Source organism: Symphalangus syndactylus, chromosome 14, assembly GCF_028878055.3.
Source record: "Symphalangus syndactylus isolate Jambi chromosome 14, NHGRI_mSymSyn1-v2.1_pri, whole genome shotgun sequence".
Taxonomy (NCBI): domain Eukaryota; kingdom Metazoa; phylum Chordata; class Mammalia; order Primates; family Hylobatidae; genus Symphalangus; species Symphalangus syndactylus.
This window is the reverse complement of record NC_072436.2, coordinates 65,376,346-65,520,524: the sequence shown is the minus strand read 5'-3', so window position 1 is coordinate 65,520,524 and position 144,179 is coordinate 65,376,346. Positions and strand designations below refer to the sequence as shown.

General features: G+C 47.8%; 2 protein-coding genes across 3 annotated transcripts; one reads left to right on the top strand and one right to left on the bottom strand.

Annotated features, from left to right (window-relative positions):
* Positions 1–40,230: 40,230 nt before the first annotated feature.
* NT5M (5',3'-nucleotidase, mitochondrial) lies at positions 40,231–84,535 on the bottom strand. 2 transcript variants are annotated; one of them, XM_055241098.2, is made up of 5 exons: positions 84,021–84,535; positions 81,196–81,296; positions 64,753–64,813; positions 43,192–43,306; positions 40,231–41,089 (listed from the first exon to the last, which is right to left on the bottom strand). In XM_055241098.2, exons 1-5 carry the CDS (start codon positions 84,285–84,287, stop codon positions 40,947–40,949), a joined length of 687 nt encoding a protein of 228 aa, XP_055097073.1. In that variant the 5' UTR covers positions 84,288–84,535; the 3' UTR covers positions 40,231–40,946. The 2 variants fall into 2 exon arrangements, with proteins under 2 accessions (XP_055097073.1, XP_055097072.1); XM_055241097.2 differs by having other exon boundaries at positions 43,174–43,306; positions 84,021–84,534.
* Positions 84,536–99,827: 15,292 nt separating this feature from the next.
* Positions 99,828–107,617, top strand: LOC129461666 (golgin subfamily A member 6-like protein 9). Its single transcript, XM_063617795.1, is given in 9 exon segments — positions 99,828–100,045; positions 101,713–101,820; positions 102,442–102,498; positions 102,682–102,768; positions 103,427–103,505; positions 103,887–104,323; positions 104,597–104,639; positions 105,675–105,769; positions 105,970–107,617. Coding segments are annotated over 9 exon segments (1,272 nt in total). The 5' UTR covers positions 99,828–99,883; the 3' UTR covers positions 106,174–107,617.
* Positions 107,618–144,179: the final 36,562 nt, after the last annotated feature.

Sequence of the window (144,179 nt, the reverse complement as noted above, 5' to 3'; positions counted from 1 at the left end):
GGAGCTGCTCTCTGCTCACACAGCAGCTAAGGCCAAGCAGGAGCTCGAGGGGCCTGGTCCGTCTCCCACCAGAATCCCCCAGAGAGCAGGGCAGTCCGGCTTTCCAGTGGGGTTGGGCAACATCTCCCTCCCTTCCAGCTGGCTGCTGGAGTCTTTACTGTAGAAAGCCCCTTCAATAAAGAAATGCCAAGCACAGCTCTGTCATGTAAGAATTAATCGCCAGGACTCACAGAAGAAGAGACTTCACCCAAATGCAGCATTTCCCACACTTGGAAGACTGGAAGGGGTGGCAGCCCAGGGAACTCACATTCTCACACGGCAGTCCCTGCTGGTGCTCAGAGCCAGCCGGTCCAAGCATGCACAGTCCAGCTCTCCCTCAGCTGGCCCTTTGACCTTGAGACCCATGAACTCTGTTCACCCTGCTGCACTGCCTTCCAGAGGGAGAATTCTTGGATTCCAGCTTAACCACACACTGTTCAACCCAGCCCCTGATGTCACAGACGAAGAACTGGAAACTCAGAGAGGTTAGGGGGTTTCCCAAACCCACACAGTGGACCGGGGTCCAGGCTGGGCTTCCCGCCAACCAAGGACCACTTGGTTTATAGCAAAATGCTGGTGACACGTAAGTGCTGGATGGAATTCTGACTCTCTGACAGGGGGCTTCCTAGCAGTGCCACTCTCCTCTCCATCTTGACACCCGACTAGTCATGCTGAGCTCAGGACTTGGGGATGACTCATACCCACTGTCTTGCAACACCTTTACCTGAAACATCCCCACTCCCACCTTGCCTTAGCTCCAGCCCAGCCATAAAACACAAGAGGCCCCTTTCATGAGAGGGTCACCTGCCTACTGTCCCTTGCAGATGGGGGAGCTCCCTGATCAGTGTTTGCTGTATCCCCAGTGGCATCCTCTCATTCAGTATGCAGTAGGAGCATAATAGCATTGAGTGAATGAATGAAATAGGATCTAAAGTAACTTTTGGTGGGAGTGGTCAGAGAAGGCGCTGGGGAGGGTGTGGCCTTGGAGCCAGGTGTGAATCATAGATAGGATTTTAATAGCCGAGAGGAGAGAGGAGGGCATGTCAGGTGATGCACAGGTGAGCAAAGCCCCGGAGCAGGAGAGCACAGGTGTTGCCAGGGAAATGGCACCCAGGGGAGGGCTTACTCGATTAGATGATGTCTATCAGGCTTCTCCAGTGCAAAGGTACTATTTTGCCCTTTGTCATGAATAAGCATTTTTGAGATTATGCCATTATTCCATTGCTCACCATATTTTCAATGTATTCATTCATTTGCTTGTACCTGCAAGGACTTATGCTTTCCTATTCCTTCATTGGGTTATAGTCTGTTATTACGATTGTTTATGTTGATGCTCACAGCATCCCAATTTGGCCAATTCAGGGTGGCTCCTGGATATCTGTGACACGTCCCAACCCTTCTTTGAGGCCACCTGATTTCATGGTGCAACACGGGATTCTAGGCACTTCCTCCAAGGAGCCTGGTGGAGGACAGCATGAGAGGCCAAGATCTGGGCGGGTGCTGTGCTCATGGCTGCTGGGGGGACGCTGCTCGTGGCCCTCTCAGTGGGCAGAGCCACCTACCCACGCATGTATTTCTGTATCCACCTATGTGCGTGAGTTCAACCCAGGCCTCCCATGCCAAGTGAACACCTGAGGATTCATCTGGTTTATCCTTTTCTGACTTAGTGAAGCCACCCACAATGAGCGCTCTCATTCCTGGCACCCTCACTAATAATACTTTACCTGTTATTGGGCCCTGAATGGCACCATCTTGGGCTCAGCTGCTGCCCCTCCCTGCACAGACCCCCAGGCCTGGCTGTCCTGCCGCATCCCTGGGCCTGTCCACCTGAGGCACTTGGCTGGGTCCCTGGAGGAGCAAGCTGTGTTCCTTTTCTGCAGCTGCCATGGAATGCTGGGAACAAAAAGTCCCCAGGGGAGTTCCGCTTTGGGTGGTGAGTTCGGTCTTCCAGGCAGATCAACAGAGGACAGCAACGCTCCCATCGTCTGACCAAACAAGGGTATTAATTGCGGAGAAGACTCTCTTATTAACTCCTACCGTCCGTGGGATATGCAAGCTGTGCAGATGAATCTCTCTTCTCTCTTCTCTCTTCTCTCTCTCTCTCAAAAAGCAAACACCCCTCAGGAGTGGTAATTCTTTAAATGAGGAGAGGAAATGAAGGAGGTGCCAGGCTCCTCCCTTGGCTGTGGGTGGAGTCAGCTTTACCCTGGGCCTTCTCCAGGGGTTGCTGAGGTGGAGACTGGGGGCTGGCTGCTGGAGTGGGCTGGAGCCCCCCAGACTCTTCGCCTACTTGCCCAGCTCTGCTACCGCCTCCTGGAGAGGCCTTAGGCATTGCCACCATTTGGCCTCTCCGCATCTGAACATGAGGGTGTTGGGCCCCTCAGAGGTCCCCTGTGACTGCCCATATTATTTTGGACACAAAGATGAGTCCGGCTCTTTCCCTGACATGGCCGGCTCGACTCTGCCATGCCAGAGTCTTTGAGGTCCTTGAGGTCAGAGGGCTTGGGGGCTGCCACCTGCTGTGTGAATGGCTTCTCTGAGAGCAGTTGTTCCCTCTGTGAGATGTGCCAGCTGTTGGGCTGTTGCGCGGATGAGCTGAGATAATGCGGATAGAAGCGCCCAGCATATGCTGACACAGGGATTATCAGCATTCAACGAATAGAAGCCAGGATCATTTGAAACCCAGCCAGATGCTATAGGAGTCCATTTGGATGCAATGTCCAGAAAAGACAAATCCGTGGGGACAAAAAGCAGATTGATGGTTGCCAGGGGCTGCAGAGAGGGGATGGTTAAAACGATACATTTCATGTGGCATGTATTTTACCTCAATGCAAAAAAGAAAACTCCAGCCAGAGACAGAACGGCATGGTCCCCAGGAATCTATCTTTGTGGGCTGAGAGGATGCTGAGGTCAGAGTGTGAATTCTCAAAATGGTTTTCAGCTGTGTGTGAGGCAAATTGTTGTCCTCCTGGCCCAGTGGGGACACACATCATCCTCTCTTCCTTACCTTGCTGGCAGGGCCCGGCCTTGCAGTGTCTTCCCAACATGCGTCCACACCTGAGTTCATCCAGACCTCCACTCCTGCATAGCCTGCACCCTCTCCAAAGCAGGGAGAGTGAGGAGGGGGTGCAGTGCAACGCTCAGGCTCCGATGCAGGTTGCGGGTGCTGGTCGCTGCCCTGCCTGAGCCCCCGGCAGGCTGAGAGCCCCTCTCTTGGCCCTGGTGTTTCCAGTGCTAAAGTGGGAAATGGACGGACGTTTTCCAAAGTCACTTCTTGTGCCTGAGTTCACCCAGGGCCTATGGGTGGCTCAGGCCTAATGACCCACTCCCCATGTACAGGGCTTTAGTGCTGTTCTAGAATGTCTGCTCCATGAGGGCAGAGACACACAGCTTCGTGGGCTGGGACCTGTGCAGGTAGAAGGGCCCCTGCTATCCCTACCATCAAAATCTTTTACATTTTTGAACAAGGGGCCCTACAGTGTCATTCTGCACCAGGCCCTGGAAATTATGTAGCTGGGCCTTGTGGACCTTCTCAGTGAGGACAAGTACTGTGTCCCCAGCCTGTGAACAGTACCTTGCCCACAGCAAGGGTTGGGTGTGTGTGAACTGGATAATAAACTTTCAGGTTCACTGCGAGGGGTGCCTCCCCACTGGTGCTCCCAGGCCTGGCCTTCCTGGTGACCCTGTGGACCATGGGAGGGGGGTGAGGTGGGGTACGGATGCTGCCCGGGCTCCTGATGCCCTTAGCATGGGAGGCAAGGCAGGGTCCCGAGAACTGGGCATCGAGGTGTTCCCCTGCCACTTGCAAAGCCCTCTAGCCTGGCTGCATGTGGGATTCGGCCAGGAGGAGTGCTGGCACCCAGTCCCCAGAAGGGACCATGCAGGATCAACCTCAGAGGACTGCCCTGCTGGAGGAAGGTGCCCCAGGAGGTCAGGGATGAAGGAGAAGGAAGCTCAGTAAAGAGCCCAGATAGCCCCAAGAAGATGACCAGGTGTGGGAGGGAGGCTTGGCTTGGCAGGGGAGCGACTGTGAAAGTTTGGTGATGCTGGTTTTATCGTGTTCTAGTTTCTCTAAGACACCCACGGGTGTTGCAAAACCATCTTCCACTCAATCATCCATGTCTTCAGCTATAACCCTAAGAGTGCTTGAAAACAACCCACAGTGTGGCAGTTCCTCAAGAGGTTACATACAGCTTTCCATCTGGCCCGACAACCCTACTTCTGGGTACATGCCCAGAAGAATTAAAGACAGGTATTCAAACCAAAACTTGCACACAGATGTCTATAGCAGCATTAATCACAATCACCAAAAGGTGGAAATAACCCAATGTCCATCAAAGGATGAAGGGATAAACACAATGGTGTGTATCTAGGCAACGGAACATTAATTAATCAAAAAAAGGAAGTTCTGGTACATGCTACAACATGAGCACCATATGGATGGATCTGGGAAACACAATGCATGGTGAAAAAAGTCGGTAGGATTCCATTGATATAAAATGTCCAGAAAAAGGGGCCAGGCACGGTGGCTCACGCCTGTAATCCCAGCACTTTCAGAAGCTGAGGCGGGTGGATCACTTGAGGTCAGGAGTTTGAGATCAGCCTGGCCAACATGGTGAAACCCTGTCTCTACTAAAAATACAAAAATTAGCCAGGCATGATGGTGTGTGCCTGTAATCCCAGCTACTTGGAAGGCTGAGGCATGAGAATCGCTTGAACCTTGGAGGCGGATGCTGCAGTGAGCCAAGATCGAGCTGCTGCACTCCAGCCTGGGCAACAGAGCAAGACTCTTGTCTCAAAAAAAAGAAAAAAAAAAAAAGTCAGGAAAGGCAAATCCACAGAGATCGGCCATACCAAGCCTCATCACTTAACTTGCTGTGTGACTTTAGGCAAATCATTGAATCTCTCTGTGCCTACAAAATAGATGATAATCAAGCTATTTTGGAGGCTTTTTGAAAGAATTAAATGAGCTAATACTTGCAGAGCACTCAGAGACATGCCAGTTCATGGAAAGTCTCCTTTGAGTGTTGGCACTTTTCATTTTTAACTAGATTTTCAGGAAAAGCTTCACTGAGACAATGTCAGACCTTGGACCTTGCAAGACAAATAGGTAGGGAGAGGAGCTCATGTTAGCCGTGACCCACTGCAGACCAAGTTCTGGCCAGGCCTTCTACAGCCTTTCTCTTGGGGAATTCCCCCTAACAACTGTAAACTGGCTGCTCTCGTTGTTCTCAGTTTACAGAGGAAGAACTAAAGCTCAGAGAGGTTAAGAAACTTCCCTAGGGTCACACAGTTTACAAGTGGCAAAGCCAAGATTTGCACTAAGTCTGTCTCAATGCCAAGCCTTCCTCCATAGCCTGTCGAGGACTCCTGGGGTGGCAGTTTCTTTGGAGGGACGATGGTTATTGTTCAAAGTTTCTGCAATCTGGTCACCTACCCTTTTTGCTTTTCCTTTACTTTCTTCTTCTCTCTTTTCTTTCCCTCTCTCTCTCTTTCATTCTTTTTCTTTTTTAATCCCATAAAAGGAGGAAGACCAGTAATTCTACTTCTAGGCATTTATGCAAGAGAAATGCAAACATGTCCACACAAAGACTCACACACAAGTGTTCACAACAGTTTTATTCATAATAGCCTCGAACTGGGAACAACTCAAAGGGTCAACAGATCCACAGGTAAACGAGCAGGCTCTATTCATGCAGTGGCTTACTACTTTGCAATAAAAAGGAATGGACTACCAATGCACAAGAAAACATGGATGAATCTCAAAATAAACATGCTTAGCAAAACAAGCCATGCCAGCCCCCACACCCCCCCAAAAAAAAACCATACTGTGTGGCTCTATTTACATGAATGTCTAGAACAGGCAAAGCTGAGCAATGTTGGAAAAAGAGAGACAGCAGCTGTTTCTAGGGACTGGAAGGAGCAAGGGTGAACTTTCCAGGCTACGGTGACACCCTCTGTCTCAAAGAGCTTGAGCCTCGCATGTGTGTGCATTTGTCAAGATGCATTGATTGCTACCCTTAAAATTTGTCCAGTTCATTATGTATCAATTTCACTCTAAAAAAAAAGGTTAACAAATACTGAACTCCAGTTAGTGACGTGCATGCTAGCGTGTCTCGGGGTGTGGTGTCCATCTGCAACTTATTTTGCAATACATCAAAAATTTGATGGACAGGTGAAGGCGCAGAGGGGCAGGGGGCAGACAGTACAGTTGTAGGTAGGTGGTGGCTGCAAAGGTGTTCTCTGTATTATCCTTTCTGCTTTTCGCATGTTTGCAAATGTTCATAATATAGCACTGGGAATAGGGAAGGGAGGGGAAGAAAGGTGGGAAGGACAGGTTGTCCCATGCCTTGTCTCCTCCCTAGGGACCCAAAGCCTTTTCTCACATGCATAGGGGACCCCTGTGTGTGCTCCAGAGACTCAGACCCTTAGAGCTCCCCAAGGGACTAATGGCACCTTCTTTGGGCTTGGCAAAAGCCCCGAGGAAGGGACCCCACAGGCTTTCCCCATGGGAGAGAAACACTCCTGGCAGCCTCAGGAGGCCGGTGGAGGCAGAGCAGCCCACTGTGGGGAAGGCTTCCTTCAACCTCTCTCCCCACTGCCTCCCCGTGCCCTGCCTGATACCCAGGGTTTCCACCACACAACCCTCAGGACAGAGGCAGAGACCGTGAAGGCTAGAAGCGCGCTCAGGGGTCTCCTCTTCTTACCCAACCTCCACATTTTGCAGATGGGGAAATGGAGGCGCAGGCTGGGGCCTCATCTCTCTTCACCTCCTGACGAATGGGGTCCCAGAGCATCTCCTTCAGTATCGCTGGGAGGATGACCAGGGCCCACAGCTCCGAGGGCGGCTGATGGAGCACGTGCTGTTCTTGCTGCCCATTTTGCAGTTGAGGCTCAGAGCCTTGCCTGAGGGTGCACACCAGGCAGCAGAAGCAGGGTCTGAACCCTGAGCAGAAGTGAACAGGAGGGGGCTGATGGTGGAGGGTGAGCTGTGGGGACTGCAGTACCCTACACTCGGGTCCTAGCCCAGAGGAGGGGGAAGGGCTGGGCCTGAGGACAGTAGGGGACTTGTGTCCCCATCCTGGGGCTCTTGATGAGCCATCAGCGCTGACATTTATAACTGTGCCTAATGTGCCGGCTGAACCTGAGGGAGCCTTTCCCTCTCTAATCTGCTGGCATTACCCAGCCTTGAAATGATAGCAATTACCCCCAGAGCTGGGTAAATAGCTGTGGGAGGAGGGGAAAGCTTCAGCCCTCTACTCACGGAGGTCGGGAGTCAGGTGGGGCAGGCACTCGGGTTCGCTCTCCCTCTCTCTTTCCCCACCTTCCTCCTCCTGATCACCTCTCTCAGGCCCCTATGGCTTTCTTCATTCCCATTCTGCCCTCAATACACAGCCCTTAATAGACTCATCATTTGTCTACTGGGGAAACTGAGGCTGAGGCTTACATGTGCTGCCCAAGGTCCCCCAGGAAGGAATGGAGCCAAGATGCACATCCAGGAGCCCTGAATGTAAGTCCCAGAAAGAACCCCATGGAAAAAAGTGCAGCCCCCTCCACCTCACCTGCTGCGGCCCTGGGCCTCTGAGGTGGGCGGTGGGAGGCAGAGGCCAGTGGCACATGGGACTGTGAGGCAGACAGCCGGCTGCAGCGTGCCCTGGTTAGGGACCTAGCCCAGGTGGCTGCCTCCACCTCCGCGTCCTCATCTGTAAACAAATGTTCACAGCAGCACTGTTCTCAATATCCAAAAAATGGAAACAACCCAAGTAGCCATCAGCAGATGAATGAATAAACAAAGCGTGATCTCTCCAGACAATGGATTATTATTCAGCCATCAAAAGGAATGCGGTTCTCACGCGTGCCACAAGGGCGGACCTTGAGAACGTGTTGCTGAGTAAAAGAAGCCAGACACAAAAGCCCACATGGTGTGTGATTCCATTTGTATGAAATGTCCAGAACAAGCAAATACAGAGACAGAAAGTGGATGGTGGTTTCCTGGAGCTGGGGTGATGGGGAGTGGAGAGAGGGCTGGCTGAGGGGAGAGGTTTCTGTTTGGGATGATGAAAATGCTAAAATCGACCATGGCGATGGTTGCACAAGTCTGTGGATATACCAGAACCCATGGAACTGTATGCTTTATTTACTTATTTACTTTTTTTTTTGAGACGGAGTCTCTCTCTGTCACCCAGGCTGGAGTGCGGTAGGATCTCAGCTCACTGCAACCTCTGCCTTCCAGGTTCCAGCAATTCTCCAGCCTCAGCCTCCTGAATAGCTGGGATAATAGGTGTCTGCCACCATGCCGAGCTAATTTTTGTATTTTTCATAGAGATGGGGTTTTGCCATGTTGGCCAGGCTGGTCTTGAACTCCTGACCTCCTCACCTAAGGGTGATCCCCCCACCTCGGCCTCCCAAAGTGCTGGGATCACAGACATGAGCTACTGCAAAGCTGAAGCGAGATGAAGTCAGATGATTTAAATCGGGAAGATGAAAGGAGAGGACCCAAGTTTGGGCTTAGCCCAGTGTCCGGCCTGCAGAAGGCACTTGATGACTCCACCTACGACCTCGCTGCTCGGAGTGTGGGCCTGGGACCTGCAGCAGCACTTGGGACCTTGCTAGAAATGCAGAATTTTGGCCCCAGCTCAGACTGCAGCAGAATCTTTTTTTTTTTTTTTTTTTTTTTGAGATGGAGTCTCGCTCTGTTGCCCAGGCTGGAGTGCAGTGGCGTGATCTCGGCTCGTTACAACTTCCGCCTCCTAGGTTCAAGTGATGCTCTTGCCTCAGCCTCCCGAGTAGCTGGGACTACAGGCGTGCCACCAGCACGCCCAGCTTTTTGTATTTTTAGTAGAGACAAGGTTTCACCGTGTTAGCCAGGATGGTCTCGATCTCCTGACCTCATGATCTGCCCGCCTTGGCTTCCCAAAGTGCTGGGATTACAGGCGTGAGCCACCGTGCCCGGCACCAGAATCTACATTTTAATACAATGCCCAGATGAGTTCTGTCCCTGTTAAAGTTTGAAAAGCACTGAACTGTGGTGATAATTCTATCACTATTCTAGCACAGTGATTCTCAAATTTGAAGGCTTGTTAACACTTAGATGGCTGGACCCCACCTGCGGGATTCTAGTTCATAGGTCTGGGGCTGAGCCTGAGACTCTGCATTTCACCAATACTGATGGTCTGGGAACCCGCTTGAGGGCTCCTGCTCGAGGGTCTAAGAGGTTACCCAGGTGTCTCATTCAAGCATGGGGTCTAATAAGGTGCACCTGCCTAATTCCTTGCAGGGCCTGGCTAACCAGCAGAGAGGGCATGAACAGGACAGGCCTTGCAGTGGGGCTCAGCCCTCGGTGCACATGAGCCAGTGGGGGAGCTTTTACAGTCCCCACGCTGGGACCCCACTCCAGACCAACTGATGGGAATCTCAGGATCTTGCCTGGGCATCAGCCTTTGGAAAGCTCACCTAGTGGCTCCCGCAGGCAGCCAGGAGTGAGACACTAAGGTGCTGCCCAGAGGGGAGGTGATGTCAGCCGTACTTTCGCCTCACCAGGGAGGGAGAGAGTAAAGGGAAGGGAACTCAAGGCACAGGGCCAAGGCCAGTGTCACAAACACATGCAGGCCTGGAGCCTGAACACCTGCTTCCAGTCCCCAGAACATACCAGATCTGACCACCCTGGGCAGAGGTGGAGACGCAGGTTACACCACAGCGGTGGTACCCTTCTGGGCTCCAAATATGGAAGAGATTTGGGTGTAGGCGGAAGCCCTGGAACAGAGCTAACCAGAACAGGTTGACTGAAACGCAACCGCCTCTGCCTCCACCTGCCCCTGCAGAGCACCTCAATAGCACTCAGCCGCCTGCAGCCTACTTATAAGCTCCCGCTAAGAACTGCTGTCTTTACCTGCGTCACCAGGCTGTTTTTCCCCCGTTAAGGACCTATTTACTTTATGGAGACTCTCAACAGAGCTCTTAAAGACAGGATTTGGTTAAAGCCGTCCTGTGTCTAATGGGCTCTGGACTGGGTGGGGGCACTCTGGTGCTAATTGCCTATTAGTCCATTTTGAGTCCACTTTGCAGCCAGGGACATTATTTTTGCGGCCGGACACAACTGGTTTCTCTGGACCTCACTGCTCACCCGCCTTTGTCTGCCCCTATTTATCTGGAAGATCAGTGGCTCCGATGTTCAGGCTGCTGGGGAACTTCTCAGAGATCCTGTCCCTGCTGGTTTCTGCAGGCCTCTGTCAAGCCAAGGCACTTCCGTGGAAAGCTGCTGGCTTACTGGAAGGCAGACAGCAACTCATAAAAAAGAGGTGCCCAGTGCCCCAGGCAGTAGAGCACAGGCAGGAGGACAGAGTCTCCTGTATAAATGAATAGAAACTGGGTTTAGGTTGGCCGGGCATGGTGGCTCACGCCTGTAATCCCAGCACTTTGGGAGGCCGAGGCAGGCGGATCACGAGGTCAGGAGATCGAGACCATCCTGGCTAACACGGTGAAACCCCGTCTCTACTAAAAATACAAAAAATTAGCCGGGCGAGGTGGCAGGCGCCTGTAGTCCCAGCTACGCGGGAGGCTGAGGCAGGAGAATGGCGTGAACCCCGGGGGGCGGAGCCTGCAGTGAGCCGAGATCGCGCCACTGCACTCCAGCCTGGGTGAAAGAGCGAGACTCCGTCTCAAAAAAAAAAAAAAAGAAACTGGGTTTAGGCATCACAAACTTTCTGTCAGGGAGTGGAGACCCAAGGAACCACTAGTTCATGCAGCCCCTTTGAACAAATTAGGAGACTCCTCTTTCTTGGGAGCACAGCTTGATGGGAAGAACCCAGGCTAATCTCAGCTACCCTTGCTCCTCAAGGCAGGCAACTTTTGCAGTGCACAACCTAGACAACTGCACAGGGGGTGTTGTGGCCATTCCTGCCTCTTGTACTCCGGAGACCACAACGGCACTGCAAACAGGCAGATAGGACCATTAGCATTGCTTGTCGACCAAGCATTCTCTTGTCGACCAAGCACTCCTCAGTAAGTACTAGTAATATAGCAGAGAAAGGTCTCTGCATTGCGGATCTGGTCTGTTGGCAGAAACAGATGAGAAAATTATCAGTTGTGAAGCAGACTGATGGGTGCAGTGCTGCAGGAAAAGCACTAACAGCTAAAACGTGCTGCACCAGGCTCTGTGCTAGGGCGCCAGCAAAAGTGCTCTTACTGAACCCTCTTGACAGCCCTGGAATGTAACACAGAACTTCCCCAGATGGCTCAGAGAAGACACATTTACAAAGTGACTACAGTCACACTTCAGAGATATTGCAAGTTTGGTTCTAGACTGACGCAATAAAGCAAATGCACAATAAAGCAAGTCACACCAATTGTTGGTTTCCCAGTGCATAAAAGTTATATTTACACTACACTGTAGTCTACTAAGTGTGCAATAGCATTGTGTCTAAAAAACAAAGTACATACCTTAATTTAAAAATACCTATTGCTAAAAATGCTACTGATCTTCTGAGCCTTCAGCGAGTCATCTTTTTGCTGGTGGAGGGTCTTGCCTTGATGTTGAAGGCTGCCAACCGATCAGGGTGGTGGTTGCTGAAGGTCGGGGTGACTGTGGCAACTTCTTACAATAAGATGACAGTGACGTTTGCTACATAGATCCACTCTTCCTTTCACGAAAGATTTCTCTGTAGCATGTGACGCTGTTTGATAGCATTTGACCCAAAGAACTTCTTTCACAATTGGAGTCAATCCTCTCAAATCCTGCTGCTGCTAATGTCATGTAATATTCTAAATCCCTTGTTTTCACTTCAACAATGCTCATAGCATCTTTACAAGGAGTAGATTCCATCTCAAGGAATCACTTTCTTGGCTCATCCATAAGAAGCAACTTGGCTGGGCGCAGTAGCGGGCACCTGTAATCCCAGCACTTTGGGAGGCCAAGGCGGGCGGATTGCTTGAGCTCAGGAGTTCAAGACCAGCCTGGGCAATGGGTAAAACCCTGTCTCTACAAAAAAACACAAAAATTAGCCAGGCATGGTGGCAAGCGCCTGTTAGTCCCAGCTACTCAGGAGGCTGAGGTGGGAGGATTGCTTGAGCCTAGGAGGTAGAGATTGTAGTGAGCCAAGATTGCACCACGGCACTCCAGCCTGTGCAGAGAGATACCCTGCTTGAAAAAAAGGAAGCAACTCCTCACCTGTTCAAGTTAAACAGATGAAGCAACTGATCATGAGATTGCAGCAATGCAGTCACATCTTCGGGCTCCACTTATAATTCTCTTGCAATTTCCACGACATCTACAGTGACTTTCTTCACTGAAATCTTGAGCCCCTCAAAGTCATCCATAAGAGTTGAAATCAGCTTCTTCCAAACTCCTGTTAATGTTGGTATTTTTTACCTCCTCCCATGAATTACAAATGTCCTTAATGGCATCTAGAATGGCGAATCCTTTCCAAAGGTTTTCAGTTTACTTTGCCCAGACCAACCAAAAGAATTGCTGTATATGGCAGCTATACCTGTGATGAAATATATGTGTTACATAGTAAGACTTGAAAGTCAAAATTACTTCTTGATCCGTGGGCTGCAGAATGGATGTCGTGTTAGCAGGCATGAAAACAACATTCATCTCTTTGTATGTCTCCATCAGTGCCTTGTCAATGAGCAGGAATCTTTTATTTCTGAGCAGGAGGTCTCAACAGTGGGCTTATAATAGTCAGCAAGCCACACTGGAAACAGAGGTGCTGTCATCCAGCCTTTGGTTTTCCATTTCTAGAGCACAGGCAGAGTAGATCTAGCATCATTCTTAAGGGCCCTAGGATTTGGGGATGGTAAATGACAGTTGCATTAGCCCCTAACAAGAGTTATACTATCCTTTTGAAGCTTTGAAGCCAGGCATTGACTTTCTGTACTCTAGCTATGAAAGTCCTAGATGGCACCTTCTTCCAATAGAGGGCTCTTTCATCCTCACTGAGAATCTGCTGTTTAGTGCAGCCACCTTCATCGGTGATCTTAGCTAGATCTTCTGAACAACTTGCTGTAGTTTTCTCCATCAGCAGTTGCTGCTTCGCCTTGCACTTTGATGTTATGGAGTGGATTTCATCCCTTAATATGGAGTGGTTTCATTCCTCATGAACCAACCCGTGCTAGCTTCCAACTTTCTTCTGCAGCTTCCTCACCTCTCTCAGCCTTTACAGAATTAAAGAGAGTTAGGGCCTTGCGTTGGATTAGGCTTTGGCTTAAGAGATATTGTGGCTGGTTTGATCTCTCCAGACGCTCAAACTTTCTCCATGCCAGGAATAAGACTGTTTCACTCTCTTATCATTTGTGTGTTCACTAGAGTAGCATTTTTAATTTCCTTCAAGACCTTTTCCTTCGCCTTCAGAACTTGGCTAAGTATATGGCACAAGAGGCCCAGCTTTCAGCCTATCTTGGCTTTCAACGAGCCTTCCTCACTAAGCTTAATCATTTCTAGCTTTTGATTTAAAGTGACACACATCAGGCATGGTAGCTCATGTCTGTAATCCCCACACTTTGGGAGGGTGAGGCAGGAGAATCGCTTGAGCCCAGGAGTTCGAGGCTGCAGTGAGCTATGATTGCGCCACTGCACTCCAGTCTGGGCAACAGACCGAGATCCTGTCTCAAAAATAAATACATAAAGTGAGAGACCCAAGACTCTTCCTTTCACTTGAACCCTTAGAGACCATTGTAGACTTATTAGTTGGCCTAATTTCGATATTGTTGTGTCTCAGAGAATAGGGAGGCCCGAGGAGAGAAAGACAGAGAACAGCCAGTTGGTAGAATAGTTGGAACATATGCAACACGTTAGTTTGCTTTCTTATTGGTTTATGGGGCCCCCAAACAATTACAATAGTAAGATCCAAGAGGACCGGTCACAGATCACCATAACAGATACAATAATAATGACAAAGTTTGAAATATTGTGAGAATTACCAAAATGTGACACAGAGACACAAAGTGAGCCCACGCTGCTGGAAAAATGGTACCGATAGACTTGCTGGATGCTGGGCCACCACCAAACTCCAATCTGTTCTTGATTTTTTGGTTTTTTTTTTTTTTTTTTTTTTGAGACAGAGTCTCGCTCTGTCACCCATGCTAGAGTGCAGTGGCAGAATCTCAGCACTCTGCAATCTCTGCCTCCCGGGTTCAAGCGATTCTCCTGCCTCAGCCTCCCAAGTAGCTGGGATTACAGGTGCCCACCACCACGCCCAGCTAATTTTTGTATTTTTAGTAGAGATGGGTTTTCATCATGTGGGCTAGGCTGGTCTCAATGTCCCGGCCTCAGGTGATCCACCTGCCTCAGCCTCCCAAAGTGGTGGGATTACAGGCGTGAGCCACCATGCCCAGCTAAACCTCCAATCTTGTAAAAACAATGCAGTATCTGCAAACAGCAATGAAGCGAAGTGTAATAAGCAGGGCTGCCTGCATTTGCACTGCCCTAGGCAGAGGTAAGGGAACAGCCAAGAGGCATGGAGGCCCCCAAAGGGCAGCAGCAGTGGGCAGCTACCACCCCCAGGGCTGCCCCATTATGAGTCTGTGAGAGGCTGGTCCCAAGCAGATACATCCCCCTCCCTCCCATCCCCAGTCTGTGCTGGGAAGCCAGAGACAGGGAAATGCAGGCTGAAGGGGCAGCATCCAGAACAGGCTGGAGAAGGGTGGAGGCTGCATATGTGGTGAACCTGTGAACCAAAAATTATCTGAGACAGGTCTCAGTCAATTTGGGAGTTTATCTTGCTAAGGTTAAGGAGCTAGGATGGTGCTATGATCATGCATACATGACACAGCCTCAGGAGGTCCTGATGACAAGGTGGTCAGGGCACGGCTTGGTTTCATACATTTCAGGGAGACAGAAGACGTCAATCAGTATGTGTAAGATGTACATTGGTTCAGTCCTGAAAGCAGGGACAACTCGAGGCCGGGGAGGGGCTTCCAGATCATAGGTAGATAAGAGACAAACAGTTGCATTCTTTGGGGTCTCTGATTAGCCTTTCACTGAATACACAATTTACCTGTGAGAGGAGGGTGGAGGAATAGTCACTGATACCTTAGTCTGGCTCCGTGAAACAACAGGGCAAAGAAGGCGATCAGAGGTGCATTCGTCTCCAGTGGGCAGAGGGATAGCTTTGAGCTCTGTCCGTCCCTCATCCAAGGAATTTCCTTGTGGGCAAGTTGTGAGGGAGGTATGTAGCTTTTTTTTCTTCAACTTTTATTTTAAGTTCTGGGGTACATGTGCAGGATGTGTAGGTTTATTACATAGGTAAATGTGTGCCATGGTGGTTTGCTACAGAGATCAACCCATCACTCAGGTATTAAGACCAGTATCTATTAGCTATTCATTTAGGATAAAGAAAGTGGGCTGGGCCCAGTGGCTCATGCCTGTAATCCCAGCACTTTGGGAGGCCAAGGTGGGTGGATCACAAGGTCAGGAGATCAAGACCATCCTGGCCAACACAGTGAAACCCCGTCTCTACTAAAAATACAAAAATTAGCTGGGTGTGGTGGTGGGCACCTGTAGTCCCAGCTACTCGGGAGGCTGAGGCAGGAGAATCACTTGAACTAGAGGCGGAGATTGCAGTGAGCCGAGATCGGGCCTCTACACTCCAGCCTGGGGGACAGAGCGAGACTCCGTCTCAAAAAAAGAAAGAAAGAAAATGTGGCATGTAGGCTTTTTTTTTTCAATCTTTGTAGCTATCTTATTCAGGAATAGAATGGAGGCAGGTTTGCCTGACACAGTTTCCAGCTTGACTTTTCCCTTTGGCTTAGTGATTTGGGGGTCCTGAGATTTATTCTCCTTTCACAAACCTTATTTTATAAATGAAGACATAAAGATGGCCCAGAGAGATTCAGTAACTTGCCCAGGGCCGCAGAGCTCGTAAGTGTTAAAGAAAGTGTCAAAGGCTGAGCAGGCAGCCACCATGCCAAACAGCCCCCAGAAACACAGAGGGCTGTGGAGAGATGACTACTCTGAGGGGAGGGTTGGAAATGACTTTTCCCAGAAGTTGAGAGCCAAGGCCAAGTAGGGGTGGAAGGAGGGAGAGAGTGGAGTAAAACTCCAGGTAGAAGCATCAGCTTGTGCAGGAGCCTGAAGGCAGACAGAATGATTGCCACGTGGGGAGCCAGGCGAGTGTGCAAGGCTCTGAAGGATTGAACGACCAGAGGTCACTCTTGTTGCCATTTTGGTTTTGGTGGGTTTTGGCCGGCTCCTTTACTGCAACCTGTTTCATCAGCAAGGTATTTATGACCTATATTACATGCTGACCTCCTGTCTCATCATGTGATGATGAGCTGGTGACTGTCCTCCCCACCAGCTCCTGTGTGCACGTCTAGGTGCAAGTGGCCCTGGGAAGCACGTTTCTGGCCCAGTATGAGGAAGATTCTCCAGACACACAAACGGTGACTTAGAATGCCTTAACTGTCTGGGAATGTAGTGCAGTAGGTTTCGGCCTCATTTTACCCAGCTCCTATTCAAGATGGAGTTGCTTTGGTTCAAACGTCTCTGACACTTCCAGAGCTGTAGAGGTAGGAAGCAGAGTTGCCGGTAAGACTGGGGGACTGGAACTGGGGAGGGAGACAGGAGACAGGGTGACTGTTGGGCTTCACACTTGGGCAAGGGGAGGGGTGTTTCTGATGGAAACAGAGGAGGAGTAAGCTTGGGGAGGAGGCATGTATCAGTCAAGATTCCTCCTTGCAACCCATGCCAGGCAGTTTAGGCATGTGAAGGATTAATGAAGGATAGAGCCAGCTCACAGGGTCTTCAAATGGCCCGGAGGGCAGGCCTGCAGCCAGAGGTCCATGCAAATCCCAGCCCAGAAGAGCATACCACCAGCACTGGGGCCAGATGCTGTGGTTGCCCCCGGAACCTTGGCATCTCAGCAGCCACCTGGCCAGGGCGGCTCGCATGGCGTCTACAGATCCTCATGCAGGGCCGATGACCATCCTGCCTACCAGCTCCTGTGTGCACGTCTAGGTGCAAGAGGCCCTGGGAAGCACATTTCTGGCCCAGCATGAGGGATATTCCCCAGACATACAAAGGGATTCAAAAATGCCAGCCAGCCAAAAATCATGACTGGTGTTGACTAGACAAAAGAAGAGGCAAGATCCACGTTGGCCCCGTAGAGATGGAGGGGCCTGCAAGACCTCCAGGTGGAGCAATTCAGTATTTCTAGGTGCATATACAGGAGAAGTCTGAGCCATGCCATCTAAGCCACTTTTCCTGGGAGATTTTAGGCAAAGCTTAAAATTATGTATGTTCTAACCCTCACTCAGGCCCTGGTTAAAAAGTATTGTGAGGCTCGGGTTTTGTGGATTTAGGAAAGTGTGTATTCAGTTGTGGTCTGATTGATCTATTTTCTTTAAATAAATAAATAAATAAAAAGTGGCCAGGCATGGTGGCTCATGCCTGTAATCCCAGCACTTTGGGAGGCCGAGGTGGGTGGATCACTTGAGGTCAGGTATTCAAGACCAGCCTGGCCAACATGGTGAAACCCTATCTCTACTAAAAATACAAAATTTAGCTGGGTGTGGTGGCATACACGCCTGTCATTCCAGCTACTTGGGTGGCTGAGACACGAAAATTGCTTGAACCCGGGATGTGGAGGTTGCAGTGAGCCAGCCACTGCACTCCAGCCTGGGCAACAGAGTGACACTCTGTCTCAAAAAAAAAAAAAAAAAAAAAAAAAAAATTAATCATGATTCACTGGCGTTTGGGTTTCAGTTGAGCTTGAGAAGTTGAAATATTGATTCTTGGAGTCACAGAATTTCTCATGTGGGAAGAATCTTAGAGGGCCCCATTCATAACACAGACTCCACCACACCAAGGCCAGGGACCAGGGTGGAAGGGGGCTGGCACGGCGTGGCCCTCAGAGAGCCTGAGTGTGCAGACTTGGCTCTGCCTCTGAGTTTGTCTCCTTGTGTGTAAAATGTGGGTGAGAGTCCTCCCTCTGTGAGCTGGTCAGGATCTAATAAAGCAATTTAAAAAAAAGAGAGAGAGAGACAGGGTATTGCTCTGTTGTCCAGGCTGGAATGCAGTGGTACAATCATAGCTCACTGCAGCCTCTAACCCTTGGGCTCAGGTAATCCTCCCACCTCAAGCTCCCAAAAAGCTGGGACTACAGGCACCTACCACCATATCCAGATGTTTTTTTTCTAAACTTTTTGTAGAGATGAGGTCTCACTATGTTGACCAGGCTGATCTCAAATTCCTGGGCTCAAGCAATCCTCCTGCCTCAGCCTCCCAAAGTGCTAGGATTACAGGTGTGAGTAGTTCTTTAAATCTCTGGCAGAATTCATCAGTGAAACCATCGATCCAGGACTTCTCTTTGTTGGGAGGTTTCTGATTACTGAGCCAATTTCCTTCCTAGTGAGGGGTCTATTTGGAGTTTCTATTTCTTTGTGATTTAGTTTTGATAGTTTGTGTATTTCTAAGAATTTCTCCATTTCATCTAGGTTATCCAATTTGTTGGCGTACAAGTGTTCATAATGTTTTCTTATAATCCTTTTTATTCCTGTAAAATCAGTAGTAATGTCCCTGCTTTCATTTCTGATTTTGGTAATTTAAGTTTTTTCTCTTTTCTTGGTCATTCTAGTTAGTTTTGTCAATTTTTGTTGGTCTTTTAAAAGAATCAGCTTTTGTTTCATTGATTTTCTCTACTGTTTTTCTATTTTCTATATTATCTCTGCTCTAATCTTAATTATTTCCTCTCTTCTGCTATTTGGGCTTCGTCTGTTTTGTTTTTGTTTTTTGTTTCCTAGTTCCTTAAGTTGTAAAGTTAGGTTGTTGATTTGAGATCTTTCTTGTTTTTTACCATAAGCATTTTTTTTTTGAGACGGAGTCTCGCTCCGTCGCCCAGGCTGGAGTTTAGTGGCGCTATCTCGGCTCACTGCAAGCTCTGCCTCCCAGGTTCGCACCATTCTCCTGCCTCAGCCTCCGAGTAGCTGGGACTATAGGCACCCGCCACCACGTCCAGCTAATTTTTTTGTATTTTTTTAGTAGAGACGGGGTTTCGCCAGGACGATCTCGATCTCCTGACCTCGTGATCTGCCCACCTCGGCCTCCCAAAGTGCTGGGATTACAGGCATGAGCCACTGGGCCCGGCCTTACCATAAGCATTTAACAGGTCGAAAATTCCCTTTTAGCGCTGTTTTGCTGCATCCCCCAAGCTTCAGTGTGTTGTTTTTGTTTTTATTCATACCTCTTTATTTTTTAAAAGTCATTTTATTTTATTTTATTTTGAGACGGGGTCTCACTCTGTCACCCAGGCTGGAGTGCAATGGCACAATCTTGGCTCACTACAGCCTCCACCTCCCAGTTCAAGCAATTCTCCCACCTCAGCCTCCCAAGAAGCTGGGATTACAGGGGCGCACCACCACACCTGGCTAATTTTTAGTAGAGACGGAGTTTCATCATGTTGGCCAGGCTGGCCTTGAACTCCTGACCTCAGGTGATCCACCCGCCTCAGCCTCCCAGAGTGCTGGGATGACAGGCGTGAGCCACAGCGCCCGGCCTAAAGTCATTTTAAAACCCGTTTGAGCAGTCACTCACCCAGTCAGTGGTGTGGGATCTCCTGCCCTCTCAGACCCACATAATGAACGAGAGCTTGGCCGTCCAGCACCACATGGGTGAGTCCTGACCCTCCAGAGAGGAAGCCCAGCTGACATCACCCCGATCAGCACGCTAGTGTCTCCTGGCATTCAGCAGCATCAATCCCACAGTCTCCAAGGCCCCCAGAGCCTTGCCTGGCTCAGTCTTGTCGACAGCAGACCCCTACTCCTGCCCTCGCCATCATCTCGGCCAGAGGCCTCTCTGGGATGTCTCCAAGTACCTTGTCTTTTCCATCCCTAAAATCCAAAAACCTGATCGGGAGGGTATAGACTCTCATCCCAGGGCAGGCAAAGTCCCTCCCTTGGGGGCTTCAAGCACAGGAGCAACTTCTCGGCAGGACTCTGTGCTCCATCAATCAAAACACATTTCTGAGCCCTGAGTTATGTGTTTCTATGCTTTTCACCCTAATTCAATTATACGTCTCTTTGAAGCCTCACTTGACTCCTCCCCCCACAGGGCCTTAGAAGGTACTAAATAAATGTGTCCAAATGGTGGGTGATTAATGCATGGATGCCAGGGGGTCAATAGCAAACAGGGACTGGGGAGAGGAAACACCTCCAGGGACGGAGGACAGACGAGAGTGTGCCCCAGACTCCGGCCCCTCCAGCCTCCCTTCCCTCGCTGAGCCTTGGCAGCTTTGCCTGTCAGCCATGCTGACTACCCTACAGATTAGAACGCTGCGCTGATTCCGGCTCTGTGCTCAGTGTCTCCAGTACCTTGCATTCTACCCAGCATGTCGTCTGCTCTGTGCACAAATTCTGGGCAAAGCAGGGTCACATATTACAGCCAGGGCCCAGAGAGGTCCCAGACTCACACAGCAAGGAAGAGAGCCCCACGTCAAACCCTTGGGCTGCTGTCCAGCTGGCAGCCCACGAGGGTCCCCGAGAGCCCGCCTGGGTCTTGGGTTGCTCCCTTGCGGGACATTTCCACAGATGCAGAGTTGCTGGTCACAGCGAAAGAGACGCAGTCTCTTCCCACCAGGAGCTGAGACTCAGGACAGGAGGTCCCGTCCTGGTGTTCTGTGCTTTTCCCACCAAGAGCCTCAGCGATCCAGAACACAAGCCCGGAAGTCAGAAGGGCCAGGGGTCATGCTAAGGCTGTGGCACAGATGACTCCCAAGAGCTCCCTTCCTCATCTGTGAAGTAGGATGCCTCCCCCGCACTCCCAGAGCAGGCAAAGTCTGTTCCCACCAACAGCTCCTCCCTGCAAAGCCAGGGCCTCTGCCTGAAGACTTCCCCTGGCCAAAGAACACACTTCTGTGTGCCCAGGGCAAGCCCGAGGGCTGCCTGGTAGCTGACACCCCAGGAGCAGCCCTCAACTAACAATTGATGGAAGCACATGGGTAAATCCCCGGCTCCCGTACCTCTGGGCTGGGATCACCTGAAGCATGCTGTGCAGTCTCCCAGAGATCCCCAGAAGGACCAAATCCCAGTTACCCACAGCAGTAAGCTTCTCATCCCTGCACCCTGTAATCAAATTCCTTCTCCTTCACCATCTCACTTCTCCACCTCACCATCAGTGCTTCCAGGAATCAGCTTCCAAACAAACTTCTTGCATTCAACTCCACATCTCAGGGTCTCCATTTAGACACAGGAATTGGAATTATAATAAGAGCTAATGCTTAACTGAATGTTCTCGATATTCCAGTCTCTCAACAATAAAATGGGAAACATTTCACTCTTATTATTTGTTTGTATCATGTATCAGTCAGGAGAGGTCACTTTAAGCTACAGTAACAAACAACCCCCACATCTCAAGGGCTTAATACCACTAAGGTTTGGCTTGATGGGAGTGGTCTCTCTCTTTGCAGATCTTCAGGGACCTACTCAAACTAACATGTTTCACCATCTTAAGACATCTCCATCTCAAAGAGAGGCTGCAAAGTTTGCCAAAGCAGGGAAGAGAGTAGCACCCAGGCTTTTCCACCAGGAGTGGCATCGGTCACTTCTGTGCTCATTTCATTGGCTAAGCTACTCCACTCCAAAGTCTCAACCCCAACTCTGGACCACAGCCAAGACTTCTGAGAGAAGACCCATCCTTGGGTCCGCACCAACCATCTCTGAGTCAGTTACTACTTCTGTGTAACAAAGCATGCAAAACTTAGCAGCAGAGACAACACTATTGTTTCTCATAATTTTTGTGCCTAAGGAATTCCAGGAGGGCTCAGCCAAACATTCTGTCATGCGTTTGTGGTTCTGAGCCCCTGGCCAGGCATCTCTTCCTCCTGATATTTATCTGTATGGGCTTGTTGGGCTTCCTCACAGCATGGCAGCCCGGGCAGCTGGTCTGCTTACGTGGCATTTCAGCAAAGCAAGCAGAAGCTGCATTGTTTCTCACATTCTATTGCTCCTCAGTGAATTACACATCCTCCCAGAATCAAGGGGAGAGACAGAGCCATGTGCAGAGGATGTATGGGCTGGACAGATTACTGCGGCCACCACACCCTGACAAGGAGGAACCCTGTGGGGGTGAACCCTGTGCCACATCCTCGAGGTGCCCCCTCTGCCCCGTGATGGAGAACTGAGAGGCACCAGCGGCATGCATGACAAACTGCTGTCCCTTGCTGGGACTAGCTCAGAAGTCATGTCTCCTAGGTAGTTGGCCCCACCCTACATATCAATAACGGGGTTTTTTTGGTACTGGTACGTGTTCAGTTAGTATCTGGATTAGAGTACTTGAAAATTGGTGGCACTGAAGGAACTCCAAGTGTCGTCAACCACATACATTTACCATGACATTGGATTCCTGCTACAGCTGTGTGAGGTGAGCCGGGAGGGCATTGCCACTCCCCCTTTTAAAAGATGTTAAGGCTGGGCGCAGTGGCTCACGCCTGTAATCCCAGAACTTTGGGAGGCCGAGACAGGTAGATCACCTGAGGTCAGGAGTTCGAGACCAGCCTCAACATGGAGAAACCCCGTCTCTACTAAAAATACAAAATTAGCCAGGCATGGTGGTGCATGACTGTAATCCCAGCTACTCAGGAGGCTGAGGCAGGAGAATTGCTTGAACCTGGGAGGTGGAGGTCACAGTGCACCAAGATCGCACCATTGCACTCCAGCCTGGGCAACAAGAGCGAAACTCCGTCTCAAAAAACAATAAATAAAATAAAATAAAATATGTTAAAACTGAGACCCAAAAGCTTACATGCCTGGCACAGGTAACCCTGAATGTGAGCTGCAGATTAAAGATGAAGGCTGCCAACTTCTGTTCCCAAGACCTCCCCAACCCCTTGTGAAGGGCTTGCAGGAGACCCTTCCTCCTAGTTAGAAAGTGGAGCTTTCCAGGGGAATTAGGCAGATGAAATGAGGAGCAGGTGGGAAACAGACGAGGGAGCCTGCCCCCACCACACCCATTCCCTGCAGAAAAACGGCTCTTGAATCACCCAAAGTCTAATGAGGGGAATCCAACTCATCCCAACTTCTCTTTTCACATAGTGGAAACGGAGGCACAGCAGGAGAAGGAGGCTGGCCAAGTTCACACAGAGGTAAGTGGCAGAGCTGGGGCCTGACTTGGGTTTCCTGGGACCCTGGCCTTGCTGCAAAACGCTGCACCCTCCTAGGGATGGGGGCAAAACACATGTCATCCTGCTTTCCCAACAAAACAGTGGCACCAGGCTTTTACATGTTAAACATTTGGTTTCTTTTTAAACATTTTCGTCAGCTGTCCTCTGGGCTTTAAAAATAGAGCCAGTCAGACGCAGGCAGGAGCTAAGTCAGGGAGCCAGCCTGAATATTCAGCTCCAGGGTACAAGAGCACCACGAAAGGGCAAAGCCTGATGAATTAACCCATGTCCCCAAGCAGACACAGAGCCGGCGCCTTGTTCCACTTCCTGTGGCTTACTCCAGGCACGGGAATCTGGGGAAGGCAGGCCCTGCCCGAAGGGAAGCAGGGTACAGTGTCCAGGGCCAGCAGGACCTAGGCTGAGTCTCTGGGATCTGGAAGAAATGGGTCAGAAGCTCCCCAGTGAGGTGAGACAGACCAGCTTCCTTGGGTTTGCCTCTTCCAGGAAGCCCTCCAAGTTTTCAAAGTGCTTCACTTCCCAGGAGAGCCATAGAGAACTACTTTCTCTTTCTTCCTGCTTGGCTCCTTCAAATACACCCTTTGCCCCACCCAAGTGGCTGCCCTACCCCTCCCTGGAGTTCAAGGCTACAAAAGGGCTGCAGGGTCCTTGACCTTGCCTAACCCTGGGTTTCCCCTCACTGTGAGATTGGCTGGTTGGTTCTCACAGATGTTTATTTACCCATCCTGCAGGTGCTCGCTCTGTAGGGTGCAGACGAGGCTGAGAAGGGCGGGCTGTCACCTCGAGGGTGTTTATAATCACCCAGGAACAAGGGAACAGGGTGTGTGCATCACTGTGGCAGGAGGCTGATGACCCAAGATGCCATAACAAGATGAAGCCACAGGGGAGGGCCAGGCGGAGACAGGGGAGGCCAACAGAGCCCCTGCCACCTCGCCTGCTCTCTCACCTGCCCCGCCCCTGGCTGCGTGCACAGCCTCATGGACCTGTTCACTCCCTCCAAGGCCACCTCCCTCCTGCCCTGGGTTGTCACGCCCAAACCCCCTCTTCCCCATCACCACCACCTCCCCAGGCTAGCTGATTCCTACTGCTCCTTCATGTCCCATTTAAATCTTCCTCCCTTCCTTAGGAGGTGGCAACGAATGAGTCAACAAGGAAGGGCTCAGGAGAGGACGGTCCAAGTTTAAGCAGAAGATGCTCTTTGAGAGACCTGAGATGTAGAGACGCCATGAGAGGGCTGAGCTTGCACAGAGGGTCAGGAGGAAGAGTGTCTGGGAGAGGAAAGAACAGGCACAGGAGCTTGGGTGGGGGAGAGCACGGAGGCCCAAGAGGCGGTGCCAATGGACAAACGATGAGGACCACGGTGAGGACTTGGGCTTCTGCCCTAGTAAAGTGTGAGCCATGAGAGGGTTTTGAGCAGAGGAGGGAGGACAGTTGCCTTAGGCTGGAGGAGAACAGATCCTAGGGGGCAAGGGTGGGAGGAGCCAGCTAGGAGCTGACCCAGGGTCACAGTGATGGCAGGTAGATCACTTGAGGTCAGGCATTGAAGACCAGCCTGGCCGGTGAAACCCCGTCTCTACTAAAAATACAAAAAATTAGCTGGGCGTCGTGGCAGGTGCCTATAATCCCAGCTACTTGAGAGGCTGAGGCAGGAGAAGTGCTTGAACCCAGTAGGCGGAGGTTGCAGTGAGCCGAGATTGCGCCACTGCACTTCAGCCTGGGCGACAGAGTGAGACTCCGTGTCACAAAAAAAAAAAAAAGAAAAGCAAAGAAATCTTATTCAGCCACAAAAAGGAAAGGCCAAGCACATACTACCAGGTGAATGAACCTCGACACCATGATCCTAAGTGGCAGAAGCCAGCCGCGCAAGCCCACAGAGCACCTGATTCCATTTATACGCAACGTCCAGAATAGGCAAACCTATGAATTAAGCAGGGTGGTGCAGGGCCTGGGGGAGGGGACAGGGAGTGACCACTGGTGGGTCTGAGTGCTGAAGAAGTTCTGGAACAAGACAGTGGTGCTGCTCACACCACATTATGAATGACCATAATGATACTGAATTGCACACTTTAAAATGGTTCAAATAGTAAATATGTATTTTGCCACAATTAAAAAAAAAATCAGCCCAAGGAACACCACCTGGCCATAGGCTGCATGAAGCCGTCCAGCCACGCTGGTGCTTTGCAGGCTTCTAGGTGGAAGGGTGCTGACTCTTCCTTACTGGGAGTCATGCTGTGGGGAGGAGAAAGGGGGTTTTCTCAGCCATGAGGGGCTGGGGGAGGGCCAGCTGGGCTGCCACAGCCAGGCAGCATGGGGTAGGACCATGGCAGGGGTGTCCGGCCTCTCTCTGGCCCAGCCCCTCAGCCACTCCCAGCTGCAGGACCCTGGGTGAGTGGCCCCCTCTCTGGGCTCCAGATGCCTGTCTCAAAAACAGCGTGGGGCCAGAGAGGGCAGCTCCAGGGGTCTCTCTCTTCTTGTCTGAGAGCCTGGAACCAGATGTCCTCTGCTGACTCGTAGGAATGTTGGAACTGCCAGCACAGGCTATCCCAGGACCGTCCCCCGGGCCACAGCAGCCAGTATCCTCCCCACGCCAGGCCCTCAGACCCCATGTTCCCAATGCTGGGATGTATCCCAATGTGTGAGGCAGTGCTTCTTAATATTTCCTGGATCACACGCTTCTTTGAGAATTAGAAAAACCAACCACACTCTTCCCAGAAGAGCGCCCTGAGCAGAGTGAAGAGCCCGTTTATGACGTGGAGATTAAGAGCAGCTGTGCAGCATCAGAGGGCCCAAAGCCCAAATCCCAGCTGTGCTGGGACTCACCATGCCTGCGCATCTCACGTTCTTCCATCTGTGAAGTGGGTGTGTTAATAGCACCCACCTCAGGGATTAGATGAGATCATTCATGCACATCACTTAGGAGATGCTTGGCACTCAATGAATGTTGGCAAGCCCACACTCTGCAATCTTCCCAAAGACCGCACCCTCCCAGCCTTCACCTCCCTCTCCCTGCCTCTCCTCCCCCTCCCTGCCTCTCTTCTCCCCCTCCCTGCCTCTGTCCTCCCCCTCCCTGCCTGTCCTCCCCCTCCCTGCCTGTCCTCCCCCTCCCTGCCTGTCCTCCCCCTCCCTGCCTCTGTCCTCCCCCTCCCTGCCTGTCCTCCCCCTCCCTGCCTCTGTCCTCCCACTCCCTGCCTCTGTCCTCCCCCTCCCTGCCTCTGTCCTCCCCCTCCCTGCCTCTGTCCTCCCACTCCCTGCCTCTGTCCTCCCCCTCCCTGCCTCTGTCCTCCCCCTCCCTGCCTCTGTCCTCCTTCTCCCTGCCCTGTTGCCCTGCCTTCCAAATGCCATCTCTCATATCCATCTTCATCCCCATTTCCACTCCCAGGGAAGCAATGGTGTTTGCACCTTGGTCTTCTAATCCAACAAGCTTGCCAAGCTTGCCAAACTCTTCATTTGTTCTTTTTTTTTCTTTTCTAATGAGATAATTATACTGTCTACAAAACAACTAACTTTATCTCCTCTTTTTCAATATTTCAATATTGTAACCAGTCCATGTATATCTGAAAATAACAATCTCTTTTTTGAACTGTTCAAGTCTATCTATCTATCTATCTATCTATCTATCTATCTATCTATCCATCTATCTAATCTATCTGTCTGTCTGTCTATCTATCTATCTATCTATCTCTATCTATCTATCTTGTTAGAGGGTGGATATAGATTCTGATTAATTCTAGATGTTGGTAGAATAAGGTTAAGTAGGTGTGTGAAAATATTGAGGGAGGCTGGGCACAGTGGCTCACGCCTGTAATTCCAGTACTTTGGGAGGCTGAGGCGGGCAAATCTCTTCAGGTCAGGAGTTCAAGACCAGCCTGGCCAACATGGTGAAACTCCGTCTCTACTAAAAATACAAAAAATTACCTAGGCATTGTGGTGCGCGCCTGTAGTTCCAGCTACTCGGGAGGCTGAGGCAGGAGAATCACTCGAACCCGGGAGGCAGAGGTTGCAGTGAGCCGAGACTGCGCCACTGTACCCCAGCCTGGGAGACAAGAGCAAAACTCTGTCTCAAAAAAAAAAAAAAAGAAAAGAATAGAAAGAAGAAAGAAAATGTTAAGGGAAATCTCCAGAGAAATGGAAATAGAAAGTATAACTTGTAAACTATTAGAGGGAAAACTGAAATATGGGAAAAATGAAACCAACCCAACAAATATCAGGAAAGGGAAGAAAAACAAAACATGGGAAGTAGAAAACAAAGACTTATATAAAAGGAATAAGTTCAAACATTTCAATAATCACATGTAATCAATGTGAATGGGTTAAATTCACCTATTCAGGAGTCTCCCTAGACAAAAAACCTATAGGACCTATATAGATTTGAACAGTTTGAAAAAGAAATTGTATTACATCCGTCAATTTCTGAGAAAAATATATTAAGGTCTCTCACTTTAATTGTAAAATTGTCCATTTCTCTTCATAGTTCTATCAGTTTTTGTGTTAAATATTTTGAAACTATGTTAAGAGCACAAGATTTCATCATTTTTATGTTGCTGGTAGATTGTCTCTTAGCAATATGAATTCAAATTTCCTTTTTTAATAATGTTTTTGCCTTGAACTCTGTTTTGTGTGATACTGATGTATGCTCACCAATAGCTTTTTGTTAGGATTTTATAAATTATATCTTTTTCTACTCCCCTATTTAGAACCCTCCTGAGTCATTAGGATTTATATGTATTTTTTGAAAGCAGGATTTCTTTTGTTTTCTTTTTTTTTTGTCTAGGGAGACTCCTGAATAGGTGAATTTAACCCATTCACATTTATTGTATGTGATTATTGAAATGTTTGAACTTATTCCTTTTATATAAGTTTTTATTTTCTATCTCCCATGGTTTGTTTTTCATCTCTTTCCTGATATTTCTTGGACTGACTTCATTTTTCCCATTTCAGTTTTTCCCTCTAATAGTTTATAAGTTACACATACTGCTTCTATTTTTCTGGAGATTTCCCTTAACATTTTTACATATATGCTTAACCTTATTCTACGAATATCTACAGTTAATTAGAATCTATATCCACTCTCCATCAAGACAAGAGCTATTGCACACATTTACTCTCTACTGCTCCACAAACTCCTCAACACTTAAATTGATAATATCTAATATTTTAGTTGCAGATTGTTATTAATTTTCAAGCAATCAACACTTACTTAGATTTAATAAGTTTTGTTGGTTTCTTTGCTCATCATTGTTTCTTGTATTCCACTTCTTTTTTAAAACAGGGTCTTCCTCTGTCACCCAGGCTGGAGTGCAGTGGAGCAATCACAGCTCACTGCAACCTCAAACTCCTAGGCTCAAGTGATCCTCCCGCCTAAACCTCCCAAGTTGCTGGGACTACATGCAAGCACCACCATGCCCAGCCAATTTTGCTACTTTTTGTAGACATGGGGTTTCACTATGTTTCCCAGGCTAGTTTCAAACTCCTGGCCTCAAGCAGTCCTCCTGCCTTGGCCTCCCAATGTGCTGGGATTACAGGTGTGAGCTACTGCACTGAGCCTCTGTTTCTTGGATTACTTTTTCTTCTTGCTAGAGCATATCATTTAACAATTCTTTCAAAAAGGAATTTTATCAATGCTAAACGTCTTAGACATTATTTTCCTTCAGGTTTTAAAGATAATTACTTCTTTTTTTTCTGGCTTCCTGTATTCCATTATTTTGCAAGTCGTCTGTTTTCAGTCTGATATATTTAGAGTCTTTTTTATCCCCAGTGTTTTGAAATTTCAACATGTCTCCCAGGCTGGGGTACAGAGGCTCCCTCTTCGTTTATCCTGATAGGCACTGGCAGAGTTCTGGGACATTGCCAATCTCAGCTCTGGAAAATTTCTTCCCCTGCATTCTTTTGGTTGTGTCTTCTGGGACAAGAAAATGAAACTTTGACTCTGTCCTCCATGTATCCTAACTTTTATTCTGTGCTTTCCATCTCTTTGTCCTTTCATGCTGCCTTCTAGAAGTCCTCAACTCAATCCTCTCACTCATTTCTTTGCTTGTCAGCTGTGTCCATTCTGCTATTCATCCCATTTATGGAGTTTTTTCAATGACCAGATTTTAACTTTCTAGATTCTCTAGTTGATTTTTTTTGGGATCCAATAGTCTATCCCATCTCTCCAGGGATATTGATTACACCTTTCTAAGTCCTCATCCTGGTGCCTTAACTCCCTTTCCTTGGGTGTCAATTCTCTCATTGAGGAGTTTGCTGCCTATCATTCACAGGCTCATCTCTATGTCTGCGGCTCGTGGTTAGCCAATCTGCAAGCATCACAGCTCTCTCCCACAGCCTGCCCGACTTGTGGGGTAGCAGAATGCACCACTAGCCGCTACCTAATGTTCTGTGCGTGGGGGCCTCCATTCTCCCTAAACACACCAGCCTTCCAGGACAGTGCCTGCCCCTTCAAGCCTTGCGCTCACATTACTTCTGATGACCACTCCCTCAAAACACAGATACCTGTGTTCTCTGCTTGGTCTGGGTGTGTGTGTGTGTGTGGTGTGTGTGTGTGTGTGTGGTGTGTGCGTGTGTGTGGTGATGGTGGTGGTGGTCAGGAAGAGGGTTGAATTCACCTGTGGCTCCTACTGAGTACCTTGAACAATCATCCCATCAGGGCCCAGGGGCCTAGAGTGGCCCCAGCTTTTTGCAGCAGCCAGCCCTCTCCCACCATTGGCCCCAGCCTCTTCTGCCTTTAAGGCCTTCAGCATAGTGTCTGGTCAACCAAGTGCACCAGTCTTGTTTTCAATGTGGTTGTGAATTTTAAAAACATATTTTTTTCCCCTTAGAGGATTTGGGATGATGAGGGAGGCTTCAGTGTGAGTCACCTGCTACTCCATCCCTTTCTATTTCTTGCATGCCTCTGGGCGTCTTAATCTCTGCAGCCTGAGGTGCTAGGCATCAGCCCTGGAGTCAAACTGAGCCTGGGCTGCACCTTCTCGGCATGACTTTTCACAGAATTGAAAGAGTCTAGGCCGGGCGCAGTGGCTCACGCCTGTAATCCCAGCACTTTGGAAGGCCGAGGCGGGTGGATCACCTGAGGTCAGGAGTTCGAGACAAGCCTGGCTAACACAGTGAAACCCCGTCTCTACTGAAAATACAAAAAATTAGCCGGGCGTGGTGGCGGGCACCTGTAGTCCCAGCTACTCCGGAGGCTGAGGCAGGAGAATGGTGTGAACCCGGGAGGCGGAGCTTGCAGTGAGCCAAGATCGTGCCACTGCACTCCAGCCTGGGCGACAGAGCGAGACTCTGTCTCAAAAAAAAAAAAAAAAAGAAAGAGTCTATCTGGGCCGGGAGCTGTGGCTCATGCCTGTAATCCCAGCACTTTGGGAGGCCGAGTCAGGTGGATCACCTGAGGTCAGCAGTTCAAGAACAGCCTGGCCAACATGGTGAAACCCCGTCTCTATTAAAAATACAAAAATTAGTCAGGCGTGGTGGCTCACACCTATAGTCCCAGCTACTCGGGAGGCTAGGGCAGGAGAATCGCTTGAACTTGGGAGGGGCTGAGGTTGTGGTGAGCAGAGATAGCACCATTGCACTCCAGCCTGGGCAACAGAGTGAGACTCCGTCTCAAAAACAAAGAAAACGTCTATGTGGACCTTACTTCATCCTCACCAGGAGGATTCATGACGTGATGAAGTGTCCAGCATCTGCTCAATGCATGTAGGATCCTCTCCCCATTTCTCTCTTTCCACCACTGTAGAAAGTCAACTCCTTCCCTGGTGTCTGTTTGCAGTTAGTGGTCTAGGCAGTGAGTGCTGTGGGGGACAGAAGAGATAGACTACCAGGGAGATGGAGTTGTCGGGGACCTTTTGGGGGAAGGAAGAGGCGGGCAGGGCCTTCAAGGAAGAGCAGGCTTGAAATAAGTGGTGAGGGAAGGAAGAGATTCAGGCTGGAGGTGGGGGCAGGCGGGAAGGACAGACCAAGGTGAGGTGTGGGAATGTCAGGGAAAACCATCATCTGCTTTGTTTAGGCAGAGGTCAGGGTCTCAAATGCCATAAGGGGCCAGGAGGTGACAAACCTGTGACCAGGGCTGGGTCTGAGAGGGGCAGGGGCTGAATCCTGGGGCAGGATGTTTAGTCAGGTTACTGCCCAACCAGCCCAGCTGTCTGTGCCCACCTCCTGAGGACTTGCGGTGGAGGATATAAAAGTACTCTGAAAAAACACGGTGAGCCGCCAAAGCACTTCTGAGGGCTGCCAGCTTGCAACCTCTGGCGTGTGTGGGCGCTCAGTGCTGGCACCATGGGAGGGCCCCGCAGCAAACGGAACCTACCATGAGAACAGGGACCCATAGATGTCTTTGGGCACCTGCCTTCCTCCTAGCCAGGCCCGTGCAAGACCCCAGCCACCCCCTAGTCTGTCTCTGGGGCCTCAAATGCCCACAGCACTTTGCTCTTTTAGGTGAAGTCACAGCTCAGGTGATTCATCTTGCCCCCCGGCCAACCAAGTGGTTGAGGTCCCCAGGGCCTGCCCACAGGAGCTTCCAGAATGTGCCTGGGGTCAGAAAAATATGCCGATTGTTAGGAACATCCTTATGGGGCCAGAACATGGGGCAGGTCTGGTCTGGGTAATGACTGTAGGCCCCAAGGGAGGCCCCTCCAGGGAGGCAGTGAGGACTTAAGCATCCAGAGCCCGTCCTCTGGCATCATCCAGTGGCCATTTGTGTGAACTGCAGCCCCACACCACTGCCTGATCATTCTCCAAGGAGCCAAAACTGCCAGGAGTCAGCAGAAAACCAGGGTGAGAATACAAGATTTCTGCCCACAGCCTGTTTGCATCTCCTCAGCCCTGCTTCTCTCTAAATTTTAAGGAGACTGATTATTGCTGGGTTCCTTTAGGCCCCGACCTGTGGGTACAAGCCAGCCTTGCCAAATCTAATCAAGGCTTTTTTTTTTTTTTTTTTTTGTAACTTTACCCAAATTGCCAACCAGGCAGAGATGATTCCTGGACAGGCAATTTGGCTACTATTTGTACATATTTCTACCCTTAAGAGTCATCTTGTTACAGCATAAACCAGCTTAGGGCCTGTAAGAGCCCAGAGGAAAAGAGTCTTTTTTGGACTGTAGCTCGTGGAGACCCAGCCTCTCCCTCTCCAAAGCTGCAGGGCACCCTCAGCCTAGCCCCCCAGGCCTGGGCAGCTCTGGATAAAGGTAACACCGCAAAAGCTGCTGCTGACACAGCCCACACTGCCTCCCCGCTGCAGGGAAGTCAGAGCCAGGGCTTGTGCAGAAGGCGCCGGTAAAGACAGGTGAGCGCCAGGTGCAAAGCCACGGGTGAGAGGCATGCGAGGAGCCCCAGGAGCCCAGAGCGCCGGGGAGATGGGGAGGGCCAGGTTCTGAAGGGTCTTCTTCCAGTGCTAAGCTAAGGAGACCCCACTTCATCCCCAACATGACAGGGAGCTGTGGGTGGGCTAGAGGTGCAGCCCGGGGCCTGGCTGAAACCTGCACAAAGCCCTGGCTTGGAAGCAGAGCGACTTTCCTCTTCAGGCCTCCTTAAGGTCTTGCTGGTAGTGGGTGCTTGAGGTTTGTGGCTGGAGACAAGGTTTCTGCTGGCCAAGGGTGAGCCCCCTACCCTGGTAGACTGCTCACGGGTCCTCAGTCTGGCTGGCGCCCTGGGCCCATCAGACATTTGTCCACAGCAGCCCGGGGCGTTAAGGAGAAGAAGAGCTGGCCCAGGAGGCAAGAAAAGCAAGTAGGGAATGGGGCCCTTCCCCCTTCTTTCCCCACAGCTGCCTGTACCCATGCACGCCCCATCATAAGCACGCACGAGCAGTCATTTGAAGGGGGCTGTGCTTCCACCTGGTGGCCACACCAGGACAATGCCCCTGGAAAGACTCCAAGTTCCCGTGGAAGGCCCCTCGATTCCCCATTTAGGACTCCCTCCCCTGAGCCCACCGCCTTGCTTTACAGAGGAAGTCAGTTCCCTCAATCGAGCAGCAACATTCTGGAATACATGTCCCTATTTCCTTCAACCCTTTCTCATGGATGCTGACCCACTCTCATTTGTCAGCAGAGGAAGTCGGCTCAGAGAACAGTCACACAGCAAGTCGATGGCAGCGCTAGGCCCTGTCCTGCAGACTTCTTGTCCCTCTCGCCTCTGAAGCAAACTCTGGGGGCTGAGCTCCCACCCCAGCCTTGTTTGCTGTGTGGCTTGGGGCTTGCCGATGAGCCTCTCTGAGCCCTGGTTTCCTGGGGTTGACACCATGATGCAGGGTGTAGGAAGGGTTAAATGAGGCGCAGGTGTAACAGAATCAGGTGCACATGCAAAAACTCAGATGTGCAAATAACTGTTCCCTATTAACTACAACTAATCACTTTTTTTAATTGCCAGTTAAAATGAACTCAGTCTTTCCATTAAAGTGGTCTTTGGTTTAATTCAGGCTCTTTGGGGGAAGCGCTGAGTCTGTTCAAAGTTTCCATGCCCTGGAGGGGCTGATGATCCCTCTGCGCTTGAGAGGGTCTCCCTCATTTCCTTCCCTGCCACGGGGACATCTGGATCCAGGAGCTGGCTTCTGCTTCAGGGCCCGGCTGTGCTGCCTTGTTTAGGGGGGTGGGCCTCCGCCCTGCCTGCTCCACTATCAAGTTCCTAAAGCTCAGCAAGGGGCCTGCTCCCGAGGCCCAGCCAGTGAAGTCCTGGGGTGCTCTGAGCCCCTCAGGTCTGGCTGCAGCTCCCATCTGACCCCAGACTGCATGGTCCCCTGCAGCCCTCAGCCCCAGCTCACTTCTCCAAGCAGGCAGTTGCCCACCAAAGTTATTGACCGTGGTTCCTCCACAAGCACACAGGATCCCCTGGATTTTCCCTTTCCAGGCTGAGGGAGAGCAGGGGGCCTTGGAGCCCTACCTGGGGCTCACCTGCTCAACCTCTCTCATGCCACGCAGAACCGGCCCCTCACCAGCCAGAGTTTCTGTGGGATTCCTGTTCTCTTGCTTATACCCCCCAACACATACAACTACTATTGAACCAAGACAAATGGGGGTCACTTCGCAGGGCCCTGGCTCATCCTCCAACAGCGTGGCCCCTCCAAGGCTCTCCTCCCACCTAGGACCAAAGGCAGATTTCAGTCTAGTGGGAACTCTCCCCAGGTCATCTCCTTTCTCCCTACCCCATGGACTTCCTGTCCTGGATGACACCTGCCCTACCTTCCCATGAGGTGTTGAGGGTCATCACTTGGCCTGATTGGTAGGAGTGCAGGGAAGAAAACTGGGGCAACAGGAGTTGTCTACAAAGTGCTGTCTCCATTGCATATGTAAGCGCCAGGCCAGTCACATGGTGGAAGATCAATTCGCTCACATCCCCTTCTCCTCACCCTCCCCGGCCCCAAGATGACAACTGAGGCCACCTCAGTGGCTGGGCCTGCCCCTCTGGCCTCTAAGAATTGGCCTGCTCTGGCCTGACCCTTTCTGCCTGTCCTGTGGTTTTGCTGCAAGCTGAGCGCCTGGCACCCCCCTCAGATGGAAGCCCAGCTCCTGACCTCAGGCCCTGCTTTACCCAGGAACACCTGGGGCCCAAGAGAATACCAGGCCAGAGGACAGTGCCAGGAGGCCACAAGCGCAGCCCCAATATGGCCACCGCCTAGGGCAGCCCCGGCAGGCCTGGTCACACAGAGATGGTTCGTGCCATCCCTAACCAGGAACAGCTCCAGAGGGTGGTTCTGTGGCCGTGAAATGTGCTGATCACAGTGGCGGGACACAGTAAGCACTAAGGAAACAGCTATTGTTGGATTGATGCTTGATGGGGTCCCAACAAATGGGAAATCCTGATCCAGAAAACTAAAGAAACCCCACAGTCTTTCGGCCTTGAAGCCCGAGGCCAGCCTGGAGGGCTCCAGTCCGCACCACTTCGGGTGTGTGTGTGTGTGTATGGTGCACACACGTGTGCCCCCTTCATCTCTGCCTTGTCATCCTCATCCCGGCTGCCATCCTTTGAGCCGCATCTATATGCCGGGCACTCAGAGAGAGATGCCCTTAAAATGTCCATTTTGCAATTTAAAAAAACACCCCCACTGAGGCTCAGGTGTAGACGCAGAGCACAGAGGTCTGCGGGGGGGTTGGGATGGGAGTTGGGGAGGCAGCCACCCTTCCTCTGCCCTGGGCTGTGGCTCCTGCTGCTGAACTTCCCTGCCTGGCTGGGCTGCCCCAGGCCTCCCTCCCTCCCCAGCATTTGGGCCCCTCGTGAATGAGGACACATTTTACAGAGTCATGTGACCCCCCTGTGACCACCCAGTGGCCCATGTAAGAAGACCACGCAATGGAACCCAAGGACTGGAAAGTGCCGTTAGTGCCACCCCAGGGTGTACGGGAAGCAGAGCAGGCCCTGCCACAGTTCTCGCCACACAGCAGCCTCTGTCCCCCGCGGCAAACAGGCCACATCCCCAGCCATCTGTGCATTGGAGGGTTTAGACCCAAATGCTGGAAGTAAACTTAATCTGGTGAGACTGCTCCCACGCCTGTCCTCCAGGGCACTGGCCAGAGCCCCTCCAACATGAGTCATCGCCAGCCTGGGCCCGGCTGTTATTGACCTGAATGTCCTGGTGCAAAGCCTGTTCTGCTTATGGTGACTTCAGGCCAGGCCACCCGCCCCCTGAGCCTCGCTGCGAGGCGTCACTGCACTCGTCACAGGCTCTGCTGCCAGGTTTGCTGCCACCACCACCCCTTGCTATTTCTGAGCCCTTTCTACATCATCTGCAACCACCGTGGGCCAGAGCTCAGCTGCTCGCTCGGAGCATGGGCATGGTGCGCCAGCTGCTCTGCCCTCCAGGGAGCGTCCATAGGCCGGGAAGCAGAAGTGGACAGTGCAGTGAGAGAGCAGGAAGGAAGAGAAAGCCTGGTCAGACTGTGTGACCCCCTGGGGGTGAGCGTGCCCTGGGCCTCCCAGGCCGACAAGCTTTGCGCATGTGCACATGGGTGGGTTTGAGCTGCATGTCTGACACACGCAAGTGGAAGTCTGGAACCCGGAAGGGGGCCGAGGAGAGGTGGCGGGGGGTGGGGCGGGCAGCGAGGACCCCGCCCAAGCTGGGTAGGGGCTGCAGTGAGGAAGCAGCCGGGGACTTCGGCCAATTGCCCACTAAGGCTAAAGCTGAAGGGACCCAGCACAAGAACGTCTCACGCTGGGACACGATGGCCCATATGCCACCTGCTAAGGCTCATTAAGGGGTTGCCCTCCGCTGGGGCGGGCTGCCCGAGCACAGCAGAGACCAGCTCCCCACAGCACAGGTGCAAATGGACTGATGAGGGATCCCCAGCGACACATGTGCCCTGGGAAGTGTGTGGTCTGAAGTCCTCACATCCCTCGGAGCCTGGAAGGGGGTGAGTGACAGGACAGAGGCTCAGCAAAGCTGGCCAAGGAATCTGTCCTTCCGAGGCATGGGACACCCTGCTCGGTGTGGGAGTCCCCATCAGCAGCTTGCGCAGCCCCTGGGCCCTCTGGGGTGGAGACGGGTAGAGGGCCCAGACAGAAGGGCTCTGCCACACCGTCCTTCACAAAAACATCTGAGGAAAAGGCCACGTGGACAAAAAGGAGGGCCTCCTGAGAAACACTGAGCAAGGCTGACCCAGGTCAAACGCCACGCGGACTTGGGAACGTCACTGCACCTCCCGAGCCTGCCTCCTCCCCCCACAGGTGGGAATGGCGCTGCCGTGGACTAGAGAAGGATCAGAAGCTTTCCTCACATGCATGGCCTCATCTGGCCTCACGGGGTGAGGACTCATAGCCTAGATGTGTCAAGAAGAGCTGGTGTAGGCTGGGGGACCTGGGCCACTGAGCCCTGGACAGGCCCAGGCTGCCCTCCCCCTGGGCTCAGGCACTCGAGGAGTCCATGCGGGAGATGCCAGGGGTCCCTCAGAAGGTGACCTGTGCTCAGCCCACCCCGGTCAGAACCCCAGGCTCAGGGAACCACGAACCCCGGAGAGGTCTGAGGGCCCAGGAGCAGTGTCCCCATCCTCAGCAGGGTCCCCAGGGTGGGGGCGAGGCCGGGCAGCAGTGGCCCCTCACCGAGGACAGAAGGACACCCTGCACGGACAGGGATGAAAGGCCAAGGGGGAGCCGCATGGGGACAACAAGGCCCCCCCGGCTGGAGGCCCTGCTGCTGAAGAGCAGGTGGGGGAGTCAGATGCCTCCGCCCTCTGGCAGGACAGAGAAACGGGCACATTCCCCACACACCTAAGGGTGCGGCTGCGATTCCTACATGCTCCACAAACCTGCTTTCCCAGCGCCCTCTCCACCTGGGGGATGTCACCCCTTCCAGGGGCTCTGGTCCTAGAGCTCTGAATCTTTCCAATATTTTCAAATGAATCACAACTTTCACCAAGAGCGAAGCCACTGAGAGGCCAGCCTGGTGGATAAGGGAGGGATAGAGCTGACGTGCCATGGGGCAGAACCAGGCCTAGCTCTCCTAGCGTGGGTGGATCTTCTTTTCTGGGGTTCAAAAACTGGTTCTGATGCAAAACACAAGCTTCCCAAGCTTCCAAGAAAGTGACCTTCATTTCAATCAGAATTTTTTTGTTGTTGAGATGGAATTTTCTCTGCCGCCCAGGCTGGAGGGCGGTGGCACGATCTTGGCTCACTGCAACCTCTGCCTCCCGGGTTCAAGTGATTCTCCTGCCTCAGCCTCTCGAGTAGCTGGGATTACAGGTGCCCGCCACCACGCCCAGATAACTTTTGTATTTTTAGTAGAGACAGGGTTTCACCATGTTGGCCAGGCTGGTCTCGAACTCCTGGCCTCAACTGATTCATCCGCCTCAGCCTCCTAAAGTTCTGGGATTACAGGCGTGAGCCACTGCGCCTGGCCTCAATCAGGAGACTGTTGACACGATCACGAATTTGGGGTCTCAGCCGAGGTCAGTGCAGTGGGGACGGTAGTGGGCAGCTGAACATCCAGGTGCAGACGGCACCTCGCTCGTCAACACCTGCTTCCCGTTTCCACCTCAGCAAGCTCCCCCCAGCCCTGGGCCTCTGCAGGGCGCCTCAGCCAGGGGCTGGCCCCTTCTTCCACATGGGAGACCATGCTGGGACCTGAGGCCCTACGGGCCTCCTCCTGCTGCTCCACAGTGCCTCGGCAGCCTCTCAGTCACCCCTTGAAGCGCTTGTCACCGTCACAGCAAGTTGCTTTGAGACCATTTGTCGGGTGGGGCCATGTTCTGAAACATTTTTGCCCCTGCAATTATTTTTTCTTCTTTAAATAAATTATGCGGCTGAAGCAGCTGCCCACCTCGGGGTGAGTGATATTAACAGCAGATAACAAATGCGGCATTTGGAGCATGGAGTTCCTAAACTGACCTTTAAAACTGATGGTAATTATCAGTCTAAAAGGTTTCGGAACTGTCCGTCTTCTGAAGGATTCAGAGCATGTTATTCTTGCGGACGCTTGGTTAGGAGCTGACGGAGACTGCCCAGCCCTGCCCTGCCCTGCCCTAGACTCAACAAAGATCCCCTGGCTGGGGCAAGAGGCAGGAGGGAATGTCCCCCAGTGGTACCCCGCCAAGCCCTGCTCCCCTCTTTGTGGACAGAAGGCCTCAGGGCCCCTCCACAGCTCCCTCGGGGTCCGTGAACACCGCTCTCAGCAACCCGACCCACACCCCTACACCAAGTCGGCCCCCAGGCCCAGGGCTCTCCCTGGGTAGGAGGAAGGAGAAACCAGGATGCAGCTGAGAAAATCCAGACAGGATTTTCTGTCATCAGAAGGATCCCCAGGATGGAAACAAGCCAAGTTGCTTTCTGCACCCCAAGTAATAGTCACCATGTTTTCAGGGTGTGGCTGGCCCCAGGAGTCCCTGTGACTCGAGTCTTCTGATGGGGCAGTCCCTCTCAGGACAGAGGGCGTGGAGCAGGTGGACAGGCCCTGCTGGGGAGGAGTTGCACATTACACATTCTCCTGGCCCTTCATGAGGGGGGACTTTCAGGGCCCCACAGGTAAGACCTCAGACAGCAGGAAGAGGCAGAGGGACTCAGGAGCAGCTGGGTAGCCAGCACCCCAGGGTCAGACTTCCCTCCAGAGCCATGTGGCAAGACAGCGAGGACTCCTCCAACCACCACCCTGCCTGGACCAGATGGTTTCAGATCATGTGATGCAACCCCAACTATATTCCTGGTCCAGCCTCTCCCCTTCACCCCAAAGAAAAATGTCAGTTCAGCGGGTGGGGGGGTGGGGGTGCCGTGGAGATCTGCCTTTGGCCAAGCCTAGAGTTCTTCCTCCCTAAGCTGGGGTGATGGAGCCTGGAGGGGTCCTCCCTACGGTGGGTGATGGAGCCCAAGCTCCTGAGACTATAAGAACAAGAAAACCAAAAAACTCTGCCAACCTTGGGCCATGGGTGCCTTCCCCTTGTCTTCTCTCCTATCTGACCCTGCCTCCAGGGCAGCCCAAAGTATCTCTGTCATATAAGGCAGAGAGGCCTGCCAGGAGGGCCCCAGAGGTGGGGTGAATTAGGGGCGTGGGCAACCCATGTTCCCTTCAAGGGCCATGATGGGAGAGTGGCCAGAGCAGTAAGGGGAAGGGCATAAGGACAAGAAAGTGGTCCCAAAACCTCTCCAAAGGGTAGTGGGGAGGTGGCTGGTTCAAGCTGTCACTTCCCAGTGGGTCAAAAGGAACAGAAGCTGAGGCTCTAACACCAGCCTTCCCCACAGGGCTCCTGCGATCCCACAGAAACTTGGCCTTGGGAGAATGGAGGACGGGGGACCCTGCTCTGGGGCACTGGGGCAGGTGCGGGAAGGAGGCACTTGAGAGAGCAACCAAGTGTCTGGAGCCCATCTCCTAAACCTCACCAACCAGAGGGGGTGGGTGGCCTGAGGAGACCACCGCTAAGACCCATCTCCTAAGCCTCACTAACCGGATCGAGTGGGTGGCCCAAGGAGGCCACCGCTAAGACCCACCTAAGTCTCACCAACGAGAGTGGGTGGGTGGCCCGAGGAGACCACTGCTAGGGCCCACCCTGCGACGCATGGGCTGAAGTCATGCCTTCCTCTGCCTGTCTTCAATGCAGTGGAACTGCCCAGACACGTATAAGACCTGAAGCTGGGTCCCCAGGGGGGCAGACGCTAGAGGATCTTGGGGCAGGCCACAGCCTTGAGCTACACACATGAACAGCATTTATTTTTCATGCACTCAACACATGTTCAAGCCTACGGACTCTATGCTGGGCCCTGAGCAGGGCCCTGGGAACAGAGGTGTGAGAAACCTCTGAGCTGGTCGAGGCCAGGGCCAGTATCGTTCCCCAGCACAGAGCCTGGTGGCCGCTGTCACCTAGTGAGTGTTTGCTGAATACACAGAAGGTCATGTGGGGTGAGCAGGTTGGGCAGGGCAGCCGGAATAAGGGGTGCTGTGGCTGAGACCATGAGGGGCTCATCCCCACCTGGAAGCACCTCAGTCGCTGGGTTCCTGGTCCTCCTTGCTGATGGCTACAGACTCTGGGAACAGGGAACCCCCCTCTGCCTCAGAGAACTTGCCTAGGGAGTGGAGACGGCCGCCAGCCCCCTGAACAGTGGCCTCGACTCCTCCCTGTCCTGAGCCCCTGGGCTTCTGGCAGCTTGGAGCCTGCTGCCTGAGGTCAAGCTGAATGGCCTGGGACCACGTGTCTATGTCCAAGCGCCCAGAGGGCCCAGCCCTGCCCCATGATCAGGTTAAGGCCTGGCAGGGCTGGGGAAGGGAAGGGACATGCAGCAGGAGGTCATGGGGCCCAGGAGTCTAGGAGGGACTCCCAGACAAGTGTACTGGCCCCACAGGCCCCGAGCTGGGAGCCCTGAGGTCAGAGCCCCACAGAGGAGCCTGAAGCACAGTCCAGCTCAGCAGGGCCGCTTGCTGTCCAGAATGGCCTTCCAGTCGTCCGCCCACGAGTGCAGCCTGCGGCGGGGGGGCTGTAGCTGCAGGTGCTGGTTGTGGCAAGCAGTGAAGAGGACATGCTCCCAGCGGGGGGTTGGCTCGGCCCCTGTGGGTGGGAAAGTGGCACTCAGCTCAGCAGTGGAGACCTGGGGCGCAGCTGCCTAGGGTGGAAACCTGGGTATCCAGGCAGGCATCTGGCCTCGCCGAAACTTGTTTCCTCTGTAAAGTGGTGACTGCACGCACACCTGCCTCGCAACAGGTGTGAGGATGGCACGAGATGCGGCAAGGAGGCCCTCAGCACGTGCAGCCAGTGCTCGGTCAACAGGACTGTGTGGGCCGCCGTCACCACCAGCACTGCCAAGGGACATGCGCCCCGCCATCCCGATGGCTTATACCACACGGTGTTCCCTGACTTCCCTCTCCGTGCCCCGCCATCCTGATGGCTTACACCACACGGTGTCCCCTGACTTCCCTCTCCGTGCCCCGCCATCCTGATGGCTTACACCACACGGTGTCCCCTGACTTCCCTCTCCGTGCCCCGCCATCCTGATGGCTTACACCACACGGTGTCCCCTGACTTCCCTCTCCGTGCCCCGCCATCCTGATGGCTTACACCACATGGTGTCCCCTGACTTCCCTCTCCGTGCCCCGCCATCCTGATGGCTTACACCACATGGTGTCCCCTGACTTCCCTCTCCATGCCCGCCATCCTGCTGGCCCAGTGTGGGAAGGCCGGGTGGCACCAGCTCTGCAGCTCACCAGCCACTGACCACAGGCCCCTACAGCCTCTCCAGGCCTCAATCCCTCGTGTCCACACTGGTGCTGCTGGTGAGACGCCACCCCTTTGGGTTATACACCCGCCCCCAGCAACCTGTGGCTGGAGATGGAGGCCAAGCCAGCCTTTGGGCCCTCAAGGTCATGGCCCCCCACAGGCCACTGTCTGCCCTGACTCTGGCAGGAACCCACGAGGCTGGGGAGGGTGGGGTGGGGTGGGTACACTCGTGGAGTCCACCCTCTGGATGCAGTGATGGAGGTGGGCATGTTTCCCAAGCCAGTTCTAAAACAATCAGGGAAAAAACAGAATGTATATTCCCACTGGGGTGTCCAAAAGACTCGACCTGAAACTACTGACGGCTACCAGGAGGAGGATGTCGAAAACCAGGCCAGGGCAGAGCCAGGAGGCAAAGAAACAACACTCACGGGCAGTTTCAACGCCTAGATTTGGCCGGCCGAAGCCCTCCTCACCCCTCTTTCCAGTTAGGTAAACCAAAAAACTTCCCCTCTCCTGTGCTGTGTTGTGTTTTGTTTTGTTTTCTCGAGACAGGGTCTTACTCTGTCACCAGGACTGGAATGCAGTGGTGCAATCACAACTCGCTGCAGCCTCTACCTCCCCAGCTCAGGTGATTTTCCCACCTCAGCCTCCAGAGTAGCAGGGACCACAGGCATGCACCACCATGACCAGCTAATTTTTTTTTTTTTTTTTTTTTGTAGAGACAGGGAGTCTCACCACATTGCCCAGGCTGGTCTCCAACTCCCAGGCTCAAACAATCCTTCCACTTCAGCCCCTGAAGTAGCTGGGACTACAGGCATGCACCACCATGCCCAGATAATTTTTGTATTTTTTGCAGAGAGTCTCGCTATGTTGGCTAGGCTGGTTTCACACTCCTGGGCTCAAGCCATCCACCCGCATCAGCCTCCCAAATTACAGGTGTGAGTCGCCACGCCCGTCTCCCTCTCGTTTCTATGGCAGTTCAAGGTTGACTGGCTTGTTTGGTTTTTGGGAGGGGGGTCTTCTGTCCCAACCCATCTTCCCCGCAGGAGCTCTGCTCTGCCCTCCTGTCATTCATTGCATCAGTCCACATTGCTTTTGGGGGAAAAAATGGGTTTTGTTGCTAAAAACAAACATTTGGAAACCAGAGTTGAGTCCCCATGTTACATGAGGAAGACAAGGCTTTGAAGCTGAAGGGACTTCCCCAAGGCCACCCCTCAAGCTAACCTTAGAGCTGGCACCCACTCCTCCCAGCTCCCAGGAGCACCAGGCCACAGCCCATACAGAGGGGGCCTTGTCTTCCCGAAGGGGAGGGGCTCAGTGCCTGGCAAACAGCTGGTGACTAAGTGGGGCAGGAAGCAACTGAGTGCTCACTGCCCAGGAGAAGGGGGCCAAGGCTGGGGCCCTCCCCACGTGCTCACCTGTCGCAGGCCACTTGCCTGTGATGTCTGGCCGGTCATCTATGAGAAGGTCAGCAGAGACCACGGTCTTGTCTCTGGTCAGCACAATCTGCTCCAGAAAGTCAGGGCCGAAGTACTTCTCCACCCAGGCATACTGGACGCAAACAGGCGGGGGTGGGTGGTGAGAAGAAAGTGACATCAGACCTGGGAGCCGACCAAGAGCTGAGGGCAGGGGTCAGCCTAGATCTCAGCTAACAGGCAGGGAGGGACGGAGGCCTGACACCAAGGCCCAGCGCCAGGCAGTCAGTGCTGGGAGGGAGTCCAGCCCAGGATGCCAGCACTCAGGGAGCATGCATGGCGGGTCCACACCCCAGTAGCTAGAAAGCAGCAGAGTCACGACAAACCCAGCCCTGTCCCCCCTTCACACCCAGCGAACACTGCACAGCATAACCCAAACACAGGGAGCAGAGGGCGGCCGTGTGTGCCACCCCTGCCACCTGCTGGGCCACTGCCACCTCCTGCCCCACATGCATGTGGGCAGTGTGTTCTGTTAGGCACTGAAGAAAGAAAACCAAGACAAAAAGCAGTTCCTACCCTCAGGGAGCTTACAGCTGAGGAGACAGTGGTCAAGGCCCTCTTAAACAATGGTTACATAACACCTCGGACAGGCCTACAAAGAAGCCACAGGCTGCCCAAGGAAGGCTTTCTTCAGGACAGGCAAGCTGACCACAGGGGCACCCCTAGCACACAGCACGTTCTAGGCGCTAATGGACATGGGGCAGGGTGTGTCTGGGCCGATGGATAGCAAACTGGGGTGCTGGTGCTCCCCAGGGGGCGGGGAGCAGACCGGGGCCTGGCAAGCCACCAGCATCCTCTCGCCACTGGTAGCCTCTCGGCATCCTTTCCCTTTTCCTCGATTCCGGGGAAATTGACTTTTTCCTATAGGGTAGCTGGTCCTGGCTGCTCTCACCACCCCAGTGCAGCCAGGGGTGGGCATGGCCTAAGCATGGCACCTGCTCTGGCCCATGGGCCCCAGGCACCCTGACTGAGCCCTGCCCAGCTCCAGGCTGTCTCTACAGCCACCCAGATTCCAACACCTTTGTTGATTTCTGACATTGGCAACCAACGCCTTAACTCACAGACCCTGTTACAACTACAGAGGTTAACCAGCAGCAGATTTTAAGCAGAGGAGGGGCAGGACTGGATGCACTTTTCCCCAAAGCTCCTCTGGTTCCTGCATAAACAAACAGAAATACTGAGTGACCCAGGCTGCGCAGGGAGCTCAGGGCATCAGCTGCCACCCTGGGGCAGAGCCGGGCAGGTCCTTGCCCTCTCAGGGACTCCGTTTTTCCCTGTGTATGACAAGGGGATGGGACACGGGTGCCTTAGGGTGGCTTTCTTCCAGTTGGAGGTCGCTTCAGGAGTTCCACTTCACAAAGGCAGACACTGCATGACCCTCTGCAACCGGCCAGCACACAGGACATGAGAAAAGGGCCGGATCTGCAGAGCAGACCAGCCCTACCACTGTCTCAGCGCCACCTTTCCCTGTGGCCACCTCGCTTGCCACGCCCACCCACAACAACCTCCTCTCACTGCTTGACTGTATTATGCTTTTTCCTGCTCAGAGCCTCAAATGTGCCATTTCCTCTGACTGGAACATTCCTTCATGGACACGTGCACACATGCACACACGAGACATGTGCACACACACATGCACACACACACACGCGTATGCACAGGGCCCTTCTCCTAGCCCAGTGAGCACCTATCCTTCTAAAGCTGTCACCTCCTCAGCCTTCCCTGAGCCTTCCCAGTCTAATTGTCCTTCCTAGCAATGTCACAGTCGGAGCTATACATCTCTATAACTTACTTCACATCTGCCCCACAGGACTGTAAATTGCTGGTGCAGGCTGGATGGGGAGCAAGAACCTGGGGCTAACATTTTTAGCAGACCTACTCCATAGGCATGCAGTGTCCGCCATCGTATCTAAGCCTCACAGCAACCTTCCAAGTAGCCAAACTTTCCTTACTTGTGTAGTAATTTAGCCAATATTGCATGAGGTACAGTTCCAGGAACCAGAGAGACAACGGTCAACAGGAGACCCATGGAGTGCACATAGCAGGAGGAGGCACACAGGCCACAGACAACGCCAGCCAGGGGGCAAGGGCTCTGCAGTCAGCACAGAGCTCCAGCCTCACACAGAGGCCTCACTGCAAAGGCGCCATCTGCTCTGGACCCGACTGACAAGGCGGCCAGCTCTCCGCAGGTCGGCAAGGACATTCCAGGCAGAGGGAACAACAAACACTGATGTTCCAAGGCAGGCCGGTGCTCAGGTGTTTGAGGAATGGGGAAAACCCTAGAGTGTGGCTGGAACATGGAAAATCTGGGAGTGTGGGAAGAGAAGGGTCAGGTTTTGTTTTTTTAATTTCCACTGCATTGTGACCAATGCTTTTGTAAGATATGAAATCAAATCATGTGCCTGAACACTGCATCACTAACAAATTGCCATGAACGTTTCCAATCACACACACCCAGTTTGCGTGTTTCATCTTGGACCGGCGCCACTCTGCAGACAAAATACGGAGCTGCTCTGCAGAAAGGGTTTGCGTGGGAAAATGATGTGCCACGACAGTGGTGACGAGATCCCGTACAGATGAAGAAACGGAGGCTCAGAGAGGGTCTGTGACTTAGCAGGGGTCACATAAATGGCAAAACAAAGTGGGCTGTTTGTATTGAGTTGTGAGAATAGTTAATGTATTCTAGAAACCAGTCCTTTATCAGACAATGCATTTTGCAAATATTTTTTCATGATCTGTGATTTGTCTTTTCATTTTCTGAACGTGCCTTTTGAAGAGCAGAAGTTTTACACTTTTAGCTTTTATATGTATATATGTATTTAACCCATTTGGGGTTTTTTTTTTTTTTAGAGACAGTCTTGCTCTGTCACCCAGGCTGGAGTGCAATGGCGCGATCTCGGCTCACTGCAACCTCTACCTCCCGGGTTCAAGTGATTCTCCTGCCTCAGCCTCCCAAGTAGCTAGGATCACAGGCGCCCGCCACCATTCCCGGCTAAGTTTTTTGTATTTTTAGTAGAGACAGGGTTTCACCATGTTGGCCAGGCTGGTCTTGAACTCCTGAACTTGTGATCCACCCACCTCAGCCTCCCAAAGTGCTGGGATTACAGGCATGACCCACTGTACCCAGCCAGGGTTAAATTATATATAGTAAGAGGTAAAAATAGAAGAGGGCATGGGGTTCCCCATGAGCCTCCTGGAGCCCAGCCATGAGCACTTTTGTGGCCACTGCGCACAGATACCACCAGCTTCTCACATGAGTATCTCTATCCCTCAGCAGGTTGTCTGGTCCCTGTGTGGTGACACAGGGATGAAAACAGCATCTACCTCGTGGGGGCCTTTGGGGATTTAGTGGAAAATTATGCATCAAAGTCTCAGTACTGCACCTGGCACACAGAAAGTCTTCAGAAAAAGGATTCTAGCTTTTTGACTTACCCTCAAAATTAGGCCCTAAGTCTGGTTCTGATACATATGAGCTGGGGACCTTGGGCAAGCCAGTGACTTCCACTGTGAGGTCAGTTTCCTCACAGTGTTGCCGGTATGATCAAATAAAAAACTGTGAGGACACCTGGAGTAATGCCTGATACAGACGTACTAAATAAATGTAATTATTATAACTAGACTTTCATAGCCCCAAATCATCTACATAAAGCAACTAGAACTATTAATTTGGCAAAGTAACAGGATACAAGGTCAATATAAAAAAATCACATGTATTTTTGGAATAAAACTAGAAGTCAATAACGAGGAATTTTGGAAACTATGCAAACACATAGACATTAAACAACATGCTCCTGAATGAAGTGGGTCAATGAAGAAATGAAGGAAATTGAAAAATTTATTGAAACACATGATAATGGAAGCACAACATACCAAAACCTATGGGATGCAGCAAAAGCAGTACTAAGAGGGAAGTTTATAGCTATAAGTGCCACATCAAAAAAGAAGAAAATGCTTTTGTGGGGGCCTGAATTTTAAAAAAATAAAAAAAGAAGAAGAAAAACTTCAAGTAAACAACCTAATGATGCATCCTAAAGAAACAGAAAAACAAGAACAGGCCAGGCATGGTGGCTCACGCTTATAATCCCAGCACTTTGAGAGGCCGAGGCAGACAGATCACAAAGTCAGGAGATCGAGACCAGCCTAGCCAACAAGGTGAAACCCTGTCTCTACTAAAAAAACAAAAATAAGCTGGGCATGGTGGCACTTGCCTGTAGTCCCAGCTACTTGAGAGGCTAAGGCATGAGAATCGCCTGAACCCAGGAGGCAGAGGTTGCAGTGAGCCGAGACTGTGCCACTGCATTCCAGCCTGGGTGACACAGCAAGGCTCCGTCTCAAAATTTGAAAAAAAGAAAAGAAAGAAAAGAAATAACAAAGATCAGAGCAGAAATAAATGAATATGAAATAAAAAAATACAAAAGATTGGTTTTGTGAAAAGAAACAAAAAGTTGGTTTTTTGGAAAGGTAAACAAAATGACAAACCTTTAGCCAGACTAAGAAAAAAAGAGAGAAGACCCAAATAAATAAAATCAGAGATGACAAAGGAAACATTACAACTGATATTACAGAAATTAAAGGATCATTGGTGGCTACTATGAGCAACTACATGCCAATACATTAGAAAATCTAGAGGAAATGGACAAATTCCTAGATACATGCAATCTACCAAGATTGAACCATGAAGAAATCCAAAACAAACAGACCAATAACAAGTAACAATAACTGAAGCCATAATAAAAAGTCTCCCAGCAAAGAAAAGGCCGGGACCCAATAGCTTCACTGCTGAATTCTACCAAACACTTAAATAACTAATACCAATCCTACTTAAACTATTCAGAAATATACAGAAGGAAGGAATACTTCCAAACTTATTCTGTGAAGCCAGTATTACCGTGATACCAAAACCAGACAAAAACACATCAAAAAAAAAAAAAAGAAAGAAAACTATAGGCCAATATCACTGATAAAAACTGATGCAAAAATCCTCAACAAAATATTAGCAAATGGAATTCAACAACACATTAAAAAGATCATCTGGCATGACCAAGTGGGACTTATCCCAGGGATTCAAGGATAGTTCAGCAAATGCAAATCAATTAATGTGATATATCATATCAACAGAATGAAAGACAAAAAACATATGATTATTTCAATTGGTGCTGAAAAGGTATTTGATAAAATTCAGTATCCTTTCATGATAAAAACCCTCAAAAAACTGGGTATGTAAGGAACATACCACAACATAATAAAAGCCATATATGACAGACCTATATATGGCTAGTATCATACTGAATGGGGAAAAACTGAAAGCCTTTCCTCTAGGACCAGGAACATGACAAGAATGCCTACTTTCACCACTGTGATTCAACATAGTACTGGAAGTCCTCGTTAGAGCAATCAGACAAGAGAAAGAAATAAAAAGCATCCAAATTAGAAAGGAAGAAGTCAAATTATCCTTGTTTGCAGATGACATGATCTTGTATTCGGAAAAACCTAAAGACTACACCAAAAAACTACTAGAACTGATAAAGTCAGCAAAGTTGCAGGATACAATATCTCCTGAAAAAAACAGCAACAATCCTGAAAAAAACAGGAACAATCTGAAAAAAAATTAAGAATCCCATTGAAAATAGCTACAAATAAAATACCTAAGAATTAACCCAAATGAAAGAGCTCTACACTGTAAACTATAAAACACTGATAGAAGAAATTGAAGACACAAAAAGTGGAAAGATATTCATTCCATGTCCATGGATTAGAAGAATAAATATAGTTAAAATGTTCATACTACCCAAAGCAATTTACAGATTTAATGCAATCCCTATAAAATACCAATGACAGGCCGGGCGCGGTGGCTCACGCCTGTAATCCCAGCACTTTGGGAGGCCGAGGTGGGCAGATCATGAGGTCAGGAGATCGAGATCATCCTGGCTAACACGGTGAAACCCCATCTCTACTAAAAAATACAAAAAATTAGCTGGGTGTGGTGGTGGGCACCTGTAGTCCCAGCTACTTGGGAGGCTGAGGCAGGAGAATGGTGTGAACCTGGGAGGTGGAGCTTGCAGTGAGCCGAGATCACGCCACTGCACTCCAGCCTGGGTGACAGAGTAAGACTCCATCTCAAAAAAAAAAAAAAAAAAAATACCAATGACATTCTTCACAGAAATAGAAAAAACAACCCTAACATTTACACAGAACCACAAAAATTCCAGAATAGCCAGAGCTATCCTAAGCGAAAGGAACAAAACTGGAAAAATCACATTACCTGACTTTAAATTATACTACAAAGCTACAGTATCCCAAATGGCATGTTACTGGCATAAAAACAGACACATAGATCAGTGGATAAGAATACAGAACCAGGCCAGGTGCAGTGGCTCATGCCTGAAATCCCAGCACTTTGGGAGGCCGAGGCGGGCGGATAGCCTGAGGTCAGGAGTTCAAGACCAGTCTGGCTAACATGGTGAAACCCCATCTCTACTAAAAATACAAAAATTAGCTGGGCGTGGTGGCATATGCCTGTAGTCCCAGCTACTCCAGAGGCTGAGGCAGGAGAATCACTTGAACCCGGGAGGCGGAGATTGCAGTGAGCCGAGATGGTGCCACTGCACTCCCGCCTGGGCGACAGAGTAAGACTCCATCTCAAAAAAAAAAGAATACAGAACCCACAGATAAATCCATATATCTAACTTGAACTCATTTTTGACAAAGGTGCCAAGAATATACACTGGGGAAAGAACAGTCTCTTCAATAAATGGCACTGGAAAACTGGATATCCATATGCAAAAGAATGAAACTAGACCCCTATCTCTTGCCATATACAAGAACTACTAAAAGAAAACATTGGGGAAACTCTCCAGGACATTGGTCTGGACGAAGATTTCTTGAATAGTACCCCAAAAGCACAGGCAACCAAAGCAAACACGGACAAATGGGATCACATCCAGTTAAAAAGCTTCTGCACAGCAAAGGATACAGTCAACAAAGTGAAAAGACAACCCACGGAATGGCAGAAAGTATTTGCAAACTATCCATCTGACAAGGGATTAATAACCAGAATATATAAGGAGCTCAATCAACTCTATAGAAAAAAATCTAATAACCTGATTTTAAAATGGGCAAAAGATCTGAATAGACATTTCTCAAAAGAAGACATATGGTGGCTGCATGTGATGGCTCACACCTATAATCCCAGCACTTTGGGCGGCTGAGGTGGGCAGGAGTTCAAGACCAGCCTGGGCTACATAGTGAGACCCCACCTCTACAAGAAATACAAAAATTAGCCAGGCATGGTAGCACACGCTTGTAGTCTCAGCTACTTGGGAGGCTAAGGTGGGAGGACTGATTGAGCCTGGGAAGTCAAGGCTGCAGTGAGTCATGATTATACCACTTGTACACCAGTCTGGGAAACAGGGCAAAACCCAGTCTCAAGAAAAAAAAAAAATTAGTCAGGCTTGGTGGCACACACCCATATTCCCAGCTACTCAGGAGGCTGAGGTGGAAAGATAGCTTCAGTCCAGGAGGTTGAGGCTACAGTGAGCTATGTTCACACCACTGCACTCCAGCCTGAGCTACAGAGAGAGATCCTGTCTCAACAACACAAAAGACATACAAATGACAAACAGGTATATAAAAAGGTGCTCAATATCGCTGATCATCAGAGAAATACAAATCAAACTACAAGGAAATATCATCTCACCCCAGTCAAAATGGCTTTTATCCAAAAGTCAGGCAATAACAAACACTGGAGAGGACAAGAAGAAAATAAAACCCTTGTACACTATTCGTAGGAATATAATGGCGGTTCCTCTGAAAATCCAGCAGTCCCACTCCTAGGTATATACCCCCCCAAAAAAGGAAATCAGTATATGAAAAAGATACCTGCACTCCCATGTTTATTGCAGCACTATTCACAATAGCCAAAATTTGGAAGCAACCTCAGTGTACATCAACTGATGACTGGATTTAAAAAATGTGGTAAATATATACAATCAAGGACTATTCAGCCATAAAAAAGAATGAGAGCAACCCAGCACTTTGGGAGGCCGAGGAGGGTGGATCAAGAGGTCAGGAGTTCAAAACCAGCCTTACCAACATGATGAAACCCTATCTCTACTAAAAATACAAAAATTAGCCAGGTGTGGTGGTGCATGCCTGTAGTCCCAGCTACTCAGGTGGCTGAGGCAGGAGAATCACTTGAACCCGGGAGGCGGAGGTTGCAGTGAGTAGAGATCACGCCACTGCACTCAAGCCTGGGTGACAGAGCAAGACTCTGTCAAAAAAAGAAAAAGAATGAGGGCCTGTCGTTGTCAACAACATGGATGGCACTGGAGGTCATTAAGTTAAGTGAAATAAGCCAGGCACAGAAAGGGCTATACATGTTCTCACTTACCTATGGGAGCTAAAAATTAAAACAATTGAACTCATGGAGATAGTAAGAGGATGGTTAGTAGAGGCTGGGAAGGGGAGTGGAGGAGTATCTAGAGGGGAAGTGAAGAGGGTTAATGGGTACAAAAAAATAGAAAGAATGAATAAGACCTAGTATTTGCCAGCACAACAGGGTGACTATAATAAAAAATAATTTAATTGTTCATGGCCAGGCGTGGTGGCTCATGCCTGTAATCCCAGCACCTCGGGAGGACAAGGCAGGTGGATTACCTGAGGTCGGGAGTTAGAGACCAGCTGGCCAACACGGCGAAACCCCATCTCTACTAAAAATACAAAAATTAGCTGGACATGGTGGCATATGCCTGTAGTTCCAGCTACTCAGGAGGCTGAGGCAAGAGAACTGCTTGAACCCAGGAGGCGGAGGTTGCAGTGAGCAGAGATCGTGCCACTGCACTCCAGCCTGAGTGACAGAGAGAGACTCCATCTCAAAAAAAAAAAAAAAAAAAAAAATTGTTCATTTTAAAACAACTAAGAATATAATTGGATTGTCTATAACACAAAGGATTGAATGTTTGAGGTGATGGATACCCCAACTGCCCTGATGTGTTTGTTACACATTGCATGCCTGTATCAAAACATCTAATGTACCTCATAACTATACACACCTACTATGTACCCACAAAAATTAAAAATTAAAATTAAAAAATCACTTGTATTCCAAAAATTAGCTGGGCATGGTGGGGGGCGCCTATAGTCCCAGCTACTTGGGAGGCGGAGGCAGGAGAATGGCATGAACCCAGGAGGCGGAGCTTGCAGTGAGCCAAGATCGTGCCACTGCACTCCAGCCTGGGCAACAGAGCAAGACTCCATCTCAAAAAAACAAAATCACTTGTATTCTATATATTTGGAAATTGCAATTAAACAAAGTTTATAATAGCATTAAAAATGAAATAAGCTGAACTGTATACTTGATAAATTTTATCATGTGTATTTACCACTATAAAATATTTAAAAATATTTTTATAAAGATAGTCTCTATGCCAAAAAAAAAAACAACACCATGAAATAGAGACAAATTTAACACAATATGTGCAAGACTGGTACACTGAAAGCTACAAAACATTGCTGACAGAAGGTAAAGGTGGCCTACATAAATGAGGATGTGTACGTGCCTGTGGATCAGAGGACCCAATATTGTTAAGCTTTATAGCTACAATGCACTTGCAATCAAATTCTCACCAGGTTCTTTGTAGAAACTGACCAGCTTGTTCTAAACATTCTATAGAAATATAAAGGACCCAGAATAGCCAAAACAATTTTTAAAATGAAGAATAATTTTGGAAAACTCACACTGCTTTCAAAAGTTACTATAAAACTACAGTGGCCAGGCACAGTGGCTCACGCCTGTAATCCCAGCACTTTGGGAGGCCAAAGTGGGCAGATCACAAGGTCAGGAGATCAAGACCATCCTGGCCAACATGGTGAAACCCTGTCTCAACTAAAAATACAAAAATTAGCTGGGTGTGGTAGTGGGTGCCTGTAATCCCAGCTACTCAGGAGGCTGAGGCACGAGAATCACTTGAACCCAGGAGGAGGCTGCAGTGAGCCAAGATCGCACCACTGCACTCCAGCCTGGCGACAGAGCAAGACTCCATCTCAAAAAAAACAAAAAAAACTACAGTAACTGACACAGTGTGGTATTTACATTAGTGGGACACTTGGATCAGAGAAGCAGCATACATTCCAGAAATGGACCTCAGGCTACCATGACACTTCAGTGAGAAAGGGTGGCCTTTCCAACAGAGGCACAACTGGATCCATAAGCAAAAAAAAAAAAAAACCTCTCCATTTTTACCTCCTACAATATATGATAATTAACTCAAAACGAGCCAGGCATGGTGGCTCACGCTTGTAATCCCAATACTTTGGGAGGCCAAGGCAGGTGGATCACCTGACGTCAGGAGTTTGACACCAGCCTGGCCAACATGGTGAAACCGCATCTCTACTAAAATACAAAAACATGCCGGGCTTGGTGGCTCACGCCTGTAATCCCAGCACTTTGGGAGGCCGAGGCGGGCGGATCATGAAGTCAGGAGATGGAGACCATCCTGGCTAACACGTGAAATACTAAAAATACAAAAAATTAGCCAGGCGTGGTGGCGGGCGCCTGTAGTCCCAGCTACTTGGGAGGCTGAGGCAGGAGAATGGCGTGAACCCAGGAGGCAGAGTTTGCAATGAGCTGAGATCGTGCCACTGCACTCCAGCCTGGGTGACAGAGTGAGACTCTGTCTCAAAAAAAAAAAAAAAAAAAAAATACAAAAACATTAGCTGGGCATGGTGGTGGGTGCCTGTAATCCCAGCTACTCGGGAGGCTGAGGCAGGTAGAATTGCTTGAACCTGGGAAGCGGAGGCTGCAGTGAGCCAAGATCGTGCCGTTGTACTCCAGCCAGGGAGACAGAGCAAAACTCCATCTCAAAAAAACAAATGGATCATAACCTAAATAAAAAATCTAAAAGTATAAAACTTCTGCTCTTCTAAAGACTCTGTTGAGAAAACTCACCTGTAATCTCAGCACTTTGCGAGGCTGAAGCAGGAGGATTGCTTGAGTCCAGGGGTTCAAGACCAGCTTGGACAACACAGCAAGACCCCATCTCTACAAAAGAAAAATTGTTTTAAAAATTAGCTGGTCATGGTGGCACACACCTATAGTCCCAACTACTCAGGAGGCTAAGGTGGGAAGATCACTTCAGCCCAGGGGGTCACAGCTGCAGTGAGATGTGATCATGCCACTGTACTTCAGCTGGAGTGACAGAGCAAAACCCTGTCTCTCAAAAAAGAAAATTAAAATACAAATCACAGACTGGGATAAAATATTTGTAAAACACATTATCTGATAAAGAACTTGTTTCTAGCATATCTGAAGAACTCTCACAACTCACAAACAACTCAATGAGAAACGAGGCAAAAGGCTTGAACATTTCGTTACAGAAAATAAACGAAGGGCTACTTGCCTAAAAAGATGTCCAGTATCATTAATCAAGGAAATGCAAATTAAAACAACAATAAGACACCACTACATGCCTATGAGAATGGCCAAAATCCAGAGCCCTACCAATACCAAATGCTGCCAAGGATATGGAGCAAGAGGGACTCTCATTCACTGTGGATTTTTTTTAAGAGACTTTACTTTTTAGAGCAATTTTAGGTTTACAGCAAAATTGAGCAGAGGTACAGAGTTCCCATATACCCTCCGCTCCCACACAACGCACAGCCTCCCTGATTATCAATACCATAGAACGCAGGATACCAGAAGTGAACCCTGATGTAAACTATGGGCTCTGAGTGACCATGGTGCGCTGAGGTGGGTTCATCAGCTATAATAATGTGCACACTGGTGGGGGCATTGTGCCTTCAGCTCAGATTTGCCTGACAAGGGTCTGTTAGGTTTATCAGCAGCAGTTTAACAGCAGCAGTTTGGAAGGAGAAGGGCTGCTCATCACCTGATTACCATTTTGGTTCCTGAAAGCTCTGGGGAGAAAATAGTTCAGCCCAGATGAATGTAAAGGTATCCAAGCATAAAGCGGTGCTGTCATTCTAAACCAGAATCAGGAAAAATGCCTGCCATGGAACCGAAAACTACATGTAGCTAAAGAATTACTGGCAGGACTCCCAGGGGAGGCCCTCTCTCCAAGACCTAGGAGTGCAGGCAGGAAGTCCATGAACCACCTCGAGAGCAAAGAGTTCAGTGATTACCAAGAAGACACAGGAGTAAAGGGGGATGCTGGCAGAGGACAGTGCTAGAAAAGATCAGAGGGGCAGATGGCTGGCAGCTCTCGACCCCACCTCCCTGCCCTTCCTGCTCCGCGTGGCTCACAGGCCCATGACCAAATGCATACATCAGAAATAGAGATCTATGAGCTAGACACGGTCCCTGGCAGGCAAAATGTTGGAAGGGACAGAGTCCTGCTCTACTCAGATGAGCAGATCCCAAGACAGGCCTTAAATCAAGGAGGGTGGGGTATGCAGGTGTGGAGTTGGGTGAATGACACTGTTAGAAAAATAATACCATAGGCCGGCGCGGTGGCTCACACCTGTAATGCTAGCACTTTGGGAGGCCAAGGTGGGCGGATCACGAGGTCAGGAAATCAAGACCATCCTGGCTAACACACTGAAACCCTGTCTCTACTAAAAATACAAAAAATTAGCCGGGCATGGTGGTGGGCGCCTGTAGTCCCAGCTACTTGGGAGGCTGAGGCAGGAGAATGGCATGAACCCAGGAGGTGGAGCTTGCAGTGAGCAGAGATCCCGCGACTGTACTCCAGCTTGGGCGACACAGCGAGACTCCATCTCAAAGAAAAAAAAAGAAAAGAAAAAGAAAAATAGGCCGGGCGCGGTGGCTCACGCTTATAATCCCAGCACTTTGGGAGGCCGAGGCGGGTGGATCATGAGGTCAGGAGATCAAGACCACGGTGAAACCCCGTCTCTACTAAAAATACAAAAAAATTAGCCGGGCGTGGTGGCGGGCGCCTGTAGTCCCAGCTACTTGGAGAGGCTGAGGCAGGAGAATGGCGTGAACCCGGGAGGCGGAGCTTGCAGTGAGCCGAGATCGCGCCACTGCACTCCAGCATGGGCGACAGAGCAAGACTCTGTCTTAAAAAAAAAAAAAAAAAGAAAAATAATACCATAAAACTGGAGGTTTTCAAAATGAATGGCTTGATCTAGGACACTTTAAAGGTATTATGACCAGGCACGATGGTCCAGGAGTTAGAGGCTGCAGTGAGCTATGATCAATCGACTACAATCCACCTGGGCAACACAGCAAGACCCTGTCTTTAAAAAAAAAATTACATAAATAAATAAAGGGATCATGCACTTTTGTCTACAATCCCTATTACAATGATGAAATGGCCAGATCTAACTAGAAGGAGTGAGTTAGCTTTGGAATTATTAGCCATCTGAACAGCCAATTTTATTTTTTTTTTTGGAAATGTAATTCACATATCATAAAATTCACCAATTTAAAGTCTACAATTCAATGGTCTTTAGTGTATTGACAACGTTATGCAACCACTACCACTACCTAAATTCCAGAATGTTTTCATCACCCCAAAAGAAACTCCATGCCAATTAGCATGAACAATTTTTAAAATAAACACTGGTATGGGCCAGAAACACGCCAAGAAAAACACCATGAGCCCCACTGAGATGGCAGGGGTGAGACGGGTTCAGGAGCTCCAGGGCAAGCTCCTGAATGCTGGCAGTGTGGCCCCCGTGCCATCCCCAAAAGAACCTAGGGTTTCTTTACATGCCAAGAGAAAGTGCCAAGTCTTTTAGCATAAGTCCTACAGGGAGTAACTGGAAAACGTACTGGAGCAATTGGAAATTCAATGTAAAATATGCAAAGAAGGCCGGGTACAGTGGCTCACGCCTGTAATCCTAGCACTTTGGGAGGCTGAGGCAGGCGATTGCCTGAGCTCAGGAGTTCAAGACTAGCCTGGGCAACACGATGAAACTCCGTCTCTACTAAAATACAAAAAATTGGACGGGTGTGGTAGCATGTGCCTGTAGTCCCAGCTACTCGGGAGGCTGAGGCAGGAGAATGGCATGAACTCAGGAGGCTGAGCTTTCAGTGAGCCCAGATCATGCCACTGCACTCCAGCCTGGGTGACAAAGCGAGACTCCGTCTCAAAAAAGAAAAAAAAAAAAAAAGAAAGCAAAGAAATGTAATTCATTATCTCAAGTTAAAAAAAATGGCCAGGCACAGTGTTCAAGACCAGCCTGGCCAATGTGGTGAAACCTCGTCTCTACAAAAAATATAAAATTTAGCTGGGCATGGTGGCAGATGCCTGTAATCCCAGCTAGTCAGGAGGTTGAGGCAGGGGAATCACTTGAACCCAGGAGGCAGAAGTTGCAGTGAGCTGAGATCGTGCCATTGCATTCCAGCCTGGGTAACAACAGCAAAACTCTGTCTAAAAAAAAAAAAAAAAAAAAAAAAAGTCTACGTTTTTATTTCAGGTTAGAGTGGGTTTTTTTTTGAGACGGAGTCTTTTTTTTTTTTTTTTTTTTGAGACGGAGTCTCGCTCTGTCACTCAGGCTGGAGTGCAGTGGCACCATCTCAGCTCACTGCAACCTCTGTCTCACGGGTTCACGCCATTCTCCTGCCTCAGCCTCCCGAGTAGCTGGGACTATAGGCGCCCGCCACCACGCTCGGCTAATTTTTTGTATTTTTAGTAGACGGGGTTTGGCCATGTTAGCCAAGATGGTCTTGATCTCCTGACCTCGTGATCTGTGCGCCTCAGCCTCCCAAAGTGCTGGGATTACAGGTGTGAACCACCGCACCCGGCTAGAAGTGGGTTTTGTTTTGTTTTGTTTTTGAGACAGGGACTTACTCTGTCACTAAGGCTGTAATGCAGTGGCATGATCATAGCTCACTGCAGCCTTGACCTCCCAGGCTCAAGCAATCCTCCCACTTCAGCTTCCCAAAATGCTGCAACTACAGGCACACATCAGCATGCCTGCCTAATTTTTTTTAGTAGAGATGGGGTCTCATGATGTTGCCGAGGCAGGTCTTGAACTCCTGGGTTCAAGTGATCCTCCTGCCCGCCTCCCAAAGTGGTGGGACTACAAGCGTGAGCCACTGTACCCGGCCTGAAGTGGGAATTTTTGACATTTATTCTAAAAATCAACATTGAACCGGGCAGACATGTCATCTGGAAACCAGACTTCAAATCAGAAGAGCACATTTCCCTTCATACCCAAGCCCTTCCCTTAATTTGGCTTCTGATTACTCCCCTTGTTGAACTGGAAAATCTCAGAGTAAAATGCCATGCCTGTTCATGAAGAATCTGCCATGGATTTTCAAATCTCTCTGGGGGGTGAAAAGGTACAGGTCATGCTGCTTAAGTTTCGAGTCAGGGAGTCCAAGAAGAGGCAGTGAGGCCGAGGAGCAGAGCATGGGCTCTGAAGTCCGACTCCCCACTTTCTGGCCGCTGACCCTGAGCGTCAACTCTCTGTGCCTCAGTCTGCCCATCTGTAGAACAGGGATAACAAAAATACCTATTTTGAGGCCAGGCGCAGTGGTTCACGCCTATAATCCCAGTACTTTGGGAGGCCGAGGCGGGCAGATCACAAGGTCAGGAGATCGAGACCATCCTGGCTAACACAGTGAAACCCCGTCTCTACTAAAAATACAAAAAAATTAGCCGGGCGTGGTGGCAGGCACCTGTAGTCCCAGCTACTCGGGAGGCTGAGGCAGGAGAATGGCATGAACCCGGGTGACAGAGCTTGCAGTGAGCTGAGATCACGCCACTGCACTCCAGCCTGAGCAATAGAGCGAGACTCCATCTACAAAAAAAAAAAAAAAAAAAAAAAAAATACCTATTTTGTAGGGCTACTATGAAGGCTAAATGGATCACTACAAGGAAAGCCCTTGGAGATGTATACTACCAGCTTGGCTATTGTTAACTATTACTGAGCAATCTGGGTTTAGAATGTTGGGAAACCTTCTTTCCAGCCAGAAAGAAGGTTCTGGCAACCTGAAGGTAACCCAATTCCACTCCCTCCATGTGGTGATAAAGTGAGAGACCTCACAGCAGTCAGGTTCCCATCCTCTGACTGGGTCTTGAAAGAAAATCAACCAAGGAGAAAAGTTTCCACTTCTGGCAACAAAAGCTGATCTTACTCAGTGGACAGGAGCTAGGGAAGGAACTGTGAGTGCCCTGGGACCTAAGCCTAGACCAGGGCTAACGTGGAGGAGACCTCTGTCCTGTGCAGATGTGCCCTGGACCCATCTCCAGCCTTCCTTGCCTCCCCCAGGCATGGAACAGAGGAACCATTAATACCTGCCTGCCCTCAGCCAGGGAAGAAGTACCAGTCTCTAGGGGTGGGAGGGGCACAAACGGTGGGCGAGGGGGTGCTTGGAGCAACCTTCACATTACTCACTTCTCCCCCACACTTCTCCCCTTGTCTTAGTTCTAGGGTTAAAGGTGGTGGTGTGGCTAAACCATGAGGACAGCTGGGAGATTTGGATAAACCAATCCATTTCACCCAGCCCAACCAGCCCCTGTAGCCACCAGCCAAAAAAATTCACCCTGAATTCCTCAAATCTGCTGCGCACTTTCCCGTCTTCGTGTTTGTTCAGTGGCCCGCTTCCTCTATTGACTGACCCTATGTGGCCCAGCCTAGCCCCCGGCAGGAGGAAAGGACCCTGCCCAAGGCTGGTACAGTGGAAATGAATACAACTTTCTATGTGAGATATACCCGAACCCTACCTTTCCTCGCGTGACCCAGGAATTGTATTTCTTGGAATTCACCCTAAGAACATGACCATACAAAGGCTTACTCACAAGACGTCTTCAGCTATTAACAATCATGTTTCTGGCTGGGCATAGTGGCTCACAACTGTAATCCCAGCACTTTGGGAGACCGAGGTGGGCAGACTACTTTGAGGCTAGGAGTTTGAGACCAGCCTGGCCAACATGGTGAAACCCCATCACTACTAAAAATACAAAAAATTGGCCGGGCGTTGTGGCTCACGCCTGTAATCCCAGCATTTGGGAGACCGAGGTGGGTGGATCACAAGGTCAGGAGTTTGAGACCAGCCTGACCAACATAGCGAAACCCTGTCTCTACTAAAAATACAAAAATTAGCTGGTCATGGTGGCATGCACCTGTAATCCCAGCTACTTAGGAGGCTGGGGCAGGATAATCACTTGAACCCGGGAGGTGGAGGTTGAAGTGAGCTGAGATTGCACCACTGCATTCCAGCCTGGGTGACAGAGTGGGACTCTGTCTCAAACAAAACAAAACAAAAATATAAAAAATTAGCCAGGCATGGTGACACACACTTGTCGTCCCAGCTGCTTGGGAGGCTGAGGCACGAGAATCACTTAAACTCAGGAGGCGGAGGTTGCAGTGAGCCAAGATCGTGTCACTGCACGTCAGCCTGGGCCACAGAGCTGGACCCTGTCTCAAAAAAAAAAAAAAAAAAAAAAAAAATCATGTTTCTGAAGTGTTTGATGACAGAAAAAAGGCTAAAAATATATTAATAAGCAGAAAAGGATAACTATGTTGGATGAAAGGTTTGTTAAAATACATGTATTATATTTAATACGCATCAAAGAAAAACGAGGGCTGGGTGCGGTGGCTCACCTGTAATCCTAGCACTCTGGGAGGCCAAGGTGGGTGGATCACGAGGTCAGGAGCTTGAGACCAGCCTGGCCAACATGATGAAACCCTGTTTCTACTAAAAATACAAAAAAAATTAGCCAGATGTGGTGGTGCGCACCTGTAATCCCAACTACTCAGGAGGCTGAGGCAGGAGAATCGCTTGAACTTGGGAGGTGGATGTTGCAGTAAGCCAAGATCGCACCACTGCACTCCAGCCTGGGTGACATAGTGAGACCCTGTCTCCCCCACTCCCCCATAAAAAACTAGAAAGAAACAGATCAAAGTGCTAACAGCATCTTTCTCCAGGTGGTGGGATTGTAGATATGGATTCTTGTTGCCTTTGCTCTTTCGTTTAGTTTGATCAGGACATCCACCATTAGTGTGCCCCTTCTTCTGGCAACAGCATCTTAACTCTTCTGGGAAGCCACGCCTCTGCCACAAGTTGCAGCCTTTTAGGACAGTCCCTCAGGGCACCCAAGGCTGGGTGTGCGACCCAAGCTCAGCTGATGGGCCTCCCTCTCCTGGGGACTAGGAATCTTGGGCAATGAAACCCAAGGATGGAGAAAGGGCGCTCCAGCGTCTTGAGCTGTTTGCTGGAGAGATGGTCTGCAGACTCTGCCCCTGCAGCCTGAGGCCTGCTTCCTCGGGCTTCCCCTTTGATTCCCTGAGCAAAGCAATATCCTTCTAATCAGTCCTGCCTTTGTTCAAGTGAGCCAGAGCCTGTTGATGTTGCTGTGACTGGGGTCCTGACATCCCTTTCCTCTTAAATGCGCGCTGTTTCCAAATCCTCTCCAGTGAATGCACGCTACCTCCACGGGAACACACTGGCGGTGGGCACAGGCTCTTGACAGGCAGACCCGGAGAAGGCCTCACTGGCTGGCCAAGCGTCAGACCTGGTAAATGAGCTGCCTCATCCCTCTGAGCCTCAGTTTCTTCATCTGTCAAATCAGAAGAGTTTTCTTGTTTCACAGGCAGCTGTTGTAAACCTCAAAAGCGAGAATAAAGGGACATTGCCTGGCGTATCAAAGGTGTCAAATGAATGGCAAGCACTGTTATTCGCAGGTGTTTAATAACTCTGTTGGACAAATGAATCTACTCATTTAACAACAAACGCTGAGTCCTGCCAGCGTGCCACCCTGCGCGGGGTGCTGGGCTTGACAGTGGGCAGGAGGGTGAGAGCCCAGCCTGCACAGGTCCCAGCCCAGTCAGGAGATGGACCAAGAACAAGCCACAGACGAAAACACAAACCCATTTCAAGTGGTGGGAAGTGTTATCCAAAAAACAACATGGAGAAAGAATACACTTTAATATGACGGTCACGAAATGTGGGGAGACTTCTGGGCCAAGGCCTCGTGGACAAGAAGGCACCAGGCCTGGGGGTGGGAGGAGAACATTCCAAGCCAAAAGCTGCTGGAGAAGCACACACAGAGGAGGGCACAGTGGGTGGAGAGGCAGGCAGGCCCTGCAGGTCATGCTCAGGAGGGTGTATGTGGTTTTTAAAGGGAAACCATTCAAAAGTTTCAAGTCAGGAGCTGCCATGATCTGCTGTGTGAGAGGCCTTGTCAGCCTGCATGGAACTGAAAGGAGCAGGCAGTTTAGGAAGCCCCGTTAGCTGTACTGGGAGTAAATGCCAAGGTGCTGGCAATGAGAAGAGAGAGAAGCAGACAGGTGCCAGGCGCGTTTTCAAAATCGGTCCCACAGGACATGGGACTCACCAACAGGCTAGAAGTGAGGGCTTAGAGGAAGACATCATCAGGACGGCCCCTGATTTCTGACCTGAGGCCACCAGACAGCACTGCCATCCACTAGGAGGGAAGGAAGGACATGCACAAGGAAACCAGCAACCCAGGGACAGATACATTGGGTCTGAGTGTCTGGAGCTCAGAGGGCAGTCCCGGGCCAAGGAAACACAGGTGGGACAGCTGGCACAAAGACGGTATCTAAATCCCCAGGAACAGATGAATGAGGCCATGTTGTTCAACTCACTCCCACAACTGCTGGTCAACCACTGTGGCCACCCAGTGAAACTCCAGTCTTGCCATCCTTAAACTTGAGGGTATATAAGAATCACCTGGCGAGCTCATCAGGCCCACATTGCTACTCCCAGAGTGTCTGATTCAGAAGGTGTAGGGTGGGGCTGAAAATGTCCACTCCTAAGGAGTCTCCAAGGGATGCTGACTCTGGTCTGAGGACTCACTTTGGGATCACTGCTCAACCAGAAACAGTGGGCCTGGCCCTCACTCTGAATCCACGTTGACTGGCTGCAGGTAAGATACTCCTCTCTCCTGAGTATAACTGAACTCGTGCTCCTAGCATGTTAAAAGGGGGTCAGCGAAAGCCAGCCATGGTGGTGCGTGGTGCGTGGTGTGCGCCTGTGTTCCCAGCTACTCAGGAGGCTGAGGTGGGAGGATCACTTGAGCCCAGGAGTTCGAGGCTGCAGTGAGCCGGCATGGCACCTGTGAGTGGCCACTGTACTCCAGCCTGGGTGACAGAACAAGACCCACTCTCTAAAAACACGAGGGATGTCAGGGTAACTAGGGAACCCTGTCATCTATGTCAGGGTGTCATGAGGACATGATGAAACAGTGGGCACCAAGCACCCACATAATGCCAGAGCAACTGTTCAGCAAGTGTGATTCCAACTGAGCACACAGAGGGCACACTATGTTGGCTGAATGTGTGAATTTCTTTTTTTTATTATTAAGTTTTTTTGTGGGGGGACAGTCTCGCTCTGTCACCCAGGCTGGAGTACAGTGGCACCATCTCAGCTCACTACAACCTCCACCTCCCGGGTTCAAGCAATTCTCATGCCTCAGCCTCCCGAGTAGCTGGGACTACAGGCATGAACCACTACATCCAGCTGATTTTCGTATTTTTAGTAGAGATGGTGTTTCACCATGATGGCCAGGCTGGTCTTGAACTCCCAGCCTCAGGTGACCCACCTGCATCGGCCTCCCAGAGTGCTGGGATTACAGGCGTGAGCCACCGCGCCTGACCATGAATTTCATTTAAATATGGAATCCAGGCCAGGCACGGTGGCTCACACCTATAATGCCAGCACTTTGGGAGGCTGAAGCAGGCAGATCACCTGAGATCACCTGAGCTCAGGAGTTCGAGACCAGCCTGGCCAACATGGCAAAACCCCATTTCTACTAAAAATACAAAAAAAAATTACCTGGATGTGGTGGTGGGCACTTGTAATCCCAGCTACTCAGGAGGCTGCGACAGGAGAATTGCTTGAACCCAGTGATCTTGGCAGTGAGCCAAGATCATGCCATTGCACTCCAGCCTGGGTGACAACAAGAGTGAAACTCTGTCTCAACAGAAAAGGGAATCCAGAGCGGAAAGGTCATGTGAAGAACATGAAAGAACTCATGCCTGAAGGTTTGACACTTCCAGAGCAGGAGGGGCTCTGGACTGAAGATCTTGCCTTCCTCAGCTCGGGAAGAGCTGCTCCGACGTCCCCAAGGAGGGCCGGCCCTGACCCCTCCGGCATGAGTGCCCTCCTCCAGGGCCACAGACCTTTCCTCTGGGTTTGGCAACTGCAAGTTCCCAATTTCCAGAAAGGTCTCAATTTCATGCAATTCTAATTCTTTCCAATAAAGATAATAAAGTGAGTATATAGCAAAATGAACTTTACCCACCTCACCTTTTTAAGACTTTTCATGTTAATGCATCCATGTGCCTCCAGGCCCTCCCCAGGCACGGTTCTCACCCTTCAAAGGGCTGCTCTGGGCCAGGCTAACCTGACACAGTGAAAGGCATCCCTCCTGGAGAACCTGCGTCATAAGAGGCCCCATCTAGAGCCTCAGGCTGGGGCTGGAGAGGGCCTTAGGGAGCAGCAGCCGCTGTCACAGAGGTTGGGGAGTGCTGTGAGGGTCCATCCCCTTTCCATGGGCAGGCTGAGCCCCATACCCCTCACCTGTGATGCATGGGGTAAGGGCCCAGCTGAACAGATGCACACCTTACCTTCTCATAGGGACAGTACTTGAACATCTTGATGGGGCTTGTGCAGATGAAGACGTCAGTGCTGTCAACAAGAGAAAGGAGATTGAGCCTGCAGCCCCACGACTTCACCACCCCGAGGTCTTCACCACCTGCCCTGCCTTCACAGGGCTAGACCCTCTGAGTCTGAACCCTTCCCCTGCTGTGGGAGACCCACTCCCCTGTACTATCTCCACACCAGAGGCGTCGGCCTCACATGTCTGCCCTATCCCATGGCCCTGGGCAGCCACATGACCCTACCCTGACCATGGGCAGCCAGCTCTGGGCTGGACATCTGACTGGAGAGCCTCCTGCAATGCAGAGTGGTAAGTCGAGAAATCCATGAGGAAGAAGGATTCTGGCGTGCAAGTCCCCTGGCTTGGGGAACACAGAGAAGGAGCCTACTCCATGCCGGGCTGAGCCCTGCAGTGATCGAGTCCCTGAAAGACAGACTTGGCTTGGCTCCGTGTGAGGAGCGCAACATCCCCAGGCTCGCAGCTCCATGGGAGAGCTGACCCAAACAGCCTCCCAGGTGCCTGCGCCCTCGTGCTCACAGGGTCCCAGACCTCACTAATGGGGCCACCTGGTCCCAAACACCCTCATGAGCCTGGCGTTCGCCACTGGAGCCTGTGCCTCCTGCGCATCTTGCTGAGCCTCTGGAAGACGGCACTTTGCTGACACTTTCTCTCTGGCAAACGCGTCCCCCGACAGGCAGAGGTAAGACTCCTGGGTCCCTGGGCACAGGGTGTGCCCTCTCATTACCTGATACTTGGCACTACCTCCACCAACCACGCCATCCCCTCTCCTAAAGACTCAGCCTCTCCCCAGCATCCTCACTCCTGCCCCAACCAAAACTGGCCTCACACAAAGGGCGCACCTCTCCAACTCGCCTCTGAGTGAGAGCTGCCTCTTCCTCACCCCCCCAAGACTTCAGAGATGGCAGGTGAGGGCGGCGTCTGCCTTCTCCACTGCTCCTTCCAGATCTCTGATGCCAATGCCCACACCCTACAGCACACCCCTGCAGCCCTTCCTAGCCACTGTTACCTACCATTGCCAGTTACTGTCCCTTATGCACCCTGCTCGCTGGCTCACCATCCTCTTCACTCCTGCTCTATCACCATCCTCGGTGACTTGACACACACATGTCCACATATATGTGTGTGCACAGGTACAGATCCAACACCTTGTCGCTCAGTTCCTAACCCTCCCCACCTCCAAACACCCAACCTCCAATACCTCTCCTATTGGCACCCCCAGAGCTTGGAATCACATCCCCCCCGAATCCTTCTCTCAGGCTTTGCCTCCCTGGCCACCACCCACGACGCTTCAGCAAATGCGTTCTCTCATCCTGCACTCAACTCTTCAGCCTCGTGGAGACACCCTCCTCATCCCAGCTTGGCGGCCTGCCTTCATCCAGCTGGGGCGCAGCCTTCGCTGCCATCCTCTGCTGGTGCTTCTCATCCTCCACCCAGGCCTGTCTCGCCAGGCCCTGAAGGAGCCCAGCTATCCCACTGCTCCCACCTGCACCCAAGCAACTGAATGTTGCTGGAGAAGAAAATTCACATCATCAGTTGGACTTGTTTCACCTTCAATTCCTGACACCAAGCCAGGGCCTGCAGCTGCCTGGCAGCTCTCTCCAATGCCCTCTCTGGTGCTCTGGGCACAGCCAGGACACACCCGCCCCATTTCCTCAACCTTCTTGTGGGTGAGAAGCCACCTCAAGCCTACCTCATCATGGATCTGGAGACTCGCCTGCCGCCGGGCTCACTTTTTCCTCCTTTCCTGCTGCATAGGAGGAAGCCACAACACTCCCCTCTCCTGGGCTCCACCTGTGCCCTGGATCCTCCCCCTCTGCCCTTCACGGACACTATGCCCTGCAATATCCGCTTGCTATCCTCCTCCACGATCCTCATTCAAACGCGTGCTGGAACCTCCCAAACTCCTCCACGATCCTCATTCAAACGCGTGCTGGCACCTCCTGAATGCCCGCTTGCCATCCTCCTCCATGACTCCTCATTCAAACGTGTGCTGGCACTTCCGCCTTAGATATATACACACACAGCCTTGACCCCCACCCTCCAGCTGCTCCCTTCGAAGCAGCATGTCCCCGACAAGCTGCCTCCACCCGCCGACTCCACTCCCTCGCCTCCTGCTCCTGCTTCAATCCACTCTAGACTGGGCCTGCCCCTTCACTCCACAGAAATTGCTCCTTGTCACCAAAGACCCTCGTGTCCCTCTGTCCAATGCCCATCTCACCATCCTCACCCACAGGTACTCAGCCCAGCTGGTCATGCCAGCTCTCCTGGGCTCCCCTATCCTGGGTCCTAGCCTGCGCTCCTGGCCTCCTGATCCCCGCCAGCCACCTGGCCCAGACTCCCCGTCTATTCCTCTCCTGGCCTCTCCAGGTTGGGTCTAGGCCCTCGGGAGCTCTCAGCCTGCACTCCTGCTTTAAACACTATGTGCATGCTGATGCGTCCCAACCTCTCCCAGCACCAAGTTTCCACCCACCTGGATGCCTCACACACCTCACACAGGATTTCCAATGTGGGACATGTGATCCCCTACTCCTAAAGCGTGTCCCTCCCCGAGTCTTCCCTCAGTTCCTAGTCTATTTTAGATAAACAGAGATGATAAAGACAGAGCTCTGCTCAAGCAAAACACCTAAAAATCACCTATTTTTCCTACCTTTATTCCACCCCCAATATCAGATCCATCCCCAGGTCTTATGGGTCCCACCAAAGCACACGTCATCTACCCGCCTCTCTCCACAGACCTCACCCCAGTCAAACTGAGTCATCTCCCACTGAGTGGCTGCAACCACCTCCACTGACTCCTCAACTTCCAGTTCTCACCCCTCCAAGCCATTTCCACTCAGCATCCAGATTGACTCTTTTTAAACAGCTTTACAGAGGTATAAATAATATAATAATCAACATGCAATAAACTGCACATATTAAAAGGGTACAATTCAATAAATTCGAACATAAAGACACACATGGGAGGCTGGGTGTGGTGGCTCACGCCTGTAATCCCAGCACTTTCGGCAGTCAAGGCGAGCAGATCACTTGAGGTCAGGAGTTCAAGACCAGCCTGGCCAACACAGTGAAACCTGTCTCTACTAAAAACAGAAAAATAGCCGGATGTGGTGATGAGCGCCTGTAGTCCTAGCTACTTGGGAGGCTGAAGCAGGAGAATCACTTGAACCCGGAAGGTGGAGGTTGCAGTGAGCCAAGATCACACCACTGCACTCCAGCCTGGCGACAGAGCGAGACTCCGTCTCAAAAGAAAGAAAGAAATATAAAAAAAAAGTAAAAGACACATGGGAAACCCAGATCACCACAATCAAGAAATAAACACACCCGCCACCCCCAAAGGTTCTCCTTTGTTATCTCTCCCAGCTGCCCCTCCCATCCCTCCCTGCCCCTGGGGCTCCAGGCAACCACCCATCTACTTTCCATCAGTACAGATTGGATAGTATTTTCTAGAATGTTACATAAAAGAAAGTACAGTCTATACTCTGTTTTGCCTGGCTTCTTTCATCTAGGAAAACTATTCTGATATTCGCCCATATTGTTAAATAAATGTATCAACAGTGTGTCCTAATTGTTAAATAAATGTATCAATAGTTTGTCCTAAATTTTTAAATGTTTGAGTAAACATTTCTTAAAAGTTTTATTGAGATAGAATTCATATATCCTAATATTCACCTATTTTAAGTGTATAATTAAATGAATGTTAGTATATTTACAGGGTTTTACGACCATCACCACAATGGAATTTAAGGACACTTCCATCATCCCAAATAGAAGCCCCATTCCCATTAAGCAGTCACTCCCACGGCCCCTCCCCACAGCCCGGGGAACCAGTGGCTGCCTAGCTCTAAGGATTTGCCTCTTGTTCAGAATTTTTTTTTTTTTTTTTCTAAGACAAGGACTCACTCTTGCCCAGGCTGGAGTGCAGTAGCTTGATCTCTCAGCTCACTGCAACCTCTGCCTCGCGGGTTCAAGCGATTCTCCTACCTCAGTCTCCCCCCAAGCAGCTGGGATTACAGGCACCCACCACCATGCTCAGCTAATTTTTGTATTTTTAGTAGAGGTGGGGTTTCACCATGTTGCCCAGGCTGGTCTTGAACTCCTGACCTCTGGTGATCCACCTGCCTCGGCCTCCCAAAGCACTGGGATTACAGGTGTGAGCCACCATGCCTGCCCCACAATATTTCATGTAAATAGAATCCTACAATACGTGGCCTTCTGCGTCTGGCTTCTTTCACTCAGTATCACGTTTTCAAGGTTCATTCATGTTGCCACATGAATGGCTAGGTCATTCCTTTTTTTTTTTTTTTTTTTTTTTTTTGAGACAGTCTCACTTTGTCACCCAGGTTGGAGTTCAGTGGCACGATCCAGACTCACTGCAACCTCCCGTTTCCCCAATTCAAGTGATTCTCCTGCCTCAGCCTCCCAAGTAGCTGGGATTACAGGTGCCTGCCGCCAAGCCTGGCTAATTTTTTTTGTATTTTTAATAGAGACGGGGTTTTGCCATGTTGCCCTGGCTGGTTTCAAACTCCTGAGCCCAGGCAATCCATCCGCCTCGGCCTCCCAAAGTGCTGGGATTACAGGCGTGAGCCACCATGCCTGGCAGTCATTCCTTTTTATAGCTGAAACATATTCCATTGGGTGGCTACGTCACATTTTAAATATCCATCCATCACTTAGTGGATACTTGAGGTTGTTTCTACCTTTCGGTTGCTGTGAATAGTGTTGTTGGGACATTCGGGTACTAGTATTTGTTTGAATACCTGTTTTCAATTCCTTTGGGTATATACCTATGAGTTGAATTGCTGGCTCATACAGTGAGTCTATGTCTAACTTTTTTTTTTTGATCATGGAGTCTCACTCTGTCACCTAGGCTGGAGTGCAGTGGCATGATCTCAGCTCACTGCAACCTCCGCCTCCTGGGTTCAAGAGATTCTCCTGCCTCAGCCTCCCAAGAGCTGGGATTACAGGTGCCGACCACCATGCCTAGCTAATTTTTGTATTTTTAGTAGACAGGGTTTCATCGTGTTGGCCAGGCTGGTCTCAAACTCCTGACCTCAGGTGATTCGCCCTCCTAGGCCTCCCAAACTGCTGAGATTACAGGCATGAGGCACCATGCCCAGCCTAATATTTCGAGAAAATGTTTTTCAAGGTGTTTTTCCACACTGGCTACACTATTTTATATTCACATCCATAATGTGAATTGTGGTTTTTTTTAGAGACGGTCTCACTATGTTGCCCAGGCTGGCCTTCCAGCCTTCTGTTGCCCTTCTCAGCCTTCTGAGTAGCTGGGAGCACAGGTGAGCGCCACTCGCCCAGCTCCTCCTTGTGGTTTTGACTTGCATTTCCCTAATGACTGATGATGTTTTCATGTACTTACTGGCCATCTGTATATCTTCATTGGAGAAATGTCTATCCAAATTCATTACCCCATATCCACATTTTAAAAACCTAAATTGGCCGGGAGTGGTGGCTCACGCCTATAATCCCAGCACTTTCGGAGGCCGGGGTGGGCAGACCACGAGGTCAGGAGATCGAGACCAACCTGGCTAACACAGTGAAACACTGTCTCTACTAAAAATACAAAAAATTAGCCAGGCATGGTGGCAGGCACCTGTAGTCTCAGCTACTCGGGAGGCTGAGGCAGGAGAATGGCATGAATCCAGGAGGCGGAGCTTGCAGTGAGCTGAGATCATGCCACAGCACTCCAGCCTGGGTGACAGAGTGAGACTCTGTCTCAAAAAAAAAAAAAAAAAAAAAACCTAAGTTATGGCCAGACACGGTGGCTCACGCCTGTAATCCCAGAACTTTGGGAGGCCAAGGCGGGCAGATCACGAGGTCAGGAGATCGAGACCATCTTGGCTAACACGGTGAAACCCCGTCTCTACTAAAAATACAAAAAATTAGCCAGGCATGGTAGCATGCACCTGTAGTCCCAGCTACTCTGGAGGCTGAGGCAGGAGAATCGCTTGAACCCGGGAGGCAGAGGTTGCAGTGAGCTGAGATCACGCCACTGCATTCCAGCCTGGGTGACAGAGCGAGACTCCGTCTCAATAAAAAACAAAAACAAAACAAAACAAAACAAAAAACAAAACCCTATGCACCACTGCATTCCAGCCTGGGTGACAGAGTGAGACTCCATCTCAAAAAAAAAAAACAAAAACAAAAACCAAACAAACCAAAAAGACAAAACCCTAAGTTATGGCTGGGCATGGTGGCTCACTTCTGTAATCCCAGCACTTTGGGAGGCCGAAGAGGGCTGATCACCCGTGGTTAGGAGTTCAAGACCAGCGTAGCTAACATGGTGAAATCCCATCTCTAATAAAAATACAAAAATTAGCCAGGTGTGGTGGCGGGTGCCTGTAATCCCAGCTACTCAGGAGGCTGAGGCAGGAGAATCGCTTGAACCCGAGAGGCGGAGCTTGCAGTGAGCTGAGATCATGCCACTGCACTCCAGCCTGGATGACAAGAGTGAAACTCTGTCTCAAATAAATAAATAAAAACGTAAGTTACAGCTGGGCATGGTGGCTCATGCACGTAATTCCAGCACTTTCGGAGGCCAAGGTGTCAGGAAGTCAAGAGGTTAAGAGGTCAAGACCAGTCTGGCCAACATGGTGAAAACCTGTCTTCACTAAAAACACAGAAATTAGCCAGGCATGGTGGCGAACATCTGTAGTCCCAGCTACTTGGGAGGCTGAAACAGGATAACTGATTTTACCCGGGAGATAGAGATTGTAGTAGTGAGCCAAGATGGTACCACTACACTACAGCCGGGGGGACAGAGTGAGATTCTGCCCCATTTAAAAAAAAAAAAAAAAAAGGCCAGGCGCGGTGGCTCACGCCTGTAATCCCAGCACCTTGGGAGGCCAAGGCGGGTGGATCATGAGGTCAGGAGATCGAGACCATTCTGGCTGACACGGTGAAACCCTGTCTCTACTAAAAAATACAAAAAAAAATTAGCCGGGCGTGGTGGCGGGAGCCTGTAGTCCCAGCTACTTGGGAGGCTGAGGCAGGAGAATGGTGTGAACCTGGGAGGTAGAGCTTGGAGTGAGCTGGGATTGTGCCACTGCACTCCAGCCTGGGTGATGGAGCGAGACTCTGTCTCAAAAAAAAAAAAAAAAAAAAAAAAACCTAAGTCAGATCACATCAATCTCTCTTCAACCTCACCCTCCGCCCACCCCCGCCGCCCCCCACATGCTTCCTAAGTTCCAGTGCCAGCTTTCCAGTTCCTTCATGTTACTCAGACAAACAAAGGCCTGGCCCAGCTCAGGCATTGGCACCTGCTCCTCTCCTGGCCTGCAAGGCCTATCCTGACTCTTCACTGGCCTGTTCATTCTTACTCTTCAGGTCTGATGTCAATTCTCAGCTCCCTAGAGCCAGCTTCCCACCCTACCCAAAGCAGCCCCTTCCCTGTTTCCTCTGCAGCACAGCCCCTTGTTTAGTTCCTTCACTAAGCTTATCACAATTGGAAATTATTTTAGTTTGTATGTTGTCATCTTCCCTGCTGTGAGACCTGCCCTGAAACTTGAGACCTTAGGTGTCTTATTTACATATATATCCCCAGTGCTAGCATAGTACTGGATACATATTAAGTCGTAAAATATATCTGTTTAATGAACCCATGAATAAACTGCCTTTTACTCTAGGCTCCACAACAGTGAGCACCATGTTAAAATCAGGTTTAAGTTCTTATCCTTCTAAATGAGTGGTTTCCTCCAAAATTGTTAAAAAAAATTTTTTTTAAATCAACAATTACTATGGGATTATGCAAATGAAGTTATTCATTTGGCAAATATTTTGAGTGTGTGATGTGCCAGGCGTCATTCTGGGAACTGAGAATAGAGCCAGAACCAAGACAATCCCTGACCTCAGGGGGCTGACACTCGAAAGAGGAAGGGACAGATACAGACGTGCAATTTCAGCTTAGAGTACACACTCAGGGTCATGGGACAGAACGACCAGGAGGGGAGGGCAGAGACCTCAGCTGCAGTGGTCAGGGACGGCCTCTGTGAGGAGGCAACATGCAAGGTTCTCAGTTGGAAAGAGAGAAACAATCTGGCTGTGTAAAGAACTAGGGCAGAAACGTTCTGGGAAGATGTAACAAGAACAAAGGTCCTAAGACCAGAAACACGTGTGGCACATCCAAGGGGCAGGAAAGAAGCCAGCGTGACAGGAGCAGAGGAAGACAAGAGGTTGGAAAGGAAGGCAGGGTCAGATGGTAGACAGCCTTCCCAGCCCACAGCGGGATTTTACCACAAGATGAAGCCAGCAGAGGGCTTTCAGTGGGGCTAACGTCATTTGAATTTGGTTTAAAAAAAATCACACTGACTGCTGGGTGGAACATATAAATTTGTAAATCTATATTTAAATATGTAGGGCGGTGCACTTCAAAAGGTCTGGAAGCATACACACCAAATTCTTAACTAGAGCAAGAAGAATGGGCCAAGGTGGGTATATGCAGGGAGAGAGGTCAACTGACACATTTTCACACACGCTCATGCTATTGGAGTCTTTTTTTTTTTTTTTTTTTTTGAGATGGAGTCTTGCTCTGTCGCCCAGGCTGGAGTGCAGTGGCGCGATCTCAGCTCACTGCAAGCTCCGCCTCCCGGGTTCACGCCATTCTCCTGCCTCAGCGTCCTGAGTAGCTGGGACTACAGGCGCCCGCCACCACGCCCAGCTAATTTTTTTGTATTTTTAGTAGGGACGGGGTTTCACCGTGTTAGCCAGGATGGTCTTGATCTCCTGACCTCGTGATCCGCCCGCCTCGGCCTCCCAAAGTGCTGGGATTACAGGCGTGAGCCACTGCGCCCGGCCTGGAGTCTTTTAAAAGAATATATTCGGCCGGGCGCAGTGGCTCACGCCTGTAATCCTAGCACTTTGGGAGGCTGAGGCAGGCGGATCACGAGGTCAGGAGTTCAAGACCAGCCTGATCAATGTGGTGAAACTCTGTCTTTACTAAAAATACAAAAAATTAGCCGGGCGTGGTGGCGGGCACCTGTAATCCCAGCTACTCCAGAGGCTGAGGCAGGAGAATCACTTGAACCCGGGAGGCGGAGGTTGTAGTGAGCCAAGATCACACCACTGCACTCCAGCCTGGACGACAGAGCGAGACTCCTCAAAAAAAAAAAAAAAAGAATATATTCATATATTCCCGAACAATAAAAAGAATGGTCACCCCTGAAGATATTCCAAACCAAGCTCCTCAGAACCTGAGGCTCTGCCCAGGGAAGCCCTATCTCACGCACAGAGCTGCTGGAACAGGGTAGGACGTGCCACACAGGCCATCTCAGGAGAGTCCCCTCGGCGTCTGCTCAACTGTTCCCCTCCTACCTGGAGTCCCCTTGCCCTTTACTACCTGGCAGGTTCCCTTTCATTCCTCAAGATGGCAGCACAATGGTGCGGCCTCCGGGGGAGAAGCAGTTCCTGCCTGCCTGCCTGAGCCCCAACGCCACGATTACTTTGAGATCTATGTTCCAAAGCCTGTTCACCAGGGAACTCTTTGAAGGTAAGAACTCTCTTACCTATTTGTGTGTCCGCAGCCCCTGGGATGAGGCCGAGCATGCAGCAGATGCTGGATAGTCATGAGGGTGACTGATCAGCCTTGGTCTCTGCTGCTGGGCCCACATCTCTTGTACTCAAGAGTGCCCACTTCAGCACCAGATACAGTTATCCACTCAGTTACTGATGAGTCCCTTCGCTTTGTCTAGATAATGGGCACAAACTGACCATAGGAATCTTCTACCAAGTTAAGAGCCAAATGGAGATAAAGGACCACTGGGTATGGTCTAGATTTGCATTCCCAAACTGCAATTTCTGCAAAGGTATTAATCGAGAAGCTATGAAAAAATGTTCCAGGCTAGAATATCTTTTTTTTTTTTTTTTTTTTTTGAGACAGATTTTCGCTCTTTTTGCCCAGGCTGGAGTGCAATGGCGCAATCTCGGCTCACCACAACCTCCGCCTCCAGGGGTTCAAGCAATTTTCCTGCCTCAGCCTCCCAAGTAGCTGGGATTACAGGCGTGTGCCACCATGCCCAGCTAATTTTTTATTTTTAGTAGAGACAGGGTTTCTCCATGTTGGTCAGGCTGGTCTCGAACTCCCGATCTCAGGTGATCCACTCGCCTCAGCCTCCCAAAGTGCTGGGATTACAGGCGTGAGCCAGCACCCAGCCTAGAATATCTTTTTTTAAGAGACAGGGTCTTGCTCTGTTGCTCAGGCAGGAGTACATGGCGTGATCATAGCTCACTGCAGCCTTGAACTCCTGGGATCAAGTAATCCTCCTGCCTCAGCTTCCCAAGTAGCTAGGACTACAGGGACAGGTCAGCATGCCTGGCTTCTTTTTATTATTATTATTATTTTTCAGTAGAGACAGGAGCTTGCTGTGTTGCCCAGGCTGGTCTCAAACTCCTAGGCTCAGGTGATTCTCCTGCCTCAGTCTCCCAAAGTGATGGGATTACAGGCATGACTCACCGCAGCCTCTGTCTCCCAGGTTCAAGCAATTCTCCTGCCTCAGCCTCCCGAGTAGCTGGGATTACAGGCATGCGCCACCACGCCTGGCTAATCTGTTTGTATTTTTAGTAGAGACAGAGTTTCTCCATGTTGTTCAGGCTGGCCTCGAACTCCTGACCTCAGGTGATCTGCCCACCTTGGCCTCCCAAAGTGCTGGGATTACAGATGTGAGCCACCACGCCTGGCCGCTAGAATACTTCTGAAGAAAGCTGCATCCCTTACTACCCCAATGAAGTGTCACAAAGCACACAAGCAGTTAAAAGCTCTGAAAAGTTCTACGGTGAAAAAGCCAATCTAATCCATTGTTTCCCATACTGCGGTGGCTTAAGGATGCTTTTCTTGCGATATGCCTATTAAATCTTACAGAATGGCAACAGCAGCAGCTAGCACTTGCTGAGCACCTGCTATGTGCCAGGCACATATACTGAGGACTTTCTCCTTATTTCCATTTTACTGAAACCCAGAAAGTTTAATAACTTGCCTGACATCTGGGAATGAGATTCTGGGGAAGTGAGGATGTGAGCCTGGGCAGCCAATGTCCAGAACCCCACTCCAAACCACCGTGCCCTGCAGCTCCCCAGGACACAGCCATGTGGCTGCAGGTCAGCACATGCTGATCCAGGCCACAAGCAGGGTTTTGAAAGCTTAAGTGTGAATGCTGTACACATATTCTTTGCCTCTCAGACTCTTGCTACGGGAACACGATACATCAAGTTCATACCATAAACCAGAATAAAATTCACTACTCTGCAGGACTTGGACTCCCGTCCAAAGATAAATTACTACCAAATAACGTCTACGATTCAACTCAAACTCTGTATTTTGTGTTTCTCTGACACCTATTTATCATATTAGAACTTTGAAAGTTGACAATTTTTAGAGGCATTTATATGAAACAATGAGGGCCAAATCATACCTTACATTTGATTTGTCATTCGGGTTGCTAAATTCAAGCAAAAATGTGGCCAATAAAAGTTATCCAAGTCTAGAAATAAATCCTTATATTGATGCTCAATTAATTCTCAGCAAGAGTGTGAATACAATACAGTGGGAAAAAAGTAGTCTTTTCAATAAATGGAACTGGGACGACAAGATATCTACACACAAAAGAATGAAGTTTGACCCCCTACCTCACATCATATACAAAAATTAACTCAAAATGGATCATAGACCTAAATGGAAGAGCTAAAACTAAAACTCTTTTTTTTTTTTTTTTGAGACGGAGTCTCACTCTGTCGGCCCAGGCTGGAGTCCAGTGGCACAATCTTGGCTCACTGCAAGCTCCGCCTCCCAGGTTCACACCATTCTCCTGCCTCAGCCTCCTGAGTAGCTGGGACTACAGGCGCCCACCACCACGCCCAGATAAATTTTTTTGTATTTTTAGTACAGACAGGGTTTCACCGTGTTAGCCAGGATGGTCTCAATCTCCTGACCTCATGATCCACCTGCCTCGGCCTCCCAAAGTGCTGGGATTACAAACGTGAGCCACCGCGCCCGGCCCAAAACTAAAACTCTTAAAAAAACCACAGGGGCAAATCTTTGTATTTTTTGTATTTTCAGTGGAGACGGGGTTTCACCATGTTGGCCAGGCTGATCTCGAACTCCTGACCTCAGGTGATCCACCTGCCTTGGCCTCCCAAAGTGCTGGGATTAGAGGCGTGAGCCACTGTGCTCAGCTGAATCTTTTTCCTTTTAGACAGGGTCTCGCTCTGTCACCTAGGCTGGAGTGCAGTCGTGTGAACTTGGCTCATTGCAAACCCCGCCCCTCCCCCCACTCCCTCCACCCCCCTGAGGCTCAAGTGATCCTCCCACTTCAGCCTCCCAAGTAGCTGGGATCACAGGCATGCACCACCATGCCTGGCTATTTTTGTTGTATTTTTAGTGGAGGCAGGGTCTCCCCATGTTGGCCAGGCTGGGCTCAAATTCCTGAGCTCAAGTGATCTGCCTGCTTCAGCCTGCCAAGTGCTGAGATTACAGGCATGAGCCACCACACCTGGCCTCAAGCATCTTTTTATGTACTTACTGGACATTTTAAATTTTCTTTAAAGAAATGTTCATTCAATCCTTTGTCGAGTTTTTCAATTGATTTGTCTTTTTTTATTGTTAGCTTTTCCACAAGGTCAGGCACAGGATAACTTACTTTTGGGTACACCACTAACTTTTTGTATTTTTTGTAGAGACAGGGTCTCACTATGTTGCCCCAGCTAGTCTTGAACTGCTGGCCTCAAGTGATCCTCCTGTCTTGGCTTTCTGCTGAGATTACAGGCATAAGCCACTGTGCCTGCCTTTTTTTCATTGTTAACTTATAAGAGTTCTTTATATATTCTAGATACAAGTCTCTTATCAGATACATAATTTACAAATATATTCCCTCATTCTGTAGACTTTTGTTTCACTTTCTTAATTTTATCCTTAGAAACACAAAAGTTAGGCTGGGCGAGGTGGCTCACACCTGTAATCCCAGCACTTTGGGAGGCTGAGGAGGGTGGATCACAAGGTCAGGAGATCAAGACCATCCTGGCTAACACGGTGAAACCCCGTCTCTACTAAAAATACAAAAAATTAGCCAGGTGTGGTGGTGGGTGCCTGTAGTCCCAGCTACTCGGGAGGCTGAGGCAGGATAATAGAGTGAACCCAGGAGGCAGAGGTTGCAGTGAGCCAAGATCGTGCCACTGCACTCCAGCCTGGGTGGAAAAACCACAAAAGTTTTTACTTTTGGTGTAGTCCAATTTTTCTGTATTTTTCTTTTGTCACTTGCATTTTTGTGTCATATGAAGAAGCCATTGCTGACCCAAGGTCAGCAACTCTGTCTCAAAAAAAAAAAAAGATGCTTGAGCATCATTAGCCATCAGAGAAATGCAAACCAAAATTCACAAAATCACTTCACACCCACAAGGATGGCTAAAGTAAAACAGAAATTAACAAGCGTCAACAAAGATGTGGAGAAACTGGAACCTTCATATGATGCTAGTGGGAAATGTGCAATAGTACAATTGCTTTGGAAAATAGTTTGACAGTTCCACAAAATGTCAAACATAGAATTATCCTATGGCCTAGCAATTCCATTCCTAGGTATATTCTCAAAAGAATTGAAAACATCTGTAATCCCAGCACTTTTGGAGGCTGAGGCAGGAAGACTGCTTGAGCCTAGGAGTTTGAGACCAGCCTAGGCAACATAGGTAGATCCTACCTCTACAAAAAATGAAAAATTAGCTGGGTGTAGTAGCTAATCTGTGGTCACAGCTACTCTAGAGGCTGAGGCAGGAGGATCGTTTGAGTCCAGGAGGTAAAGGCTGCAGTGAACCGTCATCGTGCCACTGCACTCCAGCCTTTTTGAGATAGGGCAAGACCCTGCCTCAAAAAAAAAAAGAATTGAAAACAAGATTCAAACAAATATTTACACGAATGTTCATAGCAACACTATTCCCAATAGCCCAAAAGTGAAAACTGCCCAAACATCTATCAACTGATAAATGGATCAATACATGTAGTCCATACATTAGATCCATACATATCCAATGGCTGGAATATCATTCAGCCATAAAAACAGGAAGTATTTATAGATACTACAACATGAATGAACCTTGAAAACATGTGCTAAATGAAAGAAGCCAGACCCAAAAGACCATATGTTATATGATGCCATTTATAGGAAATCCCCAGAATAGGCAAATTCCTAAAGACAGAAAGCAGATTAGTGGTTGCCAGCGGCTGGCAGGGAGCACAGGAAAGGGAGTGACTGCTGATGGGTACAGGGTTTCTTTTGGGGATGATGAAAAAGCTCTGAAGCTGATATGATGATGGTTGCACAACTTTGCAGATGGTTTTGTGAAACCACTGGATTACATGCTTCAAATGGGTGGATTGTATGGTATGTCTCTGTCTCAAAAAAAAAAAAAAAAAAAAAGAGTTTCACTCTGTCGCCCAGGCTGCAGTGCACTGGTGCAATCTCGGCTCACTGCAACCTCCGCCTCCCAGGTTCAAGAGATTCTCCTGCCTCAGCCTCCCGAGTAGCTGGGATTACAGGCACCCGCCCCCATGCCCAGCTAATTTTTGTATTTTTAGTAGAGATGGGGTTTCACCATGTTGGCCAGGCTGGTCTCAAACTCCTGACCTCTTGATCCGCCCGCCTCGGCCTCCCAAAGTGCTGGGATTATAGGCATCAGCCACGGCACCCAGCTGGTATGTCATTATTATATGTCAATAAGGCTGTTTTTAAAAAGCTCTCAGGGAAGCACATCTCCGTAATTGTCAACAGGTCACTGAGTGGGGGCTTCAGTCCATAGAACTACTCATTTCACCAGAACAAAACAGAAATATCTCAAGCAATACTACTTCTCTTTCCTTAAACGCTTTTTCTAAATGAGGTTTCCCGCTGAACCTCTTTTCCTTCAGCTCTTTGGACAATCTGTGATTGTCTTCACTTTGTGATTCTTTTTTTGAGGCAGAGTTTCACTCTTGTTGCCCAGGCTGGAGTGCAATGGAGTGATCTCAGCTCACTGAGACCTCCACTTCCTGGGTTCAAGCTCAAGGATCCTCCCCACATTAACCAGAAGAGCTCTGCTTTTATCAGTTTTATATGTTGAGGTGCCAATAAGTACATTAAAAAAAAAAAAAAGGACTCTGCTGCTTTTAGAGTTGCAAAGCAAAAATGCAGACCCTCATTTTACATGTCATAAAACTGAGGCTCAGAACAGGGAAGATTCTCCTGCTTCAGCCTCAAGTAGCTGGGATTACAGGTGCCCACCACCACACCTAGCTAATCGTTTGTATTTTTAGTAGAGACAGGGTTTCTTTTTTTTTTTGGAGGCGGAATCTCGCTCTATCACCTAAGCTAAAGTGTAGTGGCATGATCTTGGCTCACAGTGCAACCTCCGCCTCCCGGGTTCAAACAATTATCCTGCCTCAGAGTCCCAAGTAACTGGGACTACACCTGCATGCCGCCACGCCCGGCTAAGATTTTGTATTTTAGTAGAGACGGGGTTTCACCATGCTGCCCAGGCTGGTCTCGAACTCCTGAGCTCAGGCAATCCACCTGCCTCAGCCTCGCAAAGTGCTAGGATTACGGGCGTGAGCCACCGTACCTGGCTGAGGCAGGGTTTCATCATGTTGGCCAGGCTGGTCTCGAACTCCTGACCTCAGGTGATCCACCTGCCTCGGCCTCTCAAAGTGCTGGGATTACATGCGTGAGCCACCGTGCCCGGCCATTTTGTGATTCTTTAATGTCTGCTCTGTCTGGACTGGAAGCTCCATGAAGGCAAGGACTATACTTTGCTCATTGCTGAAACACTGGGGCCTGCAGTATCTAGCACAGTCAGTTCTGAGATATTTGCTGAATAAATGAGCTTTGAGATGGAGTTTTGCTCTTCTTGCCCAGGCTCGAGTGCCATGGCATGATCTCGGCTCACCACAACCTCCACCTCCCAGGTTCAAGTGTTTCTCCTGCCTCAGCCTCCTGAGTAGCTGGGATTACAGGCATGCGCCACCGTGCCCGGCTAATTTTTGTATTTTTAGTAGAGATAGGGTTTCTCCATGTTGGTCAGGCTGTTCTCAAACTCCCGACCTCAGGTGATTCGCCCACTTCAGCAAAGTGCTGGGATTACAGGCATGAGCCACTACGTCTGGCCATTGAATAAATGAGCTTTGAACACCCAGGGAACCAGATCAAATTAAACTGGGTATTTCCTCAAGTTCCTGGATCAAAACATCACAGCCTACAAACTGAGATCATTGTATTTGGTGGTTTTCCCCAGGCTCAGTAATGACGAGGCGAGTGCAGCCTTGCGAAGGGCCAAGGAGAGAGAAAGGAGAAGGCAGAGGAGGGAAGAAGCAGGAAGGAGGTACAGGGCTGAGTGGCCCGGCCGGGCAGGGCTGGGAGGACAAACTTACTTTTGTAGGCTGGCCATCTCTTTCACAGCTTCCACAGCCCCTGGCAGAGGCTCAAGTTCAAAAAAGAAATTCTTTGACTCCCAAATGCTGATGGCCTTCTCCTGAGAAGTTGAGAAAAGCAAGTTACTTCTAGGGTCCTCAGCACCTTACTGCCCTCATCTTGGGAAGTATATCCAGGCTATAGGGGGAGTGGTTCTGCATTCCTCTCACTCCCCCAAACACACACCCAAGGACGTATTTCCTGGGGGAAGTGCAGAGAGTATGTGGACTTCGAACCCCTTTCCAGAATGGACCTGACTTCGTTGGGATCCAGCAGAGACCAGCTAAGGTGTCAGGCCCATGGACTCCTACATCTGCCGGAGCTCTCTGGGACCTGAGGACAATCGTCAGGAACTGCGTGCTTGCTAGGCTGGATTCGAGTGGCCAAAAGCATTGTGGAAACTGAGGCTGGACCAGCTCTTACCATGGTAGTAGAGTCCTTAAACTTGAGAACTGGAGGGACTCAGAGATCTTTAAGGTGCCATGAGGGATAAGGGGGAGGGGGAGACAGGGTAAAAGGACAATTCAGGGAGCTCAAGGATCCTCCCCACATTAACCAGAAGAGCTCTGCTTTTATCAGTTTTATATGTTGAGGTGCCAATAAGTACATTAAAAAAAAAAAAAAAGGATCCTGCTGCTTTTAGAGCTGCAAAGCAAAAATGCAGACCCTCATTTTACATGTCATAAAACTGAGGCTCAGAACGGGGAAGAAATCCACCTGATGTCACACAGCAAAACAGCAGCTGAGCTGGGAGGTGAACCCCCAACACCAACCCTCTCCTCCCCACTCCCCAACCCCCGCTGCCTTTCTCCTTCCCCTGTTCTGCTGCAGGGCCAGAATGCAGCACCTTTTCTAGTGTCAGGCAAGGGGAAAGTGACAACCAGAGGGGAGACACATCTCCGCCTATGAGAAGCAGGAGCCTAAATCCCACGTGTGCAGTGCAGTAAGTGCCTCTGCCAGCTGTTCTGCACACTACAGAAAGACAGCCACCCTGTCACATGGACGGCCGGAGGATACCCTGACAGCACACCAGCAACACTCTCAGCAACCACAGGGACTAGGCAAATGTGTGCTTATTACTGAAACACATCTGATCCTCACATCCCACATGGGGTACTGTGAAGACCAAAGGGAATACAGACAGAGCAGAATTTTGAAAAGTAGAAATGCCTACATACACATAAGGAGCCACGTGTGTGGAGGGGATTGTTTTAACCACAGATACTGGGCCAGCTTGGCCAAGGGGAGGCCCAGGGATGTCCACGGCAGCAAGCCGTGCCTCAGGAAGGGAAGTAGGGGAAGCCAGCAGATTACTCCCAGGGCACCCTCCTTACTGTCCCGTGCCTTTGCCTTGTGCTTGGAAACCAGTAACCCCGCACATACAGAGCCTACATATTTGCACAAAGAACTGGAAAAGCTGCTGCACTTTTCAGAGTTGGGGGTGGGCTTGGTTTCTACGTTAATACACTCCTGGGTGGATATACGGTGTCCAGACTCCCCGTGCCGGGCGCTGTCTATAAATGAACACTCGCTGCACACTGGAGCCTATTCCTGAGGCTGCAGAAAGTACCAGGGCATTTTCTCCGGTTTAAAGTTTATCATTAGGCATCAGCCCTGGAAGAGCTCAGCACACTGGGCTCTGTGAAAGTCACCTTCTGAAGTGCCTGGTGTTCATGGAGACAAATGATACTTGTTTTCCTTTTTTAACACCTGCCCCTCAACAAACTACATTACTGATGAGGCATCTTTCTGAAGTCACAAGAAATGTCACTTCTTAGAGACAGTAGTACGGAGAACAGGACTGTGGAGTGGGGAGCACTAACTGTGCTTGGGAGGCGGACAGACTTGGGTTTGAGTCCTGACTGAGCCCCTGAGCAGCATGTGACTTGGGGCAAGTTTCCTCATCTGGAAAACAGAGATAATAATATCTACCCAACAAAAGAGAGGATGCAGTGAACTTGTGGCTAAAAAACGGGCTCTTGTAACTTCCTTCTCCTCTTTATCAAACCCTCCAGCAGCAACCCTAGGTGGCCAATCAAGGGATGCCAGAAAACATTCAGCCTCTTTAATTTTGTGCATACCAAAATCCCCTGTTCCTTTTGCAAAATACTTCAAATTTACCAACCAAGATCTGTGTGTAAAGGTCCCTCCTTGGATCTTTCCCCTCTATCCATCCTGGACAGAACACCTCGGGAGTCGGATGGTAGGGGTTGAGCTCAGGTGTTTAGGAAGGCCAGCTCTGCAAGGGGATAAGACACGAGGTGGGTCCCACCTCACCTGGACCACTGACTCACTGTGTGACCCCCAGAAAGTCACACAACCTCTCCGGACCTCAAATACCCCTAGAAGCTATGCTTTCATGGACAACAGCAAAAAAGATGGGTAAAGACACCCATCAAAGTCCTGGGGACAAAGAAGTGGGAATGTGACTGCGGTCGGGGTGAAAGAGGACAACTTACAACGTTTATTGTTCTAAAAATTTAACAAACGACTTGAGGCCAAATATGCCACAAATTTTGAAGTCAGCTTTAGTTGGAGAGTTAGGTATATTAACACTTTGTACTCTCCGGCATTTTCAGAAGCCTTGGATGGCAGCCAACAGATCCTGAGCGCGGGGCTGCATCTTCCCGGCGCGCTGTGGCCCCTAGTCCCCCCCAGACTCTATTCTACCAGAGGGCCACCCCAAGGCTGGGGCGCTGACCGTCCAAGGTCACCCGCGCAGGGGCGGGGTCTGGGGCTCGGGGCGAGAAGGAGGCCCGGCGCGGGGCGGGGCGGGGACGCTCACGCTCAGCCCTGGCCGCAGGCGGCCGTACTGCTCCGACACCCAGAAGCCGCGCCGGTCCTCCAGCGCGATGAAGGGCTGGTCGGGAAAGCGCGCGCGGAACTTCCTGAGGAATCCGCCCTCGAAGTCAGCCAGCACGCCATCCATGTCCACCAGCACCCGCAGGGCGCGGCCTCCCGCCAGGCCCGGCCCGCCCGCCGCCCCGCGCCGCCCCGCGGGAACCGCCGCGCTGCAGAGCCGCCGCGCACACCAGCCGCCCAGCCGGATCATGGCCTAGCGCGCTAGCCCGTCGTGGGCGCGGGGACCTGGGCCGCGCCGTGCTGCCGGGGCCAGCCAGACATGCCCGCCGCGGAGGAGAAGCCCCCAACGCTGGGGCGCGCGTGGCGCGCGGGACGGGGAGCTGGGCAGGGAACCCGGGGCGCGGGCGCGCAGGTACCGGCCCCAGAACGAGGCTGCGGCGCGCGCGGTCCTTAAAGGAACACGCGCCGGCGGAGGCGGAGCCCCAGGGCGGGGCTTCGAGGACGGACAGCGGTAAGCGCCTGGCGCCTCTAGAAGGTCCGCGCTGCCGCGCTGTCGATTTGCGCCTTCTCCGTGGACCCTGTGACCGGGCTGTCTCCTCCCAATGCACAGACTACTATGGAGGAGCAGTGCAAACCGAGAAGCAGGCCTGTGTCGTTAGACTTTGAGCACTAACTGTGTCGAGTGTGAACCAAATAGACAAAGTTTCTGCCATCCTGGAACTTATGTTTTAGAAGGGGATCCAGACAACAGTATGGAGGAACCAAAACAGGGTGCACTCTGAAAGCCTCTCTGCTTTATTTACAGCAAGTGTCTGCGGAGAGACTGATAGAACCAATATCGTGCTAACATCATACAGCCTTAGTAAAACTGATGATTCTCAGGTAAATATATGAATAAATATTATGTACCCCTGTATAGTCTGTATAGTCTGCTTTTTTTTTTTTTTTTTTTTTTTGGAGACAGGGTCTTGCTCTGTTACCCGGCGTGGAGGCAGTGGCGTGATCTCGGTTCCCTGCAACCTTGAGTTTCTGGGCCCAAGGGATCCTCCTGCTTCTGCCTCCTGAGTAGCTGGGACCACAGGGGCCTGCCACCACACCCTGGTAATTTTTTTTTTTTTTTTTGAGACAGGAGTCTTCCTATGTTGGGCTCAAACGATCCTCCCACCTCAGCCTCCCACTCCCAAAGTGCTGGGATAACAGGAGTGAGCTACCACGTCAGGAGTGAGCAGCCCACTTTTTTTCTTTGCAAGAAAAAAACAAAACAAAAACCACGCACCAATGGGATGGTGGAGAGAGTTGGAGGGATTAGCAGGAGTGGGCAGGGAGGGCCTCTCCTAGGAAGTGATGCTGGAAAAGAGACATGATGAGAAAGGGCAGCCAAGAACCAAAGAGACGAGACCCCATCCACAAGGGCAGCAAGCTCAAAGGCCTGAGGGCTTAGGAGGGAGAGAAGGCCAAAAAAAAGCACAATTTTCTTTTCAACTTTTAAGTACAGGGATACATGTGCAGATTTGTTATATAAATTGACTGTCTTGGGGGTTTAGTGTACAGATTATTATTACCCAGGTAATAAGCATAGTTCCTGATAGGTAGTTTTTCCATCCTCACCCTCCTCCCACTCTCCACCCTCAAGCAGGTCACCGTGTCTGTTGTCCCCATCATTACGTCCATGTTTACTCAGTGTTTAGTTCCCACTTTTAAGTGACAGCGTGAGGTATTTAACATTCTGTTCCTGTGTTTGCTTAGGATAATCGTCTCCAGCTCCATCCATGTGGCTGCAAAAGACATGATCTTACTCATTTTTTGACTGTGTAGTATTCTATGGCGTATATGTACCACATTCTCTCTCTCTCTTTTTTTTTTTTTCTTGATATGGAGTCTTGCTCTTGTTGCCCAGGCTGGAGTGCAGTGGCAGGATCTCAGCTCACTGCAACCTCCACCTCCCAAGTTCAAGCGATTCCCCTGCCTCAGCCTCCCAAGTGGCTGGGATTACAGGCGCCCACCACCACACCCAGCTTTTTTGCATTTTTAGTAGAGACAGGGTTTCACTATGTTGGCCAGGCTGATCTCCAACTCCTGACCTTGTGATCTGCCTGCCTCGGCCTCCCAAAGTGCCAGGGTTACAGGTGTAAGCCACCGCACCCGGCCGATTTTTGTATTTTTAATAGAGACAGGGTTTCACCATGTTGGCCAGGCTGGCCTCAAACTCCTGACCTCGGGTGATCCGCCCCCGCCTCGGCCTCCCAAAGTGCTGGGATTAAAGGCTTGAGCCACTGCACCCAGCCTGTGTTACAGCTCTTTTAGCCCCACCATTTGGCAGGTCCCGAGTTCTTGTCCTGCAAACAGGAAGAATGAGGTAGGCAGACAAGTGGAGAGTGAGCAAGACGAAGAGGAGCTTTATTGAGCAACAGAATAGTTCGGAAGAGACCTGCAGTGGGCAGCTCCTCTCCATAGCCAGAGTTTCCCCAGAAGTGTTCAGCTTTCAGCAGAGAGGGTAGCTTCTCTCTGGTAGGCAGCTCATCCCAACAAGTGTCCGGCTCTCAGCAGAAAGGGTAGTTCCTCTCTGCAGCTGTTTTTTCCCCCATCTACCTGTCCTCTCTTTGAGTCTGGCTGAGTCCAGGGTTTTTTATGGACCTCAGAGGGGAAGAAGTGAGTGCTGATTGGTCCATGGGCAGCCATAGGTGGCCATGAGCAGGCCTGGGGAAAAGCACCACAAGTTCCCCGCTCTGGTACAGGGACTGGTGACCTGGCCCCCAGGCTTCAGGCCCTTCCAGGATTGAAGGTGGGGCTTCACCAGGGACCCGCCCCTTTCCACTGTGGAGCTGTCTGCATCCTGCTGCTGTTCATGGTGCCCAGGCTGTTCATGCCAAGGGGTAGCTGGAGGCCAACACCAGGCTGTCCTCATGCCCCCACCTCGGCCGCTCTCCGGTGCCTGTTGGCGCCCAAGTCCAGAGGGGGCCAAGGAGGTAGGGGGCTGGCGTGTCAGTGCTGCCCCAAGCGTGTGCACTCCCGACCGGGCTGTGACAGCGCCCTGGCTCAGCCCGCCTTTGCTCCGAGATTGAAGCAGGCACCAACAGCAGGGAGAAGCCAGGCAGCAGGAGCAGGCACTTCCGAGCCTGCGAGGGGCAGTGGAGCCTTCCCAGGTTCCCAAGAGCACAGAGATGCTGGGCCAGAGCCGCAGCAGGGCGACTGCAGCTGCACCTGGGGAACTCCCGCCCCGCCAACTCAAGAGGGGCGGGGCTCCTGCTGTGCCTTCTATATTGAGTTGCCTTTGCAGTTTTTTAAAAACTCCATCCATCAGGCTGCGCACGGTGGCTCACGCCTGTAATCCCAGGATTTGGGAGGCCGAGGCGGGCGGATCACCTGAGGTGGGGAGTTCAAGACCAGCCTGACCAACATGGAGAAACCCTGTCTCTACTAAAAATACAAAATTAGCCGGGCATGGTGGCGCATGCGTGTAATCCCAGCTACTCGGGAGGCTGAGGCAGGAGAATCGCTTGAACCCAGGAGACAGAGGTTGCAGTGAGCAGAGATCACGCCATTGCACTCCAGCCTGGGCAACAAGAGTGAAACTCCGTCTCAAAAACAAACTCCATCCATTATATTTCTGTGGATCTATTTCTAGACTCTCTTATTCTGTTCCGTTGATCTGTATGTTTCTCCCTGTGCTATTAGCAAACCGTCTTGATTACTTTAGCTTCATAGTAAGTCTTAATATTAGGTATTGTGAGTCCCACAACTTCTTTTTCAAAATTGTTTTAACTATTCTAGTTTCATTGACTTTCCATATAAATTTTAGAATGAGCTTGTCTGTATCTACACACACACACACACACACACACACACACACACACTTCCTTGGTTTGGTTGGAAGTGTACTAAATCTGTAGATCAATTCGGAGTGACTTGACTTCTTAATTATGTTGACTATTCCAATCCATGAACACAGTATATCCCTCTTAAGTTTTCCTTGGCTTCTTACACCAATGTTTTGTAGTTTTCAGTATACATACAGATCCTGCATGTGTTTTGTTGATTTATACCTAAATATTTCACTTTTTGTTTTTGTTTTTGTTTTTTGAGACGGAGTTTTGCTCTCGTTGCCCAGACTGGAGTGAGTGCAATGGTATGATCGCGGCTCACCGCAACCTCCGCATCCCAGGTTCAAGTGATTCTCCTGCCTCAGCCTCCAGAGTAGCTGGGATTACAGGCATGCACCACCATGCCCAGCTAATTTTGTACTTTCTTTAGTAGAAACGGGGTTTCTCCATGTTGATCAGGCTGGTCTCAAACTCCCGACTTCAGGTGATCTGCCTGCCTCAGCCTTCCAAAGTGCTGGAATTACAGGCATGAGCCACTGCACCCAGGCAGTATTTTTTAAATTTAAATTATTTTGATTGGGAAAACTAGACGCATCATAATCAAATTGCTCAAAGCCAGAAATACACAGAAACTTAAAAGCATCCAGAAAAATAAAGACACATTATATACAAAGGAACAAAAAAAGAAAAGGATGGGCCAGGCGCGGTGGCTCACGCTTGAAATCTCAGCACTTTGGGAGGCCGAGGTGGGCAGATCACAAGGTCAGGAGATCGAGACCATCCTGGCTAACACAGTGAAACCCTGTCTCTACTAAAAATACAAAAAAATCAGCCGGGCGCGGTGGCAGGCGCCTGTAGTCCCAGTTATTCGGGAGGCTGAGGCAGGAAAATGGCGTGAACCCGGGAGGCGGAGCTTGCAGTGAGCCAACATCGCGCCACTGCACTCCAGCCTGGGCGACAGAGCGAGACTCTGTCTCAAAAAAAAAAAAAAAAAAAAAAGGTAATTAAATACTGATACTAACTTCCTAAAAAAAAACACCAGCAGCAGCCCAGGCAGTCTGCAGTCAAGTTCTGCCAAACTTGAGGGAACAGATAATTCTTCTATTCCAGAGCATAGAAAATGATGGAAAGTTTCCCAATTTAATCAGAGAGGACAGCCTAATCCTAATTATGAACACAGATAAAAATGGGGTAAACTATATGCCAATCTCAGATACCAAAACCCTAAATAAGATGCTAGCTTATTGATGTGAACAATCCAAAAGTACATTTTAAATTAGCCCGGGTTTTACAGAAAGAAAATCTAGCAATGTGACCACTTATGTTAACAATTTTAAGACGAAAATCTACAGGATCATATCAATGCATGATACACAAAAGCATTTGGGCAAAAAACCCAACACCCACCCTTGACTTTTTAAACTCTTAGTAATTAGGCATAAACAGAAATGTACTTAATGTGATAGAATACACTCGGTGAAGATACAGAGGGAATGCTCCCTAAAATCAAGCCCAAGACAAAGATTCCTATTTAACCTTAATAGTCAACACTGCAGCGAGAGTAATCTATGGAAGACAGAAATGGGGAAATGGGCCCCATTTCCGCACTCTAGACCGGCGGTTTTCTAAGGGTGGTGCCCGGACCAGCAACTTCAGCCTCATCTGGGAACTCGAGAAAATGCAGATTCTCCGTGCCACCGAGGCTATTCGGTTTTTCCTGCACTAAGGTGGGGCCCAGCAGTCCACATTCTCGCAAGCTGGTCAAGTGATTCTGACGCGCCCTCCAGTTTGAGAGCTATGCTCACGACCTCACCTCCGCCCCGCAAGGGGCCCAGTCTTGCCTGTGGCGCTAGCTGCACACGGACACCTCATCCTGCGGGGCCCGGGGCCCACCCCCTACCCCCCACCCGCTGCACCCTCACCGCCCAATGCCTCCTCCGGGATGCCGCGGAGGCGCCTGGAAGTCGGCAAGGTCAACATCCCACTCAGCATCTTCCCTACCCTCACCGCTCCTCCTCCAGGGTGCCTCTTGGCCAGGGGTTAGAAAGAGCCACTGTGTTTCTTGACATGGAAGCGGCCTAAGACCTTAGTGAAAGCTGCAGGAGTGGAAATGACAGAACCTTTGGTCATATTTGAGGGCGTGAAGATCAAATGAGGAGGAAGGAAAGGATCCAGAGAGAATAACCAACCCTGGCAAGTGGCGGTGCCCAGGTAGAGGGGCGAGCCTAGACTAGCGGTTCTCGACCAGGGCCGGTGTTGCCCCTCCTCGCCGCCCTGCGGACATTTGGGGAGGTCTGGAGATATTTTTGGTTGTCAAGATGCGGGAGATGCTACTGTTACCTAAGTGGGTAGACACGAGGGTGCTCCTCAACATCGTACTTGAAGGACAGGACTGCCCCACAAGGAAGAATGATCTGGCCCCAAATAAGAAGCCCTGGGCTGGTCAGCAACAACCCCTTTGTTCTGAGAAGAGAGGAGGAAAGAATAAAAGAAGAGGGGTGAAGTTTTGGTTTGGTAGAGGTAACCTGAAGACATTTTCACTGGAAAGGAAGAGAGGAAGAGGAGGGAGATGTCTGTAAGGACGAGCAAACCGGGTGACAGCGGATTTCCTCATATTGAAGTAGTGAGTCCTAGTTATAATAAATTCCTAATAAAAACCCACTTTGTCCGTGCAATAAACTTGTCATATTTTTTAAAAATATACTGCTTGATTCTGTTTGCTAATATTTATAAGCTTTGCATTGATATGCAAAAATGAGATGGGCAATAATTTTCTTTTTGAATATCTAATGTTGTTTGGTTTCAGAATCGATGTTGTGCTCACATCATAAAGAATTTGGAACTGGGGCAGGAGGAGTGCTTGAGACCAGAAGTTCAAGACCAGTCTAGGAAACATAGTGAGGCACCCATCTCTACAAAAAAAAAAAAAGAAAGAAAGAAAAATTGGACGTGTTTGCTTTTTCCTTTTACTCTGAACAATTTAAGGAGCATTAAAATTATCTATTCTTTGAGGTTTGATCATTTCCCAGTTAAAAATGTCCCTCCCAGCCTGATGCTTTCTTTGCGGAGGGTAAATCTTTTAAGGCTAGAAACGTTTCTTCTGTGGCAGTTTTATAATTTACATTTTAAAAATTATTCTAGAGTTAATTTTGATAAAGCCTGTATTTCTTAAAACAAATTATCCTTTTTTTCCAGATTTTCAAGTGTATTTGCATAAAGTTGAGGAAAGTAGTCTTGTGTGAATCTTTTAACTTCTCCCAAATATCTTATTTTGTGTATTTTTGCTTATTTTGTTAACTTTTAAAATTGTATTTTTTTTTTAAAGAACAAGCTCTTAGGTTTATGTTTTTGGTTATACTGGAGCTTTTTTCTTCTTCTTTTTAAAATATTTTTCTTTTTTTCCTCTCTTTTTAGACTAACTTGAAGCTCATCTACTATTTTTGTTGTTGTTGTTCCCTGTTAAAAGAAAAACTTAAGACACAGTTTGAGCATAGAATGATTTGATTCCTAAATCTGGTAGCTGCCCTAAGCAGAGTAGATTAAGAATGACTCCAGCACTGTCATGTGGTCAGAGAGGATTTATGGACAGAAAAAAGAAAGTACATGCAGAAAATGGAAGTGAGGTGCAGAAACAGCCAGATGGCTTACAGCTCAGCTTTTGCCTTATTTGAACAGGGTTTAAACAGTTGATGCCTGTGATTGGCTGAAACTCGGTGATTAGCAGAAGACTAGGTTACATGCAGTCTGTTTGCACATTGTTAGGTTACAGTTCACTATGTATGGAGGAACCTGGAGGCTGAACTTAAAATATGTATGAAGGCAGCTTTAGGCTAAACTTAATTTAACATTTCTAATTATTAATTTCTGCTTTTATGTTTATTCCTTTTTTCAGGGTATTTCAGGGTATTCCTTTCAGGGTATTTTTGTTTTTTGTTTTTTCTAACTTCTTGAGTTTTTTGGTAAATATAAGTATTTAAGGCTGACTTCTAAATAAAAAAATTAACTGGGCATGGCTGTGCACACCTGTAATCCCAGCCACTCAGGACTGAGGCGGGAGTATTGCTTGAGTACAGGAGATCGAGGCTGCAGTGAACCAAGATCGTGCCAGTGCACTCCAGCCAGGATGACAGAGGGAGGCCCTGTCTCAAAAAAAAGCAAGAGGTGGGGGCTGACTTAGCATTTAGATGTAGATTAGGTATGTACTGCTTTAGATCTAGCTTATAATTTCTGACGTAAAGCATTTTCACTATTTTTATTTTATAGATATTCTAAAATTTTGGTTTTGATTTGTCTTAATGTAGTTTTAAAATCTGAAGTGGAAGTATGAGAGTTTTATATATTTATTTATTTATTTTATTTTTTCCCCCGAGATGGAGTCTTGTTTTCTCACCCAGGCTGGAGTGCAGTGGTGGCTCAGTCTTGGCTCACTGCAACCTTCGCCTCCCAGGTTCAAGCGATACTCCTTTCTCAGCCTCCTGAGTAGCTGGGATTACAGGCACGCACCACCACACCCAGCTAATTTTGTACTCTTAGGAGAAATGGGGTTTCACCATGTCGACCAGGCTTGTCTCAAACTCCTGACCTCATTATCTGCCCATCTTAGCCTCTGAAGGTGCTGGGATTACAGGCATGAGACACGGCACCTGGCCCAGAGTTTTAAAATATCCAGGTGGTAGAGGCTTTTGTTTCTGGTTATTAATTTTTAGTTTTATTTCACTGTGATCAGAGATCAGTGTTTTCTGTACCACTTTTTTTTTTTCCCTCAAGAGATAGGGTCTTGCTCTGTTACCCAGGCTGAGGTGCAGTGGCACAATTGTACCTCATTGCAGCCTCGACCTTCTGGGCCCAAGTGATTCTCCTGCCTCAGCCTTCCAAGCAGCTGGGACTACAGGTGTGAATCACCATGTCTGGCTAATTTTTTTTATTTTTGTAAATTTTTTGTAGAGACAGTGTCTCACTATGTCACCCAGGCTGGTCTTCAACTTCTGATCTCAAATGATCCTCCCAACTTGGCCTCCAAAAGCACTGGCATTACAGACATGGCCACTGTGCCCAGCCTGTAATACTTTTTACTTTTGAAATACTTGAGTTTTCTTTGCGACATAAAATGGGGTCAATTTTTGTGAATGTTTGATGGGCACTCAAGAGTAATATGTACTCTTTGTTTTCAACATACAGATTTTGATATGTATCAATGAGATATAATTTGTCAATTATATTATATCTGTGACCTTAGATGTATTTTGATCTAACATAATCGGAAGAAGGTAAATTAGAATATTTTGCTACTATTGTGTTTTTATTTCTCCTTATTTCTCTGAAGTCCTGCTTTATAAATAGTACCATGTTACTTGTGCATAAATACTCATTTGTCTTATATTCTTGGGAATTTTCTCATTTCATCATAAAATGACCTTCCTTGTCTCATTTAACCTTTGCCCTGAATTTAACTTTGTCTGATATTATAATAACCCTGCTGAATTTTGTTTGTTACCCCAAACAACCTTTGCTGTTTTCACCTTTTCTGAACCCTTTATTTTAGGTAATTCCTTGAATTAGAGCACTAAGTTTTGCTTTGTGATTAAATCTGAAAATCTTTATCTTGCCATAGATGAGTTGAGCCCTATTCATGTGACAGCTATATTATGCTGTTTCATAGCCCTTTTGGTTCTTTTTTCACTCTTGCATTGCATATTTTGTGTTTATTGTGTTTTGTGTTTCTTCTGATAATTTGGAAGGTTTGTATTTTTATTCAAGGAGTTGCCTTATAATCATAATCTGCAATACACATCGTCCTCAGTTTCTTCAAACTGTCTTTTAACTCCCTATTCTGAATAAAAATGACATTGTAATTTCCCTCCTTTTTCTTTACCCCTTTTCTTCTCTTCACCTAATGTAAATGATTTTATCCTTCTTTAGTATTTGCTTTTATTAACTACGTTTATAAATATCTTTATCACTTGATTTTTAAATTAGCTTTGAATGAGATATTTGGATTCCTAGATATAAAAGATGTTAATTATACCATTTCCACATTAGTAGGTTTATAAAATCATACATTCTGCTGTGTAACCATAATCCCACATTTGTTTTAGTTCTACTCCTACAGTTAAACAGATTCAGAATTATTATTAACAGTTATTTCGCCATAGTTTTTTCCCCACCCCATTTTGCGGTAAGTTATGATCCTGCTTTAGTTTCTTCAAGAATAATTTATAGAGCAGAGTGTGGTGGCTCACACTTGTAATCCCAGCACTTTGGGAGACAAGAGGTAGAAGGATCGCTTGAAGTCAGCAGTTCAAGACTACCCTGAGCAACATAGTGAGACCCTGTCTCTACAAAAAATTTTAAAATTTAGCCAGACATAGTGGCGTGTGCCTCCCAGCTACTCAGGAGGCTGAAGCAGGAGGATTGCTAGAGCCCAGAAGTTTGAGGCTGCAGTGAGCTCTGATTGTGCCACTGCACTCCAGTCTGGGCAAGAAAATGAGACCCTATCTCTTCAAAATAACAACTTAAGAAAATTATATTCCCTGAGTTTTTCATGTTTAAAAATATTTGTTGCTTTTATCCTGTAAAAGTTTGAGTATAAATTCTTGGATTATACTTTATTTATTGAAGAACGTATAAGTATTGTCTTCTAGAATTGAGTGTTGCTGTAATGAAATCAGAAGTCAGCCTGGTTTATTTTTCCTTAAAGATGAAGTAATTGCCGGCCAGGCACCATGGCTCACGCCTGTAATCCCAACACTTTGGGAGGCCGAGACGAGTGGGTCACGAGGTCAGGAGATCGAGATCATCCTGGCTAACATGGTGAAACCCCGGCTCTACTGAAAGTACAAAAAATTAGCCGGGTGTGGTGGCGGACACCTGTAGTCCCAGCTATCTGAGAGGCTGAGACAGGAGAATGGTGTGAACCTGGGAGGAGGAGCTTGCAGTGAGCCGAGATCGTGCCACTACACTCCAGCCTGGGTGACAGAGTGAGACTCTGTCTCAAAAAACAAAAAAAAACAAAGAAGTGAAGTAATTGCCGTGATGCTCCAAGAATTATCTCTTTGTCTATGAAATCCAGAAATCTCACTGTTATACATTTTGGAATTATTATTCTGGACCAATATTTCCTGGGACACAATAGATGGACTCTATAGATTTAATTCATTTTTTTGTTTGTTTTTGAGACAGAGTCTCACTGCAATCTCAGCTTACTGCAACCTCTGCCTCCCGGGTTCAAGCAATTCTCCTGCCTCAGCCTCCCAAGTAGCTGGCACTACAGGCGCATGCCACCACGCCTGGCTAATTTTTGTATTTTCAGTAGAGACGGGTTTTCACCATGTTGGCCAGGCTGGTCTTGAACACCTAACCTCAAGTGATCCACTCGCCTCAGCCTCCCAAAGTGCTGGGATTACAGGCGTGAGCCACCATGCCCAGCCTCAATTCCTCTATCTGGTAATTTTTCTTCAGTTAAAAACATTTTTTCTAATACGTTATTTCAGTGTTCTTCTAAGATGCGTAAAGCACCCTATTCCCAGGTCGGCCCCCACCTTGCTAGTGAGCTGGGCTGGCTCTTAGTTAGCTGGGCTAGTGAGCTCCGGTTTTTTCCTGCTTAATCTCAAGTGCCTCTGTCAGCCTCCACCTGGTTTATGATTTGGAGTTTTTTTGTTGTTTTTTGTTTTTGACAGAGTCTCGCTCTGTCACCCAGGCTGGAGTGCAGTGGCACAATCTCGGCTCACTGCAGCCTCTGTCTCCCAGGTTCAAGCGATTCTCCTGCCTCAGCCTACTGAGTAGCTGGGATTACAGGCAAGTGCCACCACATCCGGCTGATTTTTGTATTTTTAGTAGAGATGGGTTTTCACCATGTTGGCCAGGGTGGTCTCGAACTCCTGACCTCAGGTAATCCACCTGCCTCAGCCTCCCAAAGTGCTGGGATTACAGGCGTGAGCCACCGCGCCTCGCATGGTTTGGAGTTTTAATCTGTAGTTTTAATAAAGATAGTGCTTATGTTTGTGTTTCTTGTATTTCTTGGTACTCTTGGGTAATTTGTAAGATCCCCACATCTACACAAGAAGTCCACTTTCAATTATTTTCTTCAGGCTGTTTTATTTTATTTTATTTTATTTTAATGTTTGAGATGGAGTCTCGCTCTGTCACTTCTGGAGGCTGGAGTGCAGTGATGCGATCACAGGTCACTGCAACCTCCGTCTCCTGGGTTCAAGCAATTCTCCTGCCTCAGCCTCCCAACTAGCTGGGATTACAGGCATCTGCCACTTTTTAATTTTTTTAGAGACAGAGTCTCGCTTTGTTGACCAGGCTGGAGTGCAGTGGTGCAATCATGGCTGACTATAACCTCCAACTCCTGGGCTCAAGTGATCCTCCTTCCTCAGCCTCCTGAGTAGCTGGGACTACAGGCACATGCCACCATGCCCGGTTAATTTTAATTTTTTTGTAGAGACAGGGTCTCCATATGTTGCCCAGGCTAGCCTCCTACTCCTGGCCTCAAGTAATCCTCCCACCTCTACCTCCCAAAGTACTAGGATTATAAGCATGAGCCACCATGCCCAGCCGTGTTCTACTATTTTAATTTCATATGTTAGGTGACCATGAAATTGATCGTCCAAACCAGGATACTGTAAGAATGAAAGAGGCTGACAGTAGTATGATGCTGGGACTAGCATTGTGCACTGAGATTATTTCTGGGAAAGCAAGAGATATGGTCACCCTACTTATAGTGTACTTATCTTTGGATTGTTGAATTTGGAGTTTCTATTTGCAGGCTTATTTCCACTGGGCAGCCTTGATCCACCCTGCCCAGCAATGCTACCGTTCTCTCCACCAGATCTCTGGGACCCCTTCAGTCACTATACTTAGCTCAATTCCCCACCCTCCCACTCCCTAAAAGCCTAACCAGGAATCCTGCCTCAGGTCTACTGCCGTCTTCTGTGGGCTGTTTTAGTTCCTATTACCCAGAGTCAAACTCCCAGCATTCCCTATCTGATTCCAGACTTGGAGTCCAGAGCTTTAACCTCTTCAGGGCAACTCCCCATTTTGCATTTCTGTCCCTATATCTTAGTCCATGGAGATACATTTCATGTCTTTAAGTCTACTTACAAAGTAAATTTTGCTCTTTATTTATTTATTTATTTATTTTTGAGACGGAGTCTCACCCTGTCACCCAGGCTGTAGTGCAATGACGCCATCTCAGCTCACTGCAACCTCCGCCTCCTGGGTTCAAGCGATTCATCTGTCTCAGCCTCCCGAGTAGCTGGGATTACAGACAGGTGCTACCACGCCCAGCTAATTTTTTGTATCTTTTAGTAGACACAGGGTTTCACCATGTTGGCCAGGCTGGTCTCGAACTCCTGACCTCGTGATCTGCCCACCTCGGCCTCCCAAAGTGCTGAGATTACAGGCATGAGCCACTGTACCCAGCCAATTTTGCTCTTTTTATATTTCATTGCTATATGTTCAGAGGATAAGTTTACAGTGCTCTATGCATTCCCAAATATTAGACCAAAAAATCTCCAAAAGATTAGAAAGAAAATCCAAAAAATCTCAAAAAATACCAAAAAGCAACAATCTCACAGACCATACTCACTGATCCCCAATAAAATAAAATTAGAAATTAACCACAACTTAACAAAATAAAGTACTCAAGTCAGAGAGGAAAGAGGAAATAAACATCAAAATTACAAAGTCTAGGCGGTGGCTCACGCCTGTAATCCCAGCACTTTGGGAGGCCAAGGCGGGCGGATCACAAGGTCAGGAGTTCGAGACCAGCTTGGCCAATATGGTGAAACCCTGTTTCCACTAAAAATACAAAAATTAGCCAGGCATGGTGACATGTGCATGTAATCCAGCCACTTGGGAGGCTGAGGCAGGAGAATCGCTGAACCCAGGGAGACAAAGATTGCAGTGAGCCGAAATCGTGCCACTGCACTCCAGCCTGGGTGACAAAGTAAGACTCCATCTCAAAAAAAAAAAAAAAAAAAAAAAAAAAAAAAAAAAAAAAAAAAATTACAAACTCTTTAGATAGAAATTTCGTTTTTGTTTTTTTTTTTGAGACAGAGTCAACATGAGGCCGGGCACAATGGCTCATGCCTGTAATCTCAGTCCTTCAGGAGGCTGAGGTGTGGATCACTTGGGCCCAGGAGTTCAGGACCAGCATGGGTGACAGAGACAGACCCTGTCTCTATTTATTAAAAAAAAGAAAGAAAGAAAGAAAGAAAGAAAGAAAGAAAGAAAGAAAGAAAGAAAGAAAGAAATTTCAACATGAAAAGTATCTCTCAAACCCTTCGAGATGTTGACAAAAAGCGACTCAAAGGAAAATGTATTACTGTATGTGAATTTACTTGAAAATAAGAAAGAGGCCAGGTGTGGTGGCTAACATCTGTAATCCCAACACTTTGGGAGTCCGAAGCAAGTGGATCACGAGGTCAGGAGATGGAGACCATCCTGGCTAACATGGGGAAACCCTGTCTCTACTAAAAATACAAAAAATTGGCTAGGCACGGTGGCTCATGCCTGGAATCCCAGCACTCTTGGAGGCCGAGGCGGGTGGATCACCTGAGGTCAGGGGTTCGAGACCAGCCTGGCCTACATGGTGAAACCTTGTCTCTTCTACAAATACAAAAATTAGCTGGGCGTGGTGGTGGGCGCCTGTAATCCCAGCTACTCAGAGGCTGAGGCAGGAGAATTGCTTGAACCCGGGAGGCGGAGGTTGCAGTGAGCCAAGATCGCGCCACTGCACTCTAGCCTGGGCAACAGCCTGGGTGACACAGTGAGACTCCCTCTCAAAAAAAAAAAAATACAAAAAATTAGCTGGGCGTGGTGGCCTGTGCCTGTAGTCCCAGCTACTTGGGAGGCTTAGGCAGGAGAATCACTTGAACCCAGGCGGCAGAGCTTGCAGTGAGCCGAGATCGCACCACTGCACTCCAGCCTGGGTGACAGAGCAAGACTAGGTCTCAAAAAAAAGAAAAAAAAAACCCTGATAATAAAGAAACCAAATGTTCAACTCTCAAAGATGGGAGACTTCAAAGAAATAATTAATAAAGGCAGAAGTTAAAGGGAGGATGTTTGACTTGGTCAATAAAGCAATTTTTTTGTTGTTTTTTTTTTTGAGATGGAGTCTTGCTCTGTCGCACAGGCTGGAGTGCAGTGGCGTGAGCTTGGCTCACTGCAACCTCCGTCTCCTGGGTTCAAGTGATTTTCCTGCCTCAGCCTCCCAAATAGTTGGGATTACAGGCACCCACCACCACGCCTGGCTAGTTTTTGTATTTTTAGTAGAGACAGGGTTTCTTCATGTTGGCCAAGCTGGTCTCGAACTCCTGACTTCAGGCGATCCACCCAGTGCGGCCTCCCAAAGTGATGGCATTACAGGCATAAGCCACCGCACCCGGCCCAAAAGCTTTGTGTTTTTAAAGATATTAGACGTATTTCTTGTTTTTTAAAAAAATCTTAACAATAATGGAGGGGAATAAGACAAACAGTTTTCCAAAAAAGAGAAATCATTGTGATTATTTTGTCTTATTGGAATGTTGGATACTATAGTTGGCTTCATTAATCATCAAGCATGCTATGGATTTTCCATTTTTATAGGATCTATATCTCAGTTAAGGTAATACTGGTAATTCTTGTGCTCCATTTGAAGATGAAAAATATAGGCCAAATTCCTAGACTTTGCATAGAAGCTGGATAATGAAGACAGCTCTGGAGGAACACATAGATACACACACAGAGACACACATATATATAAAGTATACACACATATGTTTTTTAAAGTTTTTTTTCACAGTTTCAAAACTTTTAAAGCAAAAGCCAGCCCCTCCCCTCTCCCAGAGTGGGCAGCTCCTCCCCTTTCTCTGAGTGGGCGGGGACAGTGGTTGCATGGGCCGCTTTCCTTATGATGTCACAGGTCCCTCTGGACATGCTGCTGCCTGGCCACGCCTCCTTTCCCTTTCGTCTTTCTCACTGACCAATGGGCTTGGAGTATTAAGGCCACGCCCCTATTCTGCATTCTAGTGGGGCCCTGGTTATGCCTCCTGTGGCTCAGTCGCACAGCTCCCTGGTAGGTGACTGGAGGCATTCAGCAGTGCTCACTGGGATTTTGCTGATGTGGCCCCAACCCCGCCTCCCTCCACACCCCACGATGTCAGAAAAAACACAACAGGGGAAATTGGCTACAGCCAAGAAAAAGGTAAAAACACACCAGGTTACGGCCCCCAACCCAGCCACAGATCCCCTCTGATGACAAGACCGGTGCCAGAGTCCATGCCACTCCTGAGGCATACCAGACTGGGCCCCCCAACCCCAGCGCCTCTGGGCTGCCCCGACCAAAGTCTTGTCAGTCAGCCCCACCCCTTCAGCAAGGAGCCCAGTCCCTGCCCTTGCCAATCACCCCAGGGTGACTTTGGGCGGGTGACTCCTGGGGCTCCCTGCTCCATACTCGGCCCTCACCTCCTGCCACCCCAAGCCCAACCTCCCTGGGCTCTTTGGGCTTGTGTCTCCCAGGACCTGGGTCCCCCAGCCCCAGGCCCTGCCCTCGCCAGTCATCCCTGGGTGACTTTGGGCTGGTGACTCCTGGGGCTCCCTACTGCAGACTCTGCCCTCCCCTCTTGCTGCCCCAAGCTCAACCTCCCTGGGCTTCTTGGGCTGGCGTCTCCGAGGACCTGGGTCAAAACCGTGTGTTTCCCTCCCCCATCATGGAGCGGCTACTTGGGCATCGCACTGATGTGGTCCCCTCCCCTGGGAGGAGTGGAATGTAGTGATGTCACAGTCCCCCTAGGAACTGTCATTACTGCTGCAAGACCGGCCTTTGATCTTACAACCCAGTCCCCTAAGTTTTCTCACCCCATTTCTGGTTCCTCTGGTTGCAGCACAAATTTCCAGCTGGAAGGGGAGTGGAGACTATGGGACCTAGGAGCAAGAGGTTTCAGGCTGCCTTACTCCCTTAACAATGTCTAATTGACAGTGGGAAAAGCCTACACTTCGCCCATGAGCTCAAAACGTTGACAGTATCTCTGGGTGGCAATGGGAGAATAGGTTTGGTTTGGTTTTCTCCCAGGCTTATACTTTCCAGAGAGACTTTAACATTTTTTTCTGAGTTCTCCACGCTTCTGGGACCAGACTGCCCTTCAGTCAGTGGTCTCTGAAGTGAGATTTGCCCATCTTCTGTGGAATAGATCTTGGGAAACTGAACTTGACAGCTTGAATCTTCCTCATATCATCTCAACCAGGGGTACTTTGAGTGCCACAGGATAAATGTGGGACATCTTTCTGAAGCATCATTTTCCCTTGATTCTCTTGAGAAAAAACATTAATGTACTTAGAGATGACAGACACATAGGTTTCCAAGCATATACCAGACTTCTCTCTGAAATGAGGCTTGGGTTGTCATCTTCCTGATAAATTCCCAGATTTAACAGAAAAGCTGCCTTCTGCCATGAGGACACATTGATATGAAAGTATGAGAGGTACCGGTGCACTTCTTCACACCCATAGACGTGTGAGGATGTATGACTCTAAACCACAAGGCCTACAGTTCCTGCCTGCTTAATGCTTACTTTTCTACCTCTACCCCTGGTTTTGGTCTCTGGTAGCTGCTGATTCAAGGCAAAACCCCAGAGCTTGGAGTCAGAGGACTGAGTTTAAGTTCCAGTATTGCCTTTTTCTTTCTTTCTTTTGTTTTTTCTATGCATGATATCAATCCCTGTCATTCACTAAATGATTGTGACAACACCTTGTACAGTGGTTGGTGGCATTAAATCAGATGGTGTATAAAAGTATTTTGTCAAAACTGTAAAGGAGGATGTGGCTATAGGGGCTGATAGTTCTCACGAGTGTTACTGCTCTTTTTTCCCACAGCTAAAAAAATTATGGCAGAGGAAGAGCCCTGGCATTCCAGGAGGAAAGCAAATCAATAGCAGTAGCCCTGAAGCATCCACTTCTCGTGGTTACCACTCACCCGGGTATGTGAGTCTTGGCTGGCCAGGCTCCTGGGGACAGGGGGCCCAAGGGGCAGTAGAGGGTAATTGTTAAGATTGTGGACGGACTGTGGGGTACTGGTTAAGAATCCTGGGTTTGAATCCTGCCTCTCTGTCTGCTAAGGATTGATTAGGGATTGATTAGGATGTGATTTAGGGCAAGTTGCTTGAGGTCTTTGGGCCTCTCTTTTCACATCTGTATAATAGAGATGGTATTTTTTGACTTCCATTTGTGAAGTTTAAATGAGATTCGTTATTGTTGCTTTTATGTGCATCCTTAGTACATGGCCTACTGCAAACACCCAGGACATCCAGGAAATGGTCATCGCTGTTTGATTTTCCTCATCCCCAGTCTCGAGGGGAAGCCAGGCCAATGATAAGAGCCACTTGCCATCAGTCCGTCCCTTTAGGAGTCACTGAAAGGGCCCCACGGTGGGATGGTGGGGAGATAAGAACCATGAGAAAAGTTGGCACAAAGGAGTTATGGGACAAAGGGTCCAAGATAGGCAGACAAGAAGCTTTTGCCAGTTGATGGGGAAGAAAGGAAGTCAGAGGGCTTAGACAGTGAGGGGGGACAGAACATCTCCATGTGCACTCTCATCTCTTGCAGTCAGCAACAGGTGTCTCCAGGGAGGGCCCTGCGTCATCTACCCTGAAGGATCTGGAGGTAAGAAGCCCTGGGCCGAGGTGCAGTGACCCTGCAGGCCAGCCCTCCAACCTCCTCCCACAGCAGGGGCTTGTGGCCCCTCTGCCAGCTGAGACAGCCCACACCCCCCCCAGCCCTAATGATTGTTCTCTCTACCCCTCCCCACAATCTTCCTCCAACTCCTCCTCTCTGCATGCACCTCAGAGCCAGTACCAACAACTAGAGGTAGCCCTGGATTCAAGCTCCACAATAATCGGCCAACTCAGCAAAAACATCAATTCACTGGGAAGAGTCCAGTGGGGTCCCCTGATTCCAGCCTGTCAATCCTGGACTCCAGTTTCCCTTTGGGGCCCTGAAGAAAGGGGTTAGGGGCCCCTGATGCCAAGGGCAAATGGGGAGCTGGGGTACCCAGGTCTCACCTGGAGGGACCCCAGAGCACGGAACATGCAGCATGGCTCTTCTGCACTGCCCTCTTCGCTGACTCTCTCTTCTCCAGACACCCCTGCTCTAGTCCTTGCCACACATGCCCTGGAGTTGTCACCTCTCAGGGAAGCACTAGCCTGACTGGTTGTCAGGGGCCGGAATTTCTGCCCAGCCTCAGTCCCTAATTTGCTTTTGAGTCTGGACAAGCCATCTCTCCTCCTTAGGCTCGTGTTTCTGGAGGAGGTAGAGAGTGTCAAAGGTCTCTGTTAGCTCTGAAAGTCTGAGATTTAAAGGCCCCTAGAATGGAAGCCTCAGGGCCAAGGGCTCCTGTCTGTCCTTTGCTGTCTTATATCTCTGCTATGAAGAACTGTACCTGGCCTGTACGTGCTCAGTAAATGTTTGTTGAATGAATGCACCTTTCTAAATCACAAGCTGGCAGAAGGGGGGTGGGCCTTTCTCAAAGTCTGTCTCTAGAGGTTCACCAGCCCCTCTCTCCAGGGCCCTTTCCCCCCTGTGCTTTGGGCAGGCTCCTCGCATGTTGAAGAAGGGGAAGTCCTGATTACTGAAGCTCGGGAGGAGCTTGTTCAAGTTAAAACACCAGACGGGTAAGATGGGGCTGGCATGACCTGGGAGCAGGACTGGCATCAGAGGTCTGTAAGGGTGACTTAGAATGCCCCAGGGAGGTGGGTGGATGGAAGGGCTTTGAGGCAGAGGGAAAGAGGTCTGTGCCAGGAGACGGCAAGTCTTGTCTTCTCCATGAGCCTCAGTGTCCCCATCAGTAAAGAGGGAGGAGTGCCCGCTGTCAGCCACCCACAGTGCTCTCTACCTGAAAGTGACTTGGAAGATAGGCTACCATCCGGGTGCGAGGAATCATTAGCAGTGAGGCCAAGTTTGGGAAGCCTGAGAGGAGGAGCTGTGTATCAAAGGGAGAATTTTTTTTGGGGGGGGGGAATCCAGAGGCCCTTATTGTCTGCTTCCTTTCTCAGCTGAACCCCTGGCCCCAGAGTCCCCAGCAGGGCCCTCTGAGGTGGAGCAGCTACAGGTTGAGATCAACCATCTAAAAAAGGAGCTGGAGAGCGCGAGAAGACAGCTCCAGGCCAAGGTGGAAAACAACAAGATGTTGCTTCTCCTGAGCACCGGACACAAGGAGAGGCTACAAACACAGGAGAAGAGGATACGTGAACGGGAGGAGAGGATATATGAATGGGATCTGCATATACGGAAACAGGAGGAGAGGCTATGCGAATGGGGAGAGAGGCTATATGAATGGGAACAGAGGCTACAGGAACGGGAAGAGAGGCTGCGTCAGCAGAAGAAGCTGCCAGGGCAGGAGAGGCCGCGGGAGCTGGAGAGGATGCTGGAGCCGGGGTGGGAAGCCCTCGATGAGGAGTGGGAAGAGCTATCCAGCGCCTCGGAGGACCTGGTGCGTTGCCCCACCTGGGGAGGCTGCCCTCTTCCCTAGCCCTCAAGGCCTTTGTTTCCCCACCTGTAAAATGGGGCATTATAGCCTTCACATGAAATGGTACTTCTAAAGGCACCTGTGAGCCAGAGCCCTGCTCTGATGGCTGTGGGAGAGAGGGGATGGTTTTTCTAACCTGCCTCCACCCTTCGCGGTGCCATGGGAGGCAGACACCAAGTTCTGGGGTCTCCAGTTTTAGTGGGTGGCCACTGATTGGTTCTCTCTGTCCAGAACAAGGCCCTACAGCTGCTGGAGCAGAAAATAAAGGAGAAGAAGCCGGGTGAGCTGAAAGAGATGGTAACCTCTGACCCATCCAAGAAGGGCTGGGAGGCGGGCACCAGCCTCTGGGGAGGGGAGGTGCCAGGCCAGAGGCAGCTGCAGCCTGGGGGCAGGTGACCCCAGCACCCTCCAGGGCAGTCCTATGACTGTTTCTTGCTTCCTGCCCTCTGACTTTTAGAGGCGGGTAGCCCTGGGCTCCTCCCAGGTCTGGACATCATCATCCCAGCTAGAGGCATGGAGCCCCCCAATCACAGAGGAAGAGACAGTGGTATAAGAGGCTCCTTATGTCGGGTGTGGTGGCTCACGCCTGTAATCCCAGCACTTTGGGAGGCTGAGGCAGGACAGTCACTTGAGGTCAGGAGTTTGAGACCAGCATGGCCAACATGGCGAAAGCTCATCTCTACTAAAATTAAAAAAAAATAATAATTAGCCAGGCCTGGTGATGCATGCCTGTAATCCCAGCTACTCTGGAGGCTGAGACACGAGAATCACTTGAGCCCGGGAGGTGAAGGTTGCAGTGAGCTGAGATCGCACCACTGCACTTCAGCCTGGGACACAGAGTGACGCTGTCTCAAAACAAAACAAAACACAAAAACAAAAAAGACTCCTTAGATTCAAACTGGATTCTGACCTCGGTTCCACTGGTCATAATTCAACTACTTTGCATCTCTAAATCTCTGTTTCTTTAACTTCAAAAGGAAGGTGGCCTTTTCCTTGCAGAGGTGCTGATGATTAAATGAGATAATACGTGGAAACATTAGGCATGTAGCACACTTAGCAGATGGTGGTTGGCTTCCCCTGCTTTTCCACCAGTCTGTGGCCTACAGTTTAAGTGCTGGGAAAAAGGACGTGAGATTTGAGGCTGGGGAAGGAGGCATGGGGTTCTAGGCAAGGGAGGCAGTCTCTTAGGCCTGGAGCAAGGGGCCAGGGGCCTGGGCAGGCCACAGAGCCCCACAGTGCCCTCGCTACCCTATTAATGGGCCAGGAATCTGGAAGCCAGCCACCACATGCCCTCATGCCCAGGGTCTTCCTGCAGGTGGAGCTGAAGAGCCAAGAGGCTCAGAGTCTGCAGCAGCAGCCAGACCACTACCTGTGTACCGCTCTGGGAGCCCTAATCCCACAGGAGCTGGGGTGTTGCTGACAAGCAGGGTGGTGAGTAGAGCCCCCAGGTGGGGTGGGCAGTCAGGAGCAGGGGAGGCTCGCACGGTGCTCAGATTCCCTCCCCCCTCCCTCTCCCTGAAGATCTTTGTGAGGCGAGCCTCACTGATAGCGTGGAGCCTGCACCAGGAGAGGAGAGGGAGGGTTCTCCCCATGACAACCCCACTGCACAGCAGATCCAGCAGCTGCTTTCTGTAATGCAGGACTCCCCAGGCTTGGGTGGAGAAGCTGTTGGTACAGGAGAGGCGGCAGGAGGAGCAGGAGAGGCTGCATGCCATTCTTTTCGGGCTGCCAAGAACGGGAAGAGACATCTTCTTCAAGAGCTGGTCAAGAAATTTAAAAACAAACAAACAAAAAAAAAACGGTTAAGGGGTTAATCTCCTACACAATTCATTTACTTCATTTGAAAGTTAGAGCCACTTATGTTTATTTGTGTTTCTAATTTATAGTTTAAATTTATTTGTGTTTCTAATTTATAGTTTAAATTTATTTGTGTTTCTAATTTATAATTTAAATTTATTTGTAAAAAATTAAAGGAGAGTGGGTCTTTCCCTCATGTTCACTCTGGCATCCTTTAGCATTTTTTTAATTTGATAATTATAGGACGTTAGCATGCATATCGAGTTTGCCCTTATGTGGTGGGAGTTCAAACACACAAAGACCCACTATATGCACACAACTGTTCTTGCTGGTTTGGGATAGGCTGCCATGCTTTTTTAATGTTAGTGCAGCATGTATATTCATTACGGAATTCAGATAGAATTTGCTTATGTTCTGCTGTTATGTTTGATCAAATCCTAATCACAGTGAGCTCTTCATTAGCTCAATATGTGGTTTGCCCTCAAGTGCACAGTTTATTACTTTGTAATATGCCACTGTGAGTACTGACGTTTACAGCCGTTTAAAGGCGGAGCACTGGAAACAGCCTTTCCCCCTTTTTCTGTGTATTGGGGATTGGAGTAATAACATTTTGGGGGGCTTTTTAAATCTCCCAGAAGAGGAAAGTGGCCTGCTCTGGCAGGTGTGTGCAGGATAGAATATGTTTCATTTGTTCCGGTGCCAAGAATGAGCACTGTACTATGGTAGTTCCCTTAGGATTTGTATGTGCTCTGGGCTCATGAAGATATTGCATCATGAGCTGTGGCAGTTGTTCTCTTTTTTGACGACCTAAAAAGGGATTATTTCTGAGGAGTGAAAGGCTCCCATCATGACTGTGGATGTGGAAAACTTTTCTAGCTGAGAGCGTTTATATCTACAATACATTTTAAAGTCAGAGTTCATGTTCCCTGTTTTAATCAGATGACTACATGTCCCAGTACACAAAAGGGCACTGGCTGGCATTCTTCTTAATGTATTTAGTAAAGATCAGAAGAAATCCTTTAAGAGTTTAAATGTCCCTGCAACAGGCATACAGGCTCTAGTCAAGAATGAATTCGAGTGAAGGAAAGGTGTGTGACACCTGGCGTTCCTCTATGTTCATGGAGCTTATTTGGGGCTGGAAGATGGATTTCACCATCTAGATCTCTCTGGCTAATACCTAGTCTTCAACCATCTGACATAGGAATTTACTTCTTTTCCTTGAAAGGAAAACACTTTAAAAATAATAAGAAACATTATTATAAACTAATATATGTGAGAGTACTTAGTTGAAACAAAAAGGAGTTTTAGTAGACAGTGGTATACTACATTTGAAAATCAAGGAGAAGTTTATGCAACTTAAAATGGTTACAAACTGCAGTGCAATCTACTGTTTGTGAATGTCAAAGTGTTATGAGGAAAAGTGTCTATACAATCACAGAGTTATATTTCCTCACAAAGTTCTTTACGAAGAATGAAATGTGTTTTTATACCTCTCGGTTTCAGTTAGAGGCATATTTTGTGTAACGTTTATGTTAATGTGCATGATCAATGAATTATTTCAGTCATATGTTGCCTAAATCATTAACTGGATGATGCTTAGGAAAGAATCAACAGCTAAAACTTCATGAAGTTCTAATGTCTGTATTCCAAAATACATCATATCATTAGGATGTAGGGAGAGATGTATCTGCGCTCCCTGGGGTGGGCATTTCTAGTTACTAGACCATCTCCATTTTTAGCATTTGGCATCCTCATAATATTTTTATAAATATGACATTAATAGGAGATCAATATGATTTTACAGATTGAATACGAAAATTGCCTGCATTCACTGAAAGAGTGTAAATATTGAGCCCTTGTGACTTCAACTGACTCTTCCAAATTATATGAATTTATCAATGTATCAGATAAACTCAGTTTCAGAATGATAAAGAAAAACTGTTAGACCAAATAATGTGGCTAATTAACAGTGGTAGGATTTCCAGCCCAAGGGTTTAAAATGGACTTAAGTTCCTGTTCTTGCCTTTTATTTTCTGAACTTGCCACTTTTGCATTATTTGAGTTCAGTTTAAAGACAGTTACTTTAAGTCCATTTTAAACCCTCGGGCTAGAAATCCTATCACTGTTAATTAGCCACATTATTTGGTCTAACAGTTTTTCTTTATCATTCTGAAACTGGGTTTACCTAATACATTGATAAATTATTTCAAAGGTATTTTTATAGTTCAAATCACTTCGCTTTTACCCTGACACATATAAATGACCAGGAATGACCTTCAGATAGTGTTTAGCATCTGTAACCAATCTGACAATAATGTGTTCATCAGGTACCTATGGATTAAATCACATACGGGCATATTTAAGCTCAATGTCAGTCTGAAAAATAAATGTACTATATTAATTCAAATACCACTCTTTGTGTAGGTATTTTGTCATATGTTTAAGAAAAAGCTAAAAAGAATGGAAACCGTGTGACAATAACTTAAGTCTTTCTTCAAAGTGCATGCAGTCTTTTGCAATACCTCATTCAGCCAAGTATTTGTTTTCTTCCTCATTCAGTATAAGGCAGCTTTCAATTTGCTTAGAAGGCAACATTAGAGGTTAGAGTTCATCAGAAACAGAATTTTGAAATGTGAGTTCAACTGAATAAATGAATTTCTGTAGGAAGTAAAGAATCAAAATACCTATCTAAAGACTGCAATATATGATGATTATTTTCAAAGTATTTGATTAAACCTGATAGGTTTTCTCGAAATGAAAAAAATCAGTTCTAAAACCAAAGCTAATTTTTTGAAAATGTGGAAATGTAAATCAGCCCTATCCATAATATAATTTCTCTAAAACTTTATCTTAGTCATCTTAACTATTCAAAAGTGTAACTGCTATCTTAATGTTTTGAAATAAGTTAAAACATTTTAAATATGAATACTGTAGTTTAAAAGAAAGAAACCAAGGGAAGGAAAAGTAGAGAAAGAAATGCCAATTCTAGTCCAAAGCTTTTTTTGCCAAGTTTTCTTAGAATGACTTTTACCTATTTATGAATTCTTACAAACAGAATGTATAATGGAAATACTGACTTTTGCCTAAAGTGGCATTGTTGACTGCTGTGATGTTACTGTAATGTAATAAGTTATTAAATTGTTGCAAAGTGCTGTTTTCGCCTTAAAATTTTGTGTGTCTTGAAAACTATAGTGTTAAATACTATAGCCTGCAAATAATGGGTACGCTTGGCATGAGATAATCTGTTTTTATTTTTACAAAATTGCAACTATATAAGTGTGTTTATTAAAAGAACAAACAAAGTTATGGGATGAAAGAGTTATGGGATAAAAAATGTGGAAAAGTGTGTCAAAAAAAGTAGAAAAAACTTGTATGAAAAGTTATTTAAAAAGTTATGAAAAAGAAGTTATGGGATTAAAAATAAAGTCACGGGATATAAATAAAAATAAATAAAAGCAGGCCCCTGTCAGCATAAACCTGGAGAAGTGGGTCTGGAGTCTCCGCCCCCACCATGTGCCTACCACCTCTTCCCAGTCACCCCTTTACCATTAGGGTAGCAAGACAAGACCCCTGTCTAATGGGGGGAGGCAGACCCTTTGCCACCTTGACCAGGGCTGAGTCCTTAAATTTCTGGATGATGATGTTTGTTATTTAAGAGCCAGAGGTTGGTGGAGTTGGTTTGTTTGGAGGAGATCTGATGGCCTCCTTACTCTCACCAAAGCAACTATTCCCTCAGGGGTCTCCCATCTTCTTATTCAGAGAGGCAGCTGAGGCAGGACAGTGGGGCTAACAGTAGACCAGGCAAGGGAACGGGCTGCTGGGGTGACCCCCCCCATCCCCAGTGTATACATTGTATCTGTGTAACATTTTGTATATTCTGGGGGGTGGGGCCGCCCCTGTATCGTACCTAGTGGAGGTTAGAGCTGGCATATGGGGAGGAGGTTCTAATAATTATTTGCATCTGGGAAACGTATTTATTGCTAGCATAGGACAGAGGAAGGAGGCGGGGATGGGGTCGTGGCTCCCTTGGTGATGCAACTCCTGTTTATTTTGCTTTTCATTTTGGAATAAATGGATCTAGCCATACTGCTCAGCCTGGTGTGTTCCCGTTTCCTTCGCTGGGTCCTGGAGTTTGTCCCACTGAATGAGTAGCCCCAGAGTGTCTGAGCATGTCCAGCTGGGCTGTTGGGGATCTTCCAGGCCTGTTACCTGTATGCTACCTGGTGACACCTGGTGGATTTCACGGGGACTGCCATGGCACCTATGGGGCACAGTGTGGCCCTGACAGCCAAAAGGCTCAGAAGCCTGATCCAGCAGTGGCCGGGAAGACAGATACCAGCACCCAAGGGCACTGACTTCCATCCACCCCAGGTGTCTTCCCTTCCGTCCCCTCGCCTCCCTCTGCTGTCTGCACCGGGTGGCCTTTTCAACTTTTTTTTTTTTGGGAGACTCAGCCTCCCAAAATGCTGAGATTACAGGCATGAGCCACTGCGCCCGGCCGCCCAGCCTATTTTTTATTTTTTTTCCAGCTATAGGAGGATTTAAAACCCTCATTATAGGTGTATTGCTAGTGATAAGAACTTGCTTGCTGCTACCCTGTGTGTTACTCTTGCTTTTTCAAATGATAAAAGCTTTTGTTGCTACTTTAGTTCATCAGAAAACTTCAGCACACGTGTATTATATAAATCACTATCGCTCTATTTTACAGAAAGACTCACAAAGTAAAGATAAGAGTGAGAACTCCCACTAAAAAGTAAAAATTCTCAAAGGGGGGAAATACGGTATGAGACCACCACTTCTCCTGTTGTCCTTCCCAGTTTCTCCCCAACCTCCCCTTTTTACCCTAGTTTATAAGACAGGAGAAAAGGGAGAAAGCGGCCGGGCGCGGTGGCTCACGCTTGTAATCCCAGCACTTTGGGAGGCCGAGGCGGGCGGATCACGAGGTCAGGAGATCGAGACCAAGGTGAAACCCCGTCTCTACTAAAAATACAAAAAATTAGCCGGGCGTGGTGGCGGGCGCCTGTAGTCCCAGCTACTCGGAGAGGCTGAGGCAGGAGAATGGCGTGAACCCGGGAGGCGGAGCTTGCAGTGAGCCGAGATCGCGCCACTGCACTCCAGCCTGGGCGACAGAGCGAGACTCTGTCTCAAAAAAAAAAAAAAAAAAAAAGAAAAGGGAGAAAGCAAAAAGTTGAAAAGAAACAGAAGTAAGATAATAGCTAGATGACCTTGGTGCCACCACTTGGCCCTGGTGGTTAAAATAATGATAATATTAACCCCTGACCAAAACTACTGGTGTTATCTGTAAATTCCAGACATTGTATGAGAAAGCACTGTAAAACGTTTTGTTCTGTTAGCTGATGTATGTAGCCCCCAGTCACGTTTCTCACGCTTACTTGATCTATTACGACTCTTTCACGTAGACCCCTTAGAATTGTAAGCCCTTAAAAGGGCTAGGAATTTCTTTTTCGGGGACCTCGGCTCTTAAGACACGAGTCTGCCAACGCTCCCGGCCAAAAAAAAAACTTCTTCCTTCTTTAATCCGGTGTCTGAGGAGTTTTGTCTGCGACTCATCCTGCTACAAGGTCAAACATCTATACTGAGGTTTGCATAGGGAGAAAGGAGGGCAGTTATTTGCAGGGCGCCAAATAAGGAGAATCAGGCAGCTCATGCTTAAGACCTGACCTCCCTGATGGCTTGCATGCAAGAGTTGTTTTTTTTTTTTTTTTTTTGAGACAGAGTCTCGCCCTGTCACCCAGGCTGAAGTGCAATGGTGTGACCTCGGCTCACTGCAACCTCTGCCTCCCAGGTTCAAGAGATTCTCCTGCCCCAGCCTCCCAAGTAGCCGGGATTACAGGTGTGCGTGACCACGCCCAGCAAATTTTTTGTATCTTTAGTAGAGGAGGGGTTTCACCATGTTGGCCAGGCTGTTCTCAAACTCCTGACCTCAGGTGATCCATCCACTTTGGCCTCCCAAAGTGCTGGGATTACAGGGGTGCACCACCATGCCCAGCTAATTTTTGTATTTTTAGTAGAGATGGGGTTTGTCATCTCATGCTGAGAAGATTAACGACACATACACATGAGTGGGTTAAGGAGAGGAAAGTTTTTTTTTTTATTATTGTATTTCTTTTATTTTTTTTGAGACAGAGTTTCACTCTTGTTACCCAGGTTGGAGTGCAATGGCATGATCTCGGCTTGCTGCAACCTCCGCCTCCTGGGTTCAAGAGATTCTCCTGCCTCAGCCTCCCGAGTAGCTGGGATTACAGGCATGTGCCACTACACTCGGCTAATTTTGTATTTATTTATTTATTTATTTGTTTATTTATTTATTTTATTTAACAGAGATGGGGTTTCTCCATGTTAGTCAGGCTGGTCTCAAACTCCTGAATTCAGGTGATCCGCTTGCCTTGGCCTCCCAAAGTGCTGGGATTATAGGCATGAGCCACTGCGCCCAGCCTTTTTTTTTTTTTTTTTTTTTTTTGAGACACAGTCTTGCTCAGTTGCCCAGGCTGGAGTGCAGTGGCGCGATCTCAGCTCACTGCAAGCTCCACCTCCTGAGTTCATGCCATTCTCCTGCCTCGACTCCTGAGTAGCTGGGATTATAGGCGCCCACCACCACACCTGGCTAATTTTTTTTTTTTTTTTTTTTTTTTTGTATTTTTAGTAGAGACGAGGTTTCACCATGTTAGCCAGGATGGTCTCAATCTCCTGACCTCGTGATCCACCCGACTCGGCCTCCCAAAGTGCTGAGATTACAGGCATGAGCCACTGCGCCCGGCCACCCAGCCTATTTTTTATTTTTATTTATTTATTTTTTTGAGATGAAGTTTCAGTCTTGTAGCCCAGACTGGAGTGCAATGACACAATCTTGGCTCATTGCAACATTTGCTTCCTGGGTTCAAGCGATTCTCCTTCTCCAGCCTCCCAAGTAGCCGGGATTACAGGTGCACGCCACCACACCCAGCCAATTTTTGGTATCTTTAGTAGAGACGGGGTTTCACCATGTTAGCCAGGATGGTCTCGAACTCCTGACCTCAGGTGATCCGCCCACCTTGGCCTTCCAAAGTGCTGGGATTACAGGCATGAGCCACTGCACCCGGCCTCAATGGCATTCTTTACAGAAATAGAAAAAAATCCTAAAATTCATATGGAACCACAAAAGACCCCAAATAGCCAAAGCAACCTTGAGCAAGAAGAAAAGCTAGAGGCATCACAATTCTTGTTTTCAAAATATATTACAAGAGTTCCCAACCAGCCTGGGCAACATAAAAGATCCTGTCTCTGCAAAAAATTTAAACTGGGCATAGTGACATGCACCTACAGTCCTAGCTACCCAGGAGGCTGATGTGGGAGGATTGCTTGAGCTCAGGAGTTGGAGGTTACAATGATCACAACTTCGCATTCCAGCCTGGGTGACAGAACAAGACATTATCTCAAAAACAAAACAACAACAAAAACCCAAAATATATTACAAAGCTACATTAATCAAAATAGTATGGTACCAACATAAAACAGACATATAGACCTATAGAACGGAATAGAAAACCCAGAAATAAATCCACTAATCTATGGTCAACTTATCTTTGACAAGGATGCCAAGAAAACACAGTGAGGAAAGGATAATCTCTTCAATGTTGGGAAAACATTGCACCTGGCTAATGACCTGATGGAGCTGAAAACCATGGCACGAGAACTACACGATGCATGCACAAGCTTCAATAGCAAATTCCATTGAGTGGAAGAAAGGGTATCAGTGATTGAAGATCAACTTAATGAAATAAAGTGAGAAGAGAAGTTTAGAGAAAAAAGAGTAAAAAGAAATGAACAAAGCCTCCAAGAAATATGGGACTATGTGAAAAGACCAAATCTATGTTTGACGGGTGTACCTGAAAGTGACGGGGAGAATGGTACCCATTTGGAAAACACTCCTCAGCACATTGTCCAGGATGATGTCCCCAACCTGGCAAGGCAGGCCAACATTCAAATTCAGGAAAGAGAGAGACCACTACAAAGTTACTCCTCGAGAAGAGCAACCCCAAGACACATAATTCTCAGATTCACCAAGGTTGAAATGAAGAAAAAAGTGTTAAGGGCAGCCAGAGAGAAAGGTCGGGTTACCCACAAAGGGAAGCCCATCGGACTAACAGCGGATCTCTCAACAGAAATTCTACAAGCCAGAAGAGAGTGGGGGCCAATATTCAACATTCTTAAAGGAAAGAATTTTCAACCCAGAATTTCATATCCAGCCAAACTAAGCTTCATCAGTGAAGGAGAAATAAAATCCTTTACAGACAAGCAAATGCTGAGAGATTTTGTCACCACCAGGCCTGCCTTGACTTACAAGAGCTCCTGAAGGAAGCACTAAACATGGAAAGGAACAACCAGTACCAGCCACTGCAAAAACATGACAAATTGTAACGACCATCGATGCTAGGAAAAAACTGCATCAACTAATGGGCAAAATAACCAGCTAACATCATAATGACAGGATCAAATTCACACATAACAATATTAGCCTTAAATCTAAATGGGCTAAATGCCCTAATTAAAAGACACAGACTGGCAAATTTGATAAATAGTCAAGACCCAATGCAGTGTGCTGCATTCAAGAGACCCATCTCATGTGCAGAGACACACACAGGCTGAAAATAAAGGGATGGAGGAAGATCTGCCAAGCAAACAGAAAGCAAAAAAGAGCAGGGGTTGCAATCCCAGTCTCTAATAAAACAGACTTTAAACCAACAAAGATCAAAAGGGACAAAGAAGGCCATTACATAATGGTAAAGGGATCAATTCGACAAGAAGAGTTAACTACCTTACATATATATGCACTCAATACAGGAGCACCCAGATTCATAAAGCAAGTCCTTAGAGACCTACCAAGAGACTTAGACTCCCACACAATAATAATGGGAGACTTTAACACCCCACTGTCAGTATTAGACAGGTCAATGAGACAGAAGGTTAACAAGGATATCCAGGACTTGAATTCAGCTCTGCACCAAGCAGACCTAATATACATCTACAGAACTTTCCACCCAAAATCAACAGAATACACATTCTTCTCAGCACCACATCACACTTACTCCAAAATTGACCAAACAGCTGGAAGTAAAGCACTCCTCAGCAAATGTAAAAGAACAGAAATCACAACAAACTGTCTCTCAGACCATGGTGCAATGAAATTAGAATTGGGATTAAGAAACTCACTCCAAACTGCAGAACTACATATAAAGTGAACAACCTGCTCCTGAATGACTACTGGGTAAATAACAAAATGAAGGCCAATATAAAGATGTTCTTTGAAACCAATGAGAAAAAAGATACAAAGTACCAGAATCTCTGGGACACATTTAAAGCAGTGTGTAGAGGGAAATTTATAGCACTAAATGCCCACAAGAGAAAGCAGGAAAGATCTAAAATTGACACCCTAACATCACAATTAAAAGAACTAGAGAAGCAAGAACAAACAAATTCAAAAGCTAGCAGAAGGCAACAAATAACTAAGATCAGAGCAGTACTGAAAGAGATAGAGACACAAAAAAAACCCTTCAAAAAAATCAATGAATCCAGGAGCTGGTTTTCTGAAAAGATCAACAAAATTGATAGAACGCTAGCAAGACTAATAAAGAAGAAAAGAGAGAAGAATCAAATAGATGCAATAAAAAACGATGAAGGGGATATCACCACCGATCACACAGAAATACAAACTACCATCAAAGAATACTATAAACACAGGCCGGGCGCGGTGGCTCATGCCTGTAATCCCAGCACTTTGGGAGGCCGAGGCGGGCGGATCACAAGGTCAGGAGATCGAGACCACAGTGAAACCCCGTCTCTACTAAAAATACAAAAAAATTAGCCAGGCATGATGGCGTGCGCCTGTAGTCCCAGCTACTTGGAGAGGCTGAGGCAGGAGAATGGCGTGAACCCGGGAGGCGGAGCTTGCAGTGAGCCGAGATTGCGCCACTGCACTCCAGCCTGGGCAACAGAGCGAGATTCCGTCTCAAAAAAAAAAAAATAAATAAATAAAATAATAATACTATAAACACTTCTATGAAAATAAACTAGAAAATCTAGAAGAAATGGATAAATTCCTGGACACATACACCCTCCCAAGACTAAACCAGGAAGAAGCTGAATCTCTGAATAGATCAATAACAGGCTCTGAAATTGAGGCAATAATCAACAGCCTACCAACCAAAAAAAGTCCAGGACCAGATGAATTCACAGCCAAATTCTACCAGAGGTACAAAGAGGAGCTAGTCCCAATCCTTCTGAAACTATTCCAATCAATAGAAAAAGAGGGAATCCTCCCTAACTCATTTTAGGAGGCCAGCATCATCCTGATACCAAAGCCTGGCAGAGACACAACAAAATAAAAACAGAATTTTAGACCAATACCTCTGATGAACATTGATGCAAAAATCCTCAATAAAATACTGGCAAACCAAATCCAGCCGCACATCAAAAAGCTTATCCAGCATGATCAAGTCGGCTTCATCCCTGGGATGCAAGGCTGGTTCAACATACACAAATCAATAAACATAATCCATTACATAAACAGAATCAACGACAGAAACCACATGATTATCTCAAATCAATGCAGAAAAGGCCTTCGACAAAATTCAACAGCCCTTCATGCTAAAAACTCTCAATAAGCTAGGTATTGATGGGACATATCTCAAAATAATAAGAGCTATTTATGACAAACCCACAGCCAATATCATACTGAATGGGCGAAAACTAGAAGCATTCCCTTTGAAAACTGGCACAAGACAGGGATGCCCTCTCTCACCATTCCTATTCAACATAGTATTGGAAGCTCTAGCCAGGACAGTCAGGCAAGAGAAAGAAATAAAGTGTATTCAGTTAGGAAAAAAGGAAGTCAAATTGTCCCTGTTTGCAGATGACATGATTGTATATTTAGAAAACCCCATCGTCTCAGCCCAAAATATCCTTAAGCTGATAAGCAACTTGAACAAAGTCTCAGGATCCAAAATCAAAGTGCAAAAATCACAAGCATTCCTATACACCAATAACAGACAAACAGAGAGCAAAATTATGAGTGAACTCCCATTCACAATTGCTACAAAGAGAATAAAGTACCTAGGAATCCAACTTACAGGGGATGTGAAGGACCTCTTCAAGGAGAACTACAAACCACTGCTCAACAAAGTAAAGGAGGATGCAAACAAATGGAAGAACATTCCATGCCCATGGATAGGAAGAATCAATATCATGAAAATGGCCATAGTACCCAAGGTATTTTATAGATTCAATGCCATCCCCATCACGCTACCAATGACTTTCTTCACAGAATTGGAAAAAACTACTTTAAAGTTCATATGGAACCAAAAAAGAGCCCTCATTGCCAAGACAATCCTAAGCAAAAAGCACAAAGCTGGAGGCATCACGCTACCTGACTTCAAACTACACTACAAGGCTACAGTAACCAAAACAGCATGGTACTGATACCAAAACAGAGATACAGACCAATGGAACAGAACAGAGGCCTCAGAAATAATACCACACATCTACAACCACCTGATCTTTGACAAACCTGACAAAAACAAGAAACGGGGAAAGGATTCCCTATTTAATAAATGGTGCTGGGAAAACTGGTTAGCCACATGTAGAAAGCTGAAACTGGATCCCTTCCTTACACCTTAGACAAAAATTAATTCAAGATGGATTAAAGACTTAAATGTTAGACCTAAAACCATAAAAACCCTAGAAGAAAACCTAGGCAATACCATTTAGGACATAGGCATGGGCAAGGACTTCATGTCTAAAACACCAAAAGCGATGGCAACAAAAGCCAAAATAGACAAATGGGATCTCATTAAACTAAAGAGCTTCTGCACAGCAAAAGAAACTACCATCAGAGTGAACAGGCAACCTACAGAATGGGAGAAAATTTGTGCAATCTACTCATCTGACAAAGGGCTAATATCCAGAATCTACAAAGAACTCAAACAAATTTACAAGAAAAACACAAACAACCCCATCAAAAAGTGGGTGAAGTATATGAACAGACACTTCTCAAAAGAAGACATTTATGCAGCCAACAGACACATGAAAAAATGCTCATCATCACTGGCCATCAGAGAAATGCAAATCAAAACCACAGTGAGATACCATCTCACACCAGTTAGAATGGTGATCATTAAAAAGTCAGGAAACAACAGGTGCTGTAAAGGATGTGGAGAAATAGGAACACTTTTACACTGTTGGTGGGACTGTAAACTGGGTCAACCATGGTGGAAGAAAGTGTGGCGATTCCGCAAGGATCTAGAACTAGAAAACCATTTGACCCAGCCATCCCATTACTGGGTATATACCCAAAGGATTATAAATCATGCTGCTATAAAGACACATGCACACGTATGTTTATTGTGGCACTATTCACAATAGCAAAGACTTGGAACCAACCCAAATATCCATCAATGATAGACTGGATTAAGAAAATGTGGCACATATACACCATGGAATACTATGCAGCCATAAAAAGGATGAGTCATGTCCTTTGTAGGGACATGGATGAAGCTGGAAACCATCATTCTCAGCAAACTATGGCAGGGACAAAAAATCAAACACTGACTGCATGTTCTCACTCATAGGTGGGAATTGAACAATGAGAACACTTGAACACAGGAAGGGGGAACATCACACACTGGGGCCTGTTGTGGGGTGGGGGAAGGGGGGAGGGTTAGCATTAGGAGATATACCTAATGTAAATGATGAGTTAACGGGTGCAGCACACCAACAGGGCACATGTATTCATATGTAACAAACCTGCACATTGCGCACATGTATCCTAGAACTTAAAGTAAAATAAAAAAATAGTAAATATCAATAGATACAACCGACTTAAAAGCTCTTTGGAATCCGCGATCATTTTTATTTATTTTATTTATTTATTTATCATTAGGAAGAGAGTTTAACTGAGATCCAGTCATTTGATAGAAAACCAGAGCTTCCTGTGTCAATAAGGACTGACCTCAAAACTGTAGTGTGTCCAGACAAAAGAAAGTTGCAAAATAGGTAGAGTGTACAAGTTATATACACTTTTAGGACATGAAAACAAATTCTACTTATTATTTATGACCATACACATATGCAATAAAATGTTTTATAAGGGAATGGACATGACAAATGATTAATTCAGGGTGTCGGTTACCTCTAGGCAATAATATTTAATCATAAAAAAGGAGCCCCAGGCCAAAAAGTTTCAGAATCAGTGTTTTAAAAGACTGTGTCCACCATATAGTTATTAAGGAGTGATTAATTGCTTTCCCCATTTTTGATAATCAAAGATACCCCCGCAATACACACACACGTGGTCTGCTAACCAGAATATCTGATTGGCTTAAAATCATCAGTATAGCCACACTATGATGAAATAATTAGACTTAAAGCACAACTCACATGTTGGCAAGTAAAGTTTGTCTTGTAAGCTTTGGTGCTCCATGTTGACCTTATATTCTTTCCACCTTCCTAATACCCCACTCTTCCTTTTTCTGAAGTATTATCTCATTTTACCACCCTCCATCATATCCACCTGATTCTTTTCCCTTCATTTACTCCCTATACTCTCTGTCTTCCACATTCTTTATTCCCCCTTTTACTCTTATCCTCTTCCTTCTATCCTGACACTGCGTATCTAGGGTTCAGTACTATCCACAGTTCCAGGCATTCACTGGGGGTCTTGGAACATACCCCCATGGATAATGGGGGAAAACTGTACATTTTGTTGTGTACGTCTATGGGTGCTGTGCTATGTTATATGGCAAAACATAGGGAAGAGACCAGGGACAAGGATCTTTGCAAAGACTTTTGAGCTGCCAGTGGAGAAGAGCTCAAGGGAGATCAATGTACTCACTCTCACTAATCCTCTTCTGAGGCAGATGCTGATTATATTTACTTAGTTCTAGCTATATTCTCTAACACAAACAAGGCTCAAATTCACCTCCCATTTTACCTCCCATGGAAAGAACCACTGGAAAGGTCACTCCCATAAAGAGCTTATTCACTCTGAGCCATACCATTCATTCAGAGAGAAGCTTAAGAAGAACACTGCCACAGTGGTGGCAGGTTGCCAGGGAGTACTACCTGATATGAAAAATATATATGAACAGAACTATCAGCTCAATCAAGCTGCCAGAATGTGCCAACAGTTGTTAACTCTCTCTGGTGAAAACGTAATTATTTTTCACTTCTTGTAAAGCAAAACACTGGTATTTCTTATGACAGAGCATCTAGTTGTAGATGAGCCATGTTATAATAATATAGACTGTTTTCAAGCTCATCCCTAAAAAGAAGAGAACCAGTGAGGAACATATTTATTCACCTGTGATATTCACTGCCTGATCTTTTTAAGTGCAAGGTAAGTACGCAAGACTTTGTGATTCCAGTTTTACAAAGTCCAGCTCTTGAGATTATCCTGTCCCATCGCTAGAGTCTATCTGGACCCATCTCCTAGAGCATGATGGTCCAGTTAGTGCTAGGGAGTACTGCATGGTGCCATTTTCCCCACCCTCCCCGTTACGTGGCAAATGTCTACAGAAATCACGCTTTCTCAGCATGTCAAGTCATATGTCATCAGATCCTATTCTGATGAACAAAACAAGAGGAAAACAAAGGCAAGGACTAAGAACATCTAAAATGACAGAATCCAATTACTATGGAACTTTATTGTTTAAATATTCAAAAAGATATCCGCTGTTTTATTCCAACTATATGACTAGTCTGGAAAAAGCAAAACTATGGAGACGCCAAAAAGAACAATGGTTGCCAGAGGCCAGTGGAGAGGAAGAAACATAATGGCAGAGGACAGAGGATATTTAGGGCAGTGAAACTATTTTGTCTATGGTACTACAAGTGTATATACACGCCATTACACATTTGTCCAACATCATAGAATATACAACACCAAGAGTGAACCCTAACGTAAACTGTGGACCTTGGGAGTGACGTGCCTGTCAAGGTAGATTCCTCAACTGTAACCCTGATGAACTCTGATGGGGGGTACTGATAATGAGGGAGGCTATTCATATGTCAGGGGTCATGGGGAATATGAAAAATCTCTGTACCTTCTCAATTTTGCTGTGAATCTAAGACTGCTCGGAAAATAATGTTATTAATTTTAAAAAATTACTCACTGAACTTGCTATTACCCTAAATTATAAAAACAGAGTCACCTTGAAAACTGCAAATCACTAAAGATCAAGGTAACAGAATATGAGTACTATCTCCCAAATTGAAGCACACAAAAACACATAAGGCAATTAATTTTAATTGCATACTTAGGCAAAAAAATTGATAAAAATGATTGAATATCTAATCTTATTTCATAATTATAAACAGGGATTTAATACAATATGAATCAAAAATGGCCCATCCATGTAAATAAAATGAAAGACAATTTTTATTCTAATTTTAAATCAGAACTTATTATGCCTATTTTATCCCACAATTTTACTGAAAAGTTAATCAGGTAAGAAAGACAGATTATAATTACTTAATACTGCCATAGTAACTTATGTATAAATACCTGTTAAGTATTCACCAAATGTCAAAACTGTAAGCAGCCTTACTACTTAATATGAATGATGCAACTGAAACCAGTACCATGTTATGGTCTATCATATTATTTGCTATTATGTAAAATTTTAAGATAACATCAAAAATTTAGTCAGAGCCATAGCTGCTGGGCAGCAAAGATTTCATATAGCAGGGACAAGACATCCATCCTTAGAAAGGCTTGCTTGCAAGGCTAGTCCTTGGCTGGTGTTTGGGACCTTGAATTTGAGAGGGTTCCCACCATTCCCTAACTTAGAAGAAGGGAATGGCTCACTGTGCCTAAACTGTTTGTGCAAATATGGTTTACTATGAACAGTTAATTTCCTCCTGGGAGTCTAGAATTTTGTTACATGTGAGGGAGAGAAGAGGTGGCCTATGTGACTAGCCTCTATTGAAAACATGGGTGCTGAGTCTCTAATGAAACTCTGGTAAGGTAGACAACATTGCACATGTGTCGTCAAAATTTGATGCTGGGGGAATTAAGCGCATCCTGCTAACTACACAGGAGATGACTCCTGTAGCTTGTGCCTGGCTTCCTCCAGACTTTGACACGTGCACCTTTTCCCTTCTCGAATTTTGCTTTGTGTCTTTTCACTGTATTAAATGTAATAAATCAAAGCCCCGAGTATGACTGTCCGCTGAGTCCTGTGAGTCCTTCTCAGTGAATTACCAAACCTAGAGTGGTCTTGGGAACCCCTGGTATAATTGCATTATACAATTTTTTTATTGTTTAAGTTGATGTGTTACATGTGACTACAATCAGAAGGTTATTTCACAGAATACCTTTCCCTAATCTGCTTATTATTTATTTTTTGACGTTTGCTTTGGAGATTCCTGTACTTCTATATCCACTGGACTAACAGCATTAAAAATGCATGAAACAATGATGTCAGAAAGTAATTTTAAAAATCAACAATCCTATTTTAACCCAATTAAAAAACAGAAAATCTTGATGATTGACAATATGTTCTACAGTATAAAAGTTTCTGGAACAAAAAATTAAAAGATCACTGTCAGTTTTCTCCCACTCGGTAAGGTTTAATTCACTTTTATAATAATTGTGCAGCAGGCCACGTGCAGTGGCACACATCTGTAGCTCCACCTACTCTGAAGGCTGAGGCAGAAGGATTGCTTGAGGCCAGGAACTAAAGCTGCAGTGTGTTATAATCACACCTGTTCAAAAAAAAAGTCCAAAAGAACCCTGCAAATAGTGGAACTGATCAGTAAGGATCAATAGGACTTTTAACTTATCTGGCAGGGAGAAGAGTCTTATATATAGATGGTTAAAAGTGTGGTAATCCAATTGACCATATATTCTAGTTAAATCACAGATTACCAATTTCTGAAGAAATGTAATACCAGAAAAGCACCTCACATTTAAACTATGTCAGATAAAACAATTTGTATTTGACAACCCAGAAGACACTTAAAATCTTGGCAGACCATCATCATTGTGTCATTGTGGTGCAGATATAAAGAAGTGCATTTGAAATGTGTTTTAATAGTATTTGCTTTAGGGATGAAATTCTAAAGGAAGCAGTAAGAGCAGAAATATGACAAGGGGGTAAATGAAAAGGGAATTGCACTAATAAAAAGAGTCAGGCACTGACTTTTCTACTGATGTGACCAGTATTCCCCAAGTACTGAGAACTGCTATATTCAGCATTTCACTTTATCTTTTTCTCCAGGACATTATATTAGTTTCCTGCAATAAAATATTTTTACAATGTCAGTTTGTCTAAACTGCTGGCCTGTAAACTACTTCTAATCAAAACCTGAAACTGTGTCACAACATGGCTGTATTACGATTCCATGTCAGAGGAAGGATATATACATGCATCTGGTAGTGGCTTCCAGTTGTTGCTGTCAGGTGTTTGTTTGGGAATGCATTCAGAAGAGCTTATCAAGGACTTGAGTACAAAACAAGCATTTCCACAAAAAAGCAGGTAAAAAAGACTACACTTTTCCTCACAAATGACCTTAGGTTTAGACAATTCTAGGAAAATGGTGGTAGGGAGCTGCTGCAGTTACAAAAGTTACGCAGGATCTTGGTAGGTGTATTCTTCCACATTTGAACACCAGAAGTACTGATCACATCAACAGCGAACCCCACAACTCTATGATTTTTCTTTAGAAGACAGTGCCACTGAAGAGCTTTTCAAAAGTTAACTCACTTTACTTTTTAGTAACCTTACTGGTTAGAATTGGTACTCCCTCCTTGAAATTCTCACCTTCATACACTTTTGCAGCATCGCTTTCTGATTCCTCTCCTTTTTCTTTAGCCACTGCTCAGGCTTCTTTCCTAACTCCTCTGGGAAATGCTGATATTCCCAGGGTTCTGTCACTGGCCCTCTGCTCATTCTATACCTTTCCCATCGTGGACAAGCTCACTCAGATCTACAACTTTGCCTCCATTATTCCAAGTGGGCAACTCCAACCTCCAAGTTCCATCTCCAGCCATAAAAATTTTATCCAATTACCTACTGAAAATATCCTACATGGACATTCCAGTAAACTCAGCAATGCAGGAAAACTGTTAGTCGTGGCTGCTGACCCGCGCTCTCCTCTATACACCTGAAAACTGCCTACTTCCTCGTGTCCAGGTTAAATGCTAGGGCACAAGCCAGAAACCTGAGAATCATCTGAAATTTCTCCCTATCCCCTATGTTTTTACATTCAGCAATCACTAAATCATATTAACGTACCTCTTTTCTGCATCTGCTTTATATTTCCACTGCCACACATTTATTTTATGTTTATATTTCCTAGTTAAACATGGGCTTTTAAGTAGTGGCTTTTATAGGGAAAAAACAACTATTAATGTTATTTCTTTAAAAAAAAAGCTTAAGTAAAATAAATGAAAAAGGCATCATGCCAAGAAAAAGACCAACATTTTTAAATGAATAACTGAGCTCCTTAACCTTATTCATTTCACCATGGATGGGTGAAAACCTCACAACAGACTGATACTAGTGTGAGGACAGGACAAGGAAACTATAGCTCTGATAACTGCAAATGTTTCCTTTGTTTCCCTGTCTCTTTATGTGGTTATCTTCCAGCTACCCTCCATATATAGTCATATAGTCAGCAAACTATAGACTGTGGGGCAAATCCAATCAGCCTTATAGTTTTGTAAATAAAGTTTTACTGGAGCTCAGTCATGTGTATTTGCTTACCTCTTATCTATGACTGTTTTCATACTTCTATGGCAGGGTTGAATAGGAATGACAGACCACATGAAAAAGCCCTGTACAGAAGATGCTTGCCAATTCCTGCTTTATACCATAACCAGAATGTCCTAATACTCAAATCTAATCATGTAACTCCCCACTCCAGTGAATCCCTACAGTAAACATTGCTGTCTCCCTACCCAATAGTGATTCCCTGTTCTGTCTTGGTGGAGGAACACATGTCTATTTGGATACTTATCATGCCAACAGCCCTCCCAACTCCAAAAGAAGAAATGATTATTCTAAGCTCATCACAGTAATTACATTTGCTTTCCCAGTGCCTGGTTTAGGAATTAGCATGTGGTAGGACCCAGCCAATAAAATATTACAGGAAGTCAACTGCACGCTTCTGAGTCTTCTCCCTAACTAAAAGAAACATGTAAAGAAAAGCCACCCTTTCAGCCTTCAGATATTGTCGGTGAGACCATGATGTTTGGAGCCATTGCTAATTAGTCAGCCATGAAAACTGACATGAACAAAACACTGTGATATCACTGAACGGTCAAAACAACTCTGGTCCCTACTGTTTTAGCCACTGTTAGTTAGGTCATCTAGTATTTTCAGCCCAAAGCATTCCATCTGGTAAATTTCCCATGGCCTACAGGAAAAGATCTACTTGTTTCTTTTTTTTGTCTTCTTCTTTTTGTTTCTGAGACAGAGTCTTGCCCTGTCACCCAGGCTGGAGTGCAGTGGCACAATCTCAGCTCGCTGCAGCCTCCACCTCCCAGGTTCAAGCGATTCTCCTGCCTCAACCTCTTGAGTAGCTGGGTCTACAGGCATATGCCACCACGCCTGGCTAATTTTTTTTATTTTTTTATTTTTTTTATTTTTAGTAGAGATGGGTTTCACCATGTTGGCCAGGATGTTCTTGATCTCCTGACCTCGTGATCCGCCCGCCTTGGCCTCCCAAAGTGCTGGGATTACAGGCATGACCCACTGCACCTAGCCTGAGATCTACTCATTTCTATAGTATTAAAAAGTCTGGGCAGGGACTGGTGGCTCATGCCTGTAATCCCAGCACTTGGGAGGCCAAGGCATGTGGATCACTTCAGGTCAGGAGTTCGAGATCAACCTGTCAAACATGCTGAAACCCTGTGTCTACTAAAAATACAAAAATTAGCTGGGAATTGTGGCTCACGACTATAATCCCAGCTACTTGGGAGGCTGAGGCATTAGAATCACTTGAACCCAGGAGGTGGAGGTTGCAGTGAGCCAAGAGAATGCCACTGCACTCCAGCTTGGGTGACAGAGTGAGACTTTGCCTCAGAAAACAAAGTCTGTCATAAGCTTACCTTAGGTATTCTCTTCATTCCCAACCATTCGCATCTCATATGTTTTGCACTAGCAAAACTGAACTGCTCATAAACCCTGCAAATTTCACTCAAGCATCTTACTTTTGCACTCGCTGCTCCTTCTGCCAAACGCACAATCTTCTGCCCACATCATCCTTCTGCCTCTTTACCTGGAAAAGTTCTACTCACTCTGCATGCTTACCTTAAATCCTATCACTTTTTTACAGCTTTCATTCCTCACATAAAGTGTCTGGCACATATTGAACATAGTAAATGATCACTATACGCTTCCAGAGGGCATCTAGCACACAGTAGTAGGCAATGAATAAATAATTCAGGAAATAATTAAAATGACAATGATAATAACAAGCTCCTGGGTTTGGTTTGTTTGTTTTTTTCTTTTTTGAGACAGGGTCTCACTCTGTTACCCAGACAGGAGTGCAGTGGCATGATCATAGCTCACTGTAGCCTCAAATACCCAGGCTCAAGCAATCCTCCCACCTCAGCTTCCCAAGTAGCTGGAAGTACAGGCACCTGCCACCATGCCCTGCTAACGTTTTACTATTTAAAAACAAATTTAGTAGAGATGAGGTCTTATCACGTTGCCCGGGCTGATCTCAAACTCCTGGGCTCAAGTGATCCTCCCATCTCAGCCACCCAAAGTACTGAGATTACAGGCATGCGCCACTGTGGCTGGCCCCAACGGTATTTTTAAACGTTTGTATTCTGTAACATTAGAAAAAAATGCTTAGTATCTAAAAGACATTTGGTAATTATTTAAGTGGACAAGTGAATAAATGATTGCCTTGAAAATTCTGTTGAAAGGTGCTGGAGAGGATGTGGAGAAATAGGAACACTTTTACACTGTTGGTGGGACTGTAAACTAGTTCAACTATTGTGGAAGTCAGTGTGGCAATTCCTCAGGGATCTAGAACTAGAAATACCATTTGACCCAGCCATCCCATTACTGGGTATATACCCAAAGGACTATAAATCATGCTGCTATAAAGACACATGCACACGTATGTTTATTGCGGCACTATTCACAATAGCAAAGAGTTGGAACCAACCCAAACGTCCAACAACAATAGACTGGATTAAGAAAATGTGGCACATATACACCATGGAATACTATGCAGCCATAAAAAATGATGAGTTCATGTCCTTTGTAGGGACATGGATGAAACTGGAAAACATTCTCAGTAAACTATCGCAAGGACAAAAGGCCAAACACCACATGTTCTCACTCATAGGTGGGAATTGAACAATGAGAACTCATGGACGCAGGAAGGGGAACATCACACTCTGGGGACTGTTGTGGGGTGGGGGGAGGAGGGAGGGACAGCATTAGGAGTATACCTAATGCTAAATGACGAGTTAATGGGTGCAGCAAAACAACATGGCACATGGATACATATGTAACAAACCTGCACATTGTGCACATGTACCCTAAAACCTATAGTATAATGATAAAAAAAAAAAAGAAAAAAAAATTAAGGTCTAAAAAAAAAAAAATGCAAAAAGTTAGCTGGGCATGGTGGCCTGTGCCTGTAGTCCCAGCTACTTGGGAGGCTTAGGCAGGAGAATTGCTTGAACCCAGGCGGCAGAGCTTGCAGTGAGCCGAGATCGCACCACTGCACTCCAGCCTGGGCGACAGAGCAAGACTATGTCTCAAAAAAAAGAAAAAAAACCCCTGATAATAAATAAACCAAATGTTCAACTCTCAAAGCTGAGAGACTTTAAAGAAATAATTAATAAAGGCAGAAGTTAAAGGGAGGATGTTTGACCTGGTCAATAAAGCAATTTTTTGTTTTTTTTGAGATGGAGTCTTGCTCTGTAGCCCAGGCTGGAGTGCAGTGATGCGATCTCGGCTCACTGCAACCTCTGCCTCCCAGGTTCAAGCGATTCTCCTGCCTCAGCCTCCTGAGTAGCTGGTACTACAGGTGCACACCACCAGGCCCAGCTAATTTTTGTATTTTTATTAGAGACGGGGTCTCACCACATTGGTCAGGCTAGTCTCAAACTCCTGATCTCAGGTGATCCGCCCACCTCGGCCTCCCCAAGTGCTGGGATTACAGGCAGACGCCACCGCACCTGGCCTAAAGCAGAATATTGGTTCTGTGCAAAAGGTCAATAAAAAGAGCAAACGTTTACAAGCTGGAGCCTGCACCCATTCAGCTCAGTGTGTCTGCAGAAAAAACAATCTCGCTTCAAAATTCATGATCACGCAGCCCTTTTTGCTTCCTAAAAATCCTACTATGTTGCTGTTGGCCATTCTCCCTCTTTCTCTCTCTTGCTTTCTCTCCAGAAAAGCTATTCAGACTTTCTCCTCTTTCCTCAAACCTCCAACACTTCCTCCTCCATCCTTAGCCTCGGCTGCTGACCTCACTTCTGATCACTCAGAAACCAGGAGAAGCATTTAAGAGTGAACCTCTGCCTCCTGGCATGGGCAAAACCACCCACCTCCCTATATTTGTGTCCCAATTCTGTGTCCTCTCCTCTCACCATGGATGGACGGTCCAGGCTCCAAGCCAAAGCTAGGCCTCCCCTGGAACTCTGGATCCACCACCTGCAGCTTCTCAGGCAGGGCCCCAGCAGCTCCCCTGCTCCCTTGCACCATCAGTCCCTCCTCTCACTGGGTCACTCCCAACAATATATAAATTTAGTGATGTTTCTCCCATGTGGTAAAGTCACTTAGCCTCACTCCTGCCCCAGCCACTATTTGTTTCTTTCCTATCCTATGTGTTTCTTTCCATTCTCTGCAAAACTTCTCAAAGCGTTGTGTCTATGTGCTGACTCCATTTTTCTTCTCTCATTCTCTGCTGAGTCCTTCCCACAGACTCTCACCCCAGTCACTCCATGAAATGACCCCTGCACTGCCACATCCAATGGTCAATGTTCAGTTCTTAATTTTATTCAGTCTTTCAGCAGCATTTGACCTGGCCGATCACTCCCTCTTCTTAAAAATACTTTTCTCAGCCAGGCGTGGTGGCTCACACCTGTTATCCCAACACTTTGGGAGGCCCAGGCGGGAGGATCATGAGAGCCCAGGAGTTCAAGATCAGCCTGGGCAACATGGCGAGACCCTATCTCTACAAAAACTAAAAAGTAGCCAGTGTGATGGCATGCACCTGGAGTCCCATCTACTCAGGAGGCTGAGGCAGTAGGATCACTTGAGCCTGGGAAATCAAGGCTGCAGTGAGCCATGATTGTACCACTGCACTCCAGCCTGAGTGACAGCGAGACCCTGTCTCAAAAAGACAAAATAGAAACTTTTCTCAGCACATTCCTCTGATTCTCCTGCTGCTTCTGGCTGCACAGGCTCAGTCTCCTTTGCTGGTTCTTCCTCATCCTCCTGATCTCTTGACCTCGAAGTGCCCCAGAGTACAGTCTTTTTTTTTTTTTTTTGAGATGCAGTCTCGTCTGTCACCCAAGCTGGAGTGCAATGGTGAGGTCTCAGCTCATGCAACCTCCGCCTTCTGGGTTCAAGTGATTCTCCTGCCTCAGCCTCCCAAGTAGCCGGGACTACAGGCACACGCCACCATGCCCAGCAAATTGTTGTATTTTTAGTAGAGACAGGGTTTTACTATATTGGCCACGCTGGTCTCAAACTCCTGACCTCGTGAACCGCCCACCTCGGCCTCCCAAAGTGCTAGGATTACAGGCATGAGCCACCATGCCCGGCCCAGAGTACAGTCTTTAGATGGCCTCTCTACCTATACTCGCTCCCCTCATAAACTCCTCCTGCCTCATGGCTTTAAATACCATCTGTACACTGATGACTCCCATATTTCTTTTTTTATTTTTGAGACGGAGTCTCGCTCAGTCCCCCAGGCTGGAGTGCAGTGGTGCGATCTCGGCTCACTGCAAGCTCCACCTCCCGGGATCACGCCATTCTCCTGCCTCAGCCTCTCAAGTAGCTGGGACTACAGGCACCCGCCACCACGCCCGGCTAATTTTTTTGTACTTTTAGTAGAGATGGGGTTTCACCATGTTAGCCAGGATGCTCTCGATCTCCTGACCTCGTGATCCACCCATCTCGGCCTGCCAAAGTGCTGGGATTATAGGTGTGAGCCACCGCGCCCAGCCGATGACTCCCATATTTCTATCTCTTACTGGGTGGGAGTTCTCCTCAGAACTCCATACTCAGAAATCCAACTCTCATAAATAGTATCTCAAATGGGCAATACGCTCAAAAGTCAATTCCTACTTTTCTCGCTAAACTTGCTTTCTGGCAGTCTCCACCATCTTCATGTCCAATCTAACCTGGAGGCAAAAACCTTGAAGTCATTCTTGACTCTTCTCTATTACACACCCTATCCAATCTTTCTGCAGATCCAGTCGACCCCCAAATCCAGTTAGCTCTCATCATCTCCCCTGGTAACCCCTGGTCCAGGCCATCTTCCTCTCTCACCTGAATCACTGCAGCATTCTCCTCACTGGTCTCTTTGGTTCTGTTTTCACTCCACCTTAGCATAGTCTCCACAGAGCAGTCAGAGGGATCCTTTTAAAGTGTAATTCCCATCCTGTCCCTGCTCTGTTCAAAACCCTGTCGTGATTCCCGTTTTAATCTGTCAGATTAAAAGCCAGAGTCTTTCCAGTGACCTACATGATCTGACTATTATCACCTCCCACTTTTTTCCCCTTGCTCACTCCACTCCAGCTCTGCAGCTGTCCTTTCTGTTTCCTGAACAGCCCAGATTTTGCTTCTTTAGAACCTTTGCATTTGCTGTCCCCTCTGTCTGGAATGTTTTTCCAGGAAGTCACCTGGCTCTCTTCTGCACTTCCTGACCACCATGTTTAAAAATCACGCAAACACACTTCAAGGCTGGACATGGTGGCTCATGCCTGTAATCCCAGCACTTTGGGAGGCCGAGGTGGGTGGATCACCTGAGGTCAGGAGTTCGAGACCAGCCTGGCCAACATGGTGAAACCTCATCTCTACTACAAATACAAATATTAGCCGGGTGTAGTGGCACATACCGGTTGTTGTAACACATTAAGAGAGGAAAATTTTGTGCTCTAAATCATTTGATAAAATACATACTGATTTCTGTTTCCAAAAACTCTTACTGGCTGGGTGCGGTGTCTCACGCCTGTAATCCCAGCAGTTTGGGAGGCCGAGGTGGGCGGATCATGAGGTCAGGAGATCAAGATCATCCTGGCTAATACGTGAAACTCCATCTCTACTAAAAATACAAAAAATTAGCCAGGCATGGTGGTGGGTGCCTGTACTCCCAGCTACTCAGGAGGCTGAGGCAGGAGAATGGTGTGAACCCACGAGGCAGAGCTTGCAGTGAGCCGAGATCGCACCACTGCACTCCAGCCTGGGCAACAGAGCGAGACTACATCCCAAAAATAAAAAGAAAAAAAAAGTTAAGACCTCAAACTATTAAAATTACAGAAGAAAACCTAGGAAATACCCTTCTCAACATTGGCCTTGGCAAAGAATTTTTGGCTTAAGTCCCCAAAAGCAATTGCAGTAACAACCAAAATAGGTGGAATCTAATTAAACTAAAGAGCTTCTCCACAGCAAACTATCAACAGAGTAAACAGACAACTTACAGAGTGGGAGAAATATTCATAAACGATGTATCTAATATCCAGAATCTACAAGAAAAACTTAAATCAACAAGCAAAAAACAAATAACCCCATTAAAAAATGGGCAAAGGACATGAATAGACACTTCTCAAAAGAAGACATACAAGTGGCCAACAAACATATGAAAAAATGCCGATCATCACTCATCATCACAGAAATGCAAATCAAAACCACAATGAGATGCCTTCTCACATTAGTGAGAATGGCTGCTGAAAAGTCAAACAAATAACAGATGGTGGTGAGGCTGTAGTGAAAAGGGAGCACTTATACACTGCTGGTGGAAATGTAAATTAGTTTAGCCAGTGTAGAAAGCAGTTTGGAGATTTCTCAAAGATCTTCAAACAGAGCTACCATTCGACCCAGCTATCTCATTACTGGATATGTACCCAAAAGAAAACAAATCATTGTACCAAAAAGACATGGGCACTCATATGTTCACTCCAACACTAGTCATAACAGCAAAGACAGGGAATGAACCTAAATACCCATCAATGATAGACTGGATAAAGAAAATACGGTACCTATACACCATGAAATACTACACAGCCATAAAGAAGAAGGAAACCATGTCCTTTTCAGCAAGATGGATGCAGCTGGAGGCCATTATCTTAAGCAAACTAAGGCAGGAACAGAAAACCAAATACTGTATGTTCTCACTTATAAATGGGAGCTAAACATAGAGTACACAGAGACACAAAGATGGGAACAACGGACACTGGGGACTCTGAAAGGGGTGAGGCAGGGTCAGGGACAAGGCCTGAAAAGCTAACCATTGTATACTATGGCCACTACTTGAGTGATGGGATCAACTGTACCCCAAACCTCAGCATCACACAATATAGCAATGTAACAAACCTGCACATGTACCCCCTCAATCTAAAATAAAATACATATATATGTACACACACGGAGAGAGAGGGACTGAACATAACCTATCATGCTGTGCTTTGGTGAGGTAAAAAGGAAGTTATTTTAAGTAAAATGCACATGGCTACTGGTTTTCAAAAAGACTATGAACCATCTGACTTTCACCACTTTTTTTTGGCTTCCTAATTCTGAGAGAACAAGCCTATGAGGCATCATAGACAAACAGGTCTAGACACCATATTTTGTGAAGAGTAAATAAAGCAGACACATATTTATATTTCTAATTTTACAGAGATTTAACAATGAATAAAAATTACTCCAGGCAAAATGAGTTTTGGGTTTCATCAAATGTAAAATGTTTTGAAAACTAATCCAAAATATTCACACACACACACACACACACACACACAATCACACCAGCAGGAAATACTATTCTTATGATCAAGATTGGAAACATCTTATTTTCTATCTCTTCCCTGCAAGCTCATTATGACTAGGTTACATCATAAAAGGGCACTAATGAACATGTGAATTGCCTTTGCATATCCACTCTGGCAGCTGCCTCGGTCCATTTCTGTCAGGTGGGGGACAGCACAGGTGGCATCAGTGGAGTCATTCTTGAATGACTGCTCTTTTTAACTGTTTTCTTCAATTTCCTGTTACCATTCGTATTTCCTTTATGCTAAACCTCCTGCAGGCAGCTGCCTCCCTCTAGCTTTTTATTCTTTCCAGTGTTCTTGGCAGCATGGCTGACGGGCTGGGGAGGCTGTAACCAAGGGGCCTTCCTTCATGGTATGATCCAGCCTCAGAACGGGGCGGAGGCAGAATGGACGGGGTAGCAGGAAGAACAAACAGGGGTCTGAGACGAGTTTATACTTTGGGAGCCCCTACTACTGGTCAGTAACATGACAGGTTTTCTTTTCTTTTTTTCAGACAGGGTCTCCCTCTGTCACCCAGGCTGGAGTGGAGTGGTGCTATCACAGCTCACTGCAGACTTAAACTCCTGGGCTCAAGCAATCCTCCTGCCTCAGCGCTGGGTTTCTTTTTTTTTTGACATAAAGTGAAAAGAAGGTAATGACAGCGGCAGATACAAGATATATATATAATCTGGGTAGATTCTAGTTTTAAGTCACATGACTGCTGATATGATGGAGACTCCCAGCCCTGCTAATTTACTATCTGGGCAAGGTCTAGGCTGAGGCTGGGTTTTCCCTGCCAGCTTCTTTCTTTCTCTGTCCCCATCTCCCCAAAAGGCTTGAGGCTGGGAAGGGAGTGTTGTGGTGCCAGAATCTTCGAAAGGTTTAGCAAAATATTTTGAGAATGCAGTAGGAGTTGGTAATTTTAAAGAGGGTTTCTATTTAGTGTGAAAAATACAACAATAAAGCTTTTGAGGAAAACATAGGACAGTATCTTCATGATCTTGGAATAAACAATGTCTTACACAGAATACAAGAAGCATTAACCGTTAGAGAAAAGATTGATGAATTAGACTTAAGAACTTTGTTCATCAAAAGATGAATATTTAAAGCACACTGGATGAAGGTATTTGCCACACAATTATTTGACAAGAGACTTATATCAAGAATACAGAAAGAACTCTTAAAAGCAATAAGGAAGATAATGACAATCTGATTTTTTTTTTTTTTTTTTGAGACGGAGTCTCGCTCTGTCGCCCAGGCTGGAGTGCAGTGGCGCAATCTCGGCTCACTGCAAGGTCCGCCTCCCGGGTTCACGCCATTCTCCTGCCTCAGCCTCTCCGAGTAGCTGGGACTACAGGCGCCTGCCACCACACCCAGCTAATTTTTTGTATTTTTAGTAGAGACAGGGTTTCACAGTGGTCTTTTTTTTTTTTTTTTTTTGAGACAGAGTCTCTCTCTGTCGCTCTGGCTGGAGTGCAGTGGCACAATCTCGGCTCACTGCAACCTCCACCTCCCAGGTTCAAGAGATTCTCCTGCCTCAGCCTCCCAAGTAGGTGGGATCACAGGTGCCCACCATTACGCCTGGCTAATTTTTGTATTTTTAGTAGAGACAAGGGTTCACCATGTTGGCCAGCCTAGTCTCGAACTCCTGACCTCAGGCTATCTGCCAACCTCGGCTTCCCAAAGTGCTGGGATTATAGGCATGAACCACTGCTTCCAGCCGACCATCTGATTTTATAAACAGGCAAAAGTTCATGTTCTGATTACAGGGCCAATAAATCTCACCCCCCAAACAAGGATTATGGTTTCCAGCTTCATCCATGTCCCTGCAAAGGACATGAACTCATCCTTTTTTATGGCTGCATAGTATTCCATGGTGTATATGTACCACATTTTCGTTATCCAGTCTATCACTGATGGACATTTGGGTTGGTTCTATGTCTTTGCTATTGTAAATAGTGCTGTAATAAACATACGGGTACATGTGTCTCTATAGTAGAATGATTTATATTCCTTTGGGTATATATCCAGTAATGAGATTGCTGGGTCAAATGGTGTTTCTGGTTCTAGATCCTTGAGGAATCGCCACACTGTCTTCCACAATGGTTGAACTAATTTACATTCCCACCAACAGTGTAAAAGCATTCCTATTTCTCCACAGCCTCATCAGCATCTATTGTTTCTTGACTTTTTAAGAATTGTCATTGTCACTGGTGTGAGATGTTATCTCACTGTGGTTTTGATGTGCATTTCTCTAATTATCAGTGATGTTCAGCTTTTTCTCATATGGTTTTTGGACACATAAATGTCTTCTTTTGAGAGGTGTCTGTTCATATCCTTTGCCCAGTTTTTGATGGGGTTGTTTTGTCTTGTAAATTTGTTTAAGTTCCTTGTAGAGTCTGGAAATTAGACCTTTCTCAGATGAATGGATTGCAAAAATTTTCTCCCATTCTGTAGGTTGCCTGTTCACTCTGACGGTAGTTTCTTTTGCTGTACAGAAGCTCTTTAGTTTAAGTGGATCCCATTTGTCAATTTTGGCTTTTGTGGAAATTGCTTTTGGTGTTTTAGTCATGAAGTCTTTGCCCATGCCTATGTCCTGAATGGTATTGCCTAGGTTTTCTTCTAGGGTTTTTGTGCTTTGGGGTTTTACATTTAAGTCTTTAATCCATCTTGAGTTAATTTTTTTATAAGGTGTAAGGAAGGGGTCCAGTTTCAGTTTTCTGCATGTGGCTAGCCAGTTTTCCCAGCACCATTTATTAAAGAGGGAATCCTTTCCCCATTGCTGGTTTTTGCCAGGTTTGTTGAAGATCAGATTGTTATAGATGTGTCTTGTTGTTTTTGAGGTCTCTGTTCTGTTCCATTGGTCTATATCTCTGTTTTGGTACCAGTATCATGCCGTTTTGGCTACTGTAGGCTGGTAGTATAGTTTGAATTCAGGTAGCATGATGCCTCCCGGCTTTGTTCTTTTTGCTTAGGATTGTCTTGGCTATACAGGCTCTTTTTTGGTTCCATATGAAATTTAAAGTAGTTGTTTTCTTTGGATTTATGTCCAATGTATGACCAGTTTCACGATATTGATTCTTACTATGGGGATGGAATGTTTTTCCATTTGTTTGTGTCCTCTCTTATTTCCTCGAGCAGTGGTTTGTAGTTCTCATTGAGGAGGTCCTTCAAGTCCCTTGTAAGTTGTATTCCTGGGTATTTTATTCTCTTTGTAGCAATTGTGAATGGGAGTTCATTCATGATTTGGCTCTCCGCTCGTCTATTGTTGGTGTATAGGAATGCCTGTGATTGCTGCACATTGATGTTGTATCCTGAGACACTGCTGAAGTTGCTTATCAGCTTAAGGAGTTTTGGGGCTGAGATGATGGGGTTTTCTAAATACAGAATCATGTCATCTGCAAACAGAGACAATCCGATTTCCTCCCTTCCTATTTGAATACCCTTTATTTATTTCTTTTGCCTGATTGCCCTGGCCAGAACTTCCAATACTACGTTGAATAGGAGTAGTGAGAGAGGGCATCCTTGCCAGACTTATCTTTAAAGAAAGTATTTACAAAACACATATCTGAAGAAGAACTTGCATGCAAAATATACCAAGAACTTGGGAAATTCAAAAGTAAGAAAATAAACTACATTGAACAAATGGACAAATATATGTAGCCATACCTCCCAATAGTAGATATTCTGATGGAAAATAAGCATATAAAGACATGGTGAGCACTAGGGAATTAGGAGAAAAAAGTAATGCACTGTACACTAAGGAAAGCAAAGTAAAACAGCAATGAGGTAGATAGCCTATACATCGATTAGGACAGTTACATAAACAACAAACAAGCAAAAGCCAGCACTACCAATCCTTGGCGAGAATACAGAACAGGAACTCTCCTTCATTACTGGGGAGACTGCGTAATGGCATAGCCACTTCACAAGATAGCATGGCATGTTATTGCAAAGGAAACTGCAGCATCACATAGTATGCAGCAACCGTGCCCCTACACATCTACCCAACTGGTGTGAAAACACATCCACATACAAACCAACAAGAGAATACACACAGCAGCTTTATTCACAATGACGAAAACCTGGAAGGAATCAAATCGTCCTTCAGTGAACACATAACCAAACTGTGTCGCTTGTAACCTGAGGCAGGAACAGGTGATGGAGACACATGAGACCTTTAGGGTGCAGCAGAGGAAATGGGGACAGACACATGAGAAGGCAGCACTGCAGCCACAAGGATTTCAGATACAAAAGGAAGACACTGACCACAGGCACATGGTATGGCAGCACTTGAGGACAGATATGTCTGCAGGCACAGGGCAGCTGGGGAATGAAGACACGTGAGGATGGATATGGACCTCTAGGTGAGGAGCGAAGACCCAGGTATCCTGACATGGGCCATATGGACAAGGAATGGATACACGTGAGGGAAGACATGGGCTACGTGCAGAGGGACCAAAGACAAATGAAGACTGGCATGGGAGGTAGGCGCAGGGGAAGGAGACAATCTACGCAAGATCTGTACTGCAGGCTGAGAGGATGGCAAAACCTGACAACACACAAGGGCAGACATGGAGAGAACCTGCAGAATTCAGGCACTGGGATGGAGATGCACAAAGCATGGCATGTTTGCAGGGACATAGGGGTGAAGACATTGGGAGACAGACAGTGCTGCAGGCACAGGGGTTGGAAACAGCTGAGTGCATACAGGAGATGCTTAGATCAGAGCTTAGTGGAAATGTACACCCTAAGTGAGGATGTCAGAACAGAGAGAGACTGAAAATCAATCATCTCAGCTCCTTCTCAGGGATCAAAGCTAAGGAACAATCAAACTGGAAGTATACCGAATAAAGGCAATAAAAAACATAACAGCAGACCTCAATAAATACGTAAAAAATAAAGCACAACAGAAACAAATCAACAAATAACATCAATAAACCATTAGTCAATGTGATTAAGAAAAAGAGAAGTTAACACAAACCATCAATATCAGAAATCAACACAGACACATTCTTCACTGCGCCTGTGGACCTTAACAAGAACTTAAGAGGACTTTGTGAAATATGTGGGTCTAAAAATTCAACAGAGAACAAAATGCACCACATTTAAAAACCAACTTACCCAAATTGACCCAAACATAACATGAAATAGAAAAACTCCTAGTCTACTGAACAAATTGAATACATTCTTGGAAAAAAAAAATCAAACCAACCAACAGAAATGTTCCACAAGTAAAACTCACAGCTCGTAATTATGGAATAGTCCATACAAAGAAAAACACTAAAATGAAAATAAAGATAATATTTTTAAAATTTTTTGTGTAGCTGGCATTACATTGAGGACACAATTGGACCAGGACACATTATGGAACACAAATGAATAAAATTATGTCACCTCTTTCATAAACAGTATGTATCTCCTTTTTAATAAACGGAGCTGGGGCCGGGCGCAGTGGCTCACGCCTGTAATCCCAGCACTTTTGGAGGCCGAGGTGGGCGGATCACGAGGTCAGGAGATGGAGATCATCCTGGCTAACAAATGAAACCTTGTCTCTACTAAAAATACAAAAAAAAAAAAAAAAAAACTACCCGGGCGTGGTGATGGGCGCCTGCAGTCCCAGCTACTTGGGAGGCTGAGGCAGGAAAATGGCGTGAACCTGGGAGGCAGAGCTTGCAGTGAGCCAAGATCACACCACTGCACTCCAGCCTGGGCAACAGAGCGAGAGTCCATCTCAAAAAAATAAATAAATAAATAAACAGAGCTACAAATATTCTAAGCAAAATATTACATGAATGAAGCCACTTATGAAAACACAGCAGATCAATACTAAATGGAATATACACCAAAATCCAAGGTCCTTACCATTCAAAATAAATCATGTAAGTCATCCCATTAGCAGAAAAATACAGGAGAAAATAGTAAGATCAATCAGCTGAAAAGTTTTTTAAAGCATTTAATAAAATTTAAAATTGAACCACAAACACACAAAAAAAAACTTGAGTAAAATGTAAAAAGAGGATGGGCCAGGTGCAGTGGCTCACACCTGTAATCCCAGCACCTTGGGAGGCCGAGGTGGGCGGATCACCTGAGGTCAGGAGTTCAAGACCAGCCTAACCAACATGGAGAAACCCTGTCTCTACTACAAATACAAAAGTAGCTGGGCGTTGTGGCACATGCCTGTAATCCCAGCTACTCGGCAGGCTGAGGCAGGAGAATCGCTTGAACCCGGGAGGCAGAGGCTACAGTGAGCTGAGATCGAGCCATTGCACTCCAGCCTGGGGGACAAGAGCGAGACTCCATCTCAAAAAAAAAAAAAAAAAAAAAAAAAAGCAACTTCCTTAATTTGATGAAATCTGATAAAGTCTAATACCAGCCAATAACAAATAACATAATCAACAGAGAATTATGGGAAGCTTTTTCCCCCAGTGCAGGACCAGATGAGGATGCCTGCTATCACTCTTTAATCAGCATTGTAGTGGAGAAACAATACAGTAAGAAATAAAAAGCCATTATGATTAATTTTTAAACCAAAAAAATTGTCATTATGTGTATATGACACTATTACATGCCTAGACAATCCCTGAAAACCCCAAACTGTTACAATTAATAACTTACTGGATACATTATTGTTATCAACCAGATTACTATATACTAGTATGAAACCAACAGAAAATAATGATCAGACTAGAGAACAAGTATCTATGACAAAACGAGCCAATAAAGGATCAATTTGCAAATTTAAGATAAATCCTTCAAATCAATATAAAAAAAGGGACCCTACAAAAACACGCACAAAATGAGCAAAGCATATGAAGACAAGTAAGGCACAGAAGCCAATAAACATTTGCTAAACTCTACCTCACATGAAACCCACCACTGCAAGTTCCAGGTGAGAGGATCCCTGCAGAAACACTGCAGGGCAGGATCCCAGGAGGCAGGACCACCGGGGAAGTGATGGAGCCCCTGCAGTGGGGAGGGTCTCAGGCCCAAGAGGGCCAGGTGGCTCCAGACCTCCTGCTCCAGCTTCCCCTTACTCCCCACACCAGGCACAGCCCCACATGAGTGCCCCGATGCAGGGAGGATTCTGACTGGCCATGTCTTCTCTGCCACTGTGCAGCCTGCTGAATGGCAGCCTCCTTGCCCATTACATCATTCCAGCCTTCCCTTTCATGGGTCACCTTCTCCCTCCCAACACAATGCCAGAATCCACCCCAGGAGGATAGGGACCGGGAACCAAACTGTGGCACCATGAGTGGAGACCCTGGAGGCAGACATGGGTGTAGGCACAGAGTGGAAACATGCTAGGCCTGGCCGATGGGTGACAATCACAGAGGATGGGGACATTCAAGGGCAGACACGGGCTGCAGGCACAGCAGAGAAGACCTGGGCTACAGTCACGGGGGATCCAGACAAAAAGGGAGCTCGCTGGCTACAGCTGCATGGCAGAGAGGCACACCAGGGACAGACATGGGTACAGGTACAGGATAGAGGAGTAGGTGAAGGTTGGTGTGGGCAGGGGGCACAGAGATAAAGACACCCGAAGGTAGACGTGGCTGTAGGCTGAAGGGTGGAGTCACAAGAGTCCTAATGTGGGCTGCATGGACAAGGGCTGGAGACACAGGAAGACAGGCATGGAAAGCAGGCACACTCAATGACAGGCCTCTGCTGCAGTAACAACAGACGGAGACACTCAACGAAAGAGACTGGCTGCAGGTACAAACACTAGGGATAGGAGTTTTGGGCACAGTCTCCCGGGAGAAATGATCCAGAAAAAGGACAGAAATGGGCTGAAGGCACAGGGGAAGGAGACACACGAGTGCAGACACGGCCCAAAAAGCATGGATGAAAACACTGACTGTGGACATGGATTAGTGGGACAGAGAATGTAGCAAACATAAGCTGGCATGGGCAGAAGCTCAGGGGACAGGTGGACAAAAACATCAGAACGGGCTGCAGACACAGGGATTGAGGCACTGGAGGACTGCTACTGCCTGAAGGCTAAGGAGATGGCAACATTCAAGGCAAGCAATGTCCTGCAAGCACACAGGATAGAGACTCACATGGCTGGCACGGGCTGCAGGAGCAAGAAATGGAGACTTCTGACAGGCGGCATAAAGTGCAGGCAGAGGACAGACCAGGTGACAATACACAAGGGCAGACGTGGGCTTCCGTCATTACGGGATGGTGATACTGGCGAGAAGATACAGGCTTCAGGCACAAGGATGGAGACACACAAGGCCTGGCATGGCTGTAGGCAATACAGGGTGGAAACACTGGGAGGTCAACGCGGCTGCAGACACAGGAAACACCTGATGGAAAATGTGGGCTGTCAGATAAACCCCTGCTCAGAGAGAAATTTACAATTTACCTTGCGTGGCAGGCAAGCCCAGCATCCCAGGGTTTCTAGACAGGTTCTGTATTTTCCAGCGTTAGTTTTCCCTCCAGGGTCAAATGATAAGTTCTTCTAAGGTGAGAGACTATGTCATCACCTCCCTCTTCACCCCCAGCCTCCGAGAGCTGTGCACATGGCAGGGGCATGATCTATGGAGTTGGCTGAGCAGTTTGGCGCATTGGTCAGCAACTTCCTGCAGCTTCTCAGCCCACGCAGATCCTCAGGTCTGCAGAGCTGGACTTATGTATAATCTCGCCCTGACACCTCCTGGTATGGGGAACTTGGCGGGGGGCAGTGAGCCAATGAGAAAGGGGTGTGTGTGCACGCACACACGGTTGGGGCAGAGTGAAGAGTTCTCAGAGACTCCACTGCGAGAATCGGTGTGAATCCTGGCTTGGGAGTTAGAGCTGGCTCGAGTCTCTGCTCTGTCACTTTTGTGCTGCTTAACCTGGATAAGGCTTTTGCCCTCTCCGGTTGGGGTATTGATAGCCTTTGGTGACCTTGAAGACCATTTTCAGTTCTGAGGGTGATGGGTCTGTGGTTGGACTGGAACTCCAGGCCCACCCTGACACCTGAACACTGAGGTTTTTGTCCAAGATTCCGGGGTCCCCTTTGCCCCTCTTTGGGGTGGGGGTGGGTGTGGGGAAAAGAAAGAGAGATCAGACTATTACTGTGTCTATATAGAAAGAAGTAGACATAAGAGACTCCATTTTGTTCTGTACTAAGAAAAATTCTTCTGACTTGAGATGCTGTTAATCTGTAACCCTACCCCTAACCCTGTGCTTGCAGAAACATGCGCTGTGTCAACACAAGGTTTAATGGCTTTAGGGCTATGCAGGATGTGCTTTGTTAAACAAATGCTCGAAGGCAGCATGCTTGTTAAAAGTCATCACCACTCCGTAATTTCAAGTACCCAGGGACACAAAACACTGCAGAAGGCCGCAGGGACCTCTGCCTAGGAAAGCCAGGTTTCTCCCCATGTGATAGTCTGAAATATGGCCTCGTGGGAAGGGAAAGAACTGACTGTCCCCCAGCCCGACACCTGTAAAGGGTCTGTGCTGAGGAGGATTAGTAAAAGAGGAAGGCCTCTTTGCAGTTGAGATAAGAGGAAGGCATCTGTCTCCTGCTCGTCCCTGGGGAATGGAATGTCTGGGTGTAAAACCAAACTGTATATTCCATCTACTGAGATAGGAGAAAACCGCCTTAGGGTGAGAGGTGAGACATGCTGGTGGTAATACTGCTCTTTAATGCACCGAGATGTTTATGTATGTGCACATCAAAGCACAGCACCTTTTCCTTAACCTTGTTTATGACACAGAGACATTTGTTCACATATTTTCCTGCTGACCCTCTCCCCACTATTACCCTATTGTTCTGCCACATCCCCCTCTCAGAGATGGTAGAGATAATGATCAATAAATACTGAGGGAACTCAGAGACTGGGGCTGGCGCGGGTCCTCCGTATGCTGAGCACAGGTCCCCTGGGCCCATTTTTCTTTCCCTATACTTTGTCTCTGTGTCTCTTTCTTTTCTCAGTCTCTCATCCCACCCAATGAGAAACACCCACAGGTGTGGAGGGGCAGGCCACCCCTTCAGGTGGGGAGTGTCGCATTCCCTCTCCCAGGTTTGGCTCTGAAGGCATGTGCATCCATTCTGCTCTTACCTCTGGGATGAGTGACCAGGGGAGATGTAGCAGTGACAAAACCCTGGTTCTGCTGAGACAAGGAATCGCCTGACCCAGAGGAGCCCAGGCAGAGGCAGGCTGTCTCTGGGCTCCTCACCTCAACAGAAGCACTGCAGAGCAAGGCCAGTGGCCAGCACTGAGGGACACCCCACAGCACCCTGAGGAGGCCCCGTCTTGGTGCCCAGACCCCTCCTCCTCCCTCCAGTCCTTGGTGCTGGACCATCCTCTCAGGCCAAGGCCACGCCTACCCCAGGCAGTCCTCATGCCAGTGATCGTGGGGAGGTGGGTGAGAGTTGGGTGTACTGGCCCTGCCTGCAGGCATGGTGGGAGCCTGGAGAGGGCCGAGGTCTGGGTTCTAGTTGCAGCTCTGCAGCTTAAAGCAGAGTGACTTTGAGTGAATCTCCACCTGTCTCTGGTTACCCATCTGTCCCCTCTGATCAAGAAAATGATATAAATTTGAGATGCACAGAGAGAGGGTTCAGGATGATGGAACAGGCTTAGGCAAGGAGAACAGGCAGGCAGGCTCACATCTCAGCTTCCAGTGACTGGTGTCTTGGGAAGCCCGCTTACCCTCCCTGAATCCCAGCTCCCTCACCTGAGGACTGGTGGCAGGAATAATGCCCCCATCATCCCCGCTCACAGAACCGTACGGCACACACCAGGCTCTCCATGCATGCCTGAGTGGGCCCATGACCAGTGCTCTCCCCCAGCTCAGCTGGATGAATGGAGCTGCCAGGCCCAGCCTGGGATCTGTGCACACAGGAGAGAGAACTGCTGGGAATGGATCCCCAGCCAGTCCTGTTTCTACAGGGTAGGGGGGGCCTTTGAGGCCCACGGCGGGTTCAAGGGTCACACCTGGCTATAGTGGCAGGATGGGGCTCCCTCCCACCAGCCTGCAGGTGGGGTGCCTGTGATTAGGAGAGGGCGGTAGACAAGTGGAGGAGCTAGG

Bases quoted from the DNA above. Each gene is read 5' to 3' on its own strand.
- NT5M (XM_055241097.2), bottom strand. From the start codon at position 84,287: ATGATCCGGCTGGGCGGCTGGTGTGCGCGGCGGCTCTGCAGCGCGGCG. The intron at 81,297-84,020 runs GTGAGCGTCCCC...TCAACTTCTCAG, and splicing joins GCCTGCGGCCAGGGCTGAGC to GAGAAGGCCATCAGCATTTG. The intron at 64,814-81,195 runs GTAAGTTTGTCC...TCTTGTTGACAG, and splicing joins GAGATGGCCAGCCTACAAAA to CACTGACGTCTTCATCTGCA.